This window comes from Caloenas nicobarica, chromosome 16, assembly GCF_036013445.1.
Source record: "Caloenas nicobarica isolate bCalNic1 chromosome 16, bCalNic1.hap1, whole genome shotgun sequence".
NCBI lineage: Eukaryota > Metazoa > Chordata > Aves > Columbiformes > Columbidae > Caloenas > Caloenas nicobarica.
Genome location: NC_088260.1, coordinates 10,372,428 through 10,486,087, shown reverse-complemented (window position 1 = coordinate 10,486,087; position 113,660 = coordinate 10,372,428). Strand labels below are relative to the sequence as shown.

The window sequence follows — 113,660 nt, the reverse complement described above, 5'->3', positions numbered from 1 at the left end:
TTTGAAGAAGCTGCTTATTTTTTTTTTTTCTTTTTAAGAAGCTTCTGAGTTGTTTTTTCTTTTTCCCGAAGGGACAAGCATTCCCTGCCCTTGTGACCAGCTGGGGGCTGTCTCACTGTCCCTGGATGCTAGCTCCAGAGGTCACAGCTGAAGCAGAGAAGTGTGAGGGAGTATCTTTGGTTCCAGCCCTTGAGGTCAATGGAAAAAAAGCCTAGCAGGGGATAGAAGAACTGGAAGAGCTCCTTCAGGTCTGGTCTCCCCCAGAAATCTCCCAAAGGCAGGATGGAGAACTTCCAGACAGTCTGGTGCCTGCGTGTCTGTGCGGTTCAGAGCTGAGTGAGTCACGGCTGAGTTCTGGTAGCCGTATGGTGCTTGGAGCTTCTGGGCGCAGAGTGTGGCTTGGGGGGACTTGCCCCCCGGGCTCACTCACCAAGAGCTTGCTCTGCACTGTTTGGATCTGAACAGGGAGCAGAGACCCTTGGTCTGTCTTTAAGCTGAAATGGGATTGCAACAGCCAGGGAAATGTCTTGGTATGGGAAGCCTGGGCTGAACAGACCTGTCTTTGATGGAAAACAGCAGGAGGAGGGAGAGGACCAGCAGAGCAGCTTCAGGCCTTGATGTGAGAGATTCTGAGCAGCTGCGAAGTACCAAGTATGTCAGGCTCTGTTTGGTGCTCAAATGTGGGAGACATCTGTTTGCTTCTTGCACTTATGTGGCGAGAGGGAAATATCCTTGCTGAGGATCCAAGGGAAATGGGAGCTGGGCCAGCACTGAGCTAATTTACCTACTGGCGCTTCTGCATCTCCACAACAAATGCCAAAGTCTAATACAATTCAAGGATGCTTTTTTTAACATCAGCCTGGTTTCACCAGTCTGTCTTCACTGGCTCGTCCCGAATAGGTTCAGACAAGTATTCTCAGTGGCACAAACACAGCACCAGGCTGGAGCTGTGAAGGCTCAGCGACGTGATTACACGAATAGGCCTCCTGTGCTTGCACCCCTGCATCGCGCGCTGCCCAGCAGGGCTGCAGCACGTGCCTTTCACCTGCATCCAAATGGTTTTGTCCCAGTACAGTAGCAACCGCATTGAAGTGGTGCTGGGCTGGACAGGAGAGGTGAAAGCAGGTCCATGTCTTCCGGGACTCTGGCTTGCTCAGAGTTTATTGCTGTATATTAAATACTATTTTTGGAGACTGGGGGGGAAGATGTGGGAGGGGGAGGGATGTGGCAGCGCTGTCCCCAGGCTGATCAGTGGGATGCTAATGCAGGTTATTGATAGGTTTTGATTTTTTTTTTCCCAAAAAGTGCTTTATTAAAAAAAAAAAAAAATCAACAAAAGAAAAGTGCTTCCCTCTCTCCTAGAAACAGTGCTGGATGATTAGAAAATGTGAATAATCTTTTGCAAACATCAAAGGTCTCTGCTAAAGAGTTTGTGTGGTGATGGAGATTTCAAGGCAAGGGGCAAAGTACAGCTTGAACCAGTTTAACTGGGGAGAGTGTGAATTGAGGAAACGTGGGATCTCTGCCCTGGAGTTGTTCCCAGTCACGCGTGGTGCTTTCCTGTGCTGGCACGGCTGTTCTGCCACAGTGCGACAGTTCCTGAGTGAGGGTGCTGGAGTGAAGTGATGTCTGGAAACTTACTGGCAAGTAGGGGCTTGAATTTTTCATGGTTTCTACGGGGGCTCCGTGTGTTCAGGGCTGTCCTGCTTGAGAAGCAGCCAGGTTGGTGAAGCAGCCCTGCAGACCGTGGGAGCAGAGGCAGGATTTGTGCTTCGTGCCAGGAAGCAGTAGCCAGGACTGTGAGATGCTGGCCAGGTGACATGATGTTTGCGTGCTGTCGTCGTTGCAGCTTTTGGTGTTGGCAGATGGTCCCAGCACTCCATAGTGCCCGACTGTGTAGGCTGGGATGCGTGGGAGTGACCCGTGCTGTTGGTGCTAAGGACACGTCACAAACTACTTGAAGCTGCAGGTCTAAGTTGTCTGTAAAGGCTAAACAGTGTGGGGAGAGATCTCCAGCTATACTTGTCACCAGTACAAAAGGTTTTTAAGGAGGATTTCTTATTTTACTGTCCATTGCTTTGTGTTGTAACAACTTGCAGTGACATTTTTTTTTAGTTTGTTATGCAGCAAGCTTGGGCCCTGGGTGAAAAGCACAGATGACTATTTCTGATTGCATTGGCTTTGCAGGCTCTAGTTTGAGGGAAAAGATGGGTGTAGGGGTGGGTTATTTTATTTTTGGTACATGGTAGCGGTTTTATTTTTTAATTTCCCCAGAACGTTTGGTTGAGGGAATGTTCTGAAATCTACTGTCTGGCAGTTTTAACCAGCAGTGTGTTAAAGGAAAATAAACAGAATTATATTGTCACTTGGATGAGGTGGTCCCTCTTTTCTAGTGGTGGGGGCGGAGGAGCCCCCTCTGCTTTACGGCTGCCGGCACGGGAAGCCGAGCCCGACTGCAGTGCGGAGGGGACTGCGGGCTGCTGCCGAGATGCAGTTTAACATCCCACCGCTGCTGCAGCCCAGAGCTGCTGCCTGCCTCCCGTATTCTCTTGCCAGTTGTTTCGGGCGATTAAGTGCAAGTTGAACGGTGCAACATCCTCTTAAAAATGCTGATGTGGACCCTGTTGCTTCCTGCTCAGATGAGGAACACCAGAGATGTAATCTGCCTTCTGGGGTTTTGCAAGCTGCCCCGCTTTCAGCTTGAAACTGCCACAGAGGCGGTCAGAAGGGGCTGTAGCTGGAGCAGAGAGAAAGCAGCACCTTCCTCCTCGGGGTGTTTGCTCTCGGGGGACAAGGGACATCGGCCCTGTGCAGAGCAGCCACTCTTCCAGACAGCCTGGGTCTTCGGTCTGTCCTTCCTGGGGCACAGGATGGAGGAACCAAACCCGACGCAGCGAGGAGGATTTGAGAGCGCTGGCGTGGGCAGGATTGTTTGAAATAGCGTTCAGTTGGCAGTAGCAGGCGTGTGCTGCTTAGAAGCAGCAGCGAACGTCACTAACCACTGCTCTAAATCTGTTCCCAGCCATCAAGCGTGTTGGGTGTTGGCTGGAGTCTGAAGAGAGGGTGCAAATGCTGCTTGCCCTGGTTCCCTGAAGGGCTGGAGGTGACTCTCAGCAGCCAAGTGCTTACTGCAGGCTGGTGGGCTGCCCTTTTTTTGGGAAGAAATGCATCTTTTCCTCGGTGTGATGCTTCCCGTGAATCGCTCCAGGTGGGACGTCCCTGATCCTCCTACCAGGCTCAGGAGACTGGTCTGACATCTGCCGCTGTCCCTGTGTTGGCAGGGGTGACAGCGGCCAGGCTGGCTGTTCTGGGGAGAGCCGTCGGGGCACACGGTCCTGTCCCCGCTCCCCGAGGACAGCAGCTGGGGTGTCCCCAGGCCAGGGCAGCAGCGGGGTGTGCGCTCCATGTCATCCCCGTGCTGACAGCGCTCCCCGAACAGCGCTCGTCGCCGTTCCTTGGGAAGACCCGGGCTCTCCGGGGCACACCCGCTCTGTAATTACCCGCTGCGCTGCGGGATTCAGGCCGAGATTTAATTAACCGGAGCCCCAGCTGTCCCCTGGGCAGCGAGGGGGGATCCCCGGGGCTGCAGCAGGAGCGGGGCTGCTCGGGCGGGGGGTGGTTTTGTTTCTTTTTTCCCTGTTTCTTTCCTCAGGTAACTCCCCGCTTTTCCCCCGCTGCTGTCCGCCCGCTCCCCGCCGAGGAGGCGCTGCCGCCGCCGGCCCAGGACGCCCCTGAGGTGGCTGCTCGGCGCTGGGCGCCGGCACCGGGGCTGTGCGGGCGGCGGGCGGCGGCGCGGCCCCCGGTTCCCGCCGCGGGCTCCGCTGGGCTCCGGGAGCCGCCCCCGTTGCCAGGCAGCGCCCGCGGCCCCTGCCCCGCCGCGGCCCCGCCCCGCGCTCCCATAGCTACGGCGGGCGGCGGCGGCCATCTTGGCGGCGGCGGGGCCATGAGCGGCTCGAAGGCGCGGGCGGCGGCGGCGGCGGGGCCGGAGAAGAAGCCGCCGCCGGGGAGCGGGGGGGCGCTCAGCCGCCTGCGGGGGCGGCGCGGATCGGCCGATGCGGCGCCGCGGCCGCCGTGGACGGAGTCCGACCTGCTGGCGCTGGAGACCGTCCGGCCCGAGCACGTCCTGGGGCTGTGCCGGGTGACGGAGAGTGAGTGCGGGCCGGGGAGCGGCCCCTGAGGCCGGCAGCGCCCGGCTGGGCTCCGGCTGGACCCGCCGTCCCGGGCGGACACGGCCCGCGCGGCTCCGTTCGTGCCCCCGTGGCCGCGGCGGGGGGCGCGGGAACGGGCCGGGGAGGGGGCGGCGGGGCCGGCGGAGCTGGGGCGGCCCGGCCGGGCGCTGCGCCCGCCGCGCTGGAAGCGGCCGAGGAGCGAGCGCCTGGGGCGGCAGCAGCGCGGCGCAGTTCTGCCCGCAGCTTTGTTACAACTTCCAGAAAAGTTTGGGGGTTTTGGGGTGGGGTTTGGTGGTGTGTTTTTGGTTTTTTTTTTCCGGTTTCCCTCTGGGCTGCTGATCGCTGCTTTTCTCTCCCGGTCCCTTCCCTTTCCTGCTCTGCCACCTGGCACCTAGTGTGCCTTTGTTTCTTCTAGCATCAGTTTCGTCCCTGAAGCTTCTGCAAAACAGTATCTTAATGGAATAGAGCTAGCAAAAAAAATCCCTTTGGTAATTGCTCAGAGATGTTTTGGAACGCTTCTGTATGTTTCCCTTCTGTTCTAGATTATTTATGCAAACCTGAGGACAACATATACAATATTGACTTCACCAGGTTTAAGATCCGGGATCTTGAAACTGGAACAGTGCTGTTTGAAATTGCAAAGCCATCTGCTTCAGGTATGTCATCTAACATTGCAGGGAGGCTTGGGGAGCTGAGAAGTTGCAATGCAAGACCCATTCAAACCAAGCAGAGAGGTCCTTCGGTATGTCCTGGTGACTCAATTCCTCTCCTTCAAGCATAGGACTGAGTTTATCTCTGCTGAGAAACTTGTTGTCATAGAAATGTGAAATGATTATTGTGAGATGGGGGAGTATTATCAACTGCAGGTCTTCCCTTGTTGGCTGGTTATGGTACAGAGTTTCTTTCATGTGCTGTGGCAATTCCAATCACATTCTGTGATTCTGTGAATTGTGAGGGGCCATATCCTGTGAGGTTGAGGGTGGTTTCAGCTCCAGAGCCACCAAAGCTGCACCAACTGTCATAGCAGATCTTTTCTTTATTACTTAGTGCCTGTACAACTCTCAAACCAGTTATTAAACACCTAAGTAATACCCAGCTTCTCCTGATAACACTCGCCAGGCAGTATTACCTTAATGTGTTTGCTATTAGCAGAATAACTCTGAGCTGGTGCATTTTCTAGAGCAAGATGAAGAGGATGAAGATGACAGCAGTGAACTGGACGCTAGCGCAGGCCGCTTTGTTCGTTACCAGTTCACCCCAGCATTCCTCCGCCTTCGGACTGTTGGTGCAACGTGAGTATGAGCTCTTAGAAAGAATGTTTACGAAGTGTCACAAAGAAAGATGTTTACAAAGTGTCACTTCACAGTTTATAACAAAGCTGCGTCAAAGACTAGAGGGAACCCATCTTACACTAAAAATATCAGAGTCTCTCTTTCTGGAACGGTCTGTTGGATTTTTGTGTAGCCTCAGATCCAAGGCTCTGTTCTTCCCAATAGGAAGAGAAGTTTGTCGTCTTAGCTGTTTTTTCCTACTTTTTGCATACAGAGTGGAATTCACAGTGGGAGAAAAGCCAGTATCAAACTTTCGAATGATTGAGAGACATTACTTCCGAGATCGCTTGCTGAAGAACTTTGACTTTGATTTTGGCTTCTGCATCCCCAGTAGCAGGAATACATGTGAACACATTTACGAATTCCCTCAGCTGTCAGAGGACCTTAGTAAGTATCTCCTTTCCCACACTGGGTTGTGTTTTGTGTGCGTACATACGCTCATTTTCTCCCTCTCTCTGCTTGTGGAAGAAGGTGTAATTGGGATGGGCAGGACAGGAAGAGATAGATACAGGTTCTTGGTTTAAGCGGTGTGTAATCTTGACTGAATTACAGATTTGTGCTGCAAATTTTCCTTCTATGAAAATGAAAGCCTAAGACAACCTGTGTTGTCAAGTCACAGGCTGCAAGACCTGATCAGAGTCTCGGGGCTGACATGCCTGGTGCCTAACAGTGTAGCCCAGAAGATAACGAAACCCTTAAAAAGGGATCCTCTTGGTAGCCACACATCTGGTTTCAGCACTTGCTTGTTAGGGCTTGAGCCTCCTGCTTTGGAACAGAACAGGCTCTTCTCCGAGAGGTGTGTGTTTGAGCCTACCAAGATCTCTGCAAATATATATCGCGCAGGGTATGTTTGACCTCAGGGGGTGGATAGAACTGGAGCAGCTGGGCCCTTCTGTGGCTGCCTGGGTGTGGGAGGAGGTGCAGAGGTTGTACCCCAACACTGCTTTGCCATTTGCGGATTGCAGCCTCTCTGGTTAGAGCTGATTGCTGCTCTGCTCTAGTGGTGGCTCTGACGGTTTCCAAGGAGGTCTTGTGTGCAATTACTCCATCCCTCTTTGTTTGCTTTTGACAGAACTTGTCCTGCGAACAGGAAGAATAGGAAGGGGCAGGCTGGAGCTTTAGAAGTGTGCTCAGCAGAGCAGTTTGCTTTTCTTACTTGGGCAGGGCAGAGCATCAGGCTGGTAAATCCAGCAGAATCCTTTTTACCCTGACTTTGGGCTGTCCAGTGGAGTGTGGCGAGCTTTTGAGTGTAATCGAGCTTTCTCTTTCACAGTCCGTCTGATGGTTGAAAATCCATATGAGACCCGCTCAGACAGTTTTTACTTTGTGGACAACAAGTTGATTATGCACAACAAGGCCGACTATGCTTACAATGGAGGACAGTAGTTATTCTGTGTCCACTGGATGCTGTGCTGCCGTTAACTGTTCCAGATGTACAGGAGAGAACTGGAGTTGCTGTCTCGTGCAACAAGACTTCTTGCCAAACCTTTTCTCCTTGCGTGAGGCTGAAAACATTGAAGCAAAGACGACAGCTCATGAAAGTAAAGGAAGTCTCCCTGCGACCACTTTTTTATCTGACACTCAGCATATCCTGGCTCTCAGTCACTATTTCTGGTTACCTTCTGGTACCTGGGTTAGATCATGGATCAGAGACACTGTTAGAAAATTCTTGCTGTTACAGCCTTTATGCTTAGGCTGCACCGTTAGTGTTTCTGATGTTTCACCTATTGGGTGACCACCCTCTTTCAAGAGGTTGGGTTGTTTGGGTAAGGTATTTCTTAGCAGGAAATTTCTCCCTTCAAGTAGCCAGTGACACCTGTAGAGCAGATCTCTTGTTCAGTTGTGTAGATCATTACTTTAGTGCACAGTGGTTTAGCTTGTAGCATGGCTTTTTAGGGTACACCCCAGTATTCTCCAGTGGGAAGGATAAAATAAGAGACTAATCCAGCTTCTAGGCAGTGCAGGAATCTTCCTTCTGGCTCCAGGGCCTGAGCTCCCCCTGAGAACAGCTTAATCTGTGTCTTGCCAGAGATTTCACTAGAGATACGAGATGGGGGGGGAAAGGGGCTTTATCTCAGTTGGTCATTGAGTCAGTCTAACAGCGTTTCTATTTGAGCTCTTGTGAACAAACTGTTGAATTTTGGAGCTCAGGGGTCAACTTTAGAGCTGAAGTTAATCTCACTGTGTTTACCGTTTCTCTTGCTTCCCTTTGTGTAGGAACTTTGGCTCGTGCTGCAGAATTATTGCCTTTTAGATCGACAGTACATTGTCAGTCTAGCTGGGGTGGAGGGGAGTCATCACTATAGCAGGGCTTAGAGTAAAAAGGGAGAATGTGGAAAATCACTTGAAAAATGCATAGGAAGCAGAGCTTCCTGGGCTTCAATCTATCCTTTTAAACCCAAATGATCTGTCAGAGGTGCTGGAAGGAGAGTCAGTGGTGTTGCCAGCTCATTTGCTTTGTTTCAGTTGAGGTATTAGTAGCTAAAAGCTTCCCAGGTGAGATCACTCAGTGTCATGGAGTAGGATTCTCACAGAGGGAGAATTGGCGTGGTTCTCTTGTTAAGTGAGCTGCCATCGCTGCTTGGCCTGCTTAGCTGCTTATTTATGATTTAGGAAGTTCATCTGCCGAGTTAGTTACTGCCTGACCAGCGGGTGAGTTTCCTGGTTGCGTTTGGGATCTGGTGATAGGAATCGGCATCACTCAGTGGGAAGAGCAGAGCCGTGTCTTTCCAGCAGCCGTGCTGGGGCCCAGCTCCTGACCGTGCGATAGCTCGGCTAACAAAACCGTTTTCTACCTGTTTTGCTGGCTCTCAAGACTGGCGGGTTTTTTGTCCCCTCACTGGGCTGGTCAGTCAAGTCTCTTGTATGTGGGAGTTAGGTTGTGTCTAGATGAGAGATGTTTGCTAGTATTAGTTCCACGTGTTCCTTGAGACAGTTGCAACCCAAGTCCTTGGCGCATACAGTTGGTTACTTATTGTGCTAAGTAAGGCTCGGTGTAGTTTATGTTTTAGCAGGATTCAGTGCAGTGGGCATCACAGCCTGGAGCCTGTTAATGCAGACAGCAATAGGAAACCACAGTCTTCACCTCGCAGGTTAATGATGTTAACTTCGGTGTGGAAGATCAGATGGCATCAGAGTGAACAGTGAGAGTGAGTGGGGTGGCAGCCACCAAAGAATCTCCAGCTCTTGGGAAGATGTTTAATTATGATTAACCGCAACAAATGACCTGTTCTGGGTGGAGCATTAATCATGAGCAACCACAACAAATGTCTTGGGAATGCGGAGGAGCAAGGTCTGCATGGTTGAAAGATGAAGAAGGATTCTGCTACCACCAGTCCCCTCCAGCGTCTCCAAAGGCACTTAGCAATCTTGTTTAGTTATTTGAGAATTAGTTAAAGCTGCTTGTAAGGTGGAGCTCGAGGTGCTCCTTGCAGTGGTTGTCTCGGAAGGCCTCATGCTGTGCCCGTGAGGTGGGAAACATTTGTTTTCATGGAAGAACAGGTAGTTACGTGTGACAAGGCAGAACTGCCTGGAATCATGTTTCATCCTCAAGTGTTCTGAGATGCTCAGGATAGTGTCTGAAGAGCCTGCTAGTTATTCCCCGGGGAAGTTTAGCATATTGAGCTGAATTTCTATGTAGTATAAATCCAGGTGCCTTTCAATGTTAGTTTTATCAAATTTTTTGTATGAAGCAACCTCTTGCTTTGCTTATGAGTGTGATGATTCCCATCTGTTTTCTATGTCACTGCGTAAAGATTTGTGAAAGGAAGATTGACTGTTGCCAGAGTGAGCAGCAGAAATTACTGTATGGCCAAATACCAACTTGTATGAGCCGTTCATAGCAGCCAGTGTGCTGCTCTGCACCGTCTGGGTGTGATTTGTAGTGGTGTGGGTGCCATCTAGCCACTGCTTTGTGGAATGCCACTGACAGGAGAGCTCTGCTAAATGTAAATGAGGCATTTGATGCTTATAGGAAAGTGAATTCCTGTCTTTCGTCATTACCCCTGCCAGTAGTGAGGAGAAAAAAGCATTGAAGCAGTTGCTTTCCCATTGGTGAATGAAACAGCTATTCAGCAATAAAAAAAGGAAAACTGGAGGAAAATCTGAAGATGTGCAGGCAGCAGTAGCATTCCTCAGTTTCTAGATGAATTTATTTGCTTTGCCAAATTAGAAGGTCTTTGCCCAAAAAGCATGCTGCAGAAGTCCCTACAAGAGGGCAACCCAGCACTGAAAAAGCTGATTATAATCTAAAACGTCAGGGATTTCCAAGTTCCTCTCCCCACCTTGGCTGCTTCCCTAAGGTTCCTTTTCTCTTAGATGCTTTCTATGAAGTGTCTTCTCTTTGGGGCAGGGATGATGTCTTTGGTAAACGTGGTTTAACAGAGCATCTTCCCTCTGGATTGTGTGCTCTGATGCTTTAATGAGGGGTCAAAGCAACTCATGCCAGTAAGCTAGGAAGAAATTCCAGTGGGATCTCATCCTTGTCAGGTGGATGGTCTGTCCTTGCCAGGTGATGAATGCAAGGGAAGGTACTTTCAGTGTCAGTTAATGTGTGAGCAAGGGAAAAGGTTGCTGTGGAGACAGCTTCTCTCAGGTCGTGTGCTGAGGTGGAAAGAGAAAAGAGTTGGGATCATACTGTGTTCTGCAATAACAAAAAAAGGGACCAAATCCACAAGCTCATGCTAAATTTTTCCAGTATTTGTCCTCTTAGCACCGGGACCTCTTTTTCACATTTTTGAGGCAACTGCTTTGGATCCGTGGCAGAAAGCTTCCTGGACAGCTATTTTCATGATTGAGGAATATGTATTGCACCTTGCGAAGGAAGGACACCTCATCGTACGGACTGGGTACCACTGTCCCTGTCCTCTGGTTTTGGTAGGAAGTGTCTTCCTTTGTGTGTTTTCCTCAGGATTTTCAATGCCTCTTGCTGCAGAGAAGCAGCAGCAGCCTCCTCTCTGGTGCTTGAGGATGTTTATTCCACTTGTCTGAGAGTTCAGGAAGAATAAAACAAGTGTTCAGAAGGGAGAAATGACCAAGGAAGGTGGTGGTGAAGCGGTAAGGTCCAAACGTAGTAACTCCTCAGCTCTGTGTTTCATGATGTCCTGTTTGCTTTCTGCCCTGCTGTCCTCTCACATCAAGCCGCCGAGCCTTGTGCTACCCCAGAGCGTGGCCCAGTCTCGGGTGTAATCCTGGGGCGCGGACGCCGCCGTGTCCCCGCAGCTTTGTGATGGGGACGGGGCTGAGGGCCGGCTGCCTGGCGGAGCCATCGCCTCTTCTCTGCAGCAAGGGGAAAAGCGAACACCAGCAACCGCCGCCCCCGCCTGCCTGGATCTCAGTGCTGTTACAGGACATTATTTGTATCTCGCTGTGGCCTTGGGGCTGCTGTCCCCTCCGGCCGCTCCTCCCGTGGCCCTTCCTGGCAGCAGCCGCGCTGCCCGCGCCCCTTCAGTCCCGGGGCGCCCCCTCCCTCTCTGGGTGCCGGAGGGTCCCTTCCCTCGGCGGCGCGGTGCCCGGCTGCCCGTGCGTTTGTATAAACGTGATTTTGTCACCAGCAATAGGAATAAAAACTCCCGTTTTCGCACAGGCGCTGTCCGGCCTCGGGGGCGTGGCCAGAGGGTGCGGGGGGCGGGACCGGGGCAGAGGGCGTGGCTGGAGGACTGCGGGGCGGGGGAGGGGGCGTGGCCAGAGGGGCTGCGCCGCGAGGCGGGGCTGCTCGCGCCGCTCGCGCGTGCGCTGTCTCCGCGCTCCCTGAGGCGGCGGGATGGCGGCAGCGGCGGCGTTGTTCCTGGCCCGCGGCGGCGGGACCCCCCGGGGTGAGGGCACGGGACTCGGCTTCGCTCCTCCGCGGCTGCTCGGGGGCGCGGCGGGGCACACTAGGGGAGTGGGAAGGGGCTGCGGCCTGCGCGGGAGGCGACGCCCCGGTGCCCTTCAGGGCCTGAGGCGGGTTCCCTCAGCCGCGGCGGGGCCGCCCTTCAGCAGAGCCCCCGGCCCGCCGCGCCCCGGCTGCGCTCCCGCACCCCGCGGTCCCAGTGCTGAGGGAAAAGTGTCCCTCCGGGAGGGCCCCAGCCGCGCTGCATGAGCCCCGCCTCAGCCCTCTCCCCCGGGCGCGAAGGGAACCAGCGGCGCTTCATTCCTTCCCTTCCCAGCGCTGGCCTTCGGCTGCCTCCGCCGGCTGCACACCGTGTACCAGAGCGTGGAGCTGCCAGAAACGCACCAGATGCTGCGGCAGACGTGCCGGGACTTCGCAGAGAAGGAGCTGATGCCCCTCGCGGCGCAGCTGGACAGGGAGCACCGCTTCCCGGCCGAGCAGGTGGGAGGGCCCGGGCCGGGCCGGCTCCTGCAGGGCCCGGGTGGCCGCAGCTGCCCGGCACGGACTCCTGCGCCTGCAGCAAAACGTGCATTAAGCGCTGGCTTAGCAGCAAGTTGAAGTTTAGACCAACTTTGTGGGAGAGCTCTTTGGGTGTGGAGGTTGTAATGTACCCAGGACGTTTTGAGCTCTTTACCTCGCGTTTCTCTGGCTTTAGTGCTACTGAATTTTCAGTTCTCTTACTGACTTTCCTGTGGGCTATAATACAACCGACTTATAAAATCAATTAAATACTTTCGTAGGCTGCACATAACCGTAAAAATGGTTGATAGTGAGGAAGCATAGATGACCTGAGTGCGTTTCAGATGGTTAAGTGATCAGGAGATAGGAGGTGCATGTTGGTCATCATCTAGGGCTGTGAAGAGATTGCAGTTCCAGTCAAGCCTGCGACTTGTCTTGTGGAAAGCGGTACAGATTCAGCTGTACGTTCTGTGCCATGTCGAGCAGACTAACTCATGTGTTTCATTGCAATGAATACTAAGCTCCAGAAAAATATATACTGTTAGGTTAGCCACAAGGCTCCGAGCCAGCATAGTCAGAGGCATGTGAGTTTTGTCAAACACCCCTCTTTCTATTAAAGAGTAAGGAAAGTCATATGCAGTCTAAGGAAAAAAATACTTTCCTCTTTATTTCACTGTTCTTATCTGAGAATTTTACATTTGATTTTGAGTCTTTTCACTTGAACGTGTAGAGACAAATTCAAAATGTAAACTGTGTTTATTGAGATAAAGCAACATACATAGAACTAGTTGCTGTCTTTTGTTCATCCTCTGGATTTGATGTGAAGGACTAGTGTTTTGGGTGCCCATAAAGGAGGGAAAATATTTGTTTAAAAATTCCTCATGGTTCCCCTTAAAGCAAGTAGAGGCTGGTAATATGCTTATTTCTGCAACACCAAAAGCCTGACAAATATAAAAGCAGAGAAAAGCTTTTTTTCCCCCTCATGTATGTTGCCAAACATTAACAAAAAAAGTAGAGTGAGACAGTCGGTGTTCTGAAGAGCTTATGGTTAAGAAGCCAGGGGTACAGCTGAGGAGCTTGGGGTGGAATAATTTGGAATGTAACCAACAATTAAGTTTTCTGGGAAGCAAGACCTGGCTTTAATGGGACTGGAAAATCACCTTCTTGCAAACTGTTCTGTAGGTCATTCATTCTGTAAAATTCTTTCCTTGTGCAGTCCTAGGCTGAAGCTCAGCAGACTCACAGGTAAAGTTCTAATGATTTTTATCAGATAGATTTCCCATTGAGAGCTTCCAACTGAGAGGAGACATGCGAGGGGAAAAGCGTTGTTGGGAGGCTGGTGGGGTTGTATCTCCCTATTGCACCTTCTGAAGGCTCCCTCCTTCCTGGTGCTGAAGAGAGCTATTTAAATAAGCAAGAGCCTCGTCTTATGCAGCAGTGACTATGTACAGCTCTTGCTGGAGTCATCGGGACCTGGGGACACTTACCAGTTTGTATAGTCAGATTCCCATTTCACCAGGAGTTGTACACATCTTTTCCTGTGTCTGTAGCCCTGCTGTGACCTGTCTTTGTCTCCACGTGTCTGCATGCATTTGCTGGGACACTGGTGGTGTAGAGGGTCTTATGTCTCTGCTCCCTCCATGCAGGTGAAGAAGATGGGTGGCTTAGGGCTGCTGGCTATGGATGTGCCAGAGGCGTACAAAGGATCAGGCCTCGACTACCTGGCCTATTCCATTGCTGTGGAGGAGATCAGCAGGGGCTGCGCGTCCACAGGTGTCATTGTCAGCGTCAATAATGTAAGTGTCTCAGGTTATGTGTGAAGGACAGGTGCGGAACTGGGGCTGGTGTCAGGGCATTATTGGAGAGGGGTGTGTGGGAGAAATGGGATCTGTTCCTGTGGTGGGTTCTGGTGTGCTGGAGAGCACTTAGGCTTTAGGGAGTTACTGGAATCCTTGTACCTTCAAGAGGCACTAACTCAATTCTTAATTCTTAAAGTCTCTGTATTTAGGGCCAATACTCAAGTTTGGCTCTGAAGAACAGAAGCACCAGTGGATTGCTCCCTTCACCAGCGGCGATAAAATTGGCTGTTTTGCCCTTAGTGAACCAGGTGATGTGACTGTTACCCTTCATGTTGCAAATAATGTAGAGTGGCTTCTTTTCTTGGTCAGGTTTAGGCTGGGCTCTGGGTCTGTTAAATTGTAGCAGTTTGCAGAAATGTGGTTTGTAGCAATTCTCTTTAAATGAAGTCTCAGTGCCCAAGGTTTTAACTGCCATGCCCGTGGTCCATGCTGAAAATTTTAATCTCCTCAGGGAGCGGAGATCTGGAGATGGGCATATCTTAGGCACATTGGCCTTTCCCCTTCCTGTTTGGGCCCTCTAGGAGGGACAGTGCTGACACCCCCGCAGTTACAAGAGGTGCTATGAGCTGATGGGGGGGCTGCGGGCTGGGGGTGGGTTTGTACCCCAGGCTGCTGCTGCTTTGCCTGAGTGTCATTTGCTGGTGCCTTGCTCAGGAAATGGCAGTGACGCGGGTGCAGCATCCACGGTGGCACGCCTGGATGGTGACGAGTGGGTTCTGAATGGCACCAAGGCCTGGATCACCAACGCCTGGGATGCCTCGGCCACTGTGGTGTTTGCTACTACAGATAAATCCCTGAAACACAAGGTATGTTCAGTGGGGCAGGCAGGAAGAAGGGGCGGGAATAAAGGAGTTGTACAGCTCAGCTCTTTAGAGCCATGCAGGCGTTGAGCAGAGGGGCTGATGTGCACTGGCTTTATTCTGTCTTGGCTTTCCCTGCCCTTCTCCTGGTTACCTACACATGCGGCTTCTATGAAAAATGGAGGAAGCGTGTTGACAGCCATTTAAGCAGGAAGCTGGCACCATTCCTAAGAGTTTGGGTCTTGTTGCAGGGCATTAGCGCGTTCCTGGTTCCCATGCCAACCCCTGGGCTGTCACTGGGGAAGAAAGAAGACAAGCTGGGAATCCGAGCCTCTTCCACCGCCAACCTGATATTTGAGGACTGTCGGATACCCAAGGCCAACCTACTGGGGCAGCTGGGAATGGGCTTCAAAATTGCCATGGTAAGAGATGGATCAGGCTGCAGCTGTGGTTCTGTAAAGCTGTAGTTCCCAAGTTTACCATTTTTAAAACCATTTTCAGACTTATGATCACTTTGGTGAGAACCACTAGCATAAGCTGTTCAGTGTAATGTTAAGCAGTTGACCCTTTTTGCCGAGGGGGAAGAAATCATTCGTAGAGCTTGATGAATCACTAATTTAACACAGATCTTTGACAGAGCTTTTTTCGTAGACTCTGTAGAGGTTCTCAGATGAAAGAGTGCTGATGCCGCTGAGGTGCTGTGTCAGCAGGGGTGTCGTATTTTAATTTTTCTCTTTTCCCAACCCTCTATGCCTCCAGTTTGTAATCACAAATAAATACTTTGGCAGAGGAAAGCTGTCCCGGTGGCACAGGGCAGCATCTGGATAATGTCTAAAGGCGAATGAAATCTGAGTTATGGCACATGTGTGACTTCTGAGGAGGAGCCTGGCAGCCATGGAACAACACGTTCCCTGCAGTGACGCGCTCCCCCCTGGAAGTGTTCATTGCTCTCTCTGTAGGGGCAAACCACCAATTTTTGCCCTGAATTTCTGAAAAAAGGCTGAGCTCCCTAGAGACCAGCCCCTTCCATTATGTCCACAACTAAAAGAACACATCAAGTCACCATCACTTTTTTTTAAGACACTCAGCCCAGGACTGAGTTTGCTGTAAATTCTTCCTGTGCATAGTGAGACAGGGAAGTAGTTAAAAGACAAAATGGGCAAGTGTTTGAGGTAAGTTAAATTATTGACTTGATTCACGTGTCATTTTGAAAAATGCTTGCTTCAGTGAGTGTGCTAGTGATGAGGGCAAAGAGGAAAACTGACCAGGTTACTTTTTTTTTTAATCAGTTAATGTAAAATCAGCTGCACAGTGAGTGGGGTCTAGCTGAACCATACTATTGTGTCCCTTCCAGAGCAGGTGCTCCTCATTGTGCTGTTTCCCTGATTTTGCACCTGCCCGTGTTTCTCTCCAGCTAATAAGAAGCAATACCCCCTGTTTCTGCTTTCCTTCTTGTACCCTTGGCTTCTCTCTGCAGCGACCCAGTACATTTTATAGCTCTCTAGTCCTTCATAACTGGGAATATTCTGAATCAAGGAGACCTGAGCAGAGGATAGTAAGGCTAGAAGAGCTTGCCAAGCAAGAGCAGAAACGCAAGTGTACTGGTTTTTGTCAAGTATGACTTAGCACATATTTTGTGTCTTTGACAGCAAACTTTGGATGCAGGAAGGATTGGTATCGCCTCACAGGCGCTTGGCATAGCACAGGCAGCTATGGACTGTGCTGTGGATTATGCTGAGAAGAGAATGGCGTTTGGGTCGCCCATCACAAAGCTGCAGGCGGTGCAGGTACGAGCCAGGTGGCCAGGGCAGCTGCAGACAGTGCTGGTGCTGGTGGAAAGTTCATGTGGGCTCGCGGGCATGGCTTCAGGCAGGCAGTGCACTTTGCACAGTCTGTCATAAACAAGGTAATTTCTGTTTTCAGACACTGTTAAAACTGTTGGCATGGAGCCACTCCTTTTCTAGCAATACTGGCCTTGGAGTGGGAGACTTGTGCTCCAGAGGCCACCACCTGGAACACAGGCAGTGTTTGTCGTTGCAGTTTAAGCTGGCCGATATGGCTGTGGCCTTGGAGGGCGCACGCTTGCTGACCTGGAGAGCTGCTATGCTGAAAGACAATGGGAAACCTTTCACAAAGGTATTTACAACATGATATTTATCTAGTCGTGACAGTGCTGGGCACGGGCCCAAGGCAAGAAAACCGCGCTATGTACAGCATCAGCGTGTTCAGCATCGCTGCATTCAGTGCACGCCCAGCCAGTGCTGAGGTGTTTAACCTCAGCCTGCTGGGCTGGGGCCTGGTTTTAGCCAAGGAGAGAGGGGTGGCCACTGTCACCTGGCACCAGTGGTCAGGCTCACCTCTCCACGGCTGGTCTGTGGACGTTCCAGCTCCATGTAAAAGTGAGGTGTTCTTTTTTGTGAGAGCTGCACCCTCAGTGATGTTTTCCTTCTCCAAAGGAAGCGGCGATGGCCAAGCTGGCTGCATCAGAAGCTGCAACAGCCATCGCTCATCAGGTAACTACTTCAGTTGACATCTCTGCTGTACAGCATGCAGAAAGGGAGTTTATGTTGTTGCAGAACAGGTGCTTGGGGAAAGTGGGATGGAATTTACTAGATTTAAAAAAAAAAAAAAAGGCTGAAGCTGGTTAGCACAGCCATCTTGGTGGATTTTGGGGTGGGAGGTGCGCAAGGATTTATGCTGGCCTGTAGCAGTTGTATTATTGAAGTCATCTTCTGCCTGCTGCTGTCCAGGGCGGTGTTAAAGTTTTGAGTGGGATAAGCGATGTGGGAGGGAGTGTGATGCACCAGTCAGTGCCAGTAGTAAGTTTACAACATAGCAAATAGTGCAGGACCTCTGGTGTCTGCATTTATTTTCCACTGCCCTTTTATTTAAGAGTGTCTTAGCTGAACATGGATCACTAACAAATAGCTCTGAAGTGATTAATTCTTTGTCTGGGACATCAGTATTGCTCTTCCCCAGTTCAAATCCAGTTTGTTCCTCTGCAGAAGGGCTGCAGTCATCCCCATGTGTGCCCCCACCAATTATACTTGCAGCAGGCTTAGCTCTTTTTTAAGTGGCTCTGAGCTGTTGAAAACTAACTCCTTGCCCCCACTTCCTTTCTAACGTGCTACCTTTGTTTCAGGCCATCCAGATCTTGGGCGGGATGGGCTACGTGACAGAGATGCCAGCAGAACGCCATTACCGTGACGCTCGTATCACCGAGATCTACGAGGGGACCAGTGAGATCCAAAGACTGGTGATAGCAGGTCAGGTGCTGAAGGCCTACCGGAACTGAAGAAGCCAACGAGAGCAAGACGCTGCCCTGAAGTGCCTCGCAAAGGTGCACAACAGCGTTGAGTCTTGGCCCTCATGAACAAGGCTAATGATGGAAGTTTTCCTCAGGACTGAGTAACTGACCGTCTTGTTAAAGTGTGCTGATTCTTCTTTGGACAAACTCTGGTGCATGGAAGGCTGTATCTAGGCTTACAAGTGATGGCTGCGAGTGCAGGAAGGAGGAGGCAACCTGTCCTTGTAGGAGAGCGTAGGTATTTTCCTAAACCGGAACACTGGTTTTGTTTAGTAGCAGCAAAATGACTTTGCTGGTCAGTGAAGTCAGCAGCTCTGTTTTGCAGGGATTTGTCACTATGTGGTACTCAATAACCAAGTTAGAGGCACTGAGAGATGGGGCCCGTGTGCCCAGTTCCAGGCTGCAGGTTACACTGCCTGTGCTGATCTGACTAATGAATTTCAGGTGGGGGACTCCTAATTGGATACTATGGGCTGTACTGGGGTAATCCTTGCAGCAGTGCACTCTTCCCCACTTTCAGCAGGAGAGAAGCCAGATAGGAGGACATGGGTACTACCTGTGCACAAAGAGCTCTTGCTACAGGCTCTGGTTGCTGGCAACATAGATGGAAAAACAAAGGTCAGGACAAAAGCCCTTAGTTTTGGCCAGCAGAGCCCAGCAGTCTGCTCACTCAGCCGCTTCTGAGTGTAGGTGTAAAAGCAAAGGACAGAAAAGCTGCAGTGCCTGAGACTGATTTAAAAGAACAAAACAAACTCCACTCTGCTCCCAAAGCTGCTTTATTCTATCAACAACTACCCAACAGGAAAGAAAGAGCATGAAGTGGCAATAATAGTCTTTAATTGCTACAAGCTTTGGGCAACAATGAGGAAAGGAACAGATGACATAGAAAACCTTACCAGGAAGCAATAGCAGTAGCACATATCCTCCACCAGTTATCTTTGACAAGGATTTTAGACGATTCAGCAGTCAAAAGGAAAGCTCTAAACTCAGGAGACGATGGAGAGGATTAAGACTAGAGCCTGTATGGTCTGCCCCTTGTCCAAATGTCGAGTACATTAGAGGTAAATGGTTATTTCCCTGTGGTATGTTATTTAATTTGTGTGGACAGAAAACCATCAGGATTCTATTATGCATCAGAGAGCAGAGAAGACAAATAAAACCTGATTTTAAAGGACCTCTGGTCCCCACTTTTTTTTTAATGCAAATGTGAATTCATTGATAATATTTTCTTCCTGCCACAAGACACAGGAGCACAAACTGGTACAGTGAGTGTTTGCTAGTGCAGACATCCCAGGAATATAAATAATTCCTTTGCAGGGCACTAGAGGGCAACGGTCCGTTGGGGCCAAGAAACCTAAGGATTAACAGAAATAGCCAGGCAGTGCATTCAGCAGGAGTATTTCTACTGGAGAGCCATTCTAGTGACTGTGAATGTGTTGTAAATTACGGAGGGCTTCTAGGAGTGAGACGCTTTTCTTGATTTCAGCCCATATCACTGCTTCAATGATTTCTGGCTGCTGCTTTCAGATCCGCTTTCAGGCTGCTCCTCTTCAACATCCCGCCTCCTTCCCTTACCAATGCGAAATGTTTGCAGCTTCTCTTCTCCAGAGCGAAATTGCCCTGTACACACACTGTGCCTGACCTAAGGGGAAGAATAGTGGTGAAAACCTCAGCTGACAGAGAACACATCTGAAGAACCTACAAACTGGATGTACCCAATCCACAGAATACAGGGGGCACTAATGGACTGGTTTTGGGGGAAGCCTGTGATTAGAACCTGTTTTTGGGAACACCTGGATAATGTGCTGCCTCAGTATAACAGCTGCATCCTTGACTAACTTGCTGAGTGCTGTGCCTCTGCTGTAGGCTGTGTCAAATGACACATCATCAAGTTACAAAAAGGGTGGAGCTGGACAAAAATCCCTGCTCCAGAAAGAGCCTGCCAGTCAGGTTCCTGGGCCTAGGAACATCTTCGGATACTATCAGAGTTCCCTTTTGTTATTACCAAAAAACCCCCATGGTTTAAAGTGCAAAGGCTCTTGAACAAAAGCTCTCCAGTCCCTTGTGCTGCCACAGGTCTAGAGCGGGATCCATGACCTTTAACACACCACTACTCACAGCACTGTTTTGGGGTAAACAGCCTGGTTACGCACAAAGCCTGACCCAGAGCTGGCTTTTCTCAGAGCAAGATACCAAGAGCTTAATCCTCACTGCTGCTGAGAGAATTCTGGCTATAATACATGTGTTTGCTCCTCAGGGCTGTTACAGAAGTAAACTGCTGAAAGTGCAAAACCCAAACAAGTTTTGCAGGGAGCTGTTACCAAGAGCCACCCCAGACAGCCCTAACCTGGCTTGGCCTGGGCAGGGCTGAGCTTTCCTTGGAGAAAAGGGTCAAGTTACAGGTGAAGCCAGAAGATTTTATCAATCTACAAGCTCAGCCAACGCTGCAAAGTTGGAGCACCAAGCTGGGAAAATCAGGTCATAGATAAACTGGAAGCAGCTGGGAAAGGAGATAAGCCACAGCTACGCTTTTTAAGGGCATTGTGGGTTTTGCCCCAGCAATGCTGTACATGAAACTGGTTATGCGGCAGCTGCTGGGGATGAAACAGGGAGCCCTAGCTTGAATCCTTTCTTAGGAAACAGTTACAGTAACAAGGAGTTACCTTCCTCCTTCACCACCTTAGATTTGATATATTTTATTTCATCTATAAAGCTCAGTATCTTCACTGAGTTCCTGACAGACTAAAGGAAGAGATGAGCTGTTCTGGGCTGTCACAATTAAATACATACAGGTGAGAAATACTTAACTCTTTCTGGGGCACACAAACCTGAGCCACATCCTCCTTGGCTTGTCCCCCACCAAGAATGAGGCGCTGACTGAGTCTGGATCCCCATCTGAAGCATCTGCCGTCCTCACAGCACAGTGGGATGGGGCTCACCTCTCAATTTCACACAATTTTGAAAAAACAGAAGCACCATCTCAGCCTTCCAAGGCTAAGCAGTGTATAAAATGTTTTATAGGACTCAGCTGAAATTGCTGTAAGTATTGTTTTCACATCAGAATAGTTGCCTCTACTAGTCTTTTCTAACAGTGTTATAGATAAGAAAAATAAGACAAATTTTGATTTCAAATTGAAATTTTGTTTTGCCTGAGAGCCCTCGTTATACACACAGACCTGGTGACAGTCACATGTTCAGGTTATGTTGGAGATCTTGGAAAGCATGAAAAATACCCCATTTGCAAGACATTTAGAAGTACAAAAGCAAAGTACCTGTAAGAATAACAAGAAGAAGAAATGGAATAGAGACAAGAAAACGTGACAGTGTTGTAACTTGAATGAAAAATGCAGTTTACTACTGTTTAGCTAAAAATTAATTTCAAATGCCACTTACTACTTTTATAGAAGAAAAATCCTTGGGAGCCTTCACTTCCCCCTCCAAGGAGGTCAGTACTGTCAGTCTGGATATCCTAATTGCCTCAATGACTTCTTCCCCGTCTCAGAACAAAACTTATTTATTCACTCAAGAAAGGAAACGTTCATCTCCGCAAATGGCTTCTGAATGTCACACAATTGAAACTGCAGCGCGGGCTCCTGGGGTGGGCTGGGCACAGGTTGCTCCCAACAGGTCCGTGCAGAGGACAAGCAGCACGTGTTTCTAACACACTTCACCCCCACTGGCTGGCCAGACACCACCAGGTCATTTCTGAACCCGTAATGTTTGCAACATTAAGTGTGACTTTAGGGAAATTTCAAAATACAAACAGTAAAACTTCTAAGCTGATTATTGCCAAAGACACAGCAGAAAACTGACTCCAGAGCTGTTAAAACTGACTCCAGTCACCAGGTTTGTACATTACAGTTCTGGTTCATGTCCTGACAACTTTGCTATAAACATGCTCTAGTCTATCACTTTTTTGCCAGTGTCCTTTTACCTTCCTACAAGAAAGCTTATGTTAGTGAAACAATTATTAAAATTTTTTTTTCTGACAACTTTTCAGAAGAAAGGGCAGGTGGTTTGGTGATCTCACCGCAGGACTTTGTGTCAAGTAGCTTATTCAGGAGTTCAACAAAATGTTAAGACTGAGAAAGCATCAACAACCGTACCAAACCCAACAGGGACAGGGAAGCCAGGGCCCTCGATGGCCTCCAGAAATCCAAAGGACCCAAATCAGCTGGCACAGTTTCATCCTTGGGCTGAGAAGACACGTAATCAGCCAGACTGTAGAAACTGCACAGAGGGAGCCCAGCAGCTGAGGAGCGAGGTAGGAATTTGTTTTTAATTTCCCTGAATGCTGAGGTTGCTCTAGACAGGAGAGCTGCAGGACAAAGCTTTGCAGCTTTAACTTGCTCCAAAAACCCAGGAGAATGCTTCTCCCTCTTGAAAATGCAATAGCTTTGTATTTAGAACAGTTACGCTTAACCTCTGCAAAGCACCAAAATCGTGGCGGCTGCTGTTTCACACCCAAGGGGCAGCAAACGCGTTTCAGCCCAGAGTTTCTCACCTGGCAGGTGGGAGCCTCTGCCGGGCCAGCTGGGCCGTCAGCTCCGTGTGGTCAGGAACAGTCGCTTGTAGTTACAGCTCAGGCTCTTCTCTTGGTGCAAGTCAGAAGGTCGCATTGTTCAGGAGGTAAATACAGCTTAAAAAGGAAGGCAAAGATCTTTCTGGAAAGCTAAATTAATTCTCATTAGGCTTTTGTCCATTAGCACTTCTAAAACTTTTTCCAGAACGCTCTTTGAGTGTAGCAAATCATTCATAGGCATGCTTTCCTGGCAGGGACTAAAAAATGCCACTGCAAAACAGAAAAGACCATTCCAAAGGCAGGAAGGAATGGAAGATAAAGTAGCAAACTGGATCTAGAAATGTTATTCCAGTGCTTGGAACCTCTGAGGAAAACAAAAGTGTCTTCTTTCTCTCTCTGAATATTCTCATCAGTGTTTTATTCACCTTAAGTCTGAGGTATGTAGTTGTAGTTAAAAACTGATGCCTTTCTTTTGTCCCAAGCTGACTGCAAGTCTGGGACCTAACACCTGCTGTGAACAGTAAAAGCAGATTTTTAATTAAAAACTGTTTACTTCATTAAAAAGTGACAGTTACCTGATGATGAGCATTGCAGGCATATGATAGAGGAAATGATTTCAATGAAATGAAAGATATCAACTGGGGAAATAAAAAAAATACTTGCCTGAGAAGAGAGGAGGAGGTTAATTTATGACAGTACATGCCCCTGTCTGCACACAATTTTCTGCTGTGCTAAATATGCTTTTCTTGTAACAGCTGACAGAGCAGAAAGGACCAGAGGTTTCACCAGAGCTTCCTTACCTGTTGTAATGAAGCCAGACCCCAAAGTAACGTCACTGTTCCGTCAGATTCACTCTTAAACATTCCCGTTCTCCTTCCAGTCGACTCTCAGTTATCAGCATCTAGCAAACTAACGACAGCTACGAGCTGTCAGGAGAGCTCCCCAAACCCATTTTCACAAAGTATTTTAAAGGAAAAAAGTTCTAGTTACCTCAAGGAAGCCTTTTAGTCAATAAAATAACAGAACTGAAGCTGCTGGTTTAAAAAAAAAAAATTAAAATCCACATTTTAACAGGCTACAAGTACAAAGCAGTCAACACACAAACTCCAACCAGTCAAACAGTAAAGGACAGTTTTCTTTTTTCCTTGTTTTTTTTTTCTTTAAGGGGCAGGGGCATGGAAAAAATACAGCACACTAATGAAACAAAATGCAAAAAATACAAAAAAATAGAAAATAGAAAAAATGTATTTACAAGTGATACATTACTATGATCAGAAAGCACAAAGACAATTGCTGCTATAATACATGCACTGGGTCAAGAAGGAACTACTAAAAACCTGCAAGGGAGCTGTTTGTAAAAAAGAAAATTAAAAAAAAAAAGAAAAAAAAAAGAAAAAAAAATAGACACCTCCTCCCCCCTCAAACAAACAGGGTTGGGTTTGAACTTTTTTCTTCCCTAGTTTGCTACATTGATCAAAATCAAATATCCCCTAATGTCCATGAGTACAATCAGTACAAACACTACACGTGGTTTTAAACTGCAGGTTCAGTTGTAGGAGGGGGGAAAAAACAGCAGCTCATTGTAGATCCATATACAAGAAAGCCATAGTAAACTGCTCTACATGCTAAAAATTACAGCAAGCCCCCGTCTGCTACATAGCATGATCTTAGCAGGTTTTCCTTTGTATTTATTCATATATATATCTATATGTGTGTATATATATATGTATAAAAATCGTGCCCTTTTTCACTGCAACATGACATCTGGGTGGAAATGTAACTTGTTACAACAAATTTTTATATGGATACTGCAAGAAGTCACTCAATGTCTGTGGATTTAATAAGTAACCTCACACCACAGGAAATATTTAATAAATCAAAAAACCCCAATATTGTGACAGAAGACCTTCTGTCTCAGTTCTTTTCAAAACCCAAGTCCAGCAGGAAACTGGTCCCAATGTACCCGAGGGTTCTCTGAAGAAGCTTCAGTTTGCTTAACCGTTTTTTCTTTTAGTGTTCACAAGTTTTTGAACGACTTCAAGCCGTTTTCAGTTTCAAGTCTGTCTCTTCCTCTCTCACAAAGGTAATAGTCTGGTACTAATCCATCTGAGCGAGGAAAAGAGGAAAGTGGCTGCAGCTGCACAAAGGGTCCCCAATTCCACATCTGCAGGGAGACATGGAGTCACATGGAGCTCCAGGATCTTCGCCTTTCTCTTCTTTTCCTCCTTTAACACAAAGTCCTTTCATATGAGTCCCATATTGGTACCTTGCCAAGTACCAGCCAGTCCAGCTTTAGGAGACGACAAAGCCACAAGTTAAAGTGAAAAGGACCAAGGCAGAAGTTCAGGTCACTTTCTCTCTGTTCCATCATACTTCCAGGAAACGGGAGCTGCTGGACTTGGAGTGGAAAGGCTCAGACCACATGCGACGTAGATCGCCCTGGGCAGGGAAACAGCAGAAGGACCAGGCCCTCAGAAACTTTAAAGTCCATTTAGAATTCAGATTTTAAAATGCGTGTATAATTGCAAGCATGTCTTAAAGCAAATCTGTTCTTCACCTGTTTTGCAAGTTACGATAAAGACAGTAAAAAATAAATCCTTTCCCTGTCAAGCTAGAACATCTGATTTGGGCAGCAGATCCACCTAAAATGGGTTTCTGATGGGAAGGAAATATTTATGCAGGTGGAAAATTCTGCCCTTTCTTACGCTCTGCTCTGCAGAGTGTTTCAACAACAGCCCTGTAACAGGAGAGGTTACGTTTTAAAACTTCAGTTCGGAACAGGTGACTGGAAAGAGGTAAACAAGAATCTGCCTCTTCAATCTCTGTTGGACCTTTGCACACATGTTCTTTCATGAGCAGCTGGGCAAGGACAAATTCATTTATTTAATTAAAACAGCATTTCATACTTCAGGATTTGGTTAGTTTATAATTAGTGGTACTTTATGTACATAAATTATCTTCTCTTTCAGGAACTCTCAGCTACTCAGTCCTCCAAAATGAACCTTCACCCAACAGCAGCGGTACCTTAGCTCCGGGCCAGGGCTGTTAAGGAGCAGTAAGGACACGCATCATCCTCAGGAGAACTGGTGCTCAGAGCAAGAACACCCAACCCGCCTTCCAGACGTGAATGGATCATCCCGTCTTACCTTTAAATAGGCCATGGTGAGGAGCGGCAATAAAGTAAATGGTACCAAATAGAGTAGGGCAGGCTGGGCTGCCCGGTGAATACGAGAAGCTACTGTTGCAGTTAATAGACCTGTAAAAAAAAAGTGACTGTAGTTATCTTTAGGTTACATATGGATGTTCTAATCATTTCATCCACACGTGGCTCCCTTCCCTACCATTTTAAGAGAAAGGCTGTGGAAAAGTTACTTATCTGCACTTCACTTTTCCTGAATAGATTTAAACCAAACAAAGGAGTGAAAAAATAGTAGAATACCAAAAGTAGAGGAATTCTCTAGATGAATCATCAGGTGTACTCTTGCACAGCATAATCGATCTAGAAACTCCGGTATTTTTCCCACAACCCAGGTATGAGCTATGACACCTTCTGTGCTAATAAAGCAAAGTATAAAAAGTTGCTAACAAAAATACACTGAAAATCTTTCATCCTCAAAATACAACAAAAGAAATCTTAAAAAGACGACTCTGGAAGGGTTTTTCTCCCTAGACCGTGCCAATGAAACCCAAGGAGAGGAGGATTTAAAAAAGAGCATCAACAAAACATTCTCTCAAAGCCTCTTTACACTTACTTTCATCATCTTTTAAACCTAATACAATAATCTCCCTTCTGCCCACTAAGCGGCTATCCATATTAAACTAATTACTCACCTACAAAATATCCAATAAGTGTGCAGTGAAAGTAAGAAACCTTCTGCATACGTCCAGAGATGTTCCCTGGTCCTGGGGCACCACAGGAATCACTGTTTGCTTGTTTTTTGTAGTTATCGTAACGCAGGACAAAGCAGAGCAGAAGACCTGGCATCACAATATCTCCGATCCCCAGCATGGAGAAGTGGCTGCCTGTGGAACTGGAGAACAACTGAAATTGGGTTCATGCCCGGGACAAAAGGTGACCAGCTCTAGACTCCTCCGCTTTGGTTCTGAGCTTCATTTTGCACATCCCTTCTTTCTAGTAGCAAACCTTTACACAGTAGAAGCTAAATGCTGGATACTGAAGATTTTTTCCTCAGTGATTTCACCACCACCTCAGCTCAGTTTTAAACATACCCATTTTGACAGTAATGCCATCTTGCTCCAAACCAGCTTATTTCTACCAGTACTGTTTAAGCTGCTTTTGCTCTTAACTCACTCAGTGAAACAGATCCATCAACGCAGTATTTCAGTCTTCTCTCTTCTAAGCCTTGATGGGAGGTACAAGCTGACCATTTTATCAAATTGTTGGACATGTATAGACACTGCACCTTCATTCCCATGTACATAGATCACCTCTAATACAAGGCAACAACTCAATTTATGGACTTCTCAGATCTTTGGTCTCATGCAGACAAAACACATTGAAAACTACAGTCTCACCAGTCTCCCAGAAAAGAGCAAATTGCTAAGCAGATTAAGAAATAAAATTGCCTGTTATCTTAAATCCAAGATCTTTCTCATTAAAATAAAGCCAAATTAAGTTATCACAAAGTTGACTAAATAAACTATTTTGCTTTGATCATTGTAGCCAATCAATGCCTAATGTCTGCAATTTCAGCATCCCAACATCTAAAGAAACAAGAACAAACAAGTCATCATAACGTACAGCCTAACTGCTCACACCCCTCTGGTTCTGAACCCGAGACACCAAGGACCGCCTGCACCGGGAGCTGTGGAATCGCCTCCCTCCAGCACAGCACGACCCGGTAAGCGCCCCTGCTTAGATCCATTTCTAATGCCCTTCCCAATCACTTGCGATCATGCAGCAATCAAGACTATTCTGAGGTTACAATAAACCTCAGGTCTTCTGCTTGTAAGCATTAGGTCTTAAATCCTACGACAGCAGTTGTTAAACTGCAGAACTCACACAGATGGCAAAAAGCGTACCCTGTTCTGAACAAGCCACCTTTTAACCTAATTAGGATCATTTCTGCATCCTATGAGTCGAGTCAGCAAATGCAAAGTGTCCCATCCTCACTACTCATTATAAGCCTTTTTATCATGAAGAGGCTGTGACTAAACAGGGAACTAAGCTGATATTTTCCAACAGAATTAGTGCTACTATAAGTACAGGAAGGGAAATTTTTTCTTGTATATACTACTGTAAAAGAACTGCTGATTTTACCTTGGAAATACAAGTTTACCAGGCAGCGACAGACGGGGAACATCTCTACCCACATTTGGTCCCAGGTGGAGTTTCCGGGATAAAACGTCAAGGGGATTATCAGCAGGTTGTGTGGCCACTTTCACCATAACATTGCTGTTAAAGATGTAGGCAGAAAAAAAGACCTACGGAGCAGGGAAATCATCAGAAATTACAAACTGCAATAATATAGAAACTAGAAGCTGCAAGTATTTTTGCTTCGCTTACTTAAGAAAGAATATTGTCCAAATGTTCCATATTGTATATATGATGATAAAAGGCAAAATATATTTTAAAAATTCAGGTAAAGTTTTCAACACTGTTTATCCTCAAAAATAACTGGAGTATACTTTCTGATATCAAGATATTGATCAATAGATAGAGAACCTTTGGCAAAGGATCTGTCTGGACTACAAAGGCAGGTAACGGGATTCTGAAAACAAGAGAAGGGTGGAAAGCGGAGAAGAGGTAGGTACGGTGCTCACTCCTGAACAGAACGATGTGACACGTGTTTCAAACCGGCCCCTGCGCTGCAGCTCATCACACGGGGAACTGGCTGCCAGAGCTGTCAGCTTGGCGCTCGGTGTTATGCAAAGGTAAACCAAACTCCCTTCACTGTTACAACGTACATTCTGTCAGGTTTCTAGTAAAAGTGTAGTATGATTTAATGCCAGCCATACTGGCTGCGAATCAGTTTGCATTCCTGTTCCATGGCTTTCACTGCTAATAAGAGGTTGGCGCATGCGGACTCTGCAAGTGTGGGTAAGGCTTTGTGTTTACTTGGAAATGCTTGTTCTGATCTTCAGCCAGCCTTTCAAAATTTGAGGTCCGATTTCTTTTTTTAAATAATATGCCAAAGTTGAAATATTCTAATCGTGTTTCCACTTTTGCCAACAATTAGCAAGGAAATCATGCTGCATCCTGCTGCAGACTTTAACGTCTCAGAATGGAGCAATGAAGCTGATCTTCTGGCTTTGCCAGATTTCATCAACTTCGTACTAGTACATTTCATGTAAAAATGGCCCAAGGCCAATTACAAATCCAAAGGATAAAACCAGTTTTAGCAAAACCAAACAGAACACTTACCCAAAAGACATCATAAATTAGTAACCCAGAGAGTAGCAAGCAGGAAACCTTCAGGCTGGGCAGCCGAACAAAGGCTATCATTGCAACACACAGGCCCATAGCCAGAGCTACAAAATGCAAACACATAATTAGTTCATTAAAAATAGCAAAACAAAAAAAACCCAAAGCCAATACCTGCCCCCAAAATCATCCCAAAGAAGCCTCTGTTTCCACCTGTGCAGCACTGCGTGCACTAGATGACTGCCTGCTATTCCTAGATAGTGAAATTCCTCTTACCAGAGTTCAGAAAAGTCAAAATACATTCAGCAGCCAACTGTGAACATGTCCCCAAGGAAGCAGAAACACCTCTGCAGGCACAACTGCCCGTTCCGCTCAGCTTCCACTCCCCACCACAAAGAAATGTTTCCGTGTCTTGTGTCCTAGAGACTCTCCCCTGTAAAACACTTGTGTTCCAGCTAAAAACAGAAGCAACAAGACAACTTCGAACTCTTTGTGCCCCAGACATAAACCTCTACTTTTGCACTATTAGGAGGTTTTCTAGTAAATGCATAAAATAAATAAAATCCTTGACTCATAATTCAGAAATAGCATGGTTACGTGACATGTTAGAACACGATATGACAAAAACCCACTCAAACCGATCTTCTGCTTGGGCAAGACTGCGTAAGACTGCCCAAACCCTGACAATGAAATGTTATCGTTTAGATACACAGGGATTTCTCAACAAGAAGAATCTATGTGAAAGCCTGTCCACCAACGGAAAAAAACATATGGGCAAGTCTTTACCTAACCCCTCTCCCAAGGGAGAGTTTTCAGCCCGATCAACAAGCTGAACAACACGGCGCAGCTCAGACGATAGTTCTGTTCCAAGGGGAATTTTGTCAGGGTAGAAAACTAAGATGTTACCCTAAAAAAAAAAATCCCAGTCTTCACATTTGTGTTTTCCTGCTTCTTTAAGCCTAGCCTTAGGTACCAGAGATACTCAGCTGACAATCAAGTGTATTTCAAGTGTTTTCAGGCAAATCCCTAAAGAGATAATTAAAATTAAAAAACTTTAAAAGTAAATCGACTTTCATCTATGATATCAGTATATCTACAAGGAATAACAGAGTGCTGTTGGGACCAGATTTCACGTAGGTATGTAGACATTTGTAAAGAAAATGTAGTTGTTTAACAGGAGACAGAATTTGTAAAAAGTTATAATCCTATTTTGACCAACTGAAACTGCAAGGAAAATGGATTCATTAGATATACACCTACCAGCGCGACAACTTGACCAGGCCAAAATTTACAGGTTAACCTTTGAATTGTCACGCTATAATTCTGCAGTTGTAAAACTACCCTACGCTTGCCTTTCACCTGAAAGATGTGGAGTTCTTCCATCAAATCACCAAGGAAACACTTCCATACAGACTCAAGAGAAAAAAGTGGCACCAACCACCTGCCAGCGTGGCTGCCCAGGGGCTGCCTCCCAGGAATGACTTTGCCAAACCCACCTTATCTTTTGAGAACTGACAAGCTTAGCACAACACTAAGTGTCAGGGCTGCCAGTTTTAAGGAAGTAATGGGACAAGGTGAGTCACCATCCCTGGAGGGGTTTGACAGATGCAGAAATGAGGTTCTCAGGGACATGGGTTAGTGCCAGAGTCCGGTTATGGTCGGACTCGATGATCTTGAGGGTCTCTAACCTAAATGATTCTATGATTCTACTCAGATAAAAAGGTACCGTAAATCCTCCTGTGTAACTGTAACTAGCTATAAAATGTAAGTAAATTATTGAGGCTTAAAGAATTTGACAGAGCAAAGCAGTGAGAAAAAGAAGTGCAATCAGTAATTCAATAGAGCCTTCAGTTACAGACTTCCTCTGGCAGAAGAGCAAATACCAAGGAATAGTCTGCCTGAAATCAAAGAGGTTTCTCTAAAGCCAATATTAATAATAGCTCAAGCAAGCCTATCTTTAGGAGAGGATTTCCAGGTTATAATTAACTAAAAGTGGAAATATTTTAACCAGTGTGAAGTTTTATCTGTTTTTCACACTCTGTTTATCACTGAAACTAAGCCAGGTACACGTGCAAGACACTTTCATCAAACTACACAAATACGGCGTAGAAAAGAAGATGGAAAAAACGTCCTTTAGACAACAGTGAAATACACATGCTAATAATTATGCAGTTTTGCAACTGCTTTAAGAAATATTGGTAAATTTAGAAAACAGAAGGGAAGCAAGAATGCCTGAGAGCAAGTCCGAGTAATGCAGGCCAAAGTGCCGGCAAACCCCCGACAGGCTCCCCTAAATGGGGACCAGCTGCCTTTTTCAATGGTAATGTCCAGAGAGAAACAAATTCATCTGTATCCAGGCTCACGGATGGTGTTAACAAACCATATAAGGTAGATCTCCATTAAAATATACCCTGAATCATTTTAAAAAAAAAAGAGAGAGAGAAAGTAAAAATAGTAAAAAAGTTAAAATACCCATGCAAACTGTGGCTCTGTGTTAGAAGTGCTGGGCAGCGGGTTCATGGGGCTGAGTAGGAAAATCTGACAGAGTTAACCTTCAATTAACAGAACAAATTAACTTCACAGTCCCTGCAAGGGCACTGCTCAAGGAATAAGGACATTCTGAGGATTAAGAATATTCTTGCATATGTGATTAGTCTCCCGATACAGTGTATTTTCCAGCTTTACTGCGCTGCTGCCTCCAGAACGGATGAAACCACCGAGATGCTGTGGTGCGGTGGCTGCTTTACAACGCATTATACAGGCTTCAACTTCCCCCACAGGCCACCAGCTGACCTTTGAAAGAAACAGGTACTGAAGTTCTGATCTAATCACATTCCTATCAAGCTCTCAAAGTGTATTTTAAAGAGTGGGAACAGAAACACATGTCGTGAATTAGCCTCTGCCCGACTGCAGCAGGTCCCGCGGTATCCGTGCCGGTGCAGTTCACTCTGTGGCTACGGACAGACACCCCGGACATCTCCGGCATTCCCACTGCACATCTCCAGCTGTGCCCAGTGTTTAGGAAAGCTTTAAACCAGGCCTTACCAGGGGACAGGGACCATCCTTGATGATTCTGTCATCAGACAATATGCACTGAGAAATACACATTTCGAGACCTGTAAACGTAGATCATCCCATGCCAGAACAACCCTCTGGAGACAGTATGTGCTCATTCTATTCTGTAAAATGTCCCTGGCTTTAGAAACGGTTCAAACAACTACTGTGCAGACGGGGGAACTGTAGTATTTGAGCAATGAAGACTGTCCCAGCAGGATCTGCCATACCTTGATTGTGTCAGGACTGGAAATTACCATGAAGGATTTCCCTTCCTTTTTACTCAGCTCTAAACCAGAAATACTCTCATAAAGAAAGCATCACCTGCCCAGCAACAAACCACACACACAAAAATCGAGGCGTACAGTTAAGAATAAACACCTGCCCCAGTTCTGCCCCCAGCTGCCGGCCCAGGCGATGTGAAGCACATCACAACATCTGTTTTACTTTCTGCCGACAGCGAAACAGAAGATCATCCCTGCGCGAGCAGCAGGAGCGCGATGGCCGCACGCCCAGAGCCGGCAGCGCTGGCTCAAAGCAGGTGCTCCACTTGCACAGATTACCGAGCAGCACTTACCGCCCCCATTTCCCTCCAAACAAGATTAATTGGGGTCTCAAGTACTCAGCTACAGAGGTGCAAAGGGTAAAGGCAGAGATGATGTGATCCCACTTGTAGCAGTGTAAGGACTAAAACTGCAAAGCCTGTTGCCCTGACGAAGACCAATAAATGCTGCTCCCTGCTCGACGTCACTGACAAACATTGATTTAATTGGATTTGAACAAGGGATGCAAAGCTTACCTGTATAGTACAAACTCTCTTAATATAAACCACGTAAAATACTCCAAAGCTGGACAGTATCAATACAATACAGTAAATCATAAAAAACCACCAAGAGAAATAAGACCCAGAAACCACTCTGTGCCAGCAGTTCAGTACTCTGCAGATTAATTACCTCAAAGCCCATTATTTCAGGCTGAAGTGCTCACAAAAAAAAGCTATTTTTAAATAAATGCATCTGTTGATATCTCAGTGTAGACAAGTCTTTTTGGATTCTGCCAAAATTCACACTTGGCACTTGATTTAGCTTTGTAGCTACTGCAGATCAAAAATCACTCGATTCCATAGTGAGCTACTCTGCTTAATGCAAAACAAACACATTTGCATTTTTTTCATTTATTACCTGGGTACTTCAAAAGGTATTCCCTAACATGCAACAGGTGGAACTTTTACAGCAGCAAAAAGCATGAATGAAACCCAGTGCCTATATACAATAGAAAGAATTGAGGTGCCATGAGGGGTTTCAGTGCTAAGGACTTTCTGCTGCTGCTATCTCATTTAGGAGGAGCTGGAAAGCTGATGTGATGTGTGTTTTCTATTGCAACAAACAATTTAAACGGCAGGTAATGCTGTCCCAGCTATTTTTCCTCAAGCAATCACCACCTCAGGGTGCCATTTCATGACATGTCCTAAGGCAATTTAGCTCCCTGACACTGCTGAGAAGCGGAGGTCCTGCCCCTGGCTCCCTCTTTATCCCTGTGCTATCGTATCCACTCCATCCTCTCACATCCCATCATGCTGCCACTTACCTTTTGCCAAATTTAGCACATACCTGACTGCACAATAATCCAATTCATCTCACTGTGGCAGCAGAAAAATAGCCTGGCAAAAAAATAGCACGCTGCCATTCTAGTGAGCTGAATCAGTTACCATGTGATTAAATGAGTGCCAGAGCTAGCGCAAGAGATTTGGAAGGCAGGAGGGGAGGAGGAAAGCTGCTTTTCAGAACAGTAAGCTGTGAATTCAGTTCAACCAGCATGAAAAATTAAAAAAAAAAATAAATCACGCCTTCAAGCCAAATGGATGCCTGCCAGCTTCACACATCTCACCATCCTAACTGGCAAGCATCAAAGAGATCAAAGACAACCAGCTACTGTGAACTGTCTCACAACAAATTATTTGACCAGCTGAACTAAAAACCAGTAAGATGTGCAGCAAAAATTAACCAGATTGTTAAGATCAAGTTATGATCATAAACAACCACTATCTCCACACATCTTTAACTACAACTGGCGATTGACCCTACACCACATGGGTGCAGAACGTCTCCCATGAGTGTTCCGGCACTTCCTTGGAAGCTTTTACAAACCAGAAAAACAGGTGTCCCAAACACCACCCTGGCGTGTTGCTGCTCAGGGAGTCGACCACACAATATTACAACTCAGCAAGCCATGAATATTAGCAAATTTCACCGATCACCACCAGGTGACTGATGTGTCAGAACAGGCACAAACCAGCAGTAAAATCCCTTAATTCACATACTTACCATCCATGAGGAGCCAGTGGCCAGTTAGGACCCAGATAAGGACAAGCATCACAGACAGAGAAAACGAGAGCAACTCGGCAGCAGTGAAACGCCCGCAGCAGCCAAAGGAAATCCTAGGAACAACATGGAAACATGAGCTAGAAGACTTTGTTTCCATTTAAAGGCTGGATGATGTTGGAACAAGGCTCGACTGCTGATGAAATATGCCAAGAACAACTGAAGGGAAGTTCCTCTGCCACAAATAGGTACCAAAACAGCAACAAAATAAAAGCTTTCCTCACATTCAAATAATGTGTGTAAAGCCTGAACTAAAGAGACGGAAAAAGCCCTGTAACTCCTGGCAGCTCTCTTGAAATTGGTACCATGAATGCTATTTTCTAGTACCATCCAAGATAGTGCTTTTTGCAACACAAACCCCAGTCACAAGGTTAAAAAAAAAAAAAAATTCATTTCGAACCATGACATAACAACTGTGGTTTTCATTAGTGTAACTACAGCCTTTGGAACAGCCGGCATTAAAATCCACAGTCCAGCGTTAACAAACATCGAAATCCAATACCAAATTCCAAACTCTGAAATCTCCGCCAAAATAAGCCCAACTTCTTAAAAATCACTGCTGGGAAATCCAGTCCCCTGCAATGGCACCACGTTTCCCAGGCTGACAGGCCTGCGTGACTTACAGAAATCGTGCTTCCTAGTTTCAAAGTGGAAACATGGTGTTGGAACAAAAAATATGCACAAACATCAGCCCTGAAGCTCTGAGGTTAATGCTTGTAACCAAAGACTCCATTAAAGAATTCTCATTAAAATAAATAAATACAACATACAAGAAGAGAGGCAAAAGATTTCTCAAGTCCTTACTTGTTTTGAGGTGAACAAGGCCGCGTTAAGTACTGGCACATCGGGAGCAGAAGAAAAGCGAAAGCTATTGTTGCAAGGACTAGAAAAAGAAGAAAAGGTAATATTAGTACATTCAGATCTAATTTCTGCAGTACACAAACAAGCTTCTCCAATTTGAAAAAACTCTTGCAACAATGTCCTACTATAATATGCTGCAGTATTTCATTAAAGCAAGAGCAGCTAAAGACTCCAAGGTTTTCTGCAGAGCTGCTATTGTTAGTAAGCTTTCAAACTTCAGTCAAAATAAAAGCTCTCAAAGGAATGCAAAGCCCTGTCCCCAGACCTTTAAAAAGTCTTAAAGCTATTCATGATCATGTCAGCAAGAAAAACAGTTTGCAAATATTCTGGGAGTCAAAAAAATTGAAAGAACTTACTACAAACTGGTTGTGATATTCTTTTAAAATTCTTCAACATATGACACAGACTAAGTCAGCATAACAAAGGGTTTTTTCCACTTTTTAACTCAGTGACTTTTTTCCCCCATCTCACTCAAACCCCTTTATTCATTACTGAAACACAGTACAATTTCAAACAAGTTATATCCAGTAGCTGACAACTTAAAACTGTTAAAATACAAAGTGCTTTAAGTTTCTGTAAACAGGACGATAAAAAGACATGAATATCTAAATAGACTAGTTCCATAAACATTTTCTTTTTTAAGAAGTATACTTAGCCCACCCACGCATTTGTAAAAGCATTTACTAACTGCTGCTATTTATAATATTTTTTCCTTCCACTTTTAAAAAAAATACTAACACTGAATTTGTCCTAAGGACTGTTTAAAAGGCTGAACAGTGAGGGTGTGGAGACACAGACATGTCAGCAGCACACATCCAAAACTGCTGTAGCAAGAACAGACTGAAATGAAAACAGAAGTCACTCGACATTTTCTGCATGCTGCAAAGCAAATCTTTGTGCTGTCCTCTATTCATTCCTTAAAAAAATGGGGTGGTGGTTGATCATTTTTAAAAGAGATTTTTTTCTTTCTCGTCTCAAATGAAGACGATGGGGAGCAATCAAATGTTCCCTTTAGTACACAGCTTAAGCCAACTGGAGAAGAGAAAATGGTTTGGTCAAACCACATCTTTGCAGCCTTCAATTCTGCCCCTTCTTGTGGGAGGAAGATTAAAAAAAAAAGGAAGAAGTTCAATTCATTTGAAAAGTTTTTCAAGTGTCTGTATGCAAGCAGCACCACAGAAACTCACAGTTCTATCAGTATTTCAGAGAGGGGGATGAAAAGCAGAATGGAGAGGGAAAGAATGAAGAGTGTGGCAGGTGTGCACGCTCTAGGAACATTTGCAGAGGCACTCGGCAGCCAGCGCTGCACAGCAAAACGCCGGCCCTGCTGCCGCGGGGCCCGCGGGCCCCCCCGCCGGCTGCCCCCGATGCTGCGCCTCCCACCGCGGGACAGACCCTTCCTCACCCAGACCTTCCCCTCAGCGCTGCTCAGCCTGTCCCGCGTACCCAGCCGCCAACGCCCCAAAGCTGGCCTCATCAGAGAGGGTAAGGATGTCGTGTCATCACACCAACACACGGTGCCCACGACCGCCCACTCTCATCTCGTTCCTGACTGTCAGGGTTGCAGCGACAGGTTTTCTCTTCCCTCAACACCTATTATTCGATTGGCAATCCCTTGGCTTAGCTCCCGTCTGCAGGCAACGCGCCAGATCTTGCGCTCTGCCCTCTGCTCGGCAGCTGTCCTGGCCTTGGGCTGTTTGCGGGACATACCCTTGCTCCTGACTCTGCCCTGAAAGGCAAATCTTTGTGGGAGGAAGATTTAAGAGGGGTTTAAGAAACCAGACATCAGCTAAAATTTAGAAGTCCCCCTACATCAGCCTCTAAAATCGACCAAATGAGGATGTAAAATAGTACCACTTGAGCTCCAGGGGACAGAGGGACCCAAGTTCCTGTGCTTAATGACACTCCCTGACGCAAGACCAAGGAAAAGCACAAAAGCATCATAAAACCAGGTTCCAGAATAAAGACATCCAAGTGCACTAACGCAAACAGACTCAATCTGCTTAAACCTGCAACAACCCCCAACTGACAATATTGTCTAATTACAAACTGCAAACAAAGTTACAAATGTCAAGGTCATTCTGGAAATAAATGGACCAATAAGCCTGACAAAACTTGTGTTTTGTCATAAAACTTCCCTCATCATGTCTTATGTATATGTCTGTGTATATATATTCCCATAATATCTAGCATATGGTAGAATTTATCTGAAGTGATAATTTATTTTTAAGAAAGAAAGAACATCTGTGTCACAGGTCGAAGTTATAAAAGCAGCATTCAACAGACCTCTACAGGACTGTGCCTTCAGAAGTAGAGGAGTCTCAAGACCCATGTCAAGAGCAGAGATTTAGATTTCACCCATCAACATCAGCCCTGGTGAAGAGGCTGGAGAGGACATGCAGCTCAGCAGTTCATTCAGGAGGAAAAAGCCTGCACTTCATATACATGAAACAGGAGAGGATGAGAGGTATTTAGGGGTTTAAAAATCATCACAAGCTCAGTATGTGGACTGAGGAGTAGGATTTTTTAAAGTTGCTGCAAATTTGGAGCAGTAGGAAGAAACTTGCTACCCTGAACAGCAGTTGGTCTCTTGAAGAACTGCAAAAAGACCAAAAGGCCAAAATTTTCCAAAAATCAAAGTGCTGGTATTTACTTAAATGACAAAACATAAATAATAATAAACTGGGTCAGAGGAATTGCAATTTATTTGCAGGCAACCATTTCATTTTTGTTCTAAATTCAAGCAGTGCAGAAGAATACTACTCAAAATACTAGTGAAACAAGAAGTACCCTTGAAACATAGAAAAACTGCATCAAAGCAAAAAACAAAACCAAACTAGGAAAAGAAATCTCTGGATAGGATCTCCAGAGTTATGCTATGGTCCTATAAAGTACCTCAATTATGAAATACCACGTACGGTTCTGAGCACAGATTTATAAACAAGTGAACTTTACGTAAAATAATACATCCAGTGTCTTTCAGAACTCTGGCAATTTATGGTTCAGTAGGTTTAGCAAATCTCTAAGTGGAAAATACTTCTCAAATAATACTTGTCACTTCATTAATAGCTACAGAGACACGAAAATACAACTGTGAAACCTGATGAGTTTTTTTTTTTAATGTACTATGACATGCCTTTTAATTCTTATCAGCAACGTTTAATGGTATTGATGCTTTTGGTTCTATTCCAATTCTTATAAAGGGAAGAAAACTTAAGTCACCTGCTGTGCATATTGTGAAGACGACTTGAACTGAATCAAAGAAGAAGAACATAACAAGGAGAGAGACAGACGCTCCGATCGGCAGGAACAACGCCTGGGTAGAATCAATGGTTTGAATACCTGCAGAAGAAAGAAAGTGGCGTTTAACACGGGCTGTTTCTTGCCACAGGCACACCCGTCCTCACCCACACGGCTGAGGACTGACAGTGTATTCCATTCCAGAGCTGCTGCAACAGGTGGTTACTCTGAGACCCTCGGGCACTATTGTAACCCAGCACAGCAGCCCGTGCAAAATCACTGCAGCTGAACTGTGCAGCCACAGCCCTGCTTTGCAGCACCCAAGAACTGAAAGCTGAAAGAAAACGTACAGTTTTTTTCTTGTGCCAGAGATAGGATGAATAACAAGTTTAAAAAAATAACGTCATTTATGGATTAGGAATCATACGGTGATTATATATTTGCTTCGTTTTACACTGAGCAATGTAAATGTGTTGAACAGAGCATACAGAAGTTTTATTTCATCTCTTAGCAGGAGGCGAAGAGCTCGACCAACAGCAGAGCTGCAGTCAGTGTTACTTCGACTCAGCTCGTGCAAATGGTGCCGCAGCTTCAAATTCCACTTGGGCGAGGGCCACCATGGACTTAAACCTGAGCACTGATTGCAATCACCAGATAACATCCAGCCTAACAACAAAGGGCAGTTTTCAAGAAACATTCAAGTCATTTACCGGTTTATGAAACTACCAACTCAGTTCAGTTGTACTATAATCACCTTTTATGCTAAAACCCAACCAAAATTCATGCCCACATTGTATAGCTGGAAGCGGCAATACTGAACTATTTTATATGATTTCCCCCACCTCAACCATGCAGTGCGACTACTGGAGATATTAATAATGGGCAGGGCATTTTTTACTGTATTTTAACACGAGTTTTTAGAATTACTAAGAAAACCGAGAAATCAGGCTTTGAAGAGCCCACCTATCCCCACGTGCTATGTAAGTAGCAGGATAAATTTTAAAAATAAAAAGATGAAGAACTCAGTCACTTGGGATTCCTGGCCTACTGAGGTCTGGTACAAAAGGGTAAAGTACAATATTGATAGTTCAGTGAGGACAGTGCAAAGACACAGAAATTCCTGTGTTCTAATCTGTGACTCAGATCTAGTTCTTTCTGCTTTAAGAGAATTTATCCACATGCCCTTCAAGGTCCCAAGGGAAAAAAACAAAACAGAAAGGCAGAAATGACATACTACAAACCACCTTGGCACACAGGAACCAGTGCCTGCAGTATTAAATGTCAAAGTTCTTCATTTCATTTCTGATCATTTTGACAGCTAATCCCCTTAATGTCCTTATTCCCCAGCCCCAGACTTTCTCTTACTTCCCTGATGCCAAAAGCCTCGACTGCTGAATCACCAAGCACAGCAACCTCTTTGCTCTGTGCTGTCAACAGAAGCAGTGCTCTGACAACCATGTAAATTCCAAGAGTCTATATTTTTAAAAAGGCAGAAAAACCCCGCAAAAGACACATACACATAATGTATGTTATTCATTTTATAATTTTTAAGCTATATTTCTTACTTTAAACAAAGCAACTTTAGCAGTCATGGTTCTGTGCACAGGGCTGCTCACATATCTCACTCCTGCCTTCTAAACTTGCTGAAACAATTAATTCTAGAGCTTGTTCTCAGAACATACCCAATAAACTGCTATAAGTTAAACTCAAGTGTGAATTCACAGCACATTGTGTACAAGACGTTCTATTCTAACTGTTCACATACATATTTTTACCTGCAAAACAGGGCATCTCAAATGGCCAAGCTGCCTGGAGTCTATTTATAGATTACAGAGGGGACAGTCACCGCGTAGGAGCTGACATGTTAATCCCCACTCTGAATAGATTGTGTGTAGACACGTATTTTGTTGTCCATTATAAATGAGTAGCCCAAAGCCATGTGAACTCTATACTTTAATTCGTCTATTGATAAAGCTGAATCATCCTTATGGCCCTGTTAGCATGAGATCTCCCCTTGCCTACAGATGGGCTAATATATCACAGTGATAAACACCAGACAAAAAGAAATTATATCCCTTTCTTGTAACTGTGTGTTGTTTTTTAAAAAAGTAAAGCAGTTTCATTCTCCAGTAAAATCTAACAAATGGTGCAGCATGCCATTCCTATGCATTACTGAAATGTTAACGTTGGTGTTTGAAATTTAGCGCCCATGGCCATGAACTAGATAGCACCACAGTGCACGATGAGGTGGTACGTGCTGAGAAGACACCCCCGTTGTACCAGGTGAACCTACAACCCACGCAGCTGAAACATATGGATGAAGCAAACAAAGATGCAGCGCACAGAAGAGATGAAGGCAAGATAAAGAGCAAAAACAACCCTTACTGTTATTGGTGCTGTTGCCATTGAAGGACCCGGCTGCGCTGCTGTTGTCTTTCTCTTTGTCCTGATTTTCAAAGTCCATGTTAAGAGACCTGCAGGAAACAAAGCAAACTTAGCAGGTGAGTTTAAACTCCTCTTTGGGCTCCTCAGGCATGGTCTCATTGCTGTTCTACCACGGCACCCTCTCCCTGAAAAAGCCCTGTAATGCTGGTTGTTAGAAAAAACACCATACACACTGGAAAATTTTAAAAAACAAAACAAAACAAACTTATAGTTACGGATGAGGCACCAAATCACACGGGTTCTAACAGTGAGACTGGTTACCATAGTGTTTGAACTGGTGAGTGTTAACAGCAAACCGCAACTAAGGTACTTATTTGCATTACTGGGAAGTGTAGAACATGACAGAAATGCAATGAATGTTTGAATTCTCTGATCTATAATATTTGAACTCTTTCCAAGTTCTCATTTTGATCCCTTCCATTCAAATTTAACTATCAAGTTTCACTTTTGAAAACAATATTATTTCCTTCCTCTAAATCATGTTATGAATGATGACTAAAACAAACTTACAAGTAATTGTCTACTGAACATAAGGTCTTAATATGGTTGCAGCAAAGCCTAGAAAGTAACCATATACATATTTTAGATACACACAGAAGAGATGACTAGAGGAATCTCTGAATAAATAGTACAAATTGGTACAACATAATTCATCCATAGGAGCTGAAAACATTCCCCTATGTGCCCAGCTCAGCTCTAATTGATTCATCTTTTTTTTAAAGTGCATATATCAAAATGAAAACCCAGAACAACACTGTATTTTACCTCTTTTGCCACACTCTTTGACTTCAATGCAACTTCTAAATTATATTCTAACAAATTTTGGCATAACTTTCTGCAACAGAGGAATTTCATGTAATGTCTGTTTTGGCCAGCAATCATTTCTACTGTTAAGCTCTAGGTTGTCTTATATAAAAATATTAGCAATGAAGTTTACCAGGATAGTTTCTCATTCTGATACACGCATGTTATCCATGACTTAGCTACAGATTTATTTATTCCAATATACTATAGAGATAGCTGCAGATATATTTATTCCAGTATACTATAGAGGATCAGCAGAAGCACCGTACAGCTCCTGTCTTAAGTCATCAGCAGCATCAGACACCAAGTATTTCAATAAAACTTCCAGGTCAAGAGGCATTAAACTCCTTTGCCAGTTGAGCTGTGAGTAATTGTACTATGCAAAGTAAATAAATTTCATTAATTTGTCATACAAGTTAAAAATACACCACAATCTTCTATACAGTTCTGTAGGTATCAAAGTTATTTCTTTTTAATGTATAGGTTACCTACTGTAATGCACAAGTCAGCAATTTTGTGCTGCAGTCACACAACTGAAATCACGCACATATAGGTCTACGGTATCACAGTCCGTGCAGTGTGTTAAAGCAGTTTCACTCTGTAAAACTAAAAAAGGCACTTCCTGTCTAAAACTGGTTTGTTTCTTCTGCTTCTATTCTGCAAGCGCTCCCAGCAGTGGTGGGAAATTAAAGCAGCTTTTGGGCTCAGGCAACATATGAGGAAGTTTCAGCCTCAGATATACAGTACTTGTACACAGATTATGGATCATCAAATAAAAAGTTACCAAAAATACAAAGAGGCAACGAAGAACACTAAAATTCTAACAAATTAATCTGTTCTTAGCTTGTTCTTCTGAAGATCTCTCTGCTCTGCATCTTGTTTGAGGTGCCTTTATCCTTCATTCACACTTGCTCTTTCCCCATTAATGCATTGTAGCCTCATAATTTTCCTCTCAAGCTATAAAAACCCAGGAGGAGGCTGACAACTCTCCAGGACTTGATCCAAGGTTCAGCTAAACAAGATAATTCGTTTCGCAGAGCAGCGTTTCATTCCTCTCTGAATTAGCGCAGTTCAGCAAGAACTTCACACATCATTCTCCCCGTGGCATCAGGCAACTCAAAACTTAAGGGATTTGCTGAACTATCAGCAAAGAAAACTGGAAAGAAACTATTAGATCTACTGCTCATAAACAACTTCAGCCCTTTTTCTTTCATTGCAACAGTGTCCGCAATTGTTACTTATTATCTATAAACATCCCTACATCAAAAGTAAGAATAAATTAGGAAATTACTTAGCAACACAACTGCCAATCCAAGGCAACTTCTGAATAACCTCCAACTGTTTTATGATTTGGCCCTTCCCTCTGCTACAAATTAATCACTAACATAATAAAAAAATTGAGAAGTGATCCTGTAAACACCCTCCAAAAAAGTTAAAAATTATGTTGTAAACCAAGATGTACACAAAACTACTGGACTGTAAAGAAATCACAAGCTGAGAAATATTTGCTTTTTTTGTTCCCGTTTCTGCTGGGCTTCCCAAGGCGACACTCAGCCAGCACCTCCCGCCAGACAACAGATGACACAGCTGGTTCTTCTTGGGTCCTCCCGCTTCAGGTTGGTCGGACTTCCAGCACCGCGTTTCAGCCGGCTCAGCCTCCCCCGGGAGCCGCTCCACAGGGTTACGCCGAGGCCAAAGGGATGAGTAAGCTGCTGGCACAGGGTTATTGTGAACGTTCACATTCAGCTATGGATCACATCCACTGCTGTAATGCAGGGAAACCCTGCAGGAGAATATTCTGATGAGGCAATGGAGGAAATATGAAAGCAAGTGTGTGTCCATGGAGTCGCTTGCAGATGCAAGAGACTGAGAAGTTCCTTCTTGCTCTACTTAGTGAGGGCAGCCACGCATCTTACCAGCTCCGGGGCTATGAGAAGTGTGGGTTGCCACAGAATTGCCAGATTTCAATTGCTCTACATAAAAAATTACAATCGGAATCAGCTACTGACCTGAGACAGTTTAATTCAATCAAATATCAATGTGTATTACAGAGAAAGAGCCTAAAATATGTTGTGTGCTCTAACATTGCTGCAGTCGCTTATAAAATGTTCCTGTCAGATTAAAGGACAAGTTCCAATGCAAGATCTGGAGTAGGAATAAGAATGGGGGAAGCAACAGCAGAAAGTTCACGTAAAAACTTTTTTTTCGTTGCTTATATGGTGTCAGAATGCCTGAATCTCACATTTCTGACAGGAACATCTCGCCTTCAGCAGGTATTTTATGCACGCCCGCTCATCGTGCGCATGTGCAGACACCCCTTGTAGCATCCAGGGAGGTCTGTTCAGCCCCTGACCCCTGCCAGCGCTGGGGCTGTAGGTGCTTGTGAACTCCACAGCCTTTATGTTTTATTGTGAAATACGTATCCTGATTTCTGTAAATGTCAAGTCATGAAGCCAACCATAAGGACACTGAACTATTTCCCATTTACACACGTATTTTAGGTACCCGAAGCCTAGAGGCAGAAGACACCAGCGTTGTCCCCTGCTTCTCGGTTTCGTTTAAAAGCAGATACTTGAACAGGTAGATTCTGGGTTAAATCGGGCTTTACATAAGCTGAGAGAGCATGTCTGGGTATGTGATAGGATAGAAAAAGATTTAGCTGCTACCTGCCTGCCAAGTAACTCAAATATTTAAATCACAGAGAAGCACTCGGACAAGAATAGGTGGCTGTCTTGCAAGAACCCATCGGAAACAACCTGTTTCAAGCTAAGCTCACCTCTAAAAACCCAGAGCTAACACATATACTTGCATGCTCCAGTGTACAGCTTGTAATGGTTTAAAAGATTACACTTGACCCTTTGGTAGTCAACAATATAGTATATCAAGTTCCAGGACTGAGAGACAGTCAGAATGTATATGGGAGAGACATTCAGAGGGCTTGAAACCAAAAGTCCTGACCCAAACGCCCACTCATCCACAGTACGAGAAGCAGGAGCACAGCTCTATAAACTACACGTTCTGGATGCCGAGTTTAAGATTACAGATTACAGAAGATTACAGAATGTTAGGGATTGGAAGGGACCTCGAAAGATCATCTAGTCCAATCCCCCTGCCAGAGCAGGAACACCTAGGTGAGGTTACACAGGAAGGCGTCCAGGCGGGTTTTGAATGTCTCCAGAGAAGGAGAATCCACAACCCCCCTGGGCAGCCTGTTCCAGTGTTCTGTCACCCTCACTGAGAAGAAGTTTCTTCTCACATTTAAGTGGAACCTCTTGTGTTCCAGCTTGAACCCATTACCCCTTGTCTTACTGTTGGTTGTCACCGAGAAGAGCCTGGCTCCATCCTCGTGACACCCACCCTTTATATATTTATAAACATTAATGAGGTCACCCCTCAGTCTCCTCTTCTCCAAGCTAAAGAGACCCAGCTCCCTCAGCCTTTCCTCATAAGGGAGATGCTCCACTCCCTTCATCATCTTTGTGGCCCTGTTTACCCATGATCTATTAGACATTCTTCTGAATATCTTGGAGGTTTGGGTTTGTGGGGGTTTTTTTGTTCTTTGGTTTGGTTTTGGACAAACGCTGCTTGTATAAATAAGGACAGTGGAGCAAGGCTTTCCTTTGTTCCCCTGAAACCTCTTGCATTAGATTAGGCCCATCGTGCACGTGGATTTGATCCTAATGACTCAACCACCCAATTCTTTCTGATCCTATTACTGCACTTCTGTTTAAGTCACTTGCCAGCAATACCACAGTAACTCTATTTACCTCTTTTCAGCCTGAAAATCAGAAATCAAACCCACTTTCTGCAGCACGAAGGTTCACTAAGAAGTGCCGTTTTCTTTTTGTCTTATGGCAGCTCCATTTGAGACAAAGCACTCAAATCTAGGTGAAGACATCATTGTTGTCATTCGAGAACGAGCACCCTAAGCCATGGCTTTCACCTTTCCGGCAAGTCACTTTTCTAAGAAAAACCACCCACTTTGCCAGAAGTTTTTATTTTACTACTTTAGGAATTCCAGATTAGTATCATTTTGCAACTGACTACTTTGCTTGAATTTCTTATGTAACTTAATGGGATCTTAGACCCATTTGTTAACACCACTTCACAATTTTCTGTAAAAAATTGCTTTTGACCTCACTCGCTGACCAAACAGAATGGGAATTTGTTCAAGTCACCGCCGTAACTGTGGGTTTCAGCCCAGACATCGGCTGAAGATCTACGTATAGGAAATTAATTTTAAAACTATAGGACCCTATCTTGGGCTGTAATAGCTTGTGTCTTGGGGTCTTCAGGCTGCACGTAACAGCAGTGGATCAGAACAGGACAGTTCCTCGGTTGGTTTGTATCCATCACCATCCCACTACCTCATCCAACAGTTGGATCATTCTGAAGTTCGCAGCCGTTGTTACACGAGCAGCTTTGTGTGTAAATCACAGGACAAGATGGAAACAGAGCGCGTCTACACGGGAATGGGACGGCAAACAGCAGGGGAACATTTTTAAGAGCAAGGAGCTCTGAGAAGGGCGGGCAATTTAAGCTCAAGCACTTCTGCTGTTTTATGTTGCATTATGTTTTCACAATTGAGTTTTAATAAATGCTATGGCTTATTGCAGCCAGATGCATAGTTCCTTTTTACACAACTGCATAAATTCAAATAGTTTATTGAATTAGTCCCTCAACTATATGCTAGACTGACTCAAAACTTAAAGAAAAAATTAAACATTTCTCAATTACTACTCAAATACAACCTTTTATTTTCAGTATCTCTAAATTTTGACTTCCTAAAGCCTTCTATTTTAATTCCATCAGCAGTGCTGTTACCTAATACTCTCTAGCAACAAAAGACAGCTCTTACAAAAAATTGGCTCTTTCATTATATGATTTTATTAACTTATGCTGGCAATTTAAAACCTCTTATCCTAATAGCTGTGACTTACACCATGGGTATGACCATGGCTAACAACTGTTTCAGGAATGCTACAGCAGTTCAGAGAGTTCATAGTGTGTGTACAGCCTTTATCACAGGCTTGTTAAATGAAGCAATGTTCTTTGAGGAACAGGAAGAAAAACATGCTGCACTTAAGTCTGAAAGAAATAATACTTTCCTGCTGTGATTTTTTAAAAATATGTCAGTATGAACCTAATTCCATTGGTGCCACTACATTAAAACAAACTGTATAATACACGATGCAAGTCCAAAGGGACAACAATGTTTTATCTAAACTGCACTCAAGTCTCCTGAAATGTGGCAAGTTTGATTTTTGAAGATTCAAACTGACTCTGCAGCAGTTCTCAGACACTTTGCTGGAATTCAACACTGACCTTGTTTCCCACTTCTCTATTAAGCTGTTACACTCAAATAAACAGCACTGGGACTCGGGAATCTCTGCTTTACAAGACTGACTTGCAATCAGAAAAAGGAGATGCTGGATTAACCAACACTGAAACATGATACGTAAAACTCTGCTATCGCTAACATTACATTCCTGTCTCTGTTGACAATACTTTTAGACCCTCCAAAATACAATTTTACAGAACTGTCTTCAAGGACTACCTCCAAAACTATACGTTCATGCAACTTGACATACAATTAAATCTTTCAGTAACCCCAACTAGCTACTTTTTCTTCCTTTTTCCTTTCCAGAAGCAAGAAATATTTCGTTTACATTAGCCATCAGCCTGACAAAGATATGATGAAACAAAAAGCATAAACTTTATTCAGTCACTTGTCATATTTTCACTTGAAAAAGAAAAACTTTGTAGATCTTTGAAGAAAAATCTTACCTGAAACTGCCATAGACTATGAGGAGAATAGAAATCAGGAAAGTGGACACTTGACTGGAATCCACAAGGGAATATGCCCTGGAATTGAGGGAAAAAAAGGCAGATGAGTCATCATGAATGTCCATTTCTCCACTGCCATTTGCTAATTCTTTTTCTTATTATAATACAAATAGATAATTGGATGAGAAATCTTTATGGCGGCTGCTTCTAAAGTTGTTCTGTTATCTAGGAATATAAAACCTGTAGCTTGTATATTAACTTTTTATATCCAAGACCTCAGCATGCAAAATCTGTACAATAATCAAAGACCTATTCAAAATCCTTGTGGTAATTTGTTCTGAACTCACCACATTCAGATTTTGTTTCTCGAACACATTAAAATTGCTTCAATTGCAACTAATGCAACTTTGCGTGTTAAGTAACACTAACGTGTTTGCTGTGAGAGTTCTAATGTCTTGACTAATAACAGTTATGTTGCAATACGGCAGTCAAGGTTCACTTAGTCCAGGGGAAAAGGTTTTCCAGGGGAAAACAACGAACAAACAAAAAACCCCACCAAACCTCACAACAAGCCGCAGCATGCATCTATTAAACCACACGCAATTACTCCCTATTACATCTTGCAGGATTCCCACTAGAAATTTCAGCAGGAGACTTAAACCCCAGCCTTAGTTAGAGCCATTTACTGACACAACATACCTTCGTGTTTAAAGCACAGAAACATAAATATTAATATTTCTGATTTTTTTCCTATCCTCGACCGACCAAACCCTGTCCTGCAGCTCATACTGAAACTTCTTTGGTCCGGCCATCAGGACAGAGGCAGGTTCCCAGGGACAGCCCGCTGGGGAGCGGGGCTGATGGATTAGAGGCCACAAAAACCTTTACAAGGGACCTATAGGATGGAGCAACAGGAAGAGCAAGAACAAGAAGAACAGCTCGCAAGTCAAGAGGAACAATAATTCCCTTTACTTGGCACTTGTGAAGCTGTATCTCCAGTGTTGCCTGCAGCTGTGGGGGCCCCAAAAGAGAAAAGCATCAGCAAAGGGGGGTTCTCCGAGCAGGGGCCACCGGCTGGGGGGACAACAGCCCAGGAGGGGCTGCGGCTGCCGCGCTGCAGCTCCCAGCGGGTCTGCAACAACTCCTGCTGGAGCCACGGAAAAGGAAAGGAATAATGCCCAGTGTTCATTGCAGTAGTCTCGTCTGACAAAAAAGATAACTCAGCTTTTCTGAAAACCAATGAAAAAGCCTAATTTCGGCAAGACTATGGAGATGGAACAAAGATAATTGAATTATACGACAGTTCCAAATTAAATAATCACTACACAAATATAAACTAAGGATACAAGACAGTCAAAGAATCACTCATCCCATTGCCAATTTAAAAGCAATTTAGAGAAAATTACCAAACCACTAGACACACGCTTTAAAATACTTTTTTTTGTAATATATAAACACAAATGTGAATCATCATCTACAGAAATTCAATATTAAACACCACTGAAAAACAGACTGCTTCTTTTCAATGACATTATATACTTGTGGAATAAGCTTTTAAGAAATCGGAAACTACTTTTGTAAATTACCATCAATAACTTCAACATTACCCCACACGAAAAGTGAAAAACAGATGTCTCATTTGCTCATAGCACTGACCAACACAGATGACAATCCTGCTTTGCTGCCTTATTTTTTTTATTTTTTAATTTTTTTTTTCATTTCAGTCATGTAGTTTCCAGGCTGTGGAGCAGACGTCTTAATAGCACCCATGAAGATCAATATACTGAATTGCAAATACATGCAATATGTAAGGAAGCACTTCCAATCAGTGTATACACAAATGCTGTTCAGGTTATATACAGTCTAGTTCATAGCATTTTTAGCCAATGACTACAGCTAAGCACACACCAAGAAGAAACTTCATATGCTGCTTGGATTTGAGAATAAATAGTGGAATTCATCTACTAAAAGAATCTTCAGGAACTCCAAATTTAGAAGCAAAATGATTGAATGGAATTTCAACTGGGATTAAACACGCCCAGGGTTATGCACTAAACTTTATTAACTGATGTTCATAAAATTGTATCTTCATAAATTGGCAAATACTTTTGAGATGAACGTTTTCTATATAATTCATCGTTCAAGAACAACTTTGGAAGCTATGATAATTAAAATGCCATTTCATCATAATTACTAAACATTAGTCAAAACAAGGCTGTAAATGTTAGGAAGATTTATAAAACAGATAAAATAAGGATAATGCACAGATGATGGATCAGCCCTGTGTACAGTTCATTAAGTTTTGTATTAAAAACTGAAGGCGCTTTGTTACAATGAAAAAAATGGAATACAGGCAAAACCTTTCCAAAAAATGATCCGTCAGACCACAACCCTACTGACAGGCCACAGGGATGATGAGAACAGCCTTCTGCTGACTCTGTGCAGGGAGAAACACCAATTAAAGTCCTTCCATCCCGCACAAGGAAAGTGCAGAAATGTAATTGTAAACTAACCACAGACCAGCGATGTTTCCTGACTTCCCTGCATCAAGATCTTATAGCAGGACATCCTAAAAGCTCACTGTTGCTATCACCATGATGGTCTGGGAAAACTTACGCTCAGTGACACCCCAGCAAACAGGGCCAGGCAGTTACAGTCACACTTTCCTTCTCCCTGCAGCAGCTGGAACAAGAGCAGCACAAAACACACAGTGTGACGAGTCCGCGAGGAACCGCACGGCAGGAGCTGAGCGAGTAGCATGTCCGGAGTCCATCCCAAGTTTCCAACACAAGTAGCCCAAAAGCAAACTTCAAGCATAATTTTATAAGGCTGAAGTGAATCTCATCATAATGAACTCCTGCATCTTTCGAACATCTAATTCCCCTGCATTATATAAGGTATTGCACAAAAGCTGAAAACAGAACTGCTTCCTAAAACCCTAACCATGGGACAGTTCATTGAGAGACTAAAACCCCTTGATCCCAAAGAAACACTTTCTAATGCATTAATCTAGACTAGAGATAATAAGCAAATGACAGCAGCACATGAGACAATCGATAAGTAAGATTACTTCCAAGTTTTTAACATTCTTCAAAATGCCAGACAATGATCTGCAAACCCATTTATATTTTTAACTGAAATTTAAATGACCTTCTCCAAGACCAACAGAGTCCATATGCATATAACCGGATTATTAGTCCTTTATAAAGCCAAAGACGCCGATGGCTTACTGTTCTCTGTAAGCTCCTTTTCTCAGCCTGCTAGTGAGAGGGAACTTCCCAAACACCTTCCCTACAACTCGGGATCTCACTCTGAACCTACATCTTTACATGGCTGAGATCAATTTTAGCAAATTCTCGGCCGTGAGGCATCTATTTCTGACAGCTTCATGGGCAAGTGCTCACAAGACAGAGCCTGCTAAGGCACGCCAAGAAGAGACACAGCAAGCACTGTTCCATAACATAGCCTGTGTGTCAGCCCCGCAGCTATACAGTGAAATCTTTGTCCAGACAACAATCCCAGCAGCGAGCTCCCCAGCCTGGCACAGGCTGCTCCAGGACCCACGGAGCAGTCCCGGGGATGCCCGGCCCCGGCGACACTCCACCACCTCCACGGGCCCCCGGCAGCGACCGCACGCAATACGGCACACCAGCCCCAGCTGGCGTTCCACGCAGCTCTCTCCCTTCTTCTGGGAAAAAATGAATAACTTCTGTATTCCCAAGGGAACAGAGACCCACTTCACTCCCAGCTAGAGAAGACAGTAACCAGCTAATAAAACCTGCGACAACAGTAACGGCGTTACACGAGAGACACTTGCAAGCACTTTTTCTCTGTATGAGCAGCTGCAGGTCAAGCTCTTTTCCCGTCACCGTAGGTCCAAGCTCACCTGTCTTTGTGAATCTTCGCCTTACAGGGTCTCTGCCATCTGACTGATCAGGAATTTCTTATAAAAATCCCTCTTTTAGCTCTACTGCTCTCCTGTTATGTACTTCTTAATTCACCTGGGTTTGTTATTTCTTTTGCACTTCCAACTCAAGAAAATCACCCAGTCAATGCAAGCACTCTTTGTTATGGTTTAGATCTTCCTTATTACTACAAGATAAGCAGTTTCTTGATAAGAGTCTCAACAGTCTTTCCAAACCAGCAGAAGGAGTCCCCTAAGCAAAGCCTGGTATTTCTTTTTGCCCTCTGTGTTGAGCAATAAGCATCTGCAACTTGCTTAGTTCAACAAAGACCCAGAGAAAGACAGAACTAGGAACCAAATGTGGAGGAAAAGACTTTTCAGTAACAGCACTGGCTTAAGTACCCCAAAACTATCACCTCAGAGATCAGAGAAGTTTTATGTAATTAAAATAAAAACCTCTTTCTGTTTGCACAAGCAGCCTACTAAATGGATGATCAGAGAAATTCAGCCCCTCAGTGTTTCTGTAGCAAATATCACTCTCCTGACTTCCAGGTACAAGAGAAATTATTGTGAAAAATTCTGCCAGGGAGGAAGGAGAAGCCTGCGCACCGAAGTTTCCATAGCAATGCACGCTAAAGGCCTCAGACATGAATCATCCTCATACAAAACCTGTTACAACAGCAGCGAGATAAACTTTCCCTGCATTTACTGTACATATACAAGAGTGCAAACAAGAGAGCAACAAATAAATCATCAACTTGAAAAGTGCAGTAGATGAACTAGCTTCACTGAGGTTCGCATGAAGAGAGAAGACTGCATTTCATCAAGTATTTTTCTTTATCGGTGATCAGAATATCCAAGTGCTTTCAAGATTAAGGAAAATAAAACTATGAAAGGAAGGCAAGCACACTAGGTAGGCTGGCATAAGTATGGATTAAAATAGAAGAGCTTTTACTTTGTTTAATGAGACCCAATCTACAATTTGCAGACATTTATCAAGGAATCACAGAAATTCACACTGACAGGAATGTAAGGAGATCATTTAGTTCACTGGGTTATAATTTAGTCTTACTTTGGGAAAAGACAATCGATCGTGACAGATGTTTACCCATCTGTTGTTCATAACACTCACTGGTGAAATTAGAAGACTTTTCTTGACATCCGATGTAAGTCTTTCTGACTAGAGTTTTAGTCCATACTTTTTCTCCTATACAAAAAGTCCTTCAAAACTCACGGAGAGGTTTCATACCAGACACAACTGGGGCTAAACTGGATCCATATGTGAATTCACTTGCATATTTCAGTTTCTGAAAGATGTGGTTGCTTGAAAAGTGACCACACGAAACTTCAAATACTCTTCTGCCCACATTAAAAGCCATGACTATTAATTCAATCAATACCATACTCTTCACCTACGCTTAAAATATCACTTTTATTATCAAATGTCAGCTGTCTCCTCACAAGGCAAGTGACCCATGCCCACCAAAACATCTCACTGTCCCAGTTTCCACTCTCTCCCAAAGAAAACTCCTGGTAGGGAGGTACCAGCACTGGGAGGGTGACAAGGAGCAGCTCCTTCCCTGCTCCATCACCCATCATCCATTTTCAGAGCTTGCCAAACACACATGTTCAGTCTGAGGGTCCCATCTCAGCAGACAGTCCATTCTGTCAAAGGGAACCAGAAGGAAAACAAACACAAAACAATACCACAAAAACCCCACAAAACAAAACACGAAAACCCCACAAAACAAAAGAAACCCAACAAAAAAACCCCCTACAACTAACTTTTGCTGGAAATCTGGTGTTAAATGACAAAAATCAAGGATGAAGACAGTTCCTGCCTCCTCCTCCTCTAAGGGTTTTATACATTTCAAAAGCTATTTAATGAGCTTATTACATCAGTGTTTGTTATAGCAACAGAAAAATAGAAAGTCAAGAAATACTAGTTGGTAAATTCAAGACAAGTTGAAGAATATTTTGCAAGGCACTTCCCCTGCCCCACCCCAGGTTTTGGAGCTATCAGGTGTAGGCAAAAATCAGTGTTCACCTGCACACTGCTGCAATGACCCTACACCTCCATTTTCTTTTGATCATGCAAGTGTTTGCCACTCGTGAAGAAAACAATGTTTTCTTGAATCTACTTGTCTCTGATATTTTCCAAACATTCTACTAGCTATTCTATTTCTTAAAAGAAGAATGCGAGAATACAGCGTGAGGACAATTTACAGCTAAGAGCAATTTATTTCTGACGCTACGGTGCAAGGCATTTGTGAGCTACCGCTGGAGCCTCATTTATTAAGACGAGCAAATGGAACTGGAGGAGCCCAGAGCACAGCCCCGGGGCACGGGAAAGAAGAGCAGCGCATGTACGTGAAGATCAATCACAGCTCATTGCGCAAAGATTCATTTTGGCTGGGGAGGGACTGACTCCATAGGTAAAACCAGTACTACTTTTTTCCTTCACTGGATTCCAGGTCAAGGGTATAACTAAAAAAGCCTCTTTCAACTGCCTTACACGTGCAAGATATATACACATTTAAGAGCCTCCATTAGGCTCGCTGCCAAACCAAAGTTAAATCTGAGTGTAACAGTTAAAGGTATAATTTTAAGCAATGAAGTCATGGCACCCACAGCTGTAAACAGATCTCAACACTATTCCATTCTTTAGTGTGATTCATAGGAAAAACAAGCAAATTGCTACGGCTTCACTTACGTTAAAGGAATAGCTCGTTTTTCTAAAGTAAGGTTACAATTTCATCTCATTGTCACGTGCAGATAAGGTCTACTAAGTCTGAGTAATTTATGGAAACATGGAACATATCAGAAAAAAAAAACTTAAAACAAGTTTAAAGTAAAAAAAAAAAAAGAAAGAGTAATTTGAGATGTCCCACTAAACCCAGATTTTCCTACACAGACTTGGGTAGGGCTCAGGCAGGAATTTCAAAGCTGTAATCAGAGAATAACTCTGTTGTTTATCAGACACAGGGCTCAGAAGAACATTTTCACACTATTAGATATGAAATATATATATATTTTTTTTACATATCCAACTAAAAAACCCAATTCCCTCTTCTATCCCTTCCAGAAAGCTGCTTTCCTAAAACTCTCTCCCTAAAACTACACGCCGAGTTCCCAACTAAACTGCTAAACAAAACCACTCCTCTGAGCTCCCTTTGAGAAGAAAGTGAAGAACACAGCCAGTGAGGCATCTGCAGAGACAATCTTGCAAAAAAACGTCTTCTGTTAAAAACATTATCTGCGCTGCCCTTTTGGTTCAAGCGACTGTTTGCCAACAGAACAAATAATTACATGTTTCACAGTGTTTAAGAATTACAGTATCTGGAATAGTTCCAGGTCTCCCATTCAGTCTGGAGCACTCGCCTCTCCAGTCCCTGCCTGAACCCCAACAACTCCTCCCGTTCAAAGGAACGGTATTTCCAGCCAAGGCACAACGGTGTCCCTGTTACCTCCGGAGCATCCTCAGCTCCTGACCTCCCGCTGCTCTGCTGGAACCACATTAAACAGGACACTTGGGAGAAAAATTTGCAATCAGTGGTTAATGGACAAAAATTAAATCTTCAAATAAGCTGTGCTGGACACACATACCTGTTTGAGTATTAAGTAGCCAGAACCAAAATAAATATCCAAGCCCATGTAGAATGTCTTTGACATTGCTGCAACAGAAAATACAGGCTTTGTTTATTTCGTACTAACCATTTGTAGACTGAATGGGAGCCTGGATATATAATTTTCACCTTTTACCTACACACAAAAATAATGGTTGGTTGAGTTGGTTTGGGTTGGGGTTTTTGCTCTAAAACAGACAAACAAAAGAAGACCTGGGAATCTCCCCCTCTTCCTTTCTTTCTCAAAGAAAGAAAAAACCAAGATGTCATGAAAAGCAGGGCACTCTTTTACTGCCAAATATATGTCACCATCAGCCAAGGAATCCTCTCCAGAAGCAGATTTTGGAACAATATCACAAGTATACACAACTGCAAACGTTTTTTGAAAATGTGAACAAAACATCCATGCAATGATGTCTGCAATAATGGATCCCCATGGAAGACAAGTTAGTAGGTATCATTTTGATGAGTTCAACTGAACAAGGATATATGGAAAAACACACTTTATATTCAAACACAGAGATTGCCGGTATGAATATTTTACTCAATTTCATATTTTGTGTTACGTTTATTTTAATTGAGCAGTTTCAGACCAGCTAACTTGTCCCAGAACTCTGGCATCCTGCTACAGACCAGCCCCAGCAAACTGCTCAGCCAAGGCACAGCGCTGGGGTTACTTTTTGAAACAATTATTACTTTTACCCCTTCTTGACACTAAATCTAAAGACTTCAGCTTAAGATAGGATTTGCCGGTCTGAGGCAAGAGGGACTAACAAGGCAGCCCTACACTGTACATTTTAGCCACCTTTAGTTAGCTCACCTTCGAACTCAGTGGCATTAACAGAGCTCGGCCAACAAACCTCCTTTTTCAAACATTTGCCACTACAATTAGCTTTGGTTTTGCTAGTAAAACTTACTTTATTCACAGGCAGAAAAAGAGGTGCAAAAATGACCCCGGCAAGCCAGCAAGCTGACCTGGCAAATTATCATCTTTGTGAAGTTTTATCCATGCCAGCAGTTGCACAATTACCAGGTGTGACGCAAAGACCAAAGGAGTCAACACGTGGCCAAGGACAAGGTGGGACTAAAACCCCCTCAGGAGCAGCTTATAGTTAGGTCTGATTAGGCACATTGCAACACACATCCCTGTAATCCAAGCTTTACTGGAGCTAAAGTAAATTAAATAAAACTAACCTTCCATGCAGAAGTTAGCACTGGTTTAATTAAAGTCGTTTGCAAAACAGACCACAGGTACTGTAGCCACTGCAATCTATCACAACATTTTATAATATTTGGTCCTATTTCAGTCCTTCTAGATTTGTTTTCACCAATAAACTCTACGGTTGCAGCATGCAGCAGCAGCTGTCTCTCCAAAACTATAATCAAGTTACCTGTCCCCACGAGCCCTTTGAGCACCCAGACACTTCTACAACCCACAGCTGCCCAGCCCGACCGCAGTGTGACATCTGGGGACACGGGCCATCCCCATAACGAGACTGTCCAGCAAATCAGCCTCAGCAGCACTGACACGTACGGGTGTTCAGTGAGGCACAAGGAGCCACACTGCACTTGCAAGGGCCAAACAATTAGCATGTGAAAAAACGTTTCGTGAGAATGAGGAAAAAGAGGCAAAACTCATTTGCTGAACTCTACAGCAATCATTTTGCCTGTAATTGTCTTCTGGTTTATCAATTTATAGAAGACTTCGGAGTACTGCAGAGGATAGATTCAAGTTTTGCTGTAGTACCATATAAATTGCCAAACAAAAATTATTAATATAATGCTTTTGTGGCAGGATTCAGATCAGTGAACATCAGAACAAGATGTAAACTACGAAAATATACATAAATATATGTATGAGAAGGCTGCAGCTCAGCTGCAAGCACAAACCAACCACATAGGAAGATTTTCCTCATGTGGAAAACTGTTTCCACCTTCCACAAATAATCAAAAGGAGGATTGAAAGGAGGCAGAGGAGAGGAGGTCAAATCAAGATCTGTTACGCACAATCCTTTCTTGCCAGAGCCACAAACGTATTTCTTTATGTAAATTTTCATATTTCAACAGACCAGTGAACTCTGCAAAGGTCAGTCCAATATTTAGCCTACCCCAAAGCTTTGCTCTTCTATCTAAATTACCACTTTCAACTGTATGAATTTTCCAAAAATAGCTCTTTTTATGTCAGAAAAAAGGCAAATCAAGGGTGGGGTTACTGTAATTCAAGTCTAGAGAGTACCAAGCTGTCCATAGTTTTATGCTGACAGCCTTGTCATGATCCAGACAACATTGTGCTTTCAGGAAGGGCCATGTGGAAACGTCTGTGGTTATCCCTTGCGCAGCAAAGTCTTCTGCAATTTTGACAGCTCAAACCTTTTTGGGTTACCAAGGTATCAATTTATATCCCAGTCATATATGCAACCCAGAGTTTTCAATCACTGGGTAGCACAGTTGTGCATCAGACAGAAGACTGCTTGGTGCTGGGTTTCATTTTATGGCACTTTCTCTAGTTACAGGGAGAAGATAAAAACTTCCCCAAAGTCTTCACCTCAGGCTCCCATCCATGTTTTGATCTCCATAAGCCTTTTTCTATTTAACGGAAAAGCTCATCAGCAATTACTACGATCACCTAAAAGACAAGGATGCTCCAGTTTCCAGTTTACAATGAAATGCGTTCACTGCTTGAAGAACAAGTCCAAGTCTCCTTGGCTCCAGTGTCCCCCGCTCAGCAGCAAAGCCGCGTCCAGGCTGCGCAGTGAGGTGGTTGCAGCCCCGCGGGACGGTCAGGGCAGACGCCACATGGGCTCAATGTAGGTATTTTGCTCTTAGGAAGAGCGGCTCGAGCAGAGTTCGAAGCCACAACAGTGAAAACGCTGACGAGTAACTTGCACCATGACTCGACACTGTTAACACAGCTTCTGCAGCACAAGTTATTACTTTCAGCCAACAGCATCTCAAGGGACCCCAAGCCATAACTAAAAGTTGTCCAAGCTGATAAAACGTGGGAGTGCTCATTATTTTGAATTAAACATTTGTTTCGATCTTCGCTGCTGCTCATCTGGACCAGAAAGACAGTGGTGAGCAAATATCTCAGCTCTGTCTCACAATTCAGAGATTCACATTGACTTTGCAAGCTATTGCCAAACAACGTCCAGCCTTTGAAAACAATGTCCTGTAAAACCATCTTACACAAAAAAATAACTGTTTTCATGAAAACAAAAAAGAAAAACGAGAAAACAAATGCCAAAACAAACCACAATCAAAAAACCCCAACCCTCCAAACCCGACCTTCTCTCCCACATATTCCAGAGCACCAAAATAAGCTTATATAACTGGACTAGCATTGCTTTTGAGTGCTGCAAAACTGTGCCACTCCGACTTCAGGTTTTTCTAAATTTAGAGAAGTGGGTGATTTAGTAAGATGGCAGCTTACACTTCTTCAGCTCAAGAACAACAAAAAGCTGCTCAGGTCTGTAGCAGACTGAGAGCTCTACAACAAACTCTGGCAGACAAAACACACACAAAAGCCAAACACCTGAGGTGACTCAATCTATTCTCCAATCATACAAACATGATCAAAAGGCATAACACAACTAAAAAGTGCTAGTGGGGGAAAAATGAGCTCCAAGTCAGTCAAGGAACCACCAGTAGTTGAATCCAGAAAAGGTAAGGTATGTTTAATTTCTTCATTGAAGCAAAAGCACTGACTAAAAATAATATTTGTTCTACTTTCCAAGTAGAGTTTAAAACACTAAAAAAAAAAAAAAAAGCGTAGTGAGAATTAAAAGTTTTAAGTAAAATCTCACACCAGGTTTTCTGTAATATTGTAATAATAATATTTCATAGTTCCAGTACTTCATTTGTAGAGGAATAATGCACCGCTGTTCACAAAACCAGAAGTATAATTCTAAAAAAATCAAACAGCAACATATTTTGTTTTTTAAAAGGCAAATGCAAGGCAACTTCTTTACGAAGGATAAACTCCTTTCGACAGGCAAAAAAATTCAAGCATCATGAGGATCTACATTACCGCTATGTCAACCAGCAGCTTTTCACTGCTGAGTGGATCCCACCCAGAGAGAACGCACAAAGCCGTATTCAGCACACGATTCCCAGGATCAGTTCAGTTACAGCTGAGGAGGAAGGGGGGAAATTAAGCTTAAAACTGGGATTTTAGTCCTGTTCTGATGCAAATCACTGACTCCCTGTTAACTCAGGTTAAAATTCTCACACCCACAAGCACACAACACGTTCCTCGAAGTCTCTTAATCAAAGGGAAAGAATGACAATTTTACTTAGTACAGAAATAAAACAGAAACAAGTGAATCAGAGGGCTACAGGTGTTCAATACAGCAAGAAAATTTCTGAGTATAAAGCACCAGAATGATACTCTACAAATCCAATCAATGCCGCATGTTTCCAGGGTACCTGTGCCACAGGCTCGGTGACTCAGGGTAGCACAGAGCGAGGAAACAGAACTTCAGCTTCTATTGTTATTATGGCACTAAATGCATCATAAACAGACTCTTAATGCAATTAACTTGTTAAAACTGCATATGGTTTAGTACAGAAGTCAATTAAGGTTTTACATTATGAGCATTATGATTTTCCCATACTATTGAGCCTACTAATACTAGTGTTTTGGATAGACACTTCTGCAGCCACATTTTTGCCCGAGGTGTTCTGTCCACTTCTTTTTAATCCTATTTTGTAAAAGCATATGATAAATACAGCACAGGAAGGGGAGAGGACCCTTTGAGGGAAGGCAGGCACTGGTATTTAAGTGTGAATTGAGCTTTACTCTGAACAGAATGATCTGCATGGAGTGCAAAAAAGCCTAGGAGAGATAAGAACTGAGTTTATTTAGCCTAGAAAAGTACACAGTGAGGGAAGAAGTGGGCACGCAGGCAAAAGGAAACACCGAATGAGGGAAGTAAGAGATCAAAATGACCTGAAATTGTGTTACCAGCAATAGGGGAATTCACATTCCTTCCCAACACCAAATGGTAAACTGATCCAGTTGAATAATTTTGCCCCCCTCAAATCCAAGTTCATTTGCAGATTAACATCTCCACAGCCACGTGAACACCAGTGACAACACAAGAGACGGCAGTTCTTCTACCTCCATGCGTTGTGCTTTCAGGGAGGAAAAACCAAAACCCAAACAACACAAAAAACAAATGGACTCGTTCCACATGTATTATGCAGTATGTTCTTTTCAGACCTGAGAAACAAGAAAAATGAGGAGAACTTGTCCTAGTGCTCCTTTGTACTCATTCTAAACAGTAGAGGCTTAATGAAACAATAATGTTGAGACAGATTATTAGAGACATGACACATGGAGCCTCTGAAGGTTGCCATGCTTATTAACAGCAAACTTTCCTAACAGCAGCTGTCATGTCTGCAATATTGCACCACACAAACCCTTTGGACAAACTGAAGTATATGAGGCATTGTGTACAGGACCAAGTGAAATTTATATTTGACCAGTATCAAATTACAACCACTTGCAAATTTAACTACTTTTATCAGACAGCTATTGCTATTTCAATACATACCATTCTTCTTCTACAAACACAGAATCGAAACGTACACACCAAACCCCATGTCGGAAAACACACAGGGTGAGTCTGTAATATTTCTGCAAGCCCGGGGGTAACTAGGTTCAAAAGCTGCTAGAAATCCCAAATGAAACCAAAAAGATTATTTTTACTGGACAAAACGTTTGCCTTTTAAAAAACAAACTTCTATGTAAAGGCATGAAGATAACATTACACAGGAAAGTAAGCTCTCTCCTCTCACAGGTCACCCATTAATTTGCAGTGGTCACCCTAAATACATGACTGACACGCCGCAGCAAAAGGACCCGAGATGGTAACTTCTGTTCACATCTCCCTCTTACTGGGACATTCATTTCACGCCATTACTTCAAGTTTTACTCATTTAATGGGTATTGTACGCTAGACAAACTGGAATACATCACAGCAGTGATCCACTTCTAAAAAAATGCTTTTACTTAAGTATTCATTAAGTGTTGCGACAGAGTCAGATTGTATCTTCAACAACAGAACTCTAACCCAGACAGAACTCCAAGGAGCAGCCACATCTGATTTTTCAGGTGTTATTAAAAATCATGACACTTCCAACTACACGGACAGAAAGGAAACCTCGTACATACAGGTCAGGTTACCTTTTATTTTCCCCATCTTCAGCAGAACTGCTTTGAAAAGTGCAAACGGACACTTTTGTATGGATCCTGAAGGCCACTGAAACAACAGCCTCTAATTTTTACATTAACTTAAAATAATTTCCGTAGTAGCTCAACACTTGCAGGAAAAACAGAGAACCCCTGGCTTGATGTCCACGTGCCAGCAGGCTCAGCGTTAACAGAGTCCTGGCACCCAGGAGCTACTGCCAAACAAACCCGCGTGGTTTGCAGACGTGCTGCTGGTGCTGCAGTGCTGGAAGCCTAAAGGCTGATCCCTCCGCTCCTGTTTCAATTCACATTTTCATGCAATATATGTTGTAAACGACAAAATACGAATTGAAGTGAGTGACCGGACTTCAGCATTTCAAATAAACAAACTAGTCTTTTGAACTCAGCAACAGCTTCACGGTATCGTCATGTAAACAAATAAAATCCAACGGTATTTCTGGAGAGGAGCAATCTCTTACTACAGCAACTCACATACAGCTGGAGAGACATCAGCTCTTCAATACTGAAACACAAGAGATTTGGAAATCCTCAAGGGGTATATAAACCACCTACATATCAGTTAGTTGAAAAAATTGCCTCTCAGCACAAATATATTTACGACCATATCAACAATGTCAGAAAATGGGTATAGGAACTAACTAAAATTGGAAAATCTCAAGTCTTCCTGCTTGAGAAAAAAAAGCGTCAAGCTAAAGATACTCAAAATGTATTAAGAAAATGAAAAGGGAATGTCACAGTTCTCTAAGCAGCACCTGGAAACCGCTCAGGGGGAAAAATACCCTTCAGGTGCAAATGCGATTTTTTAGCAATCGATATTGCTGAAATTTGGAATTTCAAAACAGATCAGCATATTTGAGTACGACACTTGTTCTGGCCATTCAACTTTCAAGCTAGGCAGCCAGGATACATTTTTAAAGCAGTATTCTGTACAATCAAGGGTGTAAGACAGCTCATATAGAACAGAAGTCTAACTTTCTACAAAGTTATTTCAGTTAACATATTTAATTCATTTCACTTTCAGAACTTTCTTGAAGTTCTTCCCCATACACATACAATGTATATGGAATGCCTTAAAACCATTAGGTACAACCTAAGTTTTGTTCTCCAAATCCTAGATTGTACCTGTAACATTTTTATACCTATCTCAATCAAAAATCTACTTTTTTTCAGCCAGAATACAAACACTTGGAGTCTTAGAAACATTACAAATGTATTGCTTGTGTCCCCCAGAACCATTCTGTCCTTTCCAATTTGGCACTTCTCCTCGGTTTCATCCCTGTTCTGGATTCCCATGTCTCAAAGCCAACTACAAAAATACTGCAGAGGTAAATCCTCCCAATACCTCTGTAATCCCAGAGTTACTTTAAGCAACAGACCAGTCTGAAAATACCAGAGTCCCCTGGGCAGCCAGAGAATACACGCTGTTGTACTGCATTTATATTTCTGCTGATATTTCTTGCTCAGGAACAAAATGCATTCCTAGAAAAGATTTTGTAGTGAACATCCAGATGTTTAACCTCTCTAAAAATAACAGCGCTGACCCTTGGAAGGCTCTTTTAATCCCAGAGCACCTACAGACAAAAGCACTCGCATCAGAACTAGAGGAACATAAAACTCAACTCCAACGAAAGTTAAACTCTGAAAAACGTAGCAAGATGACAAAGGTGCCTCAAATATATTAGCATTTTCTGATGATTGTTAGTTGAAGCACTATACATAAGCCACCTACTAAATTTAGACATAATTCACATTCAGTTTGTCACTGTTTTGATTCCTGTAACTAAAAACTATATGCTATTTTGAGGTCATAATAATATTAAAATGCTATTTCACTTTCACAGCATTATACAGATTTTAACGTACAGAGCGATAAAGTAAAACTGGTAATTTTAAAATACTGCTTAATCATGCGTAATATTTTATTTGAAAACTACTTTTGCATACAAAGTAAAGCACAGTAAGGATGTATAACAGCTACCATAAATTTGAAGTTGTTTTAAAAACACTTTTACTGCTTGGTGTTTGGAGGACTTTTTAAGTTAAGATTTTATGCATGAGCAACTGCATCTTGTCTTTTTGAAATATAAAAAGATAAAATTATCTTAAGCAATGCGTAAGTGATTAGCCTTCACCACCCATGCATAAAGCTGCAAATCAAATACTATAGTCAGAAACAGAAAAGTACATTAAATACATGTCATGCACAGGCATGAATTCCAGAAGTTGATAAAAACAAAGACACAGAATACAGAAGAAATGTGCTGCTGCTTCTGGACGTTCAGAAAGTCATTTTAATACTTGATATTTATAAGTAACATCTACCTGGAACAAACTCATGCTCTATGTGTTACATTAGTAAGAAAAAAACATAATAAAAATCATCTCTGCTCAAATTCATCCTGAGCTACACAACACTCTGGGAAGCATGATTTCAGCCTGCACACAAGTACCAATACCTACTATATGGCCATTTAACTGTCACTTTTGCAGAGCTGCTGGTGTGTGAAAATGTCCAAAGTCTCTGGATGAGAAACAGGAAGAAGCTTTGGAATTTATCGCTATTGAATATTCTTCTTCCCAGATTCCAGCAGTGAAGACCCAAGTGACTGCTTGAGATTTACACCAGAGATCCCAGATCAGCCAGACCAGACTTTTGCAAGCCCAGCAAACGAGGGCTGGAACGATGCTGCTGCAGGACCAGAGCCTGGCTGGAGGAGCTGCCCCACGCAGCACAAACCAGAGCCGGGTCCCATGTCACCATGTCTGGAAGGCAGCAGGGACACACAGACGCACACTAAAGACCTTCCCTTTAGGCTCCTAAGGAAATGAGCAGCAGCTGATGACAAGGCATAAGCTGCTCTAACACTTCACAGGAAGCAAAGCGCAGGATTAAGCAGTTTAAAATCAAACCAGCACAAAGTTTAAGACATTTTTCCTGTCTGTTTCATCTCCTGTATTTTAAGAGAGTTGTAATCAAGGTATCTGAAATGCAAGAAAAAGCAAATAATTATGTAAAAGGAACAATTCTGGGCAACATCTTAATGTGAGAAAGTGACAGATATGATTTCTGGATGAAATAATGAAGAGAACTTTCCTTATTCAGGACTTAACACCGGTCTGTCCAAATATTTTCCTCTAATCTCTCCGGAAATTACTATAACAGCACAGCTCTTGCAAAGCACATTTTCAACAGTGAACTAGTTCTAAAAATACTAAGCACACACAGAGCACACATCTTACGGCAAGGGCTCACATTTATTTGTGATACGCAGGAGATGCTCAGGAGATTGCATTTGTGCACATCGGAGCGAAGTTTTCAGGCAGCAATTAGGACTCGCTGACACCTCAGCAGATGAATGGGAACGTTTCCTTTTCTTTTTAAACTGTTGTGCTCTCTACATAGATTTGTTTGAGTTGTTTGGTGAAAGCTGGATACAGAGGTTATTCGAGTTCTCCTACCTCGGGCATCTGAAGCGCCTCATTTACAAGCCCACGCTGCTACCCAGGGTTTGCATTGTCCCCTGGTCTCTCCATTCAGTTCAGGTATTTATGCAGTCCTAAATTCGGAGCTTAAAATTAAGACGATGTGAATAATCATCCCATCATTTCTGAAGCGTATATGAGTAAGAATTCAATTAATCTAAATAACTTTTGGTTTGTAGTTTGTATTTTCTTTCTCTGATGAATAACTTACCGTGAAGGTAAGAAACACATGGTTTGACACTATTACTACATACAAAACACATACACAACCCAAAATAGTTTTCACCCAATTTAGCTTATGATGAAGCCAGTCTTCATTCTTTTCTCTTTCAACAGCTCCTACTTATTATGTCAACCTGAGAAATCCCGTGGGAAACCACAGACATTACTAAATATTAGGAACTCGGTGGAAGGCAAACGCTGGATTTGAGCAGGAATGTGATGACAAAGACTTTGCTCTAGGCTTCTCTCATGTTTTTGAAAGATAATTTGCTTATCAATTCCTTTTAGGGGGAGAATGACATAGATTCCAGAGATGTAATCATCTGTATGAAATCTTGTTTCACAAAATAGAAACTATGAACCACAATTTCTGCTCCCCTGGGAATGGACGAAGATAAGTATCTAATCGCACAGGTCCTTGACAAAGGAAAGCAGTATCTTTTATTAAGAAGAAAGACTAGAAAAGCACTTTCTCTTTTAACATTAGGCAGCTCATTTTCTCCTGCAGTAGCTGCGCTGTGGGCAGCACTACCCAGGTGCAGACACGGTGCAGCATGAACTACCACAACAGAGACATCTTTCACCCTAATGTCATCAGCAATGTTGATGATTTTCATCTTTTTTTGTATTAAGCAAGAATTAGCAATAAATTTTTCTCAAGACAAGAAAGATTATGCACATTATCCACCACAATTCAGAGAAAATGGAATTGAATTCCTGTTACTTACAACAGGAGGAAAGGAAGAGGCTGAAGTAGCAATCTGGCTTGCGATATGCACCCACAACCTACCCCAGAATTATCATTAGTTTTGGAGCCTCCACGTGTACAACAAAGACACTACCACCAGTGTTCTTCAGTGTTGATACTCCCAGGTGTTGAACACCTCCTAATGCCTGTTTGAACTCCAACCAACACTCAAATAGTCTTCTGGATTTATTACCTACCTCCCAGACTCTGCAATGGCTTCACGTTCATTTCACAATTACAAAGATGGTTCCTTTTGCTTTCCAAGACCTGCGTGAGAAACTCTAAGCACGAAGCTGCCAGTCATCAGCTACTCAGGGAACTCACGGCCTTCCCAGCTTCACGGCTTCGGTACTAAACAGAGGGGTGTCTCGGAATGTGTTTCTCTCTAGTGGAACAAAATCTCATTCAGGGCACAATATTTCTCCTAACCCCATCCCTCCATATGCACCAGACAAAGCAAAGCTCTTCCAAATATGTGGCTCTTCCCTTCTACCTTCAGTACATACATCAGAAGGTTACATGTTTTCATTCATAAATTCTGAGCTACCTTAGCAATAGCTGCTCTATACATTTACAAGACGGATAAATTGAGAGCACAAGTAGGCAGTATGCTCTCCCTGCCCATCTTTCTGTGCTATTCTAACAGTGTCTTAATTAGCAGCATGAATTATTTGCCATGGTAATATGGAAATAATCAAAGCACAGAATGATTATCTCCCTGAAAGTTCAAACACAAAGCACCGGCTACAGACACACCACCTGAGACATAATTAGCAAAAGTCAAACAAAAATACAAGCATCTCTACTGTGTCCAAGCTCAGACTACTGCGCAAGTGAAAAACTCCTTTACAAAACACAGCACAGCTGTATGAATGCTGTGATCCCCCTCATGGGCAGCTAGGAGAAACATACAAAACCAACAGTCCAAGCTAATGCCCCATGGTACAGAAGCTCTTTCTAAAGTTTGCATATACAGGTTATTTAATTTAAAATAAACTTAAAATTAGTGCTTCCAGAGTCAATCGCTCTTTCTCCAGAACAGTTTGGAATAGTCAAGTGACGCTACAAAAGACAGCTCAAGTTTCTGGCATCTTAAACCAGAGGATGTTCTAGAAGAGCAGAAATATTTCTCTTTATAATTAGCAAACAAACCAAACAATCTGAAGTGTCAGAATAAACAAATAAGCCAGCAAAAGCATCACAGAATTGCCCAGAGCTAACTGTCCATACAGACAAGTTTAATGACTAGTTACATGAATTTCTTTTTAAGGACTGTCCTTTAGCAGCCAACATTGTATTTTTTTTTTGCTAATACTAATGATCTGTAACACCGCTTGTGTTTTCTAAGAGACAAGTACTTCACAGTAATGAGTCCAAGAAGTGATATAACAGAAATACTTTCAGCTTGAGCATACGCGATGCAAAGCTGCTATTTAGACAAAATGTCGGACTAACGGCTACATCCCAGACTGAACCGAGGACCCAGGTTCAGGAGCACGTACCAGCTCAGAACTCCCATTTACACTAGAGAGATGCAATATGTGTTAGTGTGAAAATTACTCTTACAGAACATAACCGCTTCTTCATAAGCAAAGCAGGTAACGGATTACGTTGCCATCAAATTCTGCTGAGATCACAGACTTCCAATTCTCTCTTATCGTCACAAAAACAACAACATGGATCTTACATCCAACCAACACGGTCATGTAGACAATTTCTCAGCTGCTCCCTTCACATTTTCTACTGAAGAGAGTTTTTTTACCTTTCCAGCAGGGAAAGCACAGCTCGGCTGGGCAGCAAGGAGGTTTTGTAGCTGATCGAAACCAGAGCAACACCTTGCAAGGAACTGGGGAACCGCAGCGCTCACCACATGGCCACAGGAATACAACTGGGTTTGAACCCCACACACCCCACCTCACATTGATGGGATCTTTCTTCTTGGGGAGAGAGAGCCCCGACTTGGGAACGGTTGGTCACCTTCCTAATGGCACAATGAAAAGCAGGTTCTGGTACATCTCTGGTGCATCTATACCGTAACAAAAAGATTTAGAAAAATGAGTTTTGTTACAAAAATTGCAAATGGTTTTAGAGAGTTGTGCAGGATTTTTATTACCATTCAGCCTTTTGTTCCCCACTTGCCATGTAACAGAAACAGGGGGGTTTCTTTGGTAACACAAGAATTAAAATTAAAAAAAAAAAAAAAGCTTAGTTGCAAACATGGTAAAAATTTAACTGAGGACGCCCCCCATCATCAAGAAAATGTCAACTTAGCATTGATTTCTAAAAACATCTTGACATAACCAAGACACTGGTAGTTAAAAAGCAAATTTTGTTTCCAAAATAAACGTGCTATGAAGTTCTATTACTTGGGTTTTTAGCGGAGGTGTCCACAACCTTACGAAAATCTAAATACTTGCTTAATTTTACAGTGTTGAATAGATTGCATGAAAAAAATATGGGACATCACTCCCCTGATAACACACAGTACTTTCTAAAAACCATGAATTCACATCATTCCTACAACTACTTCTAAATTATTTCCTTTGTTCCTCTCTCTTGCACAAATTGCCAGCAAAAGAATTAATAAGCCAGCGAAATGGAGGATAAGTTGAATCTCCTCAGATGATTTGGACCATTATGCAGTGTCCAGAGGGGTCAGGAGATTCTGTTATCTTACTTCAACAAACAGGTCTAAATTTTGAAAGACTGTGGCACTGCAGCCTTTCCAAATTAGTCATATAGATCCTATTAATAAATTACAGTGGAGATCTGGAACTCTGTTCATCCAAAGCTACCCATTTCCTATGCAGTACCAAGATACAGGATGTTCAACAGCAAGTTTCCTAATAGCATGGAAAAATTCCATTACAAAAAACTTCCAATAGTTAAACTATAAACAGTAAATTCAAGGCTACTATTAGTCACAAGGGATAACAAATTTTCACACTTTACCATAATGAAAGGAAACTATATAAGTGTTTTCCAGAACTGAAGCAATAATTTGTTTGAACAAGGTTCCAGACAATTGAGTCTCTAACATAAGAAAACACAGCCTGTCTTTTAGTAATGCAATTCAGCCTCGTCCCAGACGCTGTCAGCCATCCAAGCCCAGACATGGCTTTCTTCCGAATAGGTTGTTCAAGATAAATACTCTATAAAACTAACAACTCCATCTTCCTCCTCTTACAGTGCTACTACTCGAGTATTCAACATCTTCCGAAGAGCAAGGGCTAAGTTCATTTAACGTGCAACTGAGCCAATGTACATCATCCCTGCCATATTTACCATCATTCAACCACGTGCATAATATTATGGTTGTCATGGTGCCAGCAAGCAGTTTAAAAAAGGGCAACGACAGAAGAAAGAAGATTAATTATGTGGCAGAAAGAAAGGGCTCTCAGGATATGCAGGGAAATTTCTGCCCATCCGTTAGCTTGCAGTATTCTGCAAGAGAAAAGGCAGCGCCAAGGGCAGAGCCCCAGGCACCGCTGCTGCGCTCAGACTGTCCTGCAGCCCCAGCCAGCGCGGGTTCTGCGCCTCCTGTGCGCTGCACCAAGAGCGAACCAGGCAGCCCACGGCCCAGAACACAAATAACCCAGCACCAGAGACCAGAGCTGTCTGGGCTTTGAGAACCTAATAACAGATGTCACCTGGTAAATCTTACTGTAAAGCACTGTGAGATACATATGTAATCATTTTGGCAGCTTTGCTTGGACAGGAAATAACACACTGAGCAAAAAGAATATGTAAATATTTAAGACAATAAATCTTACCCAATCTGTAATAAGCTGACTTCTGGGAGGCAGAGTCAGGTAACTAAAATTAAAAAGGTCAGACCAGCGTAAGAGCAGTATTTCCATCTGAAGCAACACAGACAAGAACACGCAGAAAAAGCACAGCAGGTTTCCTAACAAGCACACAAAGGAATACTACTACTCAGTGCTATATTTGATCTCATCCAGAAGCTAAAACCAGAAGATGAAGTTGGTTCTCTGCTACGTGTACAGCTTCACTCAACACATGCATTATGCTGGAGAGTCCACCTTGAGCGGTCTAACTTGCTCTCAAAGTATTACCTAAAAGCATTCTGTGCATACACTTGGTTAACTTATTTTCCTCGTGACCAGCTCCATCCTTTAGCATCGGGCTCTCGCTCCAGCCCTGCTCCTCGCTTTGCACAGGCTTTCCGAGGCTGTCATCAAAGCTTCACTCCAGGACAGCAAAGTGCCCCAGATCACTATAAATCTGTGCCCAGCTCTGGATTTTGTCAACACATCGAGATCCAGCTGTGCAGATATTCTGCTGCTAACCCTGTTCTAACTATCTGGAGTAATAAAAGAGGTGTTTATTCACATTCACGAGGTTTCCTTCTGTAAATGATAGAGCTGATCCAGCAGGGAACTGTGATGGCAGAACAGGCTGCAAACCCCACCTCTTCAGTAAGTCACTGCCTCCTCATAAAGAAAATGCACCAGTTGAAGCTTTGCAGTGGTTCAGAGACTGAGAAAGTGCAAGAAGCTTTGCCCCAGAACCATCCGACTGGTTTATCTGTGAGATACAGGTGTTTTGGTAACAGGCATTACAGAAAACCTTAATGCACATATGCAGGCACTACTGGGAAGAATTAATTACATTAAATCCTAGAACAGGTCCCAGGAACATACCCTATCAGAGATCTCAGGATCTCTACCTTTTGCAACAACTAAGTATCATCGCTTTGTAGTTTACACAGATTCAAAAATGCAGCTGGACAAACCCATGGAAGAACACTCAAACACCTAATGTACAAACACACTGAGTCCTCTCAGATTTGGAAGATATCGATCTCAATGCTGCATTGCATCCCAGACAAAACACATCTTTCCACCCCAGTACAAAACACATTTTTTCTCATTTCTAGATTTAACTTCCACAGCGATTCCCATACTTAAATTCCAAATGTGCAGAGTATCTTGATTCTCTCTCTTTTTTAAGATATCAAAATGTAGTAGATTCTCCAATCAGAAAAAGGTTGTTTGTTTTTATCACTAAAATGAGGAAAGAGGACGTTATCTCATCTTTACTGACTCTACCACTGACTTAAAAAACAAAACAAAACCACACCTCATATCTTTGACATTTAGGCCAGTATGTTATTGATTATGTGCTTGGAAATCCAAACTCTTTTTTGCAATGTATTCAGAAGTCAGATAAAAAAATAAAACTAATGACTAAGAGTTTAATCAAAGCATTTAACAATCAGGCCTCACCAACAAGTCAAAACCAAACTCAAATTCATCCATATGACCTTGTCATACAGAAAGAGCAGCTCTGAGTGCTATTGACGAGTTGACTTACCCACACAGTACAGGATTATAATATTTACTTCATCACAACATGCCTGGATAGAATTAAACACTGTTTTCATAAAAATTCCATAGAAGAATGAGTTAGCACGAAACTGTGAATCTTGAGTGACAATGCTGAAAGCATATTCCCGTATGAATCAAAGCTATCGGGTAGTCAGTCTGCCTCACCAGAGTTAAGCAGCTTTCATCGTCCGAGTCTCTAGCAAGACAAAATAATGTTGTCAGATGATGGCTGGTGAGATTCTGAAGCAAATGTGACTATTCACAATTGCACAAAGTGAAAGAAGGGATACAGCTGGCATGAAAATGCAAAATACAGCCCATCAAAGCAGACACCCTGGTTTTGCTATCTCCAATTAAGAGAGATACAAACTCAAAACAAAGAAAAAAGGTCTTGACAGCAACAAATGTGGCCACTGTAGAGCCAAACACACCACATTTATCGGAGAAGTTGTCCTGTGGCAGATGGACAGGGCCTGACCCCCAAGTGCAAGAGACCAGGGGACATTGATACACTGGAGTGTCAGGCCTAAGGCAGCAGCTTCAGTTCCAGGTACAAAAAACAAGCAGCAGAAGAACAGACGGAGACTTTTTTCCAACAAATTCTAGCCCAAATATCTAAAAATCTTCATTTGTGACAACAACAAAAAGTAGGAACATTCTTTAGAGAGGGTGCTTTCGGAATCTTATGAAACTTCTTCCAGTAAAGCACCCTGCAGAGAAATATTTCTGTTTTACAGCAGACTTTTTTCATCTTTTGATTTAGCTTTAAGGTAGTTCTTTTTTATGTTCCATCTGCAAAAACATAACATAATAAAGAGAAAGACAACTAGCTGGAAAACTAACATTGGGGTTCTTGTAAGGCACTTAAATATGATAAAGAGGTTCTTTCTGTTCTGTACCATCTGTAACTGCTTACAGCTGCATCTGCTTTAGAAGTAGTCAAGTTAGCAGAAAAAAGAGTCCAGCTCTTCACTATTTAGCTTTAAAGTTTCCTTTCCTGCGAGAGAGGAAAAAAAAAAAGCTCTTTAAACTATTTTCAACATAAAGCTTAATTAGATTCTATTCTTCATCTTCAAAACCCTGCAGAGATCATAACACTCCCCACGAGAGCTTTTAGCCCTTTTGTGATAACTTCTCAGAGCAGCTATTCAAGTGGAGGTTTAGGATGAGCCACCTCAAGAAGAGTTCACAGAGCACATCATCTTTCCTCCAGCAAACAGACCAATCTGGACTGCTAAGAGGGACCAGAATGACCTCTCAACATCAAACCTAGAAAGCAAGACACAGCCGTACCTCGCCAGTCTGCACTACAGGCTACAGAAATCCATATAATCCAGCCCTGTTTGCCTCCTGCTGTTTCACCAACCTCACCTTTAGCTAACAGTCACCTGGGAAATAGGGTTCCCATTGACTAAATAAGTCAAAGTCATGCTACACCTATTTTATCTTGCGAAATGGGTCTGACACCGATGATGGTGACATAAATCACAACTGTAGCCTTGAACGTGGTAAATTTATACTCATAAAAATTGTCCTTTGTATAACAACATACCATTCAGCTTTGGTCTCATACACCCAATGTATCTGTACCAACAGCTGGTTGATCCTAATTATAATGATCATTCAGAATTCATTGTTGCATTTCTACCCACCTCAAAAGTTTGCAAATAAATTTAAATCAAGTTTTACACTGGAGCTAGCTAGAAGAAGGGACGGCAGACTGCTAAGTGCCACAGATACCAGAACAGCGCAGCAGAACAGTCATGACCCAGCTGCTGTGTTCACCTCTGTCCCGCTAATTGCACTGCCACAGAGCTCAGCAATTTTGTAACACTCGCTCTTGCCCAAGCTATGCTAGCTCAAGTAAACTGAATTTATTAATCCAAGTAACTACTGAAATCAAAATAACTCCTGAGGATGTATATGTGCTACAAGCTTAACCTGTGTGGAGAACCCCCCTGCGCATCACTGCTGCGGACAGGTGCACCCAATCTACCGCTTCATTTTTTTGTACCACCTGAAACTGGGCTGCCCCATGCACCCCCCCACACAGCACTTGTGCTTTTCTAGCATGAAGTTGCTATTTGTAGTACTACTGACATAAGAAAATAGTGTAAGCAAAGAGTTCCCAAACTTCTGTGATTCAGTGGAACACTAGCAACTCCTAACATTTCTGTTGTTCTCTCTAAACTTCTGACAAACTTTTAAAGTTATTTAAAATTATGTATCGTGGCAAATTTACCAGAAGTTCTCTTCTGGCTAGTTGATAGATGAACGAAAGAACTTTTTAAAGATACCTCTGTCCAAAACCAACAGAGTCCATAGGAACGGAGAAGTAAATTTGGGCCTTTGAGACAGAAAGTGGGGAGCAGAAAAGCACTGACCGAGTAGAACTGATTGGTAACACCAGATGACTGGAGGGGGCTCGGCTTTAAAAGTTCACACTGCACAGCACATTCTTTTTCTTTTAGCAGCTGGACTGAAGAATAATCTAGATTTGAGCCTATTTCTGCAGGTAAGCTTGCCAACTCATGCCTAAAGTTGGAGACTAAGTGTGTGAACAGAGGGTGGAACCCCCAGGTCTCCCCACAGCACCTCTGCTGCGGAGCCGCCCGCACGAACGCGGCCGAGGCCTAAAAATGGAAGAGAATCTTTTCCCAGTCTCCAGCGACATACCCGTGCTGCATGGGAAAATGCTTTCTTGGGTCAAAAGCCCATGAGCCAGCTACAGGAACTAAAAGAAGAATATCCCAACCCAACAACAGCAGAAAATACTGCTTTCAGAAGGAAGAAGGAAAGGAGAAATGAGAGTCAAACGCCATCATTTTTCTTTCAGATGCCACTGGTTAGGGAAAATGCCACCACGTATAAACTGTAAGGTGTTATTATACTGCTCCAAATCCTACATGGGCAACTTCAGCAAAAAGGGAGGCACCTTAAGCACAAGATTGTGCAAAAGAGAATAATTTTCTTAGTGCACTCTACTTCAGGACACCAGCTGTGATGATTTTAAAGAACTTCTGTTCTGACATCCTGAAAAAAAGTCATTCCACCCTTAAACCCTGTCCTCACATAAGCAAAGCACAAGGATTGTCACATTTAATATATTTATTGGTCTGAATAGTTATTGTAGGATGTTAAAACATTGTTCTGGTTTAATTGATTAGTTATCAGTTACAGAATATCTTTCCAGAAGGTCAGCAGAACATTCCGACTGTCTGACACCCCATCTATACCATGTCACCTAATGTGACAGGCAGATGGGGGGTATCCAAGGGAATTTGAGACCTGAGGCTTAGACCTGGCCCTGAAAAGAAATACTCAACAGAATCAAATAATGAAGATGACAGCACAACAGCTACACAATTAATCGAGTCCAGGATAATGTCATCATGATGGTTCTAGAGGACAAAGCCACACTTGACGTACGGTGAGAGCTGAGTCTGTCCGGATGGCCCGTGAGAGAGCCCTGGTCTGGCAGATCAGAGCATTTCGAGCATAGACACCTCTTGGAAAACGCGTAGGAGAAAGGATCATCAACATCCTTGCAAGAATTAAAGAGGGAGAAAGGGGATCAGGAAGTGTTGCAATGCCGCATATGCTCCATTAATGTTACTAAATCATCACCTTTCAAAGTCAGTTTGGTTGCCTGGATCCAGTTCAGCCAGCACAGTAGCTGGTGCTTCACTTTGCTCAACCCACATAACTGGCTAAATGGTTTCAAATTTTAATCTTCATCGGTTACACTAAAGCAATGTAGCACCAAAAAGGAAATGTGTACAATGGTTTTTTTCTACCAATTTCACCCTTGTTTTTTCCTGGAAACTTTACTCAGACATCACTAGAATGAAATTAGACTGACTAAATGGCTTGTGTCAATTATTTGCTTTTACAGTATATTACGACGCTTTGAGTTGTCATAAAATGTCAAAGGGCAACAAAGATGGTGGCGCTTATGCCTGAGATGTTGATACATCACATAACCAAATTAATGAAATAACATACCTGAGATACTAAAACAAACAAACAAACAAAACCAAACAACAATAACAAAAACTCACACAACAGAATCCATTCTGCTTTTCTTCCAAATTTTAGGAAATCAAAATCGCTGTATTTTAAAAAGCACGACGCATATTTCAAAGTACTTCTTGTAGGAATATTTCATAAGTACACTTTTTTTGGCATTGTTTCAGTGACAATAGATTTCAGCACCTGAATCCAGTACTTAAAACTGTGGCATGCACCAAAACACATCTAATCTCAGAAGATTTTACAATCCTCAATTAATTTGGCCTGTCTGGTGGTCTCCACACAATTCCTCAAATTCCACCCGCATCAGGTTGCTTAACTCATACCAGAATCCCAAAGTGCACAAAATAAGCAATGACTTTATTGGATCACACTCTTCAATAGAAGAAAGATGCTCTCAGGTTCATCAAACCTGACACAAAACACAAGCAGTGATAATGGCAGATCCACATACCTGACAGCTCGCTCACCTACGACTCACATCTTCTGTTAGTGGGAATTTGAACTTTCATGTCTAGAAAAGCAGCCTGAGCTGCTCCCACAGACTACAGCCCCTTCGGGATTCCAAACAACGTTTTTATCACGGCAGCAAGCAGAAGCCGGGTCCCCACCAATCCCAAATTAGAATTTTGATCATTAGCACAAAAAGGCATGCTTGCTCCCTGGCCCAGCAAATATTTGCAGTATTCCATATGAAACGACACAGATTTAAAAGGACACACAAAGCTCAGCCTCTGAACAGCACATGGTTTGGCGATGCGAGCGCTGCCCTGGAAGGTGAGAGATGCAAGGTCAGAAATCCTGGGGGATGGAACCGATCTCCTGTATCCTGAGTTCTCTAATCACCAGGTACAAAGCAAGGAACCGGCAACTGCTGCCGCCACAATATCCTGAAAGGCTGAAGGCAGAACTGACAGAAACCTTAATGAAAACAGGTCGTGCACACCAGCCCCCAAGAAAACACTGGTTTATGTTCTTCACTTCAAATTTTTCTTAATGAGTTACTAAGATATTAGCAAATACAGCCTTTGCATTCAAGCAGGATTTTTTTTCCCCCCTTTCCTAATCAGTCATTGAATATATGTACATTCAAGCAACCGTAAACTTCGACTAACCCCATGCTCTTTGCCTTATTTGTCTTTCAGGCCAGTGCTGCAGCCAGTCCCTGCCTACATGACACACAGTCTGATAGCAAAAGCTACAGGGAGGATAACAAAGGGGAGTGAGACTGGTACTGAAAGACAAACATATTTACTATAAACTGATATTCTCAAATTTACTGAGACGTAAGTCACTTTTCCGATGACAGATACACATGCACATTCATACAATGACATTCTTGTCCTCAGGAGGCTTCTAACAATTGTTAAAATGGAATGTGGCCGGTAATTTCAGTTCCTGAAAAATGTTAAGATTAAAGGCCAAACTCCATGTTTGTATGCCAGGATTTCACAAAAGATTTTAGACAGTATGCACAACAGAATTTCATCTACATGCTTTGCAATCTTTCACTTAAAAAGTACAATACTTTGAAAATTTGGGAGAATTACTTGGGGTTTTTTTCTGTTGTAAACTGCCTCCTATCCTCAAAACACCTAAATTAGTCAGTTAAGGTCTCTCAACCTGAACTGAGCAAAGCAAGTAAAAAAACTTGAATGCAAAAAAAATATTTTGCTAGTACTTGACAAGTTCTGTCAACAAGCTGTAGCTTCTCTTACCCCCTGCCCTCCCACAAACACATCCAATCCAGCCGACCAAGGCTTCAGAGCATGACCTCCGTCTGCTGGGAGAGACTGGCTTCTAATTCACGGCAGGAGCACCTTACATGCTTAAATGCTCCGAATCTAGAAAGACTTCTAACACCAACCGCTTTGAATGCTCCCAGGACCAAGGGCTGCATTGTACATTTACACGTATTCCAGAACCCAGTAGCTTTATTGATCACTCTGACACATCATTAGACTTAATTTCCACACCCTTTGCATTACGCAGAGAAGTTTCTAAATATATCACCATTTCACTCATCAAACATTTGATGGCTAACACAAGAATCATTCCGCTGATTAAAACATTTTAGAGGGAGTTCAGTTGTTTGTAAGATTAGTGACTCAATACAGTAGCTTCTTTTTTTGTTCTTAGTTCACCCTTCCAGTCTGTCTCCTAATCATCACCCTGACAGGACATGCATGCGTTGCAATCCATGTTACTCTTATACAATGCTCTGGGAAAGGAAAAATTAAAAATATAGTGGGTTTTGGTGCAGAACTCTCCTTCTCCTTCTCTCTTCGCATACGAAGGAAGCTGTGAAAATCTTTTGTGCATTCAAAGGGAAAAAATAAAGAACAAAGCAATCTCTATTGCCAGACTGGGCAATAGTAAAAAGGGAGGGGGTGTTACATCAGGCCTCGAAAAACACTAAACACCTACTAACTGAAGATAAACAACATATGCACGCTGCTGTGCCCTCTAAATAGGATCTGGCGCAAAAATCTCACCACGAGGTGCTAGAAATTAAGGAAAGACCATGTATTTCACGGTCATGATGTAGGTCCTGCTGCTCCCATATTCATCTGCTGTAATACTCCCAACATCTTGGTGCCTGAAGACAAAACACTTGGTATTTACTAACCTCTTACTCACACACATATACATTGGTGATGGGCAAACAGTTCTTCCCATATTTATTCCCTCCTCTGTTGTAGCAGGAACTGTTGTCACTCTCCAGTCCCATTTCCTTGCTGGAGCGCAGACAGGAAAGGGAAAATGGGTATCCCACCACCTCTTTCCTCTCCCAATCCATTCCACTCACACAAAATTCATTTCAGCTCTCATTTAATTTAGAAAATCATGAGCAACGTTGCGATGCAGCCATCACCTTCTTCTGTGGCTTGCAGATTCGAGTAATAGCAGAATAATACATATGTCTCATAACTTCCTTCTGTTATGGCAGGTACTTGACAAAGACAGTTTATTTACTACTGACGAGCATTGTATTCAAAAACTTTAAAAAAAAAAAAAGCATATTCTTTGAAAGAGCATTTCCACCTGGCACTTATCCCACACTTCACATTAAAATTAGTTTTTCCAGGATAACAGTATTCAGTTTTATCAGCAAAATTCTCAGTAGATCTTCCTTTCAGGGATAACACACCTATATCTGAAATACTGGGTCAGTAAGACTATTTAAGACATTAAAAAAGAGGTAAATAGAAGTACAGATGGCTATAGGTGTGGGCATTACTGAAGGAAAAGAGAAGAGGTCGTCGCAAGAAATAACTCACAAGAATAGTGACAAAAAGACAACTGATGTATTTATGAAAGGGATGGAGAAAAAGCATAAGTACCTTCTCATAGTGTCTTGATAAAAGAAAGGAATTGAAATCAATTTAATTTGGTAATTAAAAGGAAAACATAAACCCATCTTAAAATCTCAGATTTACATTTACAAAACAATAAATATAGCAAAATTAGTATTAGTTCTCATCTCTTCAAAACATCATTTACAGAGACATCAATCACTGAAAGAAGCCCCATTTTGAGTAAGTGTTTGACGATGCTGATGTCCAGGAATCACAGCTTGCAGGTGTATTTTTTCAAGGTATTTCTAGCACATCTGAGACAATTAAAAAAAAAATCAAATGCAAAAGAAACCTTTATCATATCTTATGAAGTTACAGTCATTCTACAATACATGTTGACAGTTACGCACAAAAAGATGCATAATCAAGCCTTACACTCCCGGACAAAAGGGACACACTCATGTGGCCAGGAACGAATTTACATCTATACAAATATAAGTACGTGAAAGGATTTCTCTTAATGTCAAATGATGTATTTTCAGATGTCAAACAAGGTGTCTGCACAGCAGCTGGACACACACGGAGGAGCACGGAAAGTGCTCCTTCTGAGAACGCAGCCTCTGCAACGCAGAACAAGGACCAGGCCCAGCAAGCAGACCGGACACGACCTGCCAGCTCCCAAATGTGCAGCTGCACCCAGTGCTGGACACAGCTCTGTACAGCTCTTCTGTACACAAGTACAGGTTTCCTCAGCTGACAACATGCGCATTTTTCCTAAAAGCACTAAAGCACTAGCCAATTTTATGCTCAGCTGCATTACCATAATTAAAAATAAACAAACACAAGATTGTTGCTAGAAGTGTAAGTAATTAAACATGCACCCACAGAGAAGAGTGCACAAGTTCTAGAACAGCGCTCCTTAGTCTGAAACTGGATTTTTGCTCTTTCTGTAGCTTCCAGACAACGCTGACCACAGGTCAAAATGCGAGGTGACAGAAACCTCAAAAACATGAGGACGCATTAGTGAATACAGACACAAAATTACAGTGTTTTGAGATGTCTCAAATCCTTGTTCTGTTACAACCTCAATATTGTACGAAAGAACTACCATTCTTGGGATCCATCAAGGAAGTAACAAAGAACAACTTAAATCTCAACTTCATTCCCCTAAAATACGCAACCTAAAGCAGCTTTAATCCTCCTCCTGGCCTCTTTAGAATACTGTAGTAAAGACAGGCATTCAAAAAAGCAAGGGAGGTAAAGATCAAAATAATGTACAGTTGACATTTTTTTCATTTAGTATTTTTTAAAAAGCTGACAAATCCCGGAGTAGTTTATGAATTTATAATTTCATTCTGTAATTAAAACTCACTGAGACAACAGGTCACCAGACACATCTAACTGAACTACTTTTAACTGCCTAAATCTGTACCAACATTCACTTACTGTAAAACTTTAAGTCAAAGAATTCGTCTTTTTACTGTTGTTTTAAAGCAGAGCAGATCACTGCCTGAACTGAGCTCGTGAAACAAAATAAGAACATCTAAAAAGCAAATGACCAATAGGTGTATTGGTTCTTGACAGAGAAGTGACGGAAGATGGGAGAAGGGGCTGCCAGAGCCTCAACCTGTGGCACAATAGAAATTCCCACTGGGTTCCAAGTTTTGAAAAAACAATGGGAAAGATTACCAGAACCATTCAGAATAGCATCATTCTTTGTATATACAATCCCTTCTTCACATTCAGCACACGCCAAGGTCAAAAGCTAAGATTTAAGTCATTTTTAACATGGATATCATGACTTTCTTCAACAAATGTAAGGAACAACTGTGGTTGATAACACTGGAATGGATTTTAAAATGCAGTAAGAGTATCGCAAATTGCTGCAGCAGTCAGGTCAATAGAGCTGATGCACAGGTAAATTATTTGAGATATTTTCATTGTGATCCATGACAACACAAAAAAAAACCCCAAAAACCAAAATTACATGAAGAAACCGAACCCTGTCTCTCTGATCCACTGCCAGCTAGGCCCGAGACAGTGTCAGGACATAGAAACAAATGCCCTCTACTTTCATTTGCCACACTTCACGTCTTCCCACAGGAACTGGTCTCTTCCTCCTCATTCTATTTCCTGTACACAGAACAAGCCCATTGTCACCAGGTGAAAACACAGACACATGCCACTGACCGAGCAGCCTGGCCTGACACCAGCCTCCCTCTGGGCAGAGGGCTCCCCGGCAGCCCCACGAAGGCGGGAGCAGGTGCTGTCCCCGCTCCGGGCCCGGGCCCGCCGAGCGCCGGCCGTGGCCGTGCAGAGCCCCCTCCCCGAGGAGCCGCCGGGCGGAGGATGAGCAGCCACAGCGCTGCCCACGGCGATCCCCTCCGCCCCGGCTGCCAGCGGGGGGGATCCTCACCGCCCGGCCGCCCCATCCCCTCGCTGCACGACGTCCCTCCGCCCCGATCCCTCCCCCCCAGCCGCGCTTCCACCTCGGGCCGCAGCCCCTCGGCCGCCAGCTCCTTTCTGCCCCAGCCCCCACGGCGCCCAGGGCCGGGGCGCCGCCCGCACACCCCCAGCACCCGCGCCCCCCTCCCGCTCGGGACCCGCTGGCCCCCGGGCCGGCCGGAAGGAGGCCGGGCCGGAACACCCCCCGCGGCCGGCCCGGCCCGGCCCTCGCCGGAGCCGCCCCCCCCCCGGCGCGGCCCGCAGCGCCGGCCCCTGCCCGCGGCTCACCAGGAGTAGGTCTGCTCCGCCATGGCTGCGGCTGGGCGGCCGGCCGGCTGGGCTGTGCGGGGCGGCCGGGCCCCCGGCTCCTCCTCCGCCTCCTTCTCCGCCTCCTCCTCCGCCTCGCGGGCTCCGGGGCTCAGTGGCGGCCCCGCTGCGGCTCCCGGCCCAACATGGCGGCGGCTGTGAGGAGGGAGGGGAGCGAAGGGGGGGTCCCCGCCCGGGCGGGGATGGCGGAGAGGGCGATGGTGGTAGCGGGGAGGGCGGAGGCTCAGCAGCCGCGACGCGGGGCCGCGCTGGGGCGCCGGCTGGGCCTCATGGCCGGCGAGGCGGCGGCGGCGGCGGCGGCGAGGGGCGGGGCGGGCGGGGAGGCGGCGGCACCCGGCGGGCAGCCCGGCCCAGCCCAGCCCAGCCCGGCCCAGGCCGCGCCGCGTCCCCGCGCTCGCGCACGGCGAGGGGCGGGGCCGCGCCGGCGGGAGGCGGAGCCGAGCCGCGCGCGAGGTCACGTGCCCACAACACGCTCACGTGCTGCCGTCGCCGGCCGCGCGCAGGCGCCGTGCGCGACGAAAGAAGTCGGCGGGTGCTGGTTGTCGGGCCCGGCCGCACCTCGCGGCGCTGCTCAGGCTCAGCCGTCGCGGGCGGGCGGGTTCGCTGCGGCCGCCCGGCGCCTGCGGCGGGAGCTGGGCGGAGAGCCCAGAGCCGCGGGCTTCTCCGAGCTTCAGGCGCGGAGGCGTCACCCCCGCGCGGCGTTCCCCGCTCCGCGGCGAGCGGCCGGAGCAGCAGCAGCGTCGGGCTCCCCGCGGCTTGTCCCGCCGGCGTGGGCAGCCCCGGGCGGCGTGAGGTGTCCGCTCCGGCGGGCAGGAGAAGCCGGGCCGGGGCAGAGCGCGGCGGCACCGGCTGCCCCGGGCCTGCGAGGTGCCGAGCGGGGCGGCCCGCGGGTCTGGGCTCCGCGGGTCTGGGCTCCGCGGGGCCGCTGTGCGCTCGGGCACCGGCCGCTCTGCCCCGCTCGGCACCTCCGGCCGTCTCCTGCCGCTCGCAGCAGCCGGCGGCTCCCCAGGAGCGGCTCCGAATTGCTGTGGGGTCGGTTTTCCTCCTGGAGGAGGGTTGGGTGGTAAGAGCCAAGTTCAGGTAGGATAATTCGTAAATTCGAGCGTTTAATTTAAATTCGCAGTGTGTTTCTGGAGATGGCTGTATCTTTGAATTTGTTATCTTTTGAACAAATAAATAGGATCAAACGCTCAACGCTTTTTTTTAAAGGAGGAAAATAACATTCAAGATATTTTGACCAAATAAAAACCACACGCTTCATGTTATCACCAGCCCTGTATTAAAACTGCACGTCCCAGGCAGAGGAACGGGCAGCTGCTGATCCCGCTCATCTCTCCCCGCTGGTTTCTTTGGTGCCATTGCCAAATCTTCAGTCCCTGATTGTGTTTCTGCCAATTGCAGAACTACCGCCTTATCTTGGGTTTGCTCGCTCGAATTAATTCTCACCTCCTGTTCCTGCACTTGAGCCATTTGTGCGTGTGGGGCTTTGCAGAGCTCAGATCAATTGTTCCAGTCCAGCTGTGCAGCCTCATTCTTTGTTCCTTTCCGTGTGGGAGGGAGAAGAGCCAGTTTTAACTTACAGTTGGAGGTGATGTAACTGCATTAAATATAAATAGAAGAACAATGCCTGGATCTGGTAAAAATAGGTATTTGGTTTTATTAAAGAAAATGTATGGAGGAATTCTATACCTTTGCTAAAATCTTCAGGAAAATTAATGGAACATTCTCATTGCATCTACAGAGATGCCAGATGCCTCTAAAATGGCATTTGGAGCCCACTCTCACTTATTTCTATTAGTGGATTGAATAAATTATTTCCATTTATCCATCTCCTTTATTCTTTTAAATGGAAAAAAAGTTGGGCTGGTGTGTAGTCATAGCACAGGATTAAAAGTAAGGAATGGCTTGTTTCTTCTCAGTTCTGTGACTGGTTCTCTGTGTAATTGTGGGGGGCTCACTTCATCTTTTGTCAATGAAGAGGAACCTGCAGCACGTTCCAGCCAGCTGAAGCTCGGGGCACTGCAGGAGGATGCTCCGTACACAACACAGACTTTCTTGGTCTCGGCAAGACCTGGGATTCCCATGCTTCAGCTAACCAGTGCTTTCAGTAAGATGGTGCTGGACCTCTCCCCTCTGTCACCTATCCCTTTATGCACTGAAAACACTGTTACAAGCTGCACTGGAGGTGAAGTCATCTTTTCTCCCTTCTGCCTTCTTCTGAGGTCTTACAAGCAATTTGAGTTGTCACAGCTCAGCATCCAAATCATCTGTGCTTTTCACAGCCCTTTGGCCTTGGGGACAGGAATGACCTTCGAGCTCCTGACGCAATCAGTACCCACTCACTAAAATCTGCTTGAGAATCGGCTTTATCAGTTATGAGGTGGAAATACTTAAAGTACCATGACTGACTAGCTCACTAGGGTCAGTCATGGCAGCTGGGTGTACTGGAAGGATTAGATGGTAATGCTAACGTTTCTTCTCATCCACTTCGGGCCGGGCTACTTCAAAAAACTTTCTCCCCTATTTATCATGTAACTCTTTTGCCCTCTAACTTACACCCCGCACACAGTACTTGTGCCCGTCTCAGGAGGTACGGGAAGCTTTGGTGGGTACGACAGCAGAGAGGAGTGAGTCATGCTCAGCATGTTGAGCGGTGGGGTACGCACCCTAGTCAGTCCGTTTTGGTGGAAATTCTAGTATTCCCACATACGCACATCCCAGTTAAAAAAATACTCAGGCTCTGGGTAGGACTTGCACAATGGAGAAGTTCCCTGCCTTTATTCTCCCTCAGCACGGCAGAAAAATCTACGGTAACTATTAGAAAACAGATAATTTGGAGTCCTCACTCCACTGTGGTACAACCCCAGTGTCTCTGGGATGCCTGTTGACGCCACTCTTTGTAGCCATCATGATAAAGGCAAGAGCAACAAAGAAGCTCTCCATCTTCTGAATCAATGCTGGGAAAGACAAATCAGTGCTTCAGCCTTGTCATGGTACTAAAGAACCTTTCTTAATTTTTTTTCCCCCCGAGAATATAATGTAAAACTGATATTGCTATCTATGAAACAGTAGCCCTGCTTTGTGTTCTTATTGAAATAGCTTCCAATTTCTCAGTCTTGCAAAATTTCCAGCACATTAATTTGGCACAAATGATTTATAGTTGATGAGCAATTGAAGTATAATTTTTGTCAGCATCTCAGGCTTTGTGACTAGACTACTAAATGATTTCAAAAGCTTGTTCTGTCATTACAGGGTAGCAGTGGGATGAATTCACAGGAGAAATTTATTCCTCCTTGCAGACACAGCAAATTGGAGCACTGCTTGCATTCCTCAGATAATTTTCTCATCATATCTTTTTTACAGTCTTTATCTGGACCTACAAGAGAGCTTTACTCTGACATTACAAAGTCTTTCCAAAATACCTGTTCTGTCTGGAACCTTTGATGTAGACTGATGCATCACTTCAACCTGTCAAGGTATTTATAAGCTAGCAACAAACAAAAACAAGGTGTGTGTTTTTTCCTTTTAATGTTTGGAAGGGTAGCTCCCAGAGGCAAGTCTAGTGGAGAAAAATCAGATGGAAGTACTGGCTACAAAGAGTTCTCACCTCCAAATTGCTTAAATGTCATTAGATGACATTTAGCTAACGAGTCTTCATTCTGCTATAATGGAGGTAGAAAGAAAACCAGAGTAGCTTCATGTAGACACTTCACCTTTCAGGAAAGGAGAAGACAGGTATAGCTGCCAACCTGCTTGGTTTGGGGAGGAACGAATAGCAGAGAAATGGGAAGGGGAAAAAAAAATAGAATAAAGAGATCCAGTTTTGACAGTATAGCTCAGAGCTATGTTAGGTTATTCTGCTTGTAAGATCCTTGTGGGATTCCCCTCGATAAAAATAATTGAAATGTTCACTGACCGGTACCGGTACCTGTGACGCGATTCTCTTCACTACCACCTAGTGGGAAACTCCATTAATTGAACTCCAGAGCTGCTCCTGCTCTCCAACCTCATCCTCACCCTGACTGTAGAAACAGTGAGTAAGTGAAGGAACAGATGGAAGCCGGGGAAGGACACAGTCCTGTGTCCCCGTATGGGAAGAAGAATGTCGAGAGCGCCTATAATTTAAACCCATTATGCCCTGTGGCATTATCACACCGTGCTGTTGGCTCTGCATCCAGGCCTGTGCTGAATGGTTGTTAAACCTTCAGCTTCACTGAGACTCCCAAAGCTCAACAAATGTTGTCTTTGGAGATAAAGAGTAAAACATTTGTTCTGAATCCAACTGAATCCTGCAAACAGTGGTAAGAAGAAACTTGGGAAGTCACTCCAGTGTCTTGGTCAAAAGACGGCCATGCCCCCTTCCTGGCGTTGAAAGAGTTTGGGTTGTTCTGCATCTGATTGTACTACTGAAAGCAGAGGAAAAAGAATGTTTTAATTTAGTAGTCTTTGTTGTAAATACGTGATTATAATAATTTAAAAAAAATCTTCATTCTCTGTAAATCACATTTTTATTATAATCACGTATTTACAAAGACTACTGAATTAAAACATAAATAGGTGTATATTCGGAACATTAAAACTATGTATTCAGGTGAGTGCTTTCCCACTGAGATACTCGGGGTTTGCACAAATAACTAAAATCTAATCCTTTGAAAACAACATATACATGACAATTATCTCAGATTTTTCACGCTGCTGTGTGCCATTTGGGACTAAGCTCCCAAAGCACAAATAATAATCAGGTTTGGTACTTGCATAGCTTGCTTTTCCCCAGCCACAGAAATAAGGGTGAACATTATAACACAGCTCTCACATTTCAAGGGGGGGATGATGTTGAAGTCATTCAAGCCAATAAAGCATTTAGCAGTCTCAGCAGGAAGAACAACAAAGTGGTAAAGAATTATCAAAGAACCATTTCCCTGTGTTTCTTTTGCCAATGGAAATCTTACCATTGTATTCATGAAACCATACAAGCTCCTTCCGTTAGCACTTTTATCATAAATATATTTAGGTTTTTTTCCTTTTCTGTATGCTCCTTGAAGCCACATTAGACTGGCTTTATCCCAGCAAATTACTGTATTTTTCATCATGTACACTTAATGGATATAATTCAGTAAAAGCAAACAAAGGTAAAAATGGTGTTGATACAAGAAGTCAGGCTTTGGGAGTCTATTCTGCTGTCCATTCTGTTCACAGGACTCTGCTGTCCATTACTTTGGTTTTGCCCTGGTGTAATAAGCAGAATACAGACCAATAAGTCTGAAATAAGAATAACATTCCTATTGTATATTCATGTACACTTCCATGCAGTTGTTCTCAGTGTTAACGTAATCCACAGTTCAACTACTTGAACTGTGAAGGGGGTGAAGGGATTACATTGGAACAGTTCATCAAGATAGGCTATTATTTACCAATAAAATAGAATTCCATTAGAGGAACCTGAGACATCCTTGCCTGGAAAGACATTGGAGAATGCCAGGAAGAGAGTTTTAGAAGATACTTGTCATGCAGCATTACCAGACGGTCTGCTACTTCAGGAGAAAAGAAAAAAAAAAAAAAGAAAATGCGCAGATGTTGTATTTAAGTGTACATGGGACAATGCAAAGTAGTTGAACATGTTTAAATAATCTTTATTAAACTTGCCATTAAAATGAAGTAAAAGTCAGACTTCTTGTGATTCTGATTCATATCTTTCTCCAATCTGCATCCAAACCAATTTGTAAATGTAACATTGTTCATAAGTCTGCTATTAAGCTGCCCGGTTTAGTGTTCTAAAGCTGCTTACATCTTGTCAATGAAGCATTGAATTTGAGGGGTCTCAACCACCATATTAATTACACCGAAGGAAAACCAAGCAATTTTGCAGGAAAACAATACAAAACCCCATACTGCAAACATGCGAAAAACAAGCAGGAGTCACTTGGAGTCTTCAAACTTCAAAAGTTGCCCCTATCACAATTACCAAGATCATGTTAGTCAAGATGACTTGAGAATCGAGTCATGGCCTGGCAAATTGTTGCAATTAAGGAAATCAACATAGATTAAGCACTGCTAATAGATAAAAATTGGTATAGCAAAACCAAACCCTTTTCTTTCAAATATTCGCCCTCAAGGCAAAAATCCCTGAGCACAATTCAGTTACAGGAAAATGTTGTCTGCATTACAGCACCCTGCAATTCAGCTCTTGCTCTACAACTAGAACTATAATGTAGCTGGTTAAAGCTTTGCAGCTTCCACCCTTCACCACTGCTATTCTTATTACCTTACAACTGCCTATTGTGGCACTTGCAATAATCTGAGAAATACGATATTGCAATCCTTAGTGTCAGGGTATAAAACAGGGGTGCTGGTTAATTCACAGTTGGAGTGTCCTTCCTGCTTCCCAAATGCTCGGTCTGACTGCTGGCAATTTATAACATTTAAGAAACACTGAAAAGCTCACTGATTTTCCTGCATTGAAGAATCTCAGCTGCTTAATAGAGTGCTAAACCATTCACTAGCACAGTCTGGCAGGTTACAGTGAATGTAAAGTTGACCATGTAGAAGTTTACTTCTTGTTTTGTTAGTTGTCCGGGCTCCTACAGTTTGGAATGGACAATTCTAATACACCAAGGGGAAAAGACCTTCAGGATAAAGTGATAGAGAATATTTACCTCCTCCTCAGTATTGGGAAGGTTTCCATATTCACCTAAGGATTCACATGGCATCCAGCTGTAACATTCCGTGAGGTCCTAACATGCAAACAGATGTTCATTTCTGGGTTTATAGACTTCAAAAAGTGCTGTTCTCAAGACAGGCAGTTTTAAAAGCCTCTGCAGCTGAAGGTCTTCAAGGCAAGCAAAAGCAACAGGAATTCTGGTTGCATAAGGAATCCTCGAAACCACACAATATAGACAGATAATTTGTTGCTATGTTTTCTTCTCTTTATGGTTTCCCTTGACAAATATTGCTGTTCTTTGTCTAAACTTAATGGTCTGTGTCCTCATCCCCCATCAAGTGTACAACAGGTGTGTATATATACACACACACATACTTACAGAGCATAGATTGGACAATCTTTTAGACAAAAACAATGGTAATATTTTCTATCTTGTTTAGATAAATCACCAAACCACCACATCAAGACAGAAATAAGTAACACAGTATGACAGAATCTTCTCTGTCAAATATTGCAGGAGGCCCACAGGCTGTTGCCTCTGTTTGCAAAATCCTTGAATTACAAGGACGTATCATGCAGAAACTATATGTCATGGTTGGATATGGCAATGACACTTAACAATTACTGTTATCAGCCAGTACGTCGAGGGGGGAATTGTGAAAATTGTAATAAAAAATAAAATGCATGGAAATTGTATCAAAACATTGATAGGACAATGCTAAAAAAGCTCACATTCTTTAAATACTCTTTCTTAAGAACGTGACTAAAAAAAACCTTTAGAAACTAAGTATGTCTTTTTGTGTTAATATTCACACAAAAATTTCTTACATTAAATGTTTTTACATGGACTCCAAATTATCACTTCCTTTTAGCCACACAAAGAGAGTCTTCTGTATCCATCTGAGATTTTTCAGCTCACGGCAGCGAGGGCACTTGGTGCTCCGGGTGCAGATGCCACCTGAAACAAAAGCTGAGAGTTAACAACAGTGCTGGGTGGAGGAGCCAGCCCAGCAGCCCCCGAGCAGCTCGGGTGCCTGCAGCCAGGAGGAGTCCGAGCTGCAAAAGCTCTGGCCCCAGCTGCTGACCTGGCAGGCTGTCCGTGGCCCTGCAGAGCACGGCTGACCATGCCCACAAAGGGAAACCAGGGGCCAAGGTCCCTCTGCAGCATTGTCTTGGGACATGACTCAGCTTGGGGACAGTCCTACCAGGCTCCTCTTAGCTTAGGCTTGACGGGAGCATATAAAGAGACATGAGCAGCTACCGCTAGGAAACCTCCATTGAGACAATAGTTTTAAATCCTTCTCCAGTTGATCACACAAGGAGTCATCTGCGTGAGACGCTCGAGCATCAAGTCCGCATGTGCACAGTAAGTTATTCCCTAATGTAGCCACTCAGATAGATTCAGTCGTATATCTTCAGACCAGAAAAGGCAATTTAGTCATAAGGACTCCCTGAGAACTGCACTAAGTGACACCAGCTGAGCTAGCGAGCCTGTTTTAGGCATCACCCAACAGGTGGGAGCAGAACCTCAGAGCAGGGCTGGTATCAAGGAGGGCTGGATGCAGATGATAACTGGTAACCACAAGCCTGCCCAGGGCACTTGTCAGAAGCAGCAGGGCAGCTGATGGTAGGACAGGGACTTTCAGCATGAACCGACACCCAGGGACAGTCTTTATCATATGCTTCAATCACAAACCGAGTGGGGCAAGCCCTGTAATCCCCCAAATTATAGGGGTACGCTGCTCCTGCTCATCAGTTATGCAAAAAACATGGCAAATTATAATGGACACACTAGGATTCGCCAATCAAGATACCCAGCAAGACAAAGCCAGAAGTGAAAAAGTCCTTTAACACTCGATGCTCGGCTGCAGCTCCAGAACATCCTGTGAGTCTCGGCAACATTCACATAAACCCAGCGGTCACACTTTTCTGCTGGGGGGCTGCACAAAAGCTGCTGAAGCTGCCACTGTGTTTTTCTCGCAGCCCAAAGCCTTTGGCTGGAGCTGAGACTGGCCAAACCTCACCCTGCCAGAGCTGAGCGGGCTCTGCGATCTTCCAGCAGCAGCACTGTCTCCTGAACCACGCACAGCCAAACGCTCCTCTTCCGCGTCCTCCACCTCCTTCCTTCTCCAAAACTAATGGGGCCAGAAATAACCCCTATTTCTCCATCTTCATTTTCCTAGTTTTGTTTCCATAGCGTACTTTTCTTTGCCATGCTGCAGACCTTCTATCCCTTCGTTTTACTCTCCTTCTCTCTTCTGCTTCCCTCCCTTTTTCCCTCCCCCTGCTTTCTCTCCCTCTGCACTTTGTGAACTGCTGCTGCAGTGCTGAAGTCCAAAGTTCAGTAACTTGCTAAGCACACAGATAAATATGAACCTTGGAGAATTTACATTGCTCCAATGTAAACAGATAGCCAAGGGTCCCTTTATCAGCACTGGCTCAGGACAGCTGTGGGGGGTCTGAAGTGGCTCAATTTTGTATTTTGTTTTTGGTTTTTTCTTTGAGGTGGGGGGGACGTAGAGGCAGGAGGCTGCGCTGTGCCCACTCTCCTGACAGTCGGGCGTGTTACCTCGGGAACATGGTGTAGGGAAGCTGGAAGCAGGATAACCTGAAATTCCAACCCAAGAGACACCAGCCTGAAGACCATGGTCTCGAAGCTGAGTCATCTTCAAGTGGAGCTGCTGGGAGCGCTGCTGGAGTCGGGACTGACCAAGGAGACCCTGATCAAGGCGCTGAGCGAAGCGGAACCCTACGTGCTCCAGAGTGAAAGTCAGCGCGCTATCAACGCGCTCCAGACGGAGAAAGGGGAACCCTGTCCCGACATCCCCAACGGAATGGGGGAGTCCAGGCTATCGGAAGATGAAACCTCTGATGACGGGGAGGAATTTACCCCTCCAATAATGAAGGAGCTGGAAAACTTGAGCCCTGAGGAGGCTGCTCACCAGAAGGCTGTGGTGGAAAGACTATTACAGTAAGGACAGATTTGCTGCTTCTCTTTGCTGCTTTCTTGCGCTCTTCCCTCTAAACTCTTCTTTCCCTTTCCGCTCAGTGTCCCTGGTATCCCCAGATGATCTGGCTGCACAGAGACACTCTTCATCCATGTCAGGCCTCACGGCCCCAAATCACTCCCCAAATTCTTTATAAATGCTCAAACTTTCTCTTCATCTCACTTAAAATGCATGAAGGGAGCCATGGAGCCTGATTACACATTTGAAGTGCTTATATCATCAGAACAATCCAAGACCTGTATAACTTGCATCTCTCTGACTGAATGTCAGATTTAAATTTTTAATAGGATTCACAATTTCAGTCATCGGGGAGAAAAAAAAAAATATCTGGTCAGTCTTAACTGATGCTGTATTTGCCTGACAATGTACGGTAAAGTGAAGTTGTAAATGTTTCCCTGCTATATTTAAGGAGAGAAATATTGTTAATTTTACTGGGGTTTGCTATAGATTATCGGTCAATGACAAACCAAGAGAACTTGTTCTTATCATTTCTGTGAGTGCAAAATTCTCCCAACTTCAGTGGGGATTTTTCTTGTAGAAAGAGCACACACCAAATGCAAGTAGAGGTTAAAACCTGGGCAGAACACTCTATTCTACCACCCACTGCCTGTCACAACTACAAAGCACACACGCAGCAACAGTTACAGGTTTTACTGCCACAGAAATTTGCATATAAGCATTTTTGAGATCCAAAGATGGGAAAAGTTCCGTGAACCAATAAACCTCATGACAGACTCAGAGAAACATTCACCAGGATTCTCATTTGGGATTCTTGCTGTGACACAATTCCCGTGGGCAGCCTAAGAGGTTTGTCCAAGAAAGGATCAGGCCCATCCAACCTATTTATCGCACCAGAATCAGATTCTTGCCCGTCTGTTTTAGGGGTATTTTGAAATGACAAGCTGACAGAAGACAAAAAGATGCAGCAACATCCTGCATTTAAAATCTTCTCTAAAACTAGTATCCATCTGGAGAATTTCTCAGGCTTTCTGACCACTCCCCTTCATGTGCAAAGAACATTAACGTAACATGTAACAACAAAAAGCAAACATCAAATCCCACCACAAAAGGCCACAGCTAGAAAAACAGCCTGACAAGAGTTAGCACTGAGTGTAAATACTTGGGAGAAGAAAGCTCGCTGGCAGAACAAAGCTGATGACTCTGCAGTACCCAATGGAGGAAAATTCACTGGATCAGCTCTTACCTGGGTGGAGAAAACATTCCCAATAATTCAGTCTTCTTTCTGGCCCAGAATTGATGACCACCTCATCCATCAATTCCCCACTTCCAGCTCTGTCACATCTTCTAGTCTCCTCTGTTCCCTTTACCTCTTTCCCATTCTTTTTACCTATTTCCCTTCCCTCCTCACTTTTGTCTCTGCTGCTATTCCTCCCATTTTGTTGTCTCCTTGGCTAATTCTCTCTTCCTCTTCCACTTTTTCTTCCCCTCATCCTTGTCTCCTTCTCATCTTCCTGAGTCTGCGTACAGGTCTTGGGGCAGTCTGAGCCCAGTGGCACCGGGCGGGCCCTGGCTAGTTACTAATTATCCAATGGCTTTATTATTTCTCTTTTGTCTTATAAATTTATAGATGAAAAGACCCTGATAAGCTTTTTGATCATTAACTTCTGATGGTTTATCAGGTGTCTTTCCAGAAAGGCAGCCATGGAAGCTGAAGAAGAGCACCTGGCTCTGTCCCATTTTCTGTGATGAATGGGCGAAGCAGGACTGAGGTGCCATCCGCTGTGATCTCAGGACAGACAAGCGGATGGAGGAAATTCCTTCCTGCCACCCCCATTTCAGCACAAATTCTGGTTTCTGCCCCTCCCTGCCTTCCTAGGAGCTTGCTGCCAGTCTTGCTGTGCTTCCTACCAGCCTCAGCACAACCACCTTCCCTCTCCTGCAAACTAACGCTTTCCCACAAACAGTCTCGCGTCTCTCTCTAGACACTGAGCAGCATTCCCATTTTACAAATGGGAACTCAGGTGCAGAGATTCTGCAACCTACCTAAAACCCTAAGATAGTGCAGACAGGACTGGGCAAGAACCAGGATCTGCTAAGCCTTGTACTGGGTCTTCATTGCAAAGCTTTATTCTAAAACAGAGTTCTCTTACATCAGTCCCCCATATCAAAGGATAGAGCAATTCAGTTCTGCTGTGTGGGACAGTGTAGGGGGGCCTGAAGCCTCAGTTTCAGCAAGAAATTATGAGTATACTTATGGAGGAATATAATAGTTCAAAATTAGTCAAGCTAAAATGAAAGTAGTAGAAAGTCTGTATTGACATGTTTCAAATTTCTGGTCAAAGATTTTAAAAAAGCAACTGTATGTCTGAATATCTATCAAAGCATCTGAACCAGTATCAAGGTTTGATAATATCTAAGTAGTTGTTACCTACTAACAAACTTTTTTTGTTTTTAAGCACAAACCTTTCCATTAATAGATGCCTAAAGTCCTCAAAACAGTATTGTAAGTATTGTAAGACAGGGTAGAATAGTCTATAATAGAAATTACTCCTAGCAACAGATAAAAGGAAAGCGAGAAAGAATCTCCATGCCCAGGGATTCCCACTAAAACTTCAACGCTTGCAAAGCTATTTCAGCATCTACACAGGGTTTTCAAATCCAGAAACCAGACGGAGGCACTTCTGTCTTTAGGCAGAAGCCTCTTTAGGCATTATTAAGAACTCCTGGTCTAAGACTGTAGACCACATTTTAACAGAGAGATTGAATTGTGGGCAGCTATTAGTGATACAAGAGAAGTCTTTGTGGTAACTGCAGCCATTGCTTATAAAGTAGAATCAGGAAAGTGTCTGTTGCTGAGCTTTCCAGCAGCTGGAAAGGAAACAAATGACAGCACCAAGATACCAAGTATGTCCTTGCGGAACCACTAAAGTTGAAACCACAGTTTGGATAGCACTAGTCAAAGCTGAGTAAAACAGGATGTAGACGAGATACACCCACACGATTGGGTGTATCTGTGGGCATTGGTTAGATTTTGTCCCTATAGAAAAAAAAGCACCTGATAAAGACAGTTCAGACAAAGGTTCCTCTAGTGAGGAATGAACATGGTTTAATTTTGTCCCTCGATCTGTCTCACCGACCTTCCATAGGTTTACAATTTGAATAACGACACTCTCCCCAGATCACTCCACATAGCAAATGAATTGCATCTATGATAAAGAATAAATAATGCACTAGGGAGACCGAGCTGTGTGGAATAATTCCCAGATATTCCCCAGAAGAGAAAGCAAGAGAGAGGCTCCCCTGGGGGAAGGGACAGATCACACTGCTGCAGGTACAGCAAATGGAGAGAGGTAAAGCAACAACTCACCTGTAGGGCAAGGGGTGAAATTCCATTAGGAAAGAGAGAAATTGAGATAAGCAGATTCCCCCTGGAGGTGGGGATAAAAGCATGTTTTCCACAAGGAAAAGAAGAAAACAAAGATATAATGATAAAGGTTCAGTCTTTTCCCTGTGTAAACGGTGTCTCAGAAGGGTTCTAGCTGGGGAATCTGGAGATGAAGCTGCCACACCCCTTTCATTTCCACATATAAACCAAGATGAGGCAAACCAGGCCAAGTTCAACAGAAAGGGACCCTGCGGGGATGGTCTTACCTTCCCTCGCTCTGCCCAGCCCGGCTCCAGGCACTGACACCAGGGAGGGTTGTCGAGCAGGCTCCAGAGGAAAGGGCCAGAGGATGGTCCTGAGCACTTCACAGCTTTGAACCTCGGCTTAAGTGAGGTCTGGTCCAAAGCAGCAGTTCAGAAGCCACCTCGGGGATATGAAGGCTTCTCCTGCCTGAGAGCCTGAGAACAGGAAAGGAGGAGAGACAGAGAGAATGAGGAAGAGGGGGGGAAAGAAAGGAACAAAGGAAAAGGAAAGAAAAGTGAGGAATAGTGAAGGAGAGAGAAGGTCCCTCGAATGTTACATCTCCAGCTCTCTGAAATGGGTTTTCTTTAATGCTAACAACTTGATATTTACTTTCCATTTAAATTTGAGATGTTGCTATAAATTATCAACCAGCCTCTTGTTCCCTTTGAGTTTATAACTAACTACCTGGGTTACTTATTGTTCAGGTAACAAAAGGGAGGTGAAAACGCCCTTAAAAAGAGACCTCAGAAGTAAGAAAATGGGGAGCTGGCATGGAGAGAGGACCCAGGCCCCTATGGTTGCGATGAGCCAGGGAGAGGGGCTGTGCTCAGATGGCAAAGAGCAGGTGACAGCAGGGGAGCAAGAGTTAGGAAGAAGGAAATAAAAACTGTGTGAGAAGAATTTGGAGACAGAGATTAGACCTTGGAGACCAAGAAAGGAATGGGGAGACAGCTTGTACCCGGGGAGAAAGGGAAGCTAAAAACCACAAAACAGGTTTGGAGATGGAGAAGGGAGCTTGAGCAAGGCAGATGCATTTCTGCAGTTCTGACTCACTGAAGCAATTGAGATTTTAGTGCAACTACAAACAGGAGAACTAGCTTTAGGGTAAAATCCTACCCTGTGACAGTCCATGACAGCCTTACTGCCAGTGAAAGACCAAAGGTTTCAACTTACCATGTCTTAGTCAACGGTGAAGGCTCCAAGGTGGGACTGTGTGTTTGGGCAATGGTTCATCCGACCAGCTGCCATCACTGGTCTGTGATATAGCCTTGGGCCTAAAGGAATTGCTGCATTGATATTGCAGCCTGTGCTTTGACAATGTGCAGGGGAATCTTAGTACAGTGTGATTTCATAGGACAGTCATATGAAATCCTCATTACTCTGCACATTGTCAAAGCACAGGCTGGGGGCTAAAAACCACAGGGCTCTAACCACTGCGAGAAGAGATTCACAGATATTTCCTGCTTTATTCCTACCACAAAGAAGGGAAGATCTCACCAGTGGAGACATGATGTAGGGTAGGAAGGAAATCAACGCGTAACAGAGGTTTCCACCAGTGGTAACACAGTCCTTCCTCTTCCCATCTGAGCCAGAATGCAAATCTAAGAGACCAGAGGTTCCAAGTCAGAGCCTCTTCTCCTTTGCACAGGGACTCATATAATGAATTCAGGGTGCAGGTGCTGGCTAGACTACCATAAATACAAAGGCAGGAGACTGGTCCTCGGTTTGCACAGCAGAAGAAATAACAAAACAAAACACCACATTGAGGAAAGAAAAGCTGTTGTAAGTTCAGCCCAATTTGAGACTTCTAAAAGACAAAAATGGTTAAGGGAAGAAGCTAGAAAATAGAAGCCTCTATAGCAAGCATCCCATCGCAAAAGAGAAACAAATGTTCCTGTTTTCAGAAAGCAGGCTCTTCAGAAGCTGTAACTGACAGTGCTTCTGTCACACTTTAACTGCAGTGGAGCTTGCTCCTTGAACTGCCCAGCCACTGGGAGAGGGGCTGCAGGGGAACAGAGATAAGGGTGTTTGTATTGAGAGAACAGGTGTGGACTTTGTCCTGCTTATCACTTTGCAGCCTCTGGCAATCTCCTGAGTCAACAAAGCAATGAACAGGATGGTTGTTGCCTGTTGCTCAGACCTGTGGGCTCCTGTGACAGTTTTTCCACAACCTCAGGTACCTTCCCCCCTAGCCCGATGCTCCTTTGATGCTGGCGTTGGATGTGACACCAGTGTATTTCCACAGCATGCAAACCATTTCCACCAGACATTTCACACAGAGAACACAGAAAGATGCTCTTTGTTAAAACTGAACCAAAGGTTTTTTTCTGTAGAGAGGCTCCTGCCCTGTTTAGATCTAGACTGCCTGGTTTCACAGCTTTCTATTTCTACTGTGACTTTCAGCTCTGGTGAAATCAATACACACAAAGAAGTCAGAGTTATGTTTTCTCTATTTTCCCTAGGAACCTTTGAGGATATTCTAATCACAGGTCCTAAAAATCAGATATTCACATTCATTATGAAATCCTGAACCAGAGTAGTTTCTCAAGTTTTGTGAGTAGGTCTCAAATAGGTCTGTTCCCTCAGCTGTTACCCCAAAGGAGGGTGGCTATAGGAGGAATTAGTGGTTTGCCTGTTGTTCTTTATTGCATTTAGAAGCTTGAGCGGATCTAGATGTCAATCAGTGTGTTTGAATAACACGTAGCAGATGTGCAAGAACATAATCCTGGATGGCTCAGTGTATACATACACATACACAGCTGTCATGTGGCAGTATGATGAAAGGCTGTTTTCATTTCTTGAATCACTGCAAGGTAACCCAACCTGGGCATGAGCTAGGTTCAGCCTAACGTCATAACAAATCTGTCTTGGAAAATTAAGCGCATCTCCTCCAAGCAGCTATGCCTTAAAGAAAAGGGGATACAGAAGAAAAGCTATGTAGGGAAAGGGAAGAGAAATGTCAACTCTGAAAAAGAGATCTGTAGTCATAAAACATCCACCTGAATACTGAAATGCATCATCACTTCCCTCCTCATACCATTTCTCACTAGCAGCAAAAATGCTTGACATTCACATTACTTTCCAGCAGAAAGGTCCATTCCTTGCTCATGTCACTGGTCAGCAGTTTGTCACTTACAGATAACAACTGCCTAGGCAAAACAGGCCAAAGCCTTGTATCCAAATAAGCACTAACAGCAAAGACTATGGCCATGTACTGGGAAATTCTCTTGATAACCAGAGTCCCCTTCTAAGAGGAGATCAAAGCATTTACAGAGAACAGTTTAGAGGAAACTAGTGCTACATCTTTTGCACTTAATCCATAATACCATGCAGTTTTTACCCTGAATGCAGGGTCAAAAATTACCAAGGAACCACACTGAGGAACAGCTTTCCCTTACACAGCCAGTTAACACTGGCCATACCAGACACAAGGGTGACAGCTGCTATGCAAGTGACCTCGGGAGGTTCTGCTGCACTTCCTTGGAATCCAGGGCTGCTGAGCACGATTGTTAGATCTCTCTCTCTCTCCTGATAAGTGTTTTCTGCTCCTTCCAGAGAGGATCCCTGGCGAGTAGCAAAGATGGTGAAATCCTACCTCCAGCAGCACAACATCCCCCAGCGTGAGGTGGTGGACACTACTGGTCTGAACCAATCGCACCTCTCGCAACACCTCAACAAGGGCACTCCCATGAAGACCCAAAAAAGGGCAGCCCTCTACACCTGGTATGTCCGCAAGCAGCGAGAGGTGGCCCAGCGTAAGTATGGCAACAACTGTTCTATCTCAGTTTCATAAAGGCCTCTGCTCTCCCTTGCTAAACCTTACTCCCTATTTTATCAAGGAAAAATAGAAGGAAAAGCCACTTTTAGCAGGAAGCTTAGATAAGTCTAGGTCAGTATTCAGTGGTGAGGTGAAGCAAACTGTACATGGAAAAAACACTTCTTCACAAAGCAGCCTGCAGTCACCCTAACCCCATTTGGCTAAAGAGAAGTCAACTAATACTTTCCATTTGCAATTACAGTTCTACACTCAACCTCAGACTAAAGCATTGTAGTGAACAGATGAGAGACAGAATTTCTTCCTGAGAACTGGGCTTTTGCAATTTCAGCTAAAGCAACAGCTTCTCTAGCCGCAAAAAAGCAGTAGGCTGCTGTACTCACTGTGAAAAACCACTATGGGCCATCACCTCATGAAAAACCCCTGGGAGCCACCACCTCATGCCCTCCAAGCCCTTTCATTACAGGCACCCACTGGGAACACATCCCTGCAGCGTGCACTTCAGCATTCATGGGCCTGCCTGGAATCCATCTTACTTTTGTATTGGTGGGTTGCAAGGAAAATGAGACACTTGGCCTTGGGATGGTTCTGGGGAGCAGGACTGCAGGCATGCTTACTCTAAACTCAGCTGCTTCTGCTTTCATTGCTCCAAGGTGGGAGCAGAGATGCAATGTAAGAGAAAGGACAGGTAAATACGGTCCTGCTAGGAACATCTTATCCTTTTTAGCAAGTTATGGAACTTTATTTCCACCTCATGCAGATTCAACCCCCCCTCTTATACAAGATATTCTGTAATGGTAAGCTGCATTGGGCCTGCTAAGCACTAAAACACAAAACTGTTGGTAATGCTTCCAGAAAGCAAACTCCCTTTCCCCTTTGTGCCCACAGAATTCACACACGCTGGCCAGGGTATTCTGACAGAGGAGCCCATGGGAGATGACCTGCCCACCAAGAAGGGAAGAAGAAACCGCTTTAAGTGGGGTCCTGCCTCCCAACAGATCCTGTTCCAAGCCTATGAGAGACAGAAAAACCCCAGCAAAGAAGAGAGAGAGGCACTGGTGGAAGAGTGCAACAGGTAAGGATGGGTGTCTGGCTCTGAGGAAGAGGGGCGGAGCAAGGTCTGTGTGCTTGGCGCTTGCTGGAGCCCGTGTGAGGCCGACTAACAGCACAGCAGTGGGTATCACCACTGACACCAGCCACATTGGAATGAAATGTCAGTGCAGCATTCGCTGTTCACAAAGGATCAGTAATGCCCCATGTCCTGCTGTACCTGGCAGGATCTTTCCACCGTGTGCCAGACCACGGCTGCTTTGGGGCTGTGCACTCACTCTGTCTCTTTAAGTCCAGCTCAGCGAGGCTCTTCTTGTGCTTTCCCCCAACAGAGCGGAGTGTATTCAGAGAGGTGTCTCCCCATCTCAGGCCCAGGGCCTGGGCTCGAACCTGGTGACAGAGGTCAGAGTTTACAACTGGTTTGCCAATCGCAGGAAGGAGGAGGCTTTCCGGCACAAGCTGGCCATGGACACCTTCAGCGGACCACAGCCCACCTCTGCTCCCCCGCTAACTCCTCACAACTCTTCCTCCCTCCAGCCAACATCTGCTCTCTCACCCAGCAAAGTTCACGGTAAGAAACAACCAGGAAGAGATCTGAAAGAGGCACGGGTGAACCTACCCAAACTCAGTCACTAAAAGCACCTCCCAAGTCCTCTGAGGGAGAAGAGTGGCTAGAAAAGCAAGGGTGACATGTAGTTCAGTAACAAAACTTTCAGCCAGATCTCCTCGCTCACTCTTTGACACCCGGCACGCCCCCACGGGCTGGCAGGCAGGAATCTCCTTTCAGGGAGCCATCCACTGGTACCATCACAAGTCACTTCTGTGTCCTTCCACGTATGCCTCTTCTTTCCAACACATATCAGTACCATCAGGCTCTGACTGAGTTTCCAGGCATCCAGAAAGGTCATTCTCTACCCAAAAAGAGCAGAGCTTTCTCAGCTTCATAGCCAGAGCTGGTAATTGCTCTCGCTGTGGAAAGGGATGACCTTGCTGAGACTCTCTCCTCTCTACACCCGCATCCAGAGGGGTGGTTTCTAGTGAATCCTGCTTGTTCCCGGCAGCACACGCAGCCACATCTTTCAGTCAGTGTTTGAGGAAGCAGTTGCACAGAGTTACAGAGGAGGGGCAGGGTGGCGAGAATGCCTGTTCTCCTGGTTCCCCTACTACCCACCTTGTCTCTGCCTCGAGCATCTAAGGACCCGCAAAGGAAACTGAATTTAGCACTTGCCAAAGTTTCTCAGTTTGTCACTTTTGACAAGCAGTTTCCCTCCTGTTGTGCTGCAGGAGTGAGGTACAACCAGCAGCCAGCCAGCGAGGCAGAGTCCTCCAGCAGCAACCACCACGGGAACAGCTCCATGGTGACCACCCAGACCATCCTGCACCAGGTTTCTCCCCCTGGACTGGAGCCCAGCCAGAACCTCCTGAGCACAGACACTAAGCTGGTAAGTGATGTTTACTTAAGTTCTGGTAACTGGAGGATGTCAGGTCCTCTGCCTGTGGTTACAATATGGACACTTCAGCAGCAGTTTTTCCTAGAATACTCTTAGAACCACCTTCTTATAGAGATATTACAGAGCCACTTTGCGCTGAGCACGTAACACAAGCAGTCCTGAGATATGTGTGCCCTCTAGACTGCTGGTGAGGGCAGGTATTAGAGCATGAAAGCAAGTATAGCCATTTCTTTACGGTCAGTCAAAACAGTCTATTCTGAAAAAACAGAGCTCAAGGTATGACACGATTGCCTCGTTCCCAGGAAACCCTGTTCTCTTCTCCTTTCTCCAGTAAGATTCTTGTCATCTCCAACTCTCATTTGAACCCCACACATCTCAAGATAGTTGATGAGACACCAATGGGATTAACAGAACAGAGACCTGTACTTAGATCTATCTTACGTGTAAGAATTAAGCCCAACAGCCTGTATGCAACACATACCATTGAGACGTACTGGATATACCTTGTAGCAATCTGCCTTCTTAAAGCAAATTTCCTTTTGAGATTTGACTACACCTTTTCCCACAAAATTAGCAATGAAGCACTAGAACTACATAACTGATCACTTCCAGTTTGCACAGTTGGCAAGAAGTTTGCATTAGTGCATACTGGCCTGAGGCAAAGTTAAGTTCACTAAAATGAGCATTGTTTAAACACTCACTTTGCTGGCTTTCTGGCATCGTCCTGAAGAAAAAAAAAGTGTCTTTCATCAGTTGCTGAAAATCTTCTACAGCTGTCTTCTAAAATTGATATCAAGGTGATTTGTCCCACATGTTGGTGCTTACTCTTACTAAAGATTCCTCACAGCTTTTTGTCTGAGGGGAGAAAAGAAAAGTATAACATAAAGCATTGAACTTTTGCTATCAGCCAAATTATTTGAAGGCTATTTTGCTATTCCACAGTACTTCAACTACAGGTCTCCAACGGGCCTTGCAAACTCGAAAGCCCATTAGAGCATAGACACAGATTACGTGGTTCATTTCAGTGGCTGAGAAACCACTCGAGTTATAAAATTTCTCAGTGACTCAAGGACAGACTGTATCAGCAAGACACTCAAGCAAAGAACAGTCCTGTTCTATTCTATGTAACAGGTACGTTTCCTCTTTAACAGCCAGGAACTGCCAGGTAACACAGCCTGAAGAACGTATTGTACGAAGGAAAGGTCAAAGGAAACTTTTCAGCAACCCCTTTAAAATCTTGGTCTGAAAATGCACTGCCACTAAAAGATATTGCCGGGAGAAGGGAAAATTACAGGCATTTCTCAGAGGAAAAGGCGAACAAGAGGAACTCTGATTCTGTGCTGAACTCCGCAGGTGTAATTACTATGTAAAATTACCCGAGCCTCTTAATTTCTCCAAGCATTGTCTTCTACCCCTAGCTGTAAAACAGAAGATAAACTTTCCCTATAGAGAATGAAGTGGGACAAATCTCATTCTTGTCTGTAAAAACCCTTACGGTTTCTTAAATGTGAAAGAACTAAACCAGCAAGGATTTACTCTTAGTATTTCAACAGTTTCGACCTTTGCTAGTTAACTGATGAGCACAGGGAAACTGCCAACAAGCAAACGCAAAGTCTTTCTAGTTAGCAAGTGTTCAGAGCAGGCGGGAAGAGGGAGAAGGACATTTATCACGCCATACTCAACCTTCTGCAGAGAGCACTGTCATGGTCCCCCTGTCACACAGGTCTCGGCTCCCGGAGGAACTCTCCCTCCTGTCAGCACCCTGACCGCCCTGCACAGCCTCGAGCAAAACCCCCACACACTGAGCCAGCAAACTCAGAACCTCATCATGGCATCCCTGCCAGGCGTCATGGCCATCGGAGCGGGCGAGACCTCGTCCCTAGCACCAGCGTTCACCAACACTGGTGCCTCCACCCTGGTGATCGGTGAGTAGTGTTCTGTAATGACTTTGCTTAGCGGGGTTTGGATAAAGAGCTACTTGTAGTTGTTAGAATTACCTGCCTCGTTTTCAGAGACAAAAGTACTAAGTTGGCAGTGATACTAGCCTGGGGAAATTGTCACAAACAGTAAGGATCTTCAGCAGCGCTACTTACAAGTACCAATGGAATTAAGGGACAGATGCTCCTTATTCCTGTTAAAATTAAGTTATACACAAACTCACATGCTAAGAGCAAGGTACTTTTGCAGTCTACTCCTATGCCAACCTTTTGGTTTGCTGCTCTGCATCTTCCCAAACATAAATGTAATACTTCTTCAAAACTATGAAAATTGGAGCATGTTCATAGTGCTTGAAAGACAAAACATGCTGTTGTACTTCCTGCAAGGAGCAGCATATGCCTTTGGAACCCACAGCAGTAATTACTGGGTTTTCGTATTTTTCACTTTGACAGCTTTTCTGGAATTGTACAGGATTTCTTTTCATTCCAAGATTAGTCTACTGCCAAAGTGCATCTCATTAGATAAAGAAAAATAAAATGTATACTCTTCTCTTACACCTTCTTTCCAGGAAGAGGCCTTATTTGTTGCACGGTGACAGCTGTGAACTAATTTCCATTTCCCCATTTACACTCAAGATTATGACATGGATTCTAATTTTGTGCAAACAAAAAAAAGAAAACCTGCAGATTTCCATACAGTGGAAATCTCTCAGTGCTACAAAGACTTGTTGATTTACAGGAACAGGGTCTGGACAGTAGTGGGTAATAGGTAGTAATGTATGGAACCTTCTACTTTCTTATTGGTCCAAATTCCATAATTTTATAGCCCAAGCAAAATGAGCTTAAACTCCATTCCATGCAGTTGGAAAGCTCCAGCATAGTGCTGTTTGTTGTCAACGACTTCCTTAAAAAAAAAAACCAAAACAAAAAAACCCCAACAAAACTGGATATGAGACAATGCTCTGAGTTTACTTCTGAGCAAGGCCTCCCCAGTGGAAACCTGTATCAGGTGATCACTAAACTGGAAAGTGATCTGTACTGGTACAGAAGGACATACACAAGAACAAACGCTGGAAAGTCAGAGGTGGTTTTATGGTACCTGTCTGCATTGCACATTTTGCACAATCCCATGTAGCTTTCACAGGTATGAAATCTATTCATAATCACACAGATAACAAATGCAACATGACGACTACTTTGGATGCCCCTGCTGCAGAGTAGCCGCACTCCTCCCATAGTGTGTGACACTACTGCCATCAGTCCTTGTTTTTCAGGCCTGGCCTCAACCCAGCCCCAGAGCGTCCCCGTCATAAACAGCATGGGGAGCAGCCTCACCACCCTGCAGCCCGTCCAGTTCTCCCAGCAACTGCACCCGTCTTACCAGCAGCCCCTCATGCAGCAGGTCCAGAGCCACATCAACCAGAGCCCCTTCATGGCTACCATGGCTCAAATACAGAACCCTCACGGTAAGAACGTGAACTTACTTGCTCAACCAAACAAAAAAAATAAAGGCTCTGTTCTGGAGCATTTGCTGGGTCCTTGGGGTTGCAGCACTCTATTTCCCTTTTCTATTATTGTTGCTTTAATTATTACATTATTTTTCTCTTGCATTCATCTCCCTCCACTTCCACTGTTTCAGAGACAGACAGCAGGTCCACGTCCATGAGGAGAACTCAGCCACACTAGTCTCACGCAAAGTCCCTGCATCCACCTGATCTTGTTTTCTTTCATGCGCAGCTCTCTATGGCCCCAAGTCCGAAGTGGCCCAATACACACATACAGGCCTCTTGCCACAAACCATGGTGATAACAGACACAGCCAACCTCAGCGCCCTGACTAACCTGACACCAACTAAACAGGTAACAGCCTTTAGCACGTGCCTTTGTTCCCCACCTTAGAACTGCACTGGTCTGCAGGCAGCGCCTTGCTTGTCAGAGTTTTTGGGTGTGTGGTCTACACCATCCCAGCAGGATAATCTTTCTTATCTCCTCGCCTTGCTGGTACCAGCTGCAAAACTGGAGGCATTAGAGCAACCTCTTCACTGCATCATCAAGGAGGATTTAATCTCCTTGGAAACAGCACCTGCTCACTCTCACACCTGTTAGAGGGGATTTATAAACCAGGCACTGTTACCTTTCTCTTCTCTAGGCATTCACATCTGACTCAGAGACTCACACGGAGTCTGGGATGCATACGCCAGTGTCACAGGCACCAACAATACACTTACAGAACCAAGACACAACCATCCAGCACCTTCAGCCAGGTCCTCGCCTCACGTCAAGCCCTGCTGGTAAGAGCAGCACATGCTATTATCTTAAACCACATATTGCAGTTTCTCTTGCCAGTACTGTAAAACCCAGACAGAAAATGGTCACTGGGGCTCACCATTCTCCAAGAGGGCTCTACTGGTGTCTTGGGAAGGGTTGAGAAGCTGGTACAAAGAAAAGATTCAGAGCACAGTGTGTGTAAGGCCAGAATGTGGAAATGGGACCTTTCTTCAGCATCTAGAGAGGAAAATAACCTTAAAAATGTTGACAAAAAAATCAGTGTCCATACATACGCAATCCCACAGGCAGTTTTCAGGACTGAAAAGCCCAAGACTCCCTGATGAAGAGATTCCAGTTGGATCTTGCCAGTTCTAAGGACTAGGATATTAACAACCAACTAGAATCCTCAGAGCTGAACTCCCTGATGCCATCAATGCCTTAAGCCTAGCTTTGTATTTGAGCTAGGTATATAATGGCACAAAAAATAGAAAGAAATGCAAGTTATGCCCTTTTGCCAGGAGGTTTTAGTCATGCTGGAAATGCAAGTGTGTGCACACATGATAAGGGGACTGTGGTGAGAATCTGTACTTAACTTCTGCCTGTGCCTTTGACAGTGTCCTCCAGCAGCCTGGTGCTGTACCAAAGCTCTGACTCCACCAACAGCCACAGCCAGCTGCTGCCATCCACTCACAACGCCATGGAGACCTTCATCTCCACACAGATGGCATCCTCCACCCAGTAATCACAACAGCTAGCCCAAGGGTGACTGCCACAACCAACGCGCCAGGTGCGACTCCAGCTGTGTCTGCTGCTCAGCCGCCCTCCAGCCTCATACAAACCCCTCACCCAGCTGCCTCCAGGAGAGAAGGTATCTCAGACTCAAGCCAGGAGCCACAGAAAGATGATACTGGCACTGCTAAAATCCACTGCCCCCCAATAAAACAAGCAAACCCAAACCCCACGAGCCAGGCTAGAACGACCAGATGTCCTTTGGAATCCCACCAAGACGGATCTGAATGCAATACAGCAAAAAAGTCAGGGCGTGGATGGGACGTTCGTTCTGTTCGGCCTTCAGCAAGCTGGGCCTGTACAAACCTGCCAACACCAGACTAAGCCTTGCAGGAAGGAGCAAAGCTGAGCTGCTGAAGAAGGGACACCATCTTTAAAACACCTCCTTTGCTGTAAAGGAGCACCAGTGGGAACTCTGAGATGTAATAGTATCTTGGAGGCAAGAGTGAGAGAACCTGACTCTTGACTGCAATGAAAATCACCAAGGAACAGATTCAGGAATGGCTTGGCACAAACCCATCAGTATGGGATCACTGACTACAAGCTACAAATCCTTTAATTAACTACAAAAATACCAAACATCCTGTGTTAAAAATGACCTGCTCTAAAATCATGCTATACTAGTGGAAATGGCTTGGTTATTTTTGATATAGCTCTGCTTTGTTTTAAATGCAGAAATAAAAGTTTAACAGCAGCAAGGAGACTCCAGTTCTCTGCATTAACCATGTGGGTTCTCATCTTGTGTATCTTGCTGTGTGAGCCAGGCGATGGCATCCTCCACATGTCCCTGACACTGCACAACACCTGGGACATCCTGAGGCCCCACAAAGAGCAGCAGTTCCTTCCATTTTTCTCAATAAAAATGAAGAAAGCCCTAATTAACACAGTTTTTGTCATTGTGACCAAAACAGTGCTATTATTTCACCTGTGAAATGGATGAAAATCCTTGCGACTAGAAAGTGCTCAAGGCTCTTAAAAGGTTGAGATATAAGGGAGAATTTAAAATGAAAAAGCCCAACAGCAAATTCTTCAGTTATGACATCTGGAAATTTCAAAATTGCAGATGTTCATTACAATTTGTATTGATATGATCTTTCTCTAGATAATATCAACCATCAGATACTAATTTCAGTAACTAATTTTATCTAGAATTGTTTCCTAATCTCCCGTGTGCATCATTTGCAAATACGTGTAACTTCCAGTTAGCATAATCATCATAAAACAAGTCAAAAGATAACTTTTAGACCACTATGCCTTTGAAACCCCAGGTCCTTGCTTCAGTATATTTAAGTTTTAACTGGCCATAAGACAAGTAACTTCATCTGGCACATTCAGTCAGATTACTAGCCAATTTTCTACTTAGCCTTCCCATTTTCAGATGCCAACTGTGTTTTCTTGATTAAAAACCAGCAAGAATCTTAGAGTAAGAAAGAAAATGTCTTGGGTTTTCCCACACTCAGAGAGCAACAGTTCACTACTTAGGTTCCTCTAATCTGGCTTTCTGGTCTTCTGAATGGGGCAAATGAGTTAAGAGCTACTGAAACCAAACAATCTTAAAAACAGAAGATGATTATTTCTCCAATAACAGGTATTTCCTGAAATACTGGAGCTAAAGTATAAATGGACTAAGACCCATTCTGACAACTCACAAATCCTGCTGTATTTCAGAGAGACAAAAATAATAATCAACCAAAACAAGGACTGAAACGCAGTGATTTTTCGAGTTAGGCTTAAGTCCTTCCTGTAGCAACCTCACAGCATTGATCACCAAGCACCTACAGAGTCACCTTCACCCATCTTTATCTCCACGCACAGCAAGAAAGCCGCTGTTTTACAAAGCCTGTCAAATTAAATACGACCAATAGTGTAGTAGAATTTAATAACAACAAATGCCATAAAAAAATATACATGGAAAAAATGTCAAAAGACACAACTCAAACAGAACTACTTATTTGTAACAACCCTGAAATGAGCTTACTGCACACTCTGTTTACCTGCAGGGGCCCTGGAGAGGTGCAGACTACACATGGATTAGTAGCATGTCAGGTTTCAACAACAGATTGTTATGATGATCACAGGAAAAAAATAAGGGGGCCCGGATATCTGACAGGATGCTTTTGATAAATGAGTCTCCCACAGGCTGGAGTTATTCTTAGTAGGCATCTAGGAAGAGGCAAAGGGAAAAAGCAGTTGATCACCTGTTGCCATGTAAACCAAACTCAATTCGTCATATACTTTCTCCAGGACACAAGATTTGATTTCCTGATGGGAAGGAACAGATCAGGAGGGATGCAGCTATGATTAAGCCCCTCTGTCACATGAGTCTGGGCTCAGTATTTAATCCTTTTATGCTAGGTCTGCATAAGCAGCAGCAGCCTAGATAACTGCTGTGCTAGGAGGACAATGTTCCCTTCCCAAGGGATGCCAACAACATAGGAAGTCACTTAATTAGACTCTCAGGCCACTGAGCTTTTAGAACAGAAGCTTTGCCAATTAATTTTCCCTTCTCTGCACCACCTCTTTTCGTTAGGTTTTTTCTTTTCTGCATCCTTCATCCATCATAATCACCTGCCATTCAGTGCAAAATCTTCATTCTCTTTTTTTCTTCTTCTTTTTCTTCTTCACAGCTCCTGGCAACACAGAGTTCTCTGTATGATTGCTGTCCTGTCCCTCGTGCTGTCCATTTGCAGACAACAACCGTGGCAAATCTTTGCTGATCTGGTCACGCTCTGCTGGATCTATTATTTTCTCTTGAATATTGTTCTCTCCCCTAATTTTCTTTTTTTTCTTTTTTCTCTGAAAGTGTTCTACACAACCCTGACTCTGATCCTGGCTGGAATCCTGGGACAGTGCAGGGAAAGCACTTTGTTTCAGAATGTCTGTGGCTGACACTGCAGCCTCCTGGTACCTTTGCCACTCCTGGTCACTGTCCGTGTCACTGGAAAGGTAACAAAAAGTTACGTTACACTTCAGCCTTGAATTCACCCAAAGCACAAACAGCAGCACAATCTAAGATGAGAACACCTGATAAACACCCAGTGGCTCCAAGACTCCAACATCTACAGTTAGCATTTAACCAGCCTGAAGGCCGAGGTGTTCTTTACACCCAAGAACATCTCCCACAAACATTTCTAGTTTCCTGGCACAAAAAAACAAAAAGCAAAAAGCAAAAATCTGGTCTAGTCAGTTATATGAGTCATAAATGCACACTTCTCAAGCTCTTCGACTTCCTATTCCCTTGTGAGAGTCCCAGCTGCCTCCAAAACGCAGGATGCGATAGTACTTCAGGAGCAAAGCAGTGACACCCCCTCACCTGGAGCTGGATGGCTGCCTCCTCCTCACTGCAGGGCAAGGCTCCGATTCCCCACAATCTCCCAGAACAGAGGAAGAGAAGAGGCGAAAACCTGAAATATGGAAAAGGGAATTTTAGCCACGATATAAAACAGAGGTGAAAGCAACCAACAGTAATCTCCCTGGGAAGCCTCACGGCTGTTACTGTATTGTTACAGTGCTTGACAGCAATTATTTAGGACTGAGAGGAGCCAGGGCACAGAGATGGCAGCTACAAAACAACAGCCTTCACAGACACTAACAGAAATTCTTCTAGTGCAACCGCTTATTAGTCAGTTGGGTGTACAACTGGCAACGGACAGGATCCGTCCCACTTGTCATCATTCAACTATTAATAATATATAATAACAATGTCACAAAACAGCCACAACAGCTGTGATTAGAACTCACCATCGTCTGCAGAGTCAGGCTGTTGCACAGAGGTTTGTGAAGGTCCTGATGGGTCCTTCAAGACAGTGATGAAACTAAACAGAAAACTCCAGTCAGATCCGAAGACACATTTGTGCAAGCTGAGCTAAAGCTGGGTATTTCTAGGAAACAAGGCTACAGGGAAATGTTATATAGCTTCTTACTTTTCTCTTAGTGAAGCTGTCTCACCTCTCTGCTTTCAGAGCAGACCACACAGACCTCCTTAGCAACACAAGAATGACTTAAAAGCAGCATTTCTAAAGCCAGCTCTAGACACCAGGAATTCTAGTTCTCCACGGCCACATTTACACAATGAATAAGACAGTAGCAGCCCTGTCAGAGGCACACTGCCAGCACAACCCTGAACCAGGTATTGGTTTAGGTTGTAGGAATAAATGAAACATTCTCACAGTGGCCTTTAAATTATGAAAGTGCTAAGGCACCCAAATTCTACATTTTCCCCAAAACCCATTCGCCAGAGGCAAATGTACAGGGAGTCTTTACCAGAAACACACAGCACATGGGCCGGGTTAGTTCAGAGAATAGTGCAAGTTTGCATTAAATACAGGAATGAAGGAGACAAAAACAGAAACAACTTCTCCATAGTCAGGCTGCACTCGGATCTTTAATTTCCTGATTTTACTACACAAAAGCATCAGTGTACTTAACCCACAGAACAAACTGGTTTAGGATTGCTTGCCAATACCCATCTAGCATTGCTCCCAGTTTCTTCGCAACATGCGCTCTGAACTCTGGTGTCGTCTGTAGCTCATTTCCATCTTCACCATGACCATTCACTTCACGCCTGTTTGAAATATGAATAATTATTATCTCTTTTACGGTCAATAACATCTGGAGCTCTTGCCCAAACAGGAGATAAGGGGCTGCAAAATCCCCGCCCGCTAGTAATCAATTCATACTTGATAGGGAAGATGGCCAAGAAAGATGGAAAACAGCTTAGTAGTAACAGTTCTGTTCCCAAGAGGAAGCTACATATTATTTAGCCATCTCCATCATAGTTAATAACTGGATTGGTTTTTTTCACTGAAATAACCCACGAAAGCAAATAAATTATGCTAGAACATCCCTACTCTGTATGCAGTTCCTGTGTATGTTGCCACAATTTGTGCAAAACCTGTCCCAGGAGAGAGGATTTTATTAGCTGCCTGGCTGGCAGCCTTTGAAACTGAGCCTAGAGGAACACTGCAAACTTATCAACAGGACAGCACCACCTCCATTGCAAGGCTCCCAATTCAGGTGCTTTCCAGCTGATGAGCACTTGCCTTTGCAATTGCAATGTTTTTTTAAGAAATTTTTCTTATATGTAACTGTACTAATTCCTCCATGGGATACTTGCAGAGTTGGAAGATTTCTGACATTTGGAACTAATACTGTGACAACAGTAGTGAGTTTTCAACATCTATATTTCCCCACTGCTGGAGGGATGGCAAATGAATTTTAAAAAACCTACTAGATATTCCAGATTTAAGCACAACTTCAGATTATTATGGTTGGACTAATTCTTAAAACTGAGTAGGCCCTTCCAGTAAGAAGTATCACAAGGCATTAACTGTAAGTAGCACAAATACAACATACACTAATACTTCCATCAGTGAAACACAAGTCTGCAACCAGAAGCAAAAATACCTTAAGCTTGGCTGAGCAGGCTGTAACCGATGCTTGGTAAAGCCACCTGACAAAGGAAGAAGTAAAAGCAAGTTTAAAAGACCTGTGGCCCGGACTTCTTTAATCCCCCCTCTGGCATATGGGATTTTACAGCATAAAGATTTTATAGCACAAAGAATGGCACCTGAAGGACCCAGGCCCACCTTCAGGGGAAAGTTATGCGGGGAAAGGGGCACTCCCCAAGGGCCGGGCTGCAGCACAAACCCTGCCCGGGAACGGGCTCCGGGCCCGGCTGGAGGCCGCGCATCTCGCTCCCAGGGCCCCGCCTCGGCTTCCCCGGCTCTGACACCGGCACCGCTCCCGGGGCAGCCCCGGAGCGGCCCGGCCCAGGCAGGTAGGCCGCGCCGCCGCTGCGGCGGGAAAGCAGAGCCTGGCTGCCCGCCACTCCTCACCGCCGGCCGGCTCCGCCCGCCCCGCCGCCGCGCAGTCCCAGGCCGCCTCCCGGAACCGCGCGGCCGCCTCGCCGCTGCTGTCCGAGTCCGAGTCCGAGTCGGGGCCCCAGCCGGCCCTGGGCGCCGCCATGTTGAAGGCGCGGCAGCCGCGTGGCATGCTGGGGGCTGTAGTCCGGCGGCCGCGATGCATGCTGGGGGCTGTAGTCCCGTGCGGAACATTCGGCGTTAAAGGATAAACATAAAGCACAAAGACTAAACACCTCACATTTTGTGAGGTGCTATCTTCACTGCTTCAGAAATGCTGAGTGACAGCACTCGAGTGAAGTTTTTGGTGGAGCGTTGGACATCCTGCTGTTGCACACAGCACAAAAATCTTCTACCCTTCATCTTTCAAAAGCAGGTGAGAAAAGATACTAGACACCCGGGATTCATTCAGATGTGTAAAACGTATCAGGCAAAAAGCATCTAATTGCCCCACTCGTGGCAGGGCAAAGCAAACACGCATCTCCTCTGCCCGTGCCTTGTGCCACTGCTTTGTCCATAATACAGGGTGACAAATTCCACGGAAAACAAAGCGACCTCCAAAAAGACACTAAATCTTTAAGTCAAAAAACCTGAAGATTGCGTGGGAGACGTTCTGTTCAGCGCTCTTACCCAGCTCCTCTCGGCAGATCTTCCATCCTGGCTGAACGCTGCTCTTCTGGCCGTTTCCTCCTGGCTGCCAGAGGCGCAGGGCTTCTGTCACAGATCGTGACATGTGTCAGCTCCGTCACTTGCCTTCCTGGATTGCGAGCGCCAGACACCTCAAAGCTTGTTTTGCTCAAGCAGCTCAGGCAAAGTTCATTGTGCATCTGGGCCTGTGCTTTGAAATGTGGCAGTTCCAGAGACAGGATCCAGAATAAAACCCAAACGAATGCACGTCACATACCAGGAGTGGCTGCCTGGTCACCTACCTTTTGTAATTAAGGATTTTAGGAGGGGGTTTGTGTGTACCATAAATACCAACATTATGTGGCTTAGATCACGAAAAAGTGAATAAATCACTCATGCACACGAGGATGAACTGACAACCAGGGCACGAGGTTTTGCTGACTCTAAGCAATTACTGGCTACACTGACGAATGATGCACATATCACCATTAGAATATACATACATGTAAATGATATTTCGATTTCCATTGTGCATGTGATATACAGCTCTTTGAAAAGTGCTTTCTTAGCTTCGTTAAGGAAAGTATTTCCTTGCGTAACTTATTATTGCCATTCAATATAACTATTGTTGCCAATGGCAGCAAATCTGAATGTCCTATGAATATCCTCCAGCTGACTTACTGTTTTAAATAAGTCTGTTCTCTTCCTATTAACTTTAGCTATAAACAAGATTAACATTTTCATTCTCTTCTTGTACACCACCTTCTCCATTCATCCAATCTTATTCATTGCCTGCCCCTGGATCTTTTCCTTTTTGAAAAGAAAACACTTGCTATAAGTGGAATAGGGGTACTGTAAATAAGTCACTATAGAAATGCAGAATAATATCATTCCATTCTTCTGAGACTTAAAACATAAATGTTTAAATCATCACTGGGCAGTGAAAATATTCCCTGGCTACATTGTCTATGGCAGTAACTGTATTTTTTTTTAGATTGCTTTAGTTATCATGTGATACCCAAACAACAAAGACTGTTCTGAGCATGATTATAACATCAAAAATCAACCTTTTTTACTTCTTATACTGAAATTCTTTTGACTCCTAGTCAGACACGGTGATTAGTCTAAGCTGGTGCAAATTTCAGCAGCTCATCCTTGTTTTAATCAGCATCTGGAGGATATAATTTATACCTTTGGGGCCTTGTTAACTTATTAATCTGATACTCCATTGAGATGCCAAATTTTTGCCTGAGCGGTGAAGCTGGGCCAAACTGTGCTGCTTCACTGTCTTGTTGAAAGTGAGACAGCCTTTGTTACAAGAGTTTTCACAGACAGCAAACACGCCGCTCATGTGGGCAGGACAGCTTCACAACACATGTCCCAACGCCATGAGCACCATCATTTACAGACACCATCTTCACCTCAACTACAAATTTCCCAGTGCCACACAACAACGTGTAAGGCAATTCCAGCAGGGCTGCTGGGTGACCGCTTTGACGCGGGTTCTGCCAAGCCTACGTGCTGCAGAAAGCAGCCTGAGGGCTCCGGACAGCTGTGGTTTTACATCGCTGGACACTTCCCGGCTTGCGTGTTCCAACCTTCACACCAGAGCTGTGTTGTCTCAGGCCACCTCAGTCAGCAGGGGCCTCAGACAATATCCTTGGGCTCTTTCTGATGGGCTCCCGTGGCACTAACCTGCCTCCACTCCTTACCTCAACTATTCCCTTCTAAGGCTCACTTTTAGTGGCAGATCTTGGTTTAGAGTTCCCCCATTCTCCACTGTGTCAAACAAGGAATTTTGCACTGTTTTCTGCCTCAGTGCCCTCAGAGCAGGGATAAAGCCCTTCAGAAGTGCCTCCTCGGTCACCTATCTCAGCTCTGACCCACTTCTTCAGACACCAGGTCTCCTCCTCTCTCTCCTTTTTGGCCATCTGTGTCTCCAT

At 44.2% G+C, this 113,660-nt stretch overlaps 5 protein-coding genes across 8 annotated transcripts; 3 read left to right on the top strand and 2 right to left on the bottom strand.

Annotated features, from left to right (window-relative positions):
• The first annotated feature begins 3,924 nt into the window (after positions 1-3,924).
• Positions 3,925-11,065, top strand: UNC119B (unc-119 lipid binding chaperone B). Its single transcript, XM_065646730.1, has 5 exons — positions 3,925-4,148; positions 4,712-4,825; positions 5,350-5,461; positions 5,715-5,887; positions 6,774-11,065. Exons 1-5 carry the CDS (start codon positions 3,944-3,946, stop codon positions 6,884-6,886), a joined length of 717 nt encoding a protein of 238 aa, XP_065502802.1. The 5' UTR covers positions 3,925-3,943; the 3' UTR covers positions 6,887-11,065.
• Positions 11,066-11,208: 143 nt separating this feature from the next.
• On the top strand, positions 11,209-18,968 carry ACADS (acyl-CoA dehydrogenase short chain). The gene is made up of 10 exons (XM_065646662.1): positions 11,209-11,313; positions 11,647-11,810; positions 13,475-13,624; positions 13,824-13,935; positions 14,342-14,493; positions 14,739-14,909; positions 16,137-16,274; positions 16,528-16,623; positions 16,944-17,000; positions 17,630-18,968. The coding sequence occupies exons 1-10, from the start codon at positions 11,262-11,264 to the stop codon at positions 17,780-17,782; spliced, it is 1,245 nt and encodes a 414-aa protein (XP_065502734.1). The 5' UTR covers positions 11,209-11,261; the 3' UTR covers positions 17,783-18,968.
• Positions 18,969-23,593: 4,625 nt separating this feature from the next.
• SPPL3 (signal peptide peptidase like 3) lies at positions 23,594-81,197 on the bottom strand. The gene is made up of 11 exons (XM_065646112.1): positions 80,886-81,197; positions 47,274-47,351; positions 40,623-40,711; positions 38,220-38,339; positions 34,941-35,019; positions 34,080-34,192; positions 28,702-28,808; positions 27,598-27,761; positions 26,148-26,347; positions 25,463-25,572; positions 23,594-24,755 (listed from the first exon to the last, which is right to left on the bottom strand). The coding sequence occupies exons 1-11, from the start codon at positions 80,906-80,908 to the stop codon at positions 24,684-24,686; spliced, it is 1,155 nt and encodes a 384-aa protein (XP_065502184.1). The 5' UTR covers positions 80,909-81,197; the 3' UTR covers positions 23,594-24,683.
• Positions 81,198-86,574: 5,377 nt separating this feature from the next.
• C16H12orf43 (chromosome 16 C12orf43 homolog) lies at positions 86,575-111,265 on the bottom strand. Of its 3 annotated transcripts, none has more exons than XR_010607071.1 (8): positions 111,067-111,256; positions 110,636-110,681; positions 109,695-109,793; positions 108,971-109,044; positions 108,543-108,633; positions 107,798-108,167; positions 94,203-94,394; positions 86,575-88,540 (listed from the first exon to the last, which is right to left on the bottom strand). XR_010607071.1 is itself a non-coding variant. In XM_065646113.1 (7 exons), exons 1-6 carry the CDS (start codon positions 111,254-111,256, stop codon positions 107,819-107,821), a joined length of 849 nt encoding a protein of 282 aa, XP_065502185.1. In that variant the 5' UTR covers positions 111,257-111,265; the 3' UTR covers positions 86,575-88,540; positions 107,798-107,818. The 3 variants fall into 3 exon arrangements, 1 of the variants encoding a protein (XP_065502185.1); XR_010607072.1 differs by lacking the exon at positions 94,203-94,394 and having other exon boundaries at positions 86,575-87,655; positions 88,411-88,540; XM_065646113.1 differs by lacking the exon at positions 94,203-94,394 and having other exon boundaries at positions 111,067-111,265.
• HNF1A (HNF1 homeobox A) lies at positions 90,228-105,182 on the top strand. Of its 2 annotated transcripts, XM_065646109.1 has the most exons (10): positions 90,228-90,553; positions 97,516-97,715; positions 98,624-98,810; positions 99,118-99,356; positions 100,070-100,227; positions 101,960-102,161; positions 103,448-103,639; positions 103,911-104,032; positions 104,322-104,463; positions 105,055-105,182. In XM_065646109.1, the coding sequence occupies exons 1-10, from the start codon at positions 90,228-90,230 to the stop codon at positions 105,180-105,182; spliced, it is 1,896 nt and encodes a 631-aa protein (XP_065502181.1). The 2 variants fall into 2 exon arrangements, with proteins under 2 accessions (XP_065502181.1, XP_065502182.1); XM_065646110.1 differs by lacking the exon at positions 103,448-103,639.
• Positions 111,266-113,660: the final 2,395 nt, after the last annotated feature.

Bases quoted from the DNA above. Each gene is read 5' to 3' on its own strand.
- UNC119B (XM_065646730.1), top strand. From the start codon at position 3,944: ATGAGCGGCTCGAAGGCGCGGGCGGCGGCGGCGGCGGGGCCGGAGAAG. The intron at 4,149-4,711 runs GTGAGTGCGGGC...CTTCTGTTCTAG, and splicing joins GCTGTGCCGGGTGACGGAGA to ATTATTTATGCAAACCTGAG. The intron at 4,826-5,349 runs GTATGTCATCTA...TGCATTTTCTAG, and splicing joins TGCAAAGCCATCTGCTTCAG to AGCAAGATGAAGAGGATGAA.
- ACADS (XM_065646662.1), top strand. From the start codon at position 11,262: ATGGCGGCAGCGGCGGCGTTGTTCCTGGCCCGCGGCGGCGGGACCCCC. The intron at 11,314-11,646 runs GTGAGGGCACGG...TTCCCTTCCCAG, and splicing joins CGGCGGCGGGACCCCCCGGG to CGCTGGCCTTCGGCTGCCTC. The intron at 13,936-14,341 runs GTGATGTGACTG...TGCCTTGCTCAG, and splicing joins TTTTGCCCTTAGTGAACCAG to GAAATGGCAGTGACGCGGGT.
- SPPL3 (XM_065646112.1), bottom strand. From the start codon at position 80,908: ATGGCGGAGCAGACCTACTCCTG. The intron at 25,573-26,147 runs GTGAGTAATTAG...TTTTTTTTACAG, and splicing joins ACTTATTGGATATTTTGTAG to GTCTATTAACTGCAACAGTA. The intron at 24,756-25,462 runs GTAAGACGGGAT...TTCCCTGCCCAG, and splicing joins TCACCATGGCCTATTTAAAG to GGCGATCTACGTCGCATGTG.
- HNF1A (XM_065646109.1), top strand. From the start codon at position 90,228: ATGGTCTCGAAGCTGAGTCATCTTCAAGTGGAGCTGCTGGGAGCGCTG. The intron at 98,811-99,117 runs GTAAGGATGGGT...TTCCCCCAACAG, and splicing joins CTGGTGGAAGAGTGCAACAG to AGCGGAGTGTATTCAGAGAG. The intron at 103,640-103,910 runs GTAAGAACGTGA...TTTCATGCGCAG, and splicing joins TCAAATACAGAACCCTCACG to CTCTCTATGGCCCCAAGTCC.
- C16H12orf43 (XM_065646113.1), bottom strand. From the start codon at position 111,256: ATGCATCGCGGCCGCCGGACTACAGCCCCCAGCATGCCACGCGGCTGC. The intron at 109,794-110,635 runs GTATTTTTGCTT...TATTTCAAACAG, and splicing joins CCTGCTCAGCCAAGCTTAAG to GCGTGAAGTGAATGGTCATG. The intron at 108,634-108,970 runs GTGAGTTCTAAT...TCCATATTTCAG, and splicing joins GCCTGACTCTGCAGACGATG to GTTTTCGCCTCTTCTCTTCC.